We start from the raw sequence: 121896 nt of genomic DNA, 5'->3' as shown, positions 1-121896 counted from the left end.
TGGTCACCCTGCAGGGGATGCAATCAAAGCCCCCAGGGACTCCCCCCAGTCTCCAGGCTGGGAACAGTCTGCCTGGGACATTCTGCCTGACCTGGCTCTGGATTCTCCTAGGGCCTCAGTTCCCCAAATAGAAAACAAAAGAGTGAGACAATGACATTCCCAGTCTTTCACCAATCCTTTGTAGCATGGTTGCTTGGGTGTTCGCTGAGTTTGTTTTTGTAAATTGTGGAATTGGTAACATTTACCTGTCGGGAGGTTTCACAGAAAAATCTGGATTCACAGCAACATTCCTTCTGGGTGACCTCTGGAAGAAGCAGACAGACACTGCCCAGAAGAAGGCCCTAGTCTCTGCCACGCCAAGCCTGACCCAGCCAGCCTCCCTCTCCAGATCCTGGCAAGTGCAAGTTTCCACACCCCTCTGGCTCTGGAGATCGCTGCCCTGCTGTGTCTTCTTGAACTTGGACAGTCACACTGTCCGAATAACCTGTTAGCCCCTGACTCCTTACTCACAGAGTGGGCAGAAATCACTTTCAAGTGCACCGGGTTAGGTCCAAATCTCAGGAGCGAGTTGATTGAACTCCAGGCTCATCTGCAAAATGGGTCTTGTAAGAGACCACGCCCCCCAGGGGGCGGAGCTGTCGACCAAAGCAGCTGGTGAGAAGGTCCAAGCGTGCTGCCTGTCACCGAGCGGGCGGTCTGCCGCCGGAGCGCTCAGTCAAGTCCTAACCCGGGGGAGGAACACAGTAGGACCTAGTCGATGTTTGTGAAAGAAAGAAATTCACGGAGAGGACGAGCCCCGGGGAAAGGACGAAGCCACAGAGAGGCTGCCCGAGGCTCCGCGAGAGGAGCGAGACCTCACCCCCGAGCACGTGGGCTGGTACCGAGCCAGCGTCCGCAGAGCCAGCTTCGCTCGAGGCGGCCTCGCAGACGCCAGGGTCTTCGGACGGTACCTTGGCGCCACCTCCTGGCTGATGCGTGCCTCACAGCCACCACCACCCGCCCCACCGCGCCCCCATCTGCTGCCCGAGACCCACCCTACACCCGAAGGAGTGGGTCCTCTCCACAACTTCAGAACTGGCAGGACTCGTAGGACCCATAGGGAACCAGCCCTTCATCACACGTCTGGGGACAAAAGTCCAAACCAGAGAGTCATTTTCCTCCCCTGACCAAGTTTAGAACCAGAATTTGCTAGAGCTGCCAAGAATAACTTCTTCCCTTCATCAGGGACACCAAGATGCCCACAATTTTACCAACAGGAGATAAGGAATGAATGTAGACAGTTTGTTGGGAAATTAAGCCCAGGAAGCAGTGATGGAGTGGGGAAGGGACACTAGGAAGGGACCAAGGTCGAATACCGGCTGTAGGTGCCTGCAACTCCATCCCTCTAGGGAGCCCAGGAAGCTGTGTAGGACACACCTCAGATTTGTCCCGTCTGCGGGAAGTAATGCTGGGTGTTTACCCTTCACCTCTGAAGCCTGACTGGTTGAGTGTGTACTCCAGGTCATTAACTCTCCAGCTACCACTTGCCTGGACATGTCACCAAGCATGTCTTCAAGACCAGGAGTCCCAGGTGCCTGCAATAGGAACCCAGCCATTTAAACAGCCTTATGAATGTGGAGGGCAATGGCCCTAAAAGTGTGAGACCTGGTCCAACGACAGCAATAACACCTGGGACACTTGTTAGAAATGCAAATTCCTTGTCATGGTCCCTACTGAGTCAGAAGCACTGGAGGTGCCCCAGCATCCGTGGCTTTCTAAGCCTTACAGGTGGTTCTGGTACTTGTCTGAGAACCTCTGGCCTAGGAGAGGCCTTGACAGCTGCAAGTGCCACCACCACTTCCCAGACAAGGAAGCCAGAAAGTGAAGGTGACTCACCCAAGATCACAAGGGAACTCGATGGCAGATACGAGTCTTTTGTCTCTTTTGGCCACACCACCACACAGAAGTGAGACCACTAGCATTTGGGCCGTGGACAGGGGATGAAGATCAGAACTCAAAGTCCCCCTGAGCCCACTCTACCACTGCGCTCTGCTTCCCAAACCGACTCTCCACCTGGTGCCTCCAAATGGTTCTGGAGGCACTTCCAGGAAGACTGCCAAGCCAGGTGCCCCTCTCCTGGCTCCCAGCTGCCATCACAGCCTCCACGGGGACAAGCCCTCTCCATCCCCACCCTCCATCAGGACATGCAAGCCAACAGACATGTGGGAGAAATCCAAAGCCGTTTCTTACTGGGAAAGGACAGGTGCTTGGGTTAACCGTCACCATGAGTCCGGGCTAGGCTCTGCCCAGCCCTCTGCTCTGCACTCCGTTCTTGTCCCCTAGCCGTCCCCCCTCCCCTCTGCTCCCATTCCATCTGCTGCTCCTCCTGGCTAGGCTCCCCCTCAGTTGGCACAGCAGGAAAAGAGAACAGGACGGTTTATTTTTATCCTGAGACACTGCTGAGGAGGAAGGGGCACCATCTGACGGAGAGGCAGCAGCTCGTGTAACAGTGGGGAGGTCAGAAGGTGATGGGAGATCCAGGATCTCCCTGGAGGGAGCTCCAGAGGTAGCTCCAGAGAGAGCAGGCAGATCTGGGAGGAGTCTGGACCAAGGAGGGGGAGCTCTGAGCTCCCTGTGTGTCCACAGGCAAATGACTGCACCTCTCTGGACCTCCATTTCCATCTCTGCCTGCTTCCAAAGGCTTTTTTGTTGTTGTTTTGTTTGTGAGCATGAATCAAATGGGAAGAACATCTTGCAAACTTGATGCCAAATGTAAGCACTCTTGGAACCTACCCTGGAGGGGCAGCAGCCTGGGGACATTCTTACTTATCCTCAGAAAATGCCCTAATTCGGTAAATTAAACAGCTCATGTCACCCAGCATGTCCACCCCCATTTTTCTTTTTACATGTTTGATGATTTTTTTAATTACATAAGCATTATGTGAATTCATTCTCCTTTTGGAAAAAAAAAATGAAGCATTATGGGAAAGCCAAACCTTCCCCACCCCAGACATTACCACTCTATATTTTTTGTACCAGGGATTGAACTCAGGGACACTGGACCACTGAGCCACATCCCCAGTCCTATTTTGTATTTTATTTAGAGACAGGGTCCCACTGAGGTGCTTAGTGCCTCACCATTGCTGAGTCTGGCTTTGCCAGACATCACCACTCTTCCAGTTTAGGTTTTCTGTGTATCCTTTTCCACCTACAGATATAATGCATATTGTATCTATACATTGATTCATAAATATTCTTCTATATGGACATACTGTATATTGTATATATGCACATATATTGCATACATTATTGCATACTCTATGTAGCACATATCATATTGTTTCCAGTATATGCATTTAAAAAGTTTTTATATCTATTGTTCCGCAGCTTGCTTTTGTTTTTTCATTTGGCAATGTTTTTGAGATCCTGTTGTATAAATATATTACCACTTTATTTAGCCAGTCCCCTGCTGATGGACAGTGGAGTGGCCTCCAGTCATTCACAACCACATACAAAAAAGCTGCAATGGACACGCGTGTGTGAGCCTCCTGAGCACGTGGAAGCCACCATGATGCATCTCTGGGTGCCAGACTGCTCGGCTGGGCTGGAAGGCTTGGTGGATATGACTGTCTTCCCCCTACGTCCCCAAGTTTTCCCTCCATCTCTAAAAGCAAAGCAAGTTGGGTGAGTGGATAAGCTCCAGGCGTGTGGTGGGAAGTTCCAGTGTCCAGTGTGCCTGTGTCCAGTGCTAGGGTTCCTCTCGAATGGCAGAAGTGGAGGTGAGGGTGCTGTGCCTGATCGGTGGCCTCCCCTCGCCCTCACTCTGTCACCCCTGCAGCAGCTCCCGGCTCCCGGCCGGGTGCCCTGTGCGTGGCCACGTCCCAAGCAGGCCCAGCCTCACTGCCTCTCCTGCACTGCCACGCGGCTCTCTTTGCCATCCTCCTGGGTGACCGGCTGGCACCCGTGCAAGGTCTCCTGCACTGGAGCAGCAGGGGTGTGGCCAGCAAAATCCTCCACAAAAATCATCTCCACAGGATCTTGCCACTGAGTCTCAGGAGGATGGGGGGCCTGGGAAGCAAGGTGTGAGGTCACCCCCAGCAGCCGGTCCCTGGGAAGCAGATCCCCTCCCCAAGCCCCTTCCCCTTTCCCAGGGGGTCAGTGCTGATTCCTTGGGTGTCTCCTGCCCCCTGCTGGCCACACTGAGAGTACCAAGAAGCTTCCAGAGTGACAGCCAGTGGATTCAAGGAGCTATCCCTCTGGCGCCCACCCGTGGGACCCAGCTCCGAGCCCCCAAGACATGGTTCCCCCGTGGTGAACGCCAGGCAAGCAGTGAAGAACAGTGGTGCCAAGGAAGCTCCAGAGGAGGCCGGCTCTGGAGGTGTCAGCCTGGGACTGGTAAGTGGGCAGAGAAAGCAAAGCTGGGACATGGCAGTGCAGGCGGGGGGGCAGGGGGGGGCGTAGCCAGTTCTGCCACCCCATTGGCTGCAGTGACAGACCCTGAATCCGTTTTCCTGCCCCACGGGCAACAAAATCTTTCTTGCCAAAATTCTGTCCTGGAGGTGACCTACCTTATCCTTCGGCTTCTTGGCCACCTTCCCTAGAGGAGAGAAAGAAGGGATGGGGAGCTGGGGAACCCAGATCATGACCAGGCGGCCAGTGATGCAGTACCTTCTCCTCCCTCCCACCCCCTCCACCCACCTGGGGACTCACTGATATAGACAAACACCAAGAAGATGGCAAACAGGAAGATCCCCATTATGATGGGGATCACCACCAGGGCTCTTATCCGACTCCGGAAACCTGGAGAAATTGAGACTTCAGCGTGCTCCCCACACACAGTTCCTCCCGCCCCCAAGCCCAGGGCTGCCAGCAAACTCAAAACCCTCCACTGCCCGAGATCATCTGCATCAGAGGTTTTCTACATGTGTCCCTTGAGGAAATGTGGCTGCCAGGTGTCTTTAGGGTGACAAGCACAGTTTTTAATGCTTTGCGATATTTGCCAACATTTTGTAATGAGGACATTCCCTGTTAAAAGTCTGGATATCTGATCCCTAACAAATTGGGGAAATGAGGCCCCCACGAGCCAGTGTCCCCACCTGGCAGCCGTCAGCTGGAACTGAAGAGCGGCAGGCTCTCCTGCTTCCTGCCACTCCTACTCCTGAGATCCAGCACCATTCATGTCTGGATTGTTGCTCTTATAGAAAAGGCGAGAAGGGAAGACAAGTATCTCTTGTTCCTCAGTCTATTTTAAGTGGGCAAATGAAAGACCAAGAAGCAGGTGGTCTCTAACGTAGACAAGGGATGAAACACTTCAAACAAAATTCAAAGGTACACCAGAAGACTTAGGGATCAAAATAATTACTGTTTTGATGCCACAATTTGCAAATCTGTGGGTGGACACCAAGAGAGCCAACAATGACCCACCTGTTCTTTTTAAATAAAGTTTTATTGGAATCAGGGCCAAGCTTAGGGTGACATGAGGAAGGCAGGGGCATGCAAATGTTGGATCAGATTCTGTCTTTATTTAAAATTTTGCTATTTCGTTTATCACGATTTTTTGCATTTGTTTTTATTTTTAAAATATTGCATCAAAATGCTTTATCTTGGTTACAGCAGTTTGATGGCACTCTTAAAACACTGTGTCTCAGGGCAAGTGTGCATCACCCCATTCTAGTCCCAGCCCCGCCAAGAGGGAAGTCAGTTTTGAGAAAAAGCAAAGACAGAAGTGTGTTTTCCTACCCCTGACCTTTTCCCCTCACTACCATGGCCGGCCCAGGCCCTGTACTGTCTGAATTGGCGATCTGTGCTATGGGCAGCCTTCTCATTCTAAAATCAAAACTGAGAACAACAGGGAACAGTGTCACCATGTGCTAGTACATGAAGTAAGGGTGGCAAAATAGCATTTATGAAGCACCTCCAAAGTGCAAGAACCCATGCAGGCACTGACACCAAACTACTAAGGGAGGCGTTCTTATCATCCCATTTAACAGATGAAGAAACTGAGGCTCAGGGAGGGGAAGCAACTTGCCCAGGCTCATACAGTAAGGGGCAGAGCTGGGATACCACACCCCCAAACTGCCTCTTCCTCCGGCTTCCTTTTTCCTCCTCTTCCCCTTCCCCTCCCCTCCTCCTCCCCCACCAGGGTCTCTGGGCCTCAGTCTCCCACTTCAGTTCCCTTAGCTGCAGGGCCCATCCTCCAGGACTCACCACAGACAGCGTCGGTCACGTTAGTTCCCGCCTGGAGTTCCACCAGGTCCTTGGTCTCACAGCTGTGCAGACACGTGTGCACACACATATGGGCATGCATAAGCACACACAAAGAGGGAGAGAGAAATAGTGAGTCTCCCCCACCATCAGTCACCAACCCAGAGGAAGGCAGTCGAGGACAGGAAGTTCAGGTCCACCAGCACACGTTCCATGGAACACTCCATCCTGGTTATCATGGGAAGGACACAGACTGTTCCTACGCAACTCACAGGTGCAAAGAAAACACGATGGCACATCTCAGAGGAGTGATAAACAGTGGGGTCAATAGTAAGTGCCAAGCTCTGGGATACAGGCTAAAGTGAAATGGCATCCAGAGGCCGGATCCAGCATGGCTGGAGTAGAGAGAGGCTGTGCTGAGTTTAGGAAGGGTTTCTCAACCTTGGCACCAGTGACCCCCTTTGCTGGATGATTCTGGGTCGGGGGGACGGTCCTGAGCATGGTAAGATGTTTAGCAGCGTCCCTGGGCTCTACCCACTAGGTTCCAGTAGCATCCCTCTCCCCAGTTGTGACAGAAAGGTGTCCAGACATGGTGTCTCCCAGGGAGCAAATCTATCCCTGGTTGAGAAGCTCTGGCTTAAGGGTCTTGCAGAAAGGCTTCCTCGTAGAAGGAAGATCTGAGAGGCCCTGAGGATGTGAAATTAGAGCAGCAGCGCATTCCAGCTAAGCAGGACAGCACTAATGGAGGGAAACCAGGCGGTGGCTTGTAGGATGGTGCCAGGGAACTACGGAAAAACAGATCTAACCAGGCACGAAGGTTCTGACTGATGCAGCTGGGCGTCTCACCAGCATTCACCAGAAAACCCACCTAGTGGGAGAATCGGCCGCCAACCAGCGGGCCCAGAAGAGGAGGAACGGCACAAGAGTGGTCAGCCAGGAGGCACGGCAAGAACCCTGATAGGAGATGAGAGCTGGTCCCGGGTAGTCCCAGGAGGACGGGGGGAGTGGACGAAGGACATCACAGAGGAAAACCCACTGAAGGTAGGCAAGAGAGAGCATCCTAAAAATCAATAAAAGAAGCTGGGCATGGTGGCACACACCTATAATCCCAGCAACTCGGGAGGCTGAGGTAGGAGGATCGCCAGTTCAAAGCCAGCCTCAGCAACTTAGCAAGGCCCTAAGCAACTCAGCAAGACCCTGTTTCTAAATAAAATACAAAATAGGGCTGGGGATGTGGCTCCGTGATCAGGTGGCCCCAAGTTCAATCCCTAGTACCAAATAAATGGGTAAAAGAGAGAGGGGGGCGGGGGTGGATAGAGAACCAGCTGAAGAGGAGACACTAGAGGCAGGGGGACCAGTGAGGCGGTGAAGGTATCACCAGATGACAATGATGAGGCCCCAACTAAGTAACGACTCTAGAGAGAACAAGGAGACCCAGGCAAAATGAAGAGGACCTGGTGACCAAATCTGGAGTTGGAGGTAAGGAGGGAGGCCCGGGGGGCGACTGTCCAGAGCCTTGCGCAGCGTGCCCTCTCTCACAGGGTGAGGGGAGCGGGTGGTGGGTCCACTCTGGAAGCAGAGTTTGAGGTGCTGGTGAGTCACTGCAGAGATGCGAACATCCAGCAGCTGGACAGGATGGTCTGGGACCCAAGAGATGGATCCAAACAGGAGACGTTGCTCGGAGGCCTCGGGAGGGAGATGGGAGTTGGGGCCATGGATACACAGAGACGGCCCAGGGAAGGTGGGCTCAGTGGTCAGAGAGCCCAGAACAGAGCCAAGGAAAGCACCGAAGGAGCAGGAAAATGAGGGGGGCGGACAGAGGCACCGAAGGAGGCATCCCAATTCCCTCAAAGGGAGCTTCGGGAAGATCAGGAGGTCAACAACATCTGTCACGCTCAGAACAGACAAGAAGAACGCTGAAGTACCCACGAGGTCAGCGGCAGTCACTCCACAGCTGTTCCATGACACGTATGGAAGTGGGGAGCAGGGACTGACGGACAGTGGCTGCAGAGATTGAGGCAGGGCCTAGGCGGCCCTTGGGGCTGAGTCCTTATACCTTGTCCAAGGGTGACACTTTTCAAAAGCAGATGACACATTGGAGAAGAAGCCGTCTGGGCAGGGTTCACAGATGGTATCAGAAGTCCCTGTACCTGAGAGCAGGTGGGAGGGGACATTAACCATCACGGTGGACCACTTGTCTGGCTCTCAAGAGAGCCAGTGGACAGAGAGCAGGAAGAGGCCCTGTGGAGAGCTGCCCCCGGCAGCTGCAGCCCGGGACTCCCCTGCCGCCTCCCAGGCACATACCTGGAGGCAGGATGCAGAAGGCCCCGCTTCCTGCTCATTCTAGCAGGAAACCCACCGAGGTCGACGTCTCCCTTCCCTCCACCTCTGGAGCTGTGCCCATTGCCCACCTCCTACAATCTGGCCCCCAGCTCCTCTCTCCTCCCTCCAGAGCTGATGCCCAGACAGACCACTTACCAAGACGCTTGACCCCAAGCCCAGGGCCACATGAGGTGTGTTGGGCACAGCTCTCGCAGGTGCTGCTGGTACAGTGCCGGCCATCCTCGCAGGCGCAGGTGGTGTCTGTCTCTGAGTTGCCCTCCCTCTCGACCCGGAGCCCTAGATCTGAGCACAAAGGGCAGGGAGGATGGAAACCCTGCTGGGCCATGCTGGGGCCCTGTTCCTCAGGCTGCTTGCTATTTCTCTTAGACCCTCTTCCAAGTAGAGAGCCAGCAATCCACTCATTCAACAACCAGTCCAACCCAGACTCCCACCAATTAGAACAGGCCTGGCTACCGAAATCAAAGTGGCTGCATTGTCAGAACATCAACCGGGTTCCCCAGTGTCCCTTCCCCCAAAGCCCACGCACTGGGGTCGCAGTATTTGTGCTCGTGACAGCGTCTGTCTCTGTTCCAGGTGTCAGAGAACTCGCCTTTACTGCAGGGAACGCACTGGGTGGCCGTGAGCGCCGAGCAGTCATTCACCAGCTTCTCTCCTGGAAAACAGCAGGAAATGGGCAGGCCGGGCCCATCAGGTCCTAGGCACAACACGATCAGGTCAGGCTTCCAGGTGGGGGTTCAAAGGTCAAAGTCCCAGACCTGCCATGGTCTGGTGGCGGAGATGGAAGAGACAGGATCCCAGGTTGGAGTAGGGAGAGGTTTACCAGGCAGAGAGGGAACCAGAACATTCTGACAGCAGGACAGAGAAAGGAAATAGGTTGTTTCAGACTCCAGTCTATAATTAATACGTGGAATCTGCATCTGCCAGAAAACCAAGAGGAATCCCACGACGGGACTAGAGGGTTGGCGTCTCACCTGGTCGGCACTTAGTACAGCACTGACTGTTTAGTAGGTACTGGTTTTCTCTGCATTCAGTGGGTGGCTCTGGGTAGACCTAAAACAAAATTATCTTGAAGTTTCTGCTGTCACCTCCTTGGCAGGAAGGTGGGAAGTTGGCCCAGACAGAGGTTAAAACTGATTCGGAAGTCCCAGACAAAATGAAGCCCACATAGTACTAGGTGTGTTCGTCTTCAACTAAAGTGTCAAGTGATTTGATTTTTCAAGTACCCAGAGACTCATTCTGGTATTTTACACAGCAATACACTGGAAACTCAGTATACTCTGAACTGAGCAGATCTGCTTGACTCCTGAGTCTTTCCTCTTCCCAAAGACGCCACAGGTGGAAGGACGCTTCCCCCGGAGTCCTGAGGTTGGCTGGTTTCAGAGGATCCCGGTCCTGGGTGGGCTACAGAGACGCAGCCTCCTCCCATCTTCCCCTCTCCAACCCCAGCAGGCCTCCTCCACAGGTTTGCTCCCCGCACCCCTCCCGCACAAAATGCTCGGATTGCGAAGCTGGAAAGATAGAATCCAATTCTTTCATTTTACAGATCATCAGAGAAGCTGGGTCACTCGGCCAGGGTCCCACCGGGACAGAATCCACAGGTTGCAATACACCTTCTCTCCACTGACTGTTTGACCCGCACCATTTCTACCACGTCCACCCAGGTTCTTCATTGCTTCTCGCTCATTTAAATACATTTCTTTTAAATGCAAACCTCATGTCATCACCGTGAGAGAACCAGTATCACTTCTCATAAATAAAAGGAAACCCTAAAAATAAATTTGACAGAACTAAAACAATGCTATTAAACCCCAGCTGTTTGCTTTGCTAGCTGAAGGCCCTCTACCATAGGAGGACTGCTCTTGATTTTAGTTAAAAAGGAGGATTAGCAAGCCCCTGAGAGGCATTAACTGTACTTTAGCTTCAGAGACTTCCTCCTTGGAAAAAGGAGAAGGATTTTTAAAAGAACTGTAAAGAGTCTATATTTAGCTCTAGATCCATGTGCTTCCTAAAACCATCCCACACTTTGAGAACAACCAGGGAAAAGAGGGTAGGTTTGAGAATCAGACAGCTTTAAGCTCTGGACTTTGTAACACTTACTAGTTATTTTTTTCTCTGGCTTTCAAGATAGGAGTAATGATGTCTGCTGTGCAGGTTGGATTGTGAAGATGAGAAACAACACACTTATACAGCTTTGTATGTAGCCCATTAAATGGCAGTTTTACTCACCATATATAGATGAGTGTCTGCTTGGATGCCCAGCACCCTGGCTAACTGTCTGTCCGGGATCCAGCTAATTAGTAGCTCTCACTCAACCTGGATTGCTGAGAAAACTACTTACCAAAATATGCATCTTATCCCAAATTGGGAAGAAAAGGGAAAAGGCTACCACCCCAACAGCACATCAGAAGCCCCTGCCAGTGAACACGGACCTTCCCACCACACTCCCAGAGCAATGAAGTTCCTTGATGCCATCTTCAATCAAAAATTCATATGCAGGTTCTACTATTCCATACCCGTGAGACTGTTGGCAAGACAATTCCCCTTTCTGAGCCTCAGTCTGCACATTTATATAATGGGGGAGTTGAGAAAAGCCAGATGGAGAATACATGTGGAATGTTTCTCAGAGTTCCATACGCAGGAAGACCTTGATAAACAGACCCTACCTGTCCAGCCCCTACCCGGAGCCCATATGAAGGGTTAGGGGAGTATACTGCTCTTGAGAGGCCCTGACCACCCTGCACTGCTTCCTCCTGCTCTTCCTCCGCCCCTCCCACAAGTCCCTTCCACTCACTCCAATTCCACCCTCCTCCCGTCTCCCTTCTCTCGAAAAGCCTTTGGAGTGAAAATGAAACCTTGGGACCAAAGCAGCTTCCCCCTCACAATGTTTTCCCTTGCTGGTAGATCATTCCTGTCCAGGCCTTATTGCAGAATCTAGAGTCCCTGAAAGTAGGGGGAGGCCAGAGGGGCTGGGATGAGAGGACCAGGGACTCGGGGAATTCCCAGGCTCCAGAATGAGGAACTACAAAAATACATTTAAACCAAAAGTGAATCAAGTGTGAGCTTCTGAAAATCCCGGAGATATGCTTGGTTGGGTCAGAGCTCTTCTGGTGCCTGGAGAATCCCCTGCTGGTCTTCTAACCCTTTCTTGGGTCCCCAGGGGTCCCCTAAGTCACCTCAGATTCAAGAGTTAGAGACATGCATAGCCTTGGGGATTCCTTCTAGGTTGTCTCGACCAGGATAAGGGGGCAGCGTAGAAACACCTTGCCTTCTCACAAAAGCACCACCCCTTGTTTCCACAAGATGCCCTGGAAGAAAGCAGCCCCAGCTGGCAAGGAAATGATAACCACTGGAGGCTGGCCTCTGTCCACAATGGTAAAGGGACCGGAAAACGGCCAGACGCGCCCCTTCCCTTGGCCAGCCCCTTTCCCGCCCTCTGAAACGCCTTCCAGTTCCCGTGGACAGCCTTCGGGGCAAACCAGACCCCAGCCCTTTGATCGGATAAAAGCTGGGGTTCCCTACACCCCAACCCATCCACGCAGAATACACACGTTTGGGCGAGCAGTGCCCTCCCTTCTGTGGCCTACCCCGGACCCCAGGCCTCTAGGTGAAGGGCAGCCCACCTCACTTTCAGCCAGGATCGGGGGTACCTTGCCCAGCTCCCACACACCCTCCTGTGCGCGCTCCCCACCCGCAAATCAGCTTCGAAGGTCTCTTCCCCGAGGTCTGGCTTCTCTCCTCCGCGTTCCGCACTCTAAAATCTGAAACTCTCGTCGGATCGGGGCATAAACTACTCACCGCCGTCAAAATGCAGCTCCAGAGGACGCACTGCAGAGGCAGAAGAACCATGGCGAGGTGAGACCCGGGCGGCGCGGCACCGGTACTCGTGCGCGGCGTCCAGTAACTGCCCAGCCCCAGCCTGGGGCCCCGCCCAGGAAAGGGGCGGGAGTCTTCTAGGACCAATCGTGGCCAGCCGGGGGGCGGGGCGGGGCCCCAGGCTCCTCGCGCTTCAGGATTTCCCCTGGACAATCCCAGGACTCGAATTCCCTGCGGGAGTTTAAGGGCGCTCCTCCGCCCGTGGAGGAGGACCGAGGTCCTCAGGAGAGCCCTTCCTCTCGTCCCCAGGACCCACAAAAGCCACGGAGAGGCGGGCTAGGAGCCAGCAGGTTCCAAGGGGACGGAGAGAGGGGACAGGGATCTCAGTGGGTGCTGGGGTTCGCCACCGAGACCTCCGCGGCTCTCCCCCGCGCTGCCTCCGGGAATCCCGGCAGAACCGAAAGCATCCCCGCCGGGGATAGAGAGACTTGAGGAAGTTCCCCTACCATCGTCACCCAGAAAACGGGAAGGCCACCGCTGGAGTTCGGCGAGCAGTTTCAAGGAAACGGCTTTCCCAATTCAGTTTCGCTCTCTTTCAAAGGAAATTCCCTTGCGTGGGCGCAGCGTCCCAGCCTCCCCTCCCACGCATCCATGCATCCATGCTTCCCCTCCGGATTCTGTTCCACCCCAGCTCCCCCCGCTCCTGGAGACAGGCATTTACGAAGAGTGGACCAGCCTTTCGTGGGACCCCTTGAAAATGTTAGAAGACCTGAGGCTTCCTTTGTGCCTACGTTTCCCGGAGTCCAGTCCCCTCTCCTTCCCCAAGCCGTTCTGGAACCTAACAGGTTAACACTGCCCTGCAGCTTGGATCACGGGGATTCTGGTCCAGGCTGTGTCACTGATGCACTGAGTTCCCTTGGGCCTCGATTTTCTCCCCAGGAAACCTGAGTAGCTTGAACCCGAAATGACACCCTCTAAGCTCTGAAGTTCTGGGCCAGGGAGAAGAGGGAGTCACTAACCCCTTTCTCCTGATCTTTGTTGTAAAGGGCACATTTGCAGCGCTTGTGAATTCTACCTCTGTCATCCATCACCTCTGCTGTTGTTCTAATTCGGAAGCGCATCATCTTTCATCGGGACTGTGCTAACAATCTCACCCATTTGGGGAATATTTGTTGAGCACCTACAACATCCCAGGAGACAATTCCCCCTGCCCCGCCTCCCCGGCCCATGGTAATTCCCTTGGTAAACTCCACATCTGATCTGATGGGGCACATTCCTTATTAGACACCTCTTTGGGTTCCCTGTTCCTTCCAAACTCCTGAAACAAACCCTTCCCTGCTCAGACCCAGCCTCTCCAGCCTTGATCCATTTCTGCTCTGTCCTTCCAGGCCCCCACTGGCTTCAGCCATGTTTCTCCTGCCCCCAATTCTCAAATACACAGTTACTTTTGCTTACTCTTTTCTTCACTCTGTCTTGCTCCTTCCTTCCGTCCCTTCTTTCTGAAACCAATTTAGATGTTGCCTCCTCTTAGGCCTTTCCTAAGTTCCTGAAACGAGGTAGCACTCCGCCCATCCTGCCTGCCTGCTGGGTTCCTGCGCAGTATGAGCATGCCCACTCCTCATCCATCTGCCTGGTCCCAGTTGGTTGTGAACTTCTGGGAGCCGCGGCTGAATCTATCCAGTCCTGGGCACCAAATATGACACTAGTTTGTTGAATGAATGTAAAGAGATGAGTGAGCCGGTTCAGAACTTCTGATCCTGTACAAAAAGGGGCACAATGCTACCAACACACATGTCAAGCTTCAGGGGCCCCCCTGGATAGAAAGGATAAAAAACAGATGCAAAATGACCAGCAACACTAAATCAGGATCCATGGGTCTTCATTAAAGTCACCCAAAAATGCCCAGGATAACAAGAAGATTAAAATATCATTTCCATTTTTGACCCTCTTTGAAAAAAAAAAAAAAAAAAAAGTATTAATTCATTGGGGGGGGGCATTACTATAATAACTTCAGCCATTAATTATTCCTTATTTGCTTGATTCTGAAATTGGGCCCTTCACGAAACTGCCTGGGGAAGCAAGTATACAGAATTAAAACATTAATTATATTATATAAAACATATCATAGCAGCAATTAAAGCAGCTTAAATTAATGTATGAAAGAATAAATAGTAGCCTTCGGGTTGCCCCATGGGGCGCAGACCAGACAAGATAAAGGAAGATATTTCCGTACATGCACATCCCGAGGAGACGTGCTGGCAGAGAGGCCCAGAGAAGGCGGAGAGTGTGCTGGAAGACAGCAAGGAGATGATTTAAGGGAGGTGGCAATAGTCAGCGTCCCATCAAAGAGGGAAATGATGAAGGGTTCATCAAGAGAAGTATGGCAAAGGACATTGGAGAGCAGAGACCCAGGATTTTGGGATCACAGGGAAAATGACCTTTGTATGGGGCACATGGCCAGATGAATGAGTGAGGAACATGTGCAAAGGTCAAGAGTCCTCATGGCTCCCGGAGTCTGGAGACCAGGAAGTCCTACCTAATATGCAAATCCAGTTGTGTTCCTGCTGAGTTTGAAGTAACTTTCTAAGTTCCTAGGATTGCAAGGCCTGGGCTCCCTGGCCTGCGTCCAGCCTTCCGTGTGATGCTCCAGCCTCCCGTGTGATGCTCCAGCCTCACTCCCTAACTACCACACTGTCACTGCTGCCTGGAGAGTCCTTCCACTCTTGTTTCAGAGCTAGGCTCCAGTGCCCCTCCCTTCAGAAGTCCTCCCCAGCAGCCAACCCAGGGTGCACACCCAGCTCCCCGGCTCCCTGGAAACCCTGCGGCTGCTTACCTGAGACTCTAGCTGCTCGACCACACTGTACTTCAATTATTCTGCTTATTTATGGAACCAGTGTATTGAACCGACTCAGCTCCGTGGGGCATAATAACGAAGCTTTTCCCCCTAATCTCTGCCTTCAGCCATGCTGTGTTGAATTTCCCTTTCCCGTCCCTTAATGACATCTTGGGCAGATTGCATTACTTTTGGATCACTTTCTGTTGTTAAACCTCCATCCTTTGAAGCTTTATTCTGAAACTCAATTTAAGTCTCATTTTATCTTTTCTTCTGTGCATCCAAGGGTTGACTTGAGCCAGGACCCTGTCTTTCTAGAAGTAAAATCAGGGGACAGGGGAAGGGCCCATTGCGAGATGTACCCTAGCACCCTCCCCTTGTTGAAATATGGAGGAGGGAGGAGGAAAGGGTAAACACCTATGCCCACGACCAGCCCCTGCAAAAACCTCCTCTGTTGGCCGACACTCATTGTGTAGAGTGACAAGTATCCATTTAGGGTTTCTCACGGGACACAGGAGCAAGTTTCATGGAAATAATTTCAAGTCAGCATATATAGATCTCACAGATTCTTTTTAAAATATCAGTGTGGTATTTCATGGGGTGGCTTGTCACAGCTGATTCTTCTGTCCTGTTGATGTTCACCCTTAGGTGGCATCCAGGATTTCACTGCTGCAAAGCGTGCGGCAACAACATACCCTTGAACACACGTGTGTGGGCACTTGTGCTTCTGTGTCTACGGAACAGAGTTCTAGAAGGAATTTGTGGATTGTGTATATTGTCAATGCTAATGGATATTTAAAAACCTCACATTTGAAGGGACCTCTACTTTGCAGCCATCACTAAATGTTATCATTCATTTTAATATTTGACAATTTGTGAGTGAAAGATAATTCATCATTGCCTTAACTTCCATTTCCCCAGTTATCAGGGAAGTTGAGCATCTCATCAGATGTTTATCAACCATTTGGACCTCCTATTCTATGAACTAATCATATTTATCCCTTCCCCAATTTTCTATTAAATTGTCTTCATTATCAGCTCCGTTTAATCATATATTCATTCAGCTAACATTTACTGAGCACTTACTATGTGTCACATGTTGGGGTTGGAGTATTCAAGTAGAAAATGTCACAGTCCTAATGAAGAGCTCTTTGTATAATATTTATACTAATATTTCCTTCTGTTATCCATGTCGAAAATCAAATGCTTGATTCTTCCTCTGGACTCCCTCCACAGACATACTCTGGCAGACTGTAATCACTTTGGTTTCAGGTTTTATGATATGAAAATACTCAGTACTGGGCACCACTGGCCATTAATTTGTTAAGGCAGGAACTTAGCACGTAGCACACGCCCCTGGGCAGCACCTGTTGGTTCCCCACACTCAGGTCCTGCATGTGCTCAGTTTATTCCCTACTTCAACCACTTGTGACCTTCTGCCCTGGGACCTTTCATGGCTACAAGACTGTGTTTAGCTCTTGATAGAGGCAGGCCAGAAGTTCCAGTGTGAAGGCCCCTGGGAGCAAACTTCTAGCAATAACAGAGGGGCAGATGGATAAGTGCCCCGCTCCCCCACCCCTGTTCTGTGTTCTGCACTGATTCCCCAGACAAGGTGGAGCCCCACCTGCCCGCAGTGTAACCTGCTCACTAGCTACCTTGGAAGAACTTCCTTCCTCCTTCTTTCACTTCCTTCTGCTCTCTTTAGCCCTTCTTGAGGTCAACTCCCAAAATTACTTGCACTCAAGGTCTTGTCTCAGTTTCTGTTTCTGGGAGAATCTAATTAAGACATTTGATTTACAAATAAGGGAGTGACAGCAGGAGACAGTGTAGTTCAGTGGGTAGAGTGTGATCTTTGATGTCGGAGATCTGGGTCCAAAACCTGGTTGTGCAACCAACTGTGTGACCTTGAGTATGTTCTTAACCTCTGACTTCTCCTCTATGAATAGGCATAAGGGCTCACATATGGTAATTAGGATGACTAAATTAATAATTATGTGATTTTCTCATCATTATATCTAGTAAAATTAAACCAATCGTTATTATTAGAAAACCAAGTTCTAGAGAGTACAAACAGCTCACCTGGGTCATATGGGCACCTGGGACTTCTACGTCCCATTTCAGGAGACTACTCCTCTGTCTCCCTATGGCCAGGGATGTTAAGTCATGGGGTTCTCCTTGCCTTGGACTTGGAATATTTGTGGTATATTGTTGGATTGGGATGTTTATCAGTGTTGTCCTGCAGAACTTTCTGTGATGATGGAGATGATGGAAACATTCCATTTTTCCACCATCCAATATGGTAGCCACTGACTACATGTGTCTCATGAACAATTGGAATGTGACCAGTGCAACCAGGAAAGCAGATTCATTATCGTGTTTACTTTTAACAAATGTAAATAGACACATACAGCTAGTGACTACCATGTGAGACAGCTCAAGTCAAGGGATGGAGGTTTGGGCAATGGGGAAGAATCTTAGTTCTTTTCTTTTTCCTATTCTCTCTTGCTTCCTGTCTCCTCTGTCAGCCTGAGCTATTCATCCCCCTCCCGTAGCTCTCTGCCTCTCCCTCCTTTGTATGTGCTGGGTTCCTTGGAAGGAAGCAGCAGGGACTGTGACAGCGTTATATTTTCATACACAGCAAGGTGAAACAAGCTCTTTTGTGATTCCTGAGCTGAAAGACAAGACGAATACCTGCTATAAATACAGCTGAATAAAGATCTTTTTTCCAGATGGCTTCCATTGTTCACTCTTCCCTTATAGTATCACACTGAGATAATTCCCAGCTTCTCAGAGCTTCCATAGTTATAAAACATACCATTACCTCATTTTCATTTCATTAGATTTACAGGTCACAAGACTTCTTTGATCCTTACCAAGTTCATCATTAATGGTTTCAAAATAATGGTTCTTTCTGTTTCAGCATGAGCCCAACACAGAGCTTCCTACTTGTGAATTCTTTTATCTCTGGCTTCCTACTTTTGACTCTCCGTCTAGACGCCGATGGGGGTAGTGGAGCTTTCCAAATGCTGGTGTGTATTTCACATTCACCAGGATGCTCCCCCGCCTCCCCCCCCACCCCCCGCTGTTCTGTAACTCCACTGCAAAAGCACTAAAAGTAGTCATTTCTTTCCAAATCATCTAATCCTGATGGACAGCATGGAAAGTTTTGCCTGAGTCATCTATATGATCAACCTCCAGCTCCCCAGGATACGTTTCCATGGTACTTTTAATTAACTCTGCCAGTAACAGAACACGTGGGCTTTGTAGTCCCCCTGGAGGTGAGTGTGAATCCTATGTCACTTTTAAAAAAGATTTAAAAAATTGATTTTATCTTTTTGAGTCTCAGTTTCCTCATCTGTAAAATGGAAGTAAGAGGTACTTACCTTGCAGAGTCCTGGCAAGGACTCAGAGGACTTACACAGGACTCAGCGGATTTATATGTGGCAGGCCCTCCCTGTTCTAAGTGTTTGCCAAATATGTGATAGAGCACTGTATGTACTTCTTTATTAATGGATATTGAAGTTGGACTCAGTGGGGCACAGGGGCATACACCTGGAATCCCAGAAACTCTGGAGACTGAAGCAGGAGGATAGCAATTCAAGGCCAGGTGGGAGACTGGGGGTGTAGTTCAGTGGTAAAGCACCCCTGGTTCAATCTCCAGTTCCAAAAACAAAACAAAAGAAAAAGTACTTTACCTCACTAGTAAACTGCTCTGTGACCTTGGGTCATTTACCTACTCCTCTGAACCTCAGTTTTCTCATCTGTAAAATGGGGATAATACCTACTTCTTAGGTCATTGGGAGAATTAAATAGAGATATTCAGATATGAACTGTTAGATTTGGATACATCCTCGGGACAGTGCCTGACTCAAAGAAAGTACTCACTGTTTCACATGCTCTCAGGAGAGCTTCTCACCTTAGTCACTACTTTCTTTAGATCAGAATTCTTTAGCATTTTGTGTGTTCTGAACTCCAGTGACTCTCTAGAGAACCTTTTCCTCCTTGAACTCAGAAGCACTCTACCACTAAGTTACATCCCCAGCCCTTTTTATTTTGAGACAGGGTCTCCCTAAGTTGCTGAGGCTGGCCTCAAACTTGTGATCCTCCTGCCTCAGCCTCCCAGATAGCTGGGATTACAAGAATGCAACACTACACTTGGCCTGTCTAGAGATTTCTATGGACACTTATCAGAAAAATATTTGTAATATCATAAAATATGAGTGCCAAAGCAAACCAACTATATTGAAATGCATTCATCGAAATATTAAGAAAAATATGTGCTGTAACACTATATGTGCTTCCTTATTAATAAATTAAATAACAGAATCTAGTGCTAAGTCTAAAATTCCCCTAATGTCAAAGTAATGATGAATGCAAACAGAAACTTGAGATACCTGCAGCAACCGTAATGTGATATGAAACAGAAACATCTGTGATTTCCTTTGGTGGCAATGTAGTGGCCCTGTTAATCTTGTTGTAGTTTATTACCTACATTTATAATAGAAAGAAATGCTTAATCTCAATTAGTCAAAATAAGGACAGGTTTTTAATCCAAGTGCATGGACCCCAGGTTATAGGCTCCTGCTTTATTTTTAGCACCCCTTTATCCTCAGTGGTGTCCAAAGTCACAGATTAGGAGATAATGCAGGGGAAAATGTCTCATATACCATTACATGGCCTCTGATTGGACAAGAGTCCAATTAAAGGGCACAACAGATTGGCAAAATGCTGCTAACCTTATTGAGCACTATGTGGCAGACACTGTTCTTGGTGTTTATCTACCTTAACTCATCAACATTTGGCACAATCCTTTGGGGTAGGTACTATTACTATCCCTATTTTACAAAGGAGGAAAATGAGACACAGAGAGGTTAGGCAACATGCCCAAGGTCACACAGTAAATGGAGCAGGTAACCTGAATCCATAGTCTGTTCTCCTAGCTACCATGCCATACTACCTCACTGCAGGAGGTAAGATCTAAACTAAAATCTTCAGGCTGAGCAGAACTTACAGAGTTGAAAGAAAAGGGAGGATAGAGGAAGGAGAGGTGGGGAAGATGCTGCAAGATATTTCCAGCTGAAGCAGTGAGAGGGATGAAGGCCTTGTGGTGGAGAAAACATGGTGAACGTGGGGTCGAGAGAATCAGTGGGGCTGCAGAGTGGAAACGAGGCCACAGTGAACTCACCTGCAACCCAGCAACGCAGGCTGAGGCAGGAGAATTGCCAGTCTGGGCAACTTAGCGAGACCCTGGCTCAAAATAAAAATAGAAAGGGCTGGGGTGGAGCTCAGGGGTACAGTGTTCCTGGGTTCAGCTGCCAGCACCCCTCTCCCCAACCAAAAAAAAAAAAAAAAAAAAAACAGGGGGGACAGCAGCCTAAAAGAAGCGGGCAGACAGACAGGGAGCAGATCTTGCAGGCCCGTGAAGGCAGCCTTAGCCTTATCTAAGGACAATGGGGAGTGACAAGCAGACTTGTTTTTACAAAATATCACTCTAGCTGTAAAAGAGAGGAAAGAAGAAGTAGAAAGAGGGGGGAGATGACCGTTGCTTGGACTAGGTGGTGAGTTGGGAGGAAAGGACCTGGGCTCTGAATGTGGGGGGAGGGACGAGTCCACTCTGGCAGAAAGTATTTCACGACGAGGCCACAACGACACCACCCACCCAGACGCTCTGCTTAGAGCAGGACTTGGCTGTTCCTCCCATTCAGAGACAGAGGATCATGTTCTCTTCCCTGGACTCTGGCCGAGCTTGCGTGACCCCTAAGGCTATGGCATAAGGCAGTGCAGCTCCTGCTGGTTCTTTCGGCCACTCTCAGAGCCTGAGATCTGCGTAGGCAGCATGATGGCAAGGCCACCACGAAGCCTGAAAGGCCTTTGCAGAAAGGCCACGTGGAGACACGTGCAGAGAGGCGTCTCGCCAGCCTCCTGCTGCTGACTCTGAGTGAGAACTGCCCAGACCAGCCTTCCCAAAACACTCTTTCCCAGCTACTGTATACAAGATGGCAGCTTTCCACCATTAAGTCTTGAATCTGGAGCTCCTGTCCTCCCAATTCAGTCTCCACCGACTTGGCCAGATTTCCAGTTGTAACCTTCTCAGGGAGATTTAACATTCTTAGTTTGCCTTATTTGTGAGGGACCCTGAAAGTTGGTGACGCATGGCAAATGGCTTACGTTATCTCTCCAAATTTAATTACCCAGCCCAGTGGTTTGCAAATCTAGGAGACTTTTTTTTTATTTTTTTATTTTTTTTAATACAGATTCTCAAGTTCTACCCTGGACTCACAGAATCAGAATCTCCTGGAAATGGTGAGCCATTGACTAGCCGACCTGTTTTATTTTCTGTATGATTATTATACTTATATTTTATTTATAAACCCCATGACATAGAGACAACTTAGGAAAAGGATCTTTTGAGAATTTTAAATGAAGGTGAGCACTAATCAGACGGGTTGTGAATACTTATTAAGTATAACACACTTTAAATGTTCTCAGGAATATATTTCACATGGCTTTGGAAACAGAATGACTAAATATGTAACAATAATTGAAACAGTGTGAATTGCCTCAAAAGAGACAGATGTGTTATGGCAACAGTGGGAAGCCCTGAATTTGATCCTCCTATAGAAAATAATGTTATACGACAAAGAAGAGATGTAAAAATGGTTTAGAGTTGAAATCACCTTGGAAGAGAGGGGATCTAATTACATCTACCTGTGACATTACAAGTTAAAATAAATTTAACTATTTAATTATTTCAAGGGAAATAGTAAGTTCTGTTAAAACTAGAAAAGAAAAAAAAATTATTAAGTTTTCTGCAGAGAAGAAAGTAGAAAGTCACGATTGGGTCAGAAGGACTATGTTCCTTCAGTGGGGTGGGGGGCGGGCTTAGGGAATCTGTTTTCTTGCATTTTCTGGCTTCTGGAGGATGCCTGGGTTCCTCAGCTTGTGCCCCGCCCCATCTTAAAAGCTAGTTATGCAGCACCTGGTGCACTCTCCTCCCTTCCTTCCGTCCCTCCCACTCTTCCTTCCTGTACCCTCCCTGCTCTGCTTCCTTATCACCTCCTTCCCTGACTGTCACAAGGACCCTGGTAATCACATTGGGTCCACCTGGAAAATGCAGGGATATCTCCCCATGCCAAGCTCAGCGATCATAATGCAAAGTCCTTGCTACCATGTAAGGTGACGTATTTATAAGTATCAGAGATTAGGACACAGCTACCTTTGGGAGACCATTATTCTGACTACCATAGTTGTACGGAGCTATACTGACACGGGTGGTGGTGATCAAAGGCAGTCTCCAAACCAGGTGACTCTGCCCAAGGGGGCTACCTGATGACCGGAAGGGACACTAGGGTGGCCATTCTGCAATTCTCTGAGCCACCTTTCAATGTGCAGCAGAGCTTGCCAAATGGGAACAGTCCCATTCTGATCCACTTTGTTTACTGATTCTTGCTTCATGGAGTCATTAGCTCTGTTGGGGCTCATCATATCACTGTACCATTACAGAGAGTCCCCTCTACCCCTATGCCAATATCCCAGGGGACAAGGACTAAATGATCAGCTTCCACCTATGACAGTGCAGATTATGAAAACTTAAGGGCCTTTGCTTTCTGGGGCGGGTCTAAATTACAGCCCAAGCAAATTTCCAGAAAGTCACAAACCATGATGTCATGAAATCCACTGAGAGAAGATGAGATCCGTGAGCTGATGAGTCCACATCACAAACCAGGCATGCTTCTAAGCTATTTCCCAAATGAAAAATGCTACATCATGCTGACCTAATAAGGTACGTGCTGTTTTTATCCTCCTCTTTACCTGGGAAGAAAGCGAGGTGCCGGGGGTTAAAGAACAAGCCCAAGTTTGCCCAGTTAGGAAGTGGCGGAGTAGAGGGATAAGCCCAGACACTTCTGATTTCACAGCCTGTGTTCTGATCCACTGAGATTTCATAAATGTAAGGTCTCTTAAAAGACTTGATCCAAGAAATCTGGAAGAATGGAGATCTGTTTGCATGACTTGCGAGGTAAGGCCCCCAGGAAGCACAGGCAGGTGCTGGGGACTGTGCAGCCTGAAAACTTCAGCTGCAGCCCTTCTACCTCCGCTTTCCACGCCTCTCAGAAGCCCTGTTGTCTCCCGCCAAGACCAGCAAGAAAAGATGTGGAATGTCCTGCGAGCCCTTTGAGAACTGGATAGAAGAGATATTAATCCCTTTGCCTAGAAAAATGCATTTATACACAGAATGTGGCAGGGAGGGTCCCAGTCAAAGAAGTTTTTAGAAAAAAAAATACTGGCCAAAAATCAAAAAATCAAAACCACCATGAGATATCATCTCACCTTATGTGACCATCGCAGCCTTGTGCTCAAACATGCTCTTTTAACCATAAGTGATAATGTCTTCTGGAATAAGAAATTTCCTTTAAAGCCAGGGGTACCCAATTGCTGTATATTCATATACGTGTGTGAATATGAATGTGAATATATATTTATATGTGTATATATATATATACAAAATATATAAAACTATATATCTATATCTATCTATCTATATAGATAGATAGATATAAAGCAAATGCTGGCAAGGTAACAAACTCTCATACACTCACCATTGGTCAGAATACAACTTAGTACAACTATTATGGAAAACAGTACAGATGATCCTGAAAAAAATAGAAATAGAACTACCATATGATCCAGAAACTCTGCTATTGGTTATAGATCTAAGGGAACTGAAACCAAAGATCCACCTGACATGAACCAGGTAGTTTCCATTGTGGAAGATTTTTATTTTATTCACTGGTCAAATTTTGGGGCCCACAAGTGAAGGGTTAGAGGCTGCACACCAATTGGGTACCCCCTGGCTTTAAAGGAAATTTCTTATTCCAGAAGACATTATCACTTATGGTTAAAAGAGCATGTTTGAGCACAAGGATGCAAAGATTTCATTCTGAATATTCACAAGCTCTCTGTAGGACCAGGAGCAAGTTAATTAATTGACCTCTGTTGCCACATCTGTAAAATGGGTATGTAGAGCCTATATGATAGGGTTGTTTTGTCATGAGGATTAAATGAGATTTGTAAAGGATTCAACACATGGAAAGCACACAATAGATCTTACCTATTATGTAGAGCAAACAACTAAATGGTGGAACACCAAGGTCTGAGCACTTTCTTATGTAAGACTCTCTCCTTATACAATTAACCTGATCATCTATCACCAAAAAACCATCATACATTATGTTATTATAGTTTGTTTATCACTTGTATTCCCTAATAGGTTGTGAGCTCCCCAGGGATAAGAATCTCATCCATCTTATTCTCCATTATCCACAAAACCAAGCACCTTGTAAACACTCCGCCAATGCTTGCTAAATTATCAGTGAGTACATCCTTTGGCTTAAGTCCACACCCAACACAAGTGCAGGATTTAAAAAGTGCCATATACCCCCAAACCCACAACATGTTCCCTTTAATTACCTTAATAGTCTAATTAGCATGATTCTTTTTAAATTCTCTTATTTTAGGACCTACATTCGAAAGAATAAGTATGAACATTTGGAGGGTATCTATTATTTGACATACTTTGTGTCTTTATCCCTAAAGTCACAGAAAAAGGGGAATTCTCATACACTGTTGGTGGGGATACAACTTAGCACAACTATTATGGGAAACAGTGTCGAAATTCCTTTAAAAAGCTAATAGAAATACCATATAATCCAGCAATCCCATTACTGGGTATTTATCTTATAAAGTAGGAATTTAATCATTACTTTGCCTGTGGGTAAACTGAGGTTCCAGTTACACCCTCTGAGAATCCCTATTTCTTTCCATCACAGCACATACCTCAGTTTGCTATTACACACTCGTGGTTTTTGTTTTTTTCCTAAATCCTATGTTTCCACTGACTGTATACTCTACAAGAGCAGAGATGGGTCTGCATTTGCTTAGGACAGAGCCTAGCAAGTAGGTGTACACATTCAGTGAGTGGGTGGAGGAGTGAACCTACTAGCAGGTGTCAAAGAAACTGGGCCACCATTCTTACTTAGCAGGAACCATTATTCACAAAGAGAAAGACTAGGCCCCCTGGGGGTCTGGGGAGTTCCCTGACTAATAAAAGAGCTTACCCGATTCGTATAACATGACTGTGATTAATAGAGTATGTTTATAATTGTGTGAGCAAATTCCATTCCCCGTGACAAATATACTCTATAGATTAAATGAAAAAAAAAAAAAATGCAACATTTCCCATGCTTCACGGTCAACGGTTACATTCTGGGAAATTTGTTTTTGACACTGAATGAATATTCCAGGAAGAAATAAGTAACTCAAGAAGAACCTGTGAGTATATCTCCAGAAGCCTTTTGCCTCCTGTCAGTGAAACTAATAGGGCACGCAACCTATTTAAATGTAAATTTAAATAAAACATTTTCTCCGCCTCTCTGCTCTCTTTGTTCCCTGCCATCCCGAGGGTGCAGGAGCAAATATACTGCTCTCCAACCCACAAATATACTATTCGGCAACACGCGTCTACAGGTACTGGGGGGTTCGTTTTTAGCTTTACGGAAGACTAAACCAAAGTATTTGGGGATTTAAATGTTCTTTTTCCAGAGTAAAGAAGGAGACGGAAAAAAAAGGCTTGACTGAAGTCCTTTGAGGTGTGAGCAGGCCTGGGGCCTGGGACGCCGTTGCTAAGCAACCTCTCACATCCTCAACCGCCGCCCCAGAGCCACTTCCCCGCCCCCGTTGTCAAGGAGATCGACGCTCCAACTCAGCCCTGCCGTAAACCTTCGCGCTCTTGCGACATCGCCGCACCCGCCGCTGCGTGCGCGCCCTCTGCCCCCATCTCCACTCTCCGCCCCGGCCGCCATTGCCTCGTGCCCGCGCCGGTCGGTTGGTGGCGCCTTTGTCCTACGGCGGGCAGGTGGGCTGAGGCGGAGGGGGCAGCGGCGGGCCTGAGGCGAAGGAGCGGTCGGGAGCCCGCCGCGCTGGTAGCGGTGAGTGCCGGGAAGCGGTGGCCATCCGCCCAGGCGTAGGGCTGAGGGACAGGCGGTTGAAGGGAGGCTGAGGCGGGAGGGCCCGTTCGACGCGCGGCCGCGGCCTCTTCTCTCCGGGAGCGCGCGGCGCTGCGCATGCCCGGTGTGGGGCGCGGCCGCCTCCGGCTCCCGTCAGGCCCAGGCCAGGCGGGTGGGCCAGCGGGCCGGCGGGCTGGCGGTGGGCTGTGGTCGGCGGCGCGGCGCCGCAGCCGCCTGTCTGTCGCGGACCGTCGCTTAGCCCCGGCTTCTCTCGGGGTGGGGCCGCCTGCCCCGCGCCCCCTTGTCGAATCGGCGAAGGCGCGCGCTCGCCTGCGGGCCCTCGGCGGTCGGCGGCGCAGTCGGGCTTCGAACCGGGCCGAGGCGGCGCGGCCCGGCGGGCGTTCTCCCGGGCGTGCGGCGCTCGCGGCGTTCGGAGCGCTGTCCCGCGTCGCCGCTGCCTGGCGGCCCTGGCCGCGTCCTCCAGGCGTCTCCCTGTCGTGCGACACCCCGCCCCTTTTGTAGCCCTGGACCCCGGGCCCAGAGACCCGGAGAAGAGCGACGCGCCAGCTGGCTTTGCAGGGTCCCGACGCGGGGCCCTCCCGCGCCCCCGGCGGCAGGGGCCCCTGGTCGGTCGGAGTCCCCGCTGGAGTCCCGGCCCTGCTCCTCTGTGTCCGTGTGTGCTATCTGTACCGTGTACCGAATGTTAATTTTTTTCCTTTAAACTGACTCCCCCCCCCCTTTTAAATATATTTTGTTTAAGGCGGAAGTTCCAATCACAAACCGTATAATGGAAAGCCAGTTATTTTTCTAATGCTCATAAAAAATAAATACCTATCTATTAAAATAAACAGTGCGTCCTTGTTCCTCCGAAGTTATTCTGCGTTCCACGCTTTGGGAAACGCTGCCCCCGGAGTTCGGGGTGCATTGTCGTCCTTCTGGCTTTCATTCTGTGCACATGGCAGATCCCGTGAAGTGCCCTGGGGTCCTGGCGGGTGATAATATAAGCTTTCTCGTGGTGAACTGTCCTCCGTTCTTACAAGCCTTAGTCCCAGGGAACGGCAAGAACGGTCTGCTCGAATGCATTCGCTGTGCCTCCTGAGTTTCCTGATAGCATTGTGATGTGGTAGTCACCTGACAATTCATAAAAAGATGTTTCTGCAAACGCTGATGGAGCTTTCTTGGGTTTTGACAACTCTGGAATGTTTTCTATATGAGTCAGAGGGTGAAAACTAACTTTGTGTCAACTTTCTGGAACCAGTAAAATGCAGGCTTTGCACTGTGGAGATTAGAGATCAGTTGGCTATTTGTTAACCTCAGTTTCTTCATTCAGGTTTTTTTTTGTTTCGCGTTTTTCTTCTTCTTTTTTTTTTCCTTAACCTTTAGTTCATCAGTCACCTTTCAGATATTTCTTGAATCCTCTAATACATTCTCTTAACCTAAAACAAACACTGATTTTTTTTTTTTTCCCCCTCCTGGTAAAATGTGCTAGAGGAACCATATTGGAAGACCCAGTGGAAGGAATTTTTCAAGTTACAGACTGCTCAGTGTTGCATGCCTATGAACAACACGTGTTTAAAGGAGACATTGACAGATTAACTTAAATAAGCTAATAGTCTATTCCTAAGCTCTGTGTTTGTGAGAGCACATTTACTTAATTCATTGAAAGGAAACAGAAAAGTCAGCTCTGGCCATTCAAGTTCCCCCCATCCCGAGGCTGTTTTTTTGTTTGTTTTAATCCATATTCTTTAGGGATTACCTTGGTATGATCACAATTATAGAGCTGATTTAGGGGCTAATCATCTTCAAACTTCTAGGCAGCAGTCCTGTGTAGAAAAGGAAGGAGATTTTGATATTTCTTAGGAGTCAGTTTCAGAACTTCAGCAAATAGAACCTCTTCTGTGGGTACTCAGAAGCTAAAAATAAACATCTTTTGGAAAGGTTTTAGAAGTCTCATGAGAAAAGGTTTGATGGTTTGAAACTTCATTTTAAATAACCATTGCAAGCATTCCATGTCTGTGGCCTGCAGATGGCAGTGCCTTTGTAACCTTGTTACTACTATGAGAATTATTGGAATTTAGTTATGCTTTTAAGAATAGAAAAACTTATAAAAGGAAAAAGAAGAATGGAAAGCCTATGGAGGAAATATATTTAACTTTTTATTCCTTTCAGTTTACATTGTTCTCTTGTTTTTTACTCCCCATCTGAAGCATATAACCTCTTCCTAAACTCACTGCTACTAGTAATGATAACATAACTAGCAGTGCATATGGCTAGTGCCAATTCATTTGCCCCGGCCAATCATTTTGTGAGATAGGTAGACTGGTATTATTATTATGGGGTTTTTTTTTTTTTTCTTTTCATGTAAAGAAGGAACAGCTTAAACAGATTATTTACCAAAGATCATATATTTAGTGGAACACATTCAAGATATTGGTGTAATGGCTCATTCCTGTAATCCCAAATACTTGGGAGGCTGAAGCAGAAGGATCACAAGTTTGAGACCAACCTCATAACTTAGCAAGACCTCAAGAGATAAAAGAGATATCTCAAGAGATAAAAGGGACTGGGGGTGTAACTCAGTGATAAAGCACCCCAGGTTCAATCCCCCATACAAAAACAGACAGACAGACAACGCTAACGTTGGAGATAAAAGATTTCCTAGTCAGGCAAAATTGGGAAATGTTAAAGTATTCCAGAACTTCTCAGAGCCTTTTGTATGCTAAATATGTGCCATGTAGATTTCCAAAAGAGTATGATTGTATTATGCCTTTCTCTTGCAATCCTCCCACGAACATCTTGAGATAATAGTGTTCCCCCAGACTGACTAAACTGTACTGTTTCCTCTTTGTACCTTGTATTCTATTAATGATTGCCATGTGTCTTCAAGATAAATACTTTGCAAGTTCAGTGTCAACTTTTTCTTTCTTCTTTGCCAAAGGGCTTGTCCGGTGAACATAATACACATTTGTTTAGACTGTTCTGCTTAAGCAGAGTTAAACTGTCAAGGAGTTAAAAGGGCAACACCCAGCAGAAAATTACCATCTATGTTACTCTCATTAATGAAAGGATCAGGGTCAGGCTACTGTCTGAAGCAGTAACACATTAAGGAAATATGGAGTATACTGACAACTAAATATATAATATCAGCATGCCTGCTGTGTTTTAAATGGTAGTTTTATTACCACCAGATCTGAATATTTATAGGGATAGGATGGTCATTCTTTGTTCTGTCACTAAAATTTAAGAGCTAATATAGGTCAACTGGACCAATTACTTTAATATTGAGAAAATAACTTCCCTCATAAGAATCAGAACTTTTCCAGACCATAGGACTGAACTCATTTCCCCTTATTTCATGTTCAGAGCACTATTGACTTATATGAAAAGACCAGGAGTCTGCAGGCGAGAATCAGTGCAGCTTAAGTTGCAAGGTCTTACATCTTTAGCTTTAGAGTGTGGTTTGGCTGTACAGTGATTAAATTACTGAAGATTAGGCTGATCCTGCCATTAGTGGATGAAATAGTGAGAATTTTGAATTATAAGTAATTTGACTTTGAGTACACTTCGGTATGTAATTGGATAAGATCATAATAACCTGTTTTCAGGTGGTATGTTTATTTTTAATCTTCCAAAGTTATTTTTTATATCCAAAAGGAAAAACTAGAAAAACAGGAATTTAATAAAATTTTTAAACTTAGAACTATTGGAACTATAAATGTAAGCTTTGGGAAACTTACTTTAAGACAACGTTTATCAAAATCTGATCCCTGGGCTGGGGATGTACTGTGATAGAGCTTTTGCTCAGCATGCATGAGGTCCTGGGTTCAGTTCCCAGCACTCAAAAAAAAAAAAAAAAACCTGATCCCAAAAAACTGCCTGAGAGTCACCAGAATAACTTGTTGAAAATAAATTCTTGGATGCAGTTCCCTGTCCCCAACTCCTAACTGACTGAAGGTAGGGCCCCCGGAATTCACCTTTCAAAAGGCACTTTGGAGGAGGATTTATGTATCTTGCAGCTGGAGAATCCCTGATACAGTACATTTTAAAAAACAAGTTTTCACTGGAAAAAGGAGGTTGAAACAGATTCTAGGACTAGGCTAGTCATATCCCAGATTACTTATTGGCATTGACAACTCTGGTTCATAGTTAGGCTTGCTTTAAGCAAAAACTTGACCACAAAAATGTTTTTGACTTCATAGTTTGAACTAGATCACTTCCTAGCCTTTTGGATAAGATCAAGTGCATAATTTGAATTAGAAATAATAGAATATTTAAAATATTTGTGAAGCTTTAAATGTTTTAATTCCTTCCCTTCATAGTATTAGAATGCTTTCACCTTTTTCAGAACAAAGAAGGTGTATCTACCAAGAGGTATGCTTATTAACTTTAAATTTTTTCCACTTTATTTTTAGTGATGCTTGGGGTTTGTTTGTTTGTTTGGTATTTTTAATGGTGCACATGTGAAATTATATGTGTGACCTTTTTTCTCTTTTTGCCAAGAGTTGCATATTGGTATGAAAACAGAATGCCTCAAAGAAGAATCAAAACTAGCCTCCAGAAGGAAAACCATACTGACAACTCTGGTTTGAAGAATTTAGAGAACTTTAGTTGGCAGTTTGCCCTTCATTAACCAAAGAAGTGAATAAAAAGTGATCAAAAAGTGACAGTCTCAGTAGTTAATATATTTCCTGCCTTTTATAACTAGGTAATTGGAAGAAGAAAAACTTAACTGTTTAGTATACTTTATAAATGATCAGATGAAATTAAAAGTGGTGGATTACACACTCCTCCTGTGGAAGGGGCCAGTAAACTTATAATTGCATATTATTAACTTCAGCACTCTGGAAACCCAGGTTGATGATTCAGTTTCCTCTGGTGGTAGCATTGTGATTGTACTTTTTATACCATTTTCATGGATTATATTTTTACAGATTTTAGCCATTGTCATGACATTTTCTTTGTAACACATTATGTTTATGGGTTATTTCGCCTTGAATACAGGCTTAAGGATATTTCCAAATGGAGGGTCTAAGTATATGTTATGCTGTTAAAGCTAAAGGAATAAATCGATTGGCATAGTAGTCTCCAGACAGCTACCAAGAATCACCTGAGAAATTTGTTAAAATACAGATTCCTAGGCTCAATATTCAGATTCTGTGGTTTGAGACAGGGCCTGATTTTTACTTCTCTCTCCAGGTGGTGCTGATATATCTTTATTAAAGTGATATATGGAAAAAATAATTATATATAAAAGGAGAAATGGAAAGTTGTTCAGTGGACATAGAGTTTCAGTTTTATAAGATGAAAAATTTGTGTCACTTTTCTGGCACCGTAATGTAAATATACTTGACATATTGAATGTCCACTTAAAAATAGTTAAGATATAGCTCAGTGGTGAAGTGCTGCCTAGTATGTGGTCCTGAGCTCATACCAAAAAAAGATAAAATTTTTGTGGTTTTTACTACAATCTTTTTTAAAAAAAGAAAAAGATGTTGAGAAAGTGAAGGAGAATGGTTTGTTGTCGGTTCCTTAGCAGTGAATTGAATTGACTGGTGAATATTAATGACTGACTCCTGACCATAATCCATTTTATACCTTTATTGAAGGGAATCATGTCTTTCAAATTTTCCTCCCACCTGTTCTTTTAAACACCAAACCAACGTTCTTTAATGAACTTTAGTATAATGGGCAAAACTTTGAACATCTTAGGTTTAAATACCCCCACCCCCCGTGCGCGCCTTGTAGGCTGATATGTGTACAGTAAAGCTTCATTAATTTGACTTCACTGAGACTTATTTATGGTAGTTAAGTTCATAGCTTCCTAACAGGTCTTCTTACCACGAATTTCTTCCTTTTCCATAGCAAAGTGCTTTATATAAAGTCTAGACTACTCTAACTCTAGCTTCCTTTGTCATTCTTTTTCTTCTATTCCCACATTCCCCAAACTGAATGCATTATAGTTTTTAACTTATATGTTCCTCATACCATTTCTTTACCTTTGCATGTTCTGAAATGAATAAACTGTTCATCCCTTACGTCTCAGTTTAAATGTTTTCTTTTAGGTCTTCACTGCCTCCTCCATCACCCTATACACACTCACATTCATATTCATTTGTGTGTGTGCATGTGCGTGCGCGCACCTGCGCCTCTCTCTCTCTCTGCCCCAGTATCATTTTTGCCCTGCACCTAGTTCTTCTAATCTCTGTAATAGTCATGATTTATAATTTATCTGTACACATGTGCCCCTCCCCTTTATTAAACAGTGGGCTCTTTTAGCATCTCAAGCCTCATCATTTCTACTCATCTAAGGCCTAGTTACAGGTGTGACACATAGTAGGCATTTGGCAATAGGTAAAACAGTGAAGCATTTAGTGTACTAATTATAAGCTATCCTTTTTAACAGCTTAGTTTATTAGGAACACTAAGTTCTCTACTTGTACAATTTAGTTGAAATTTTGCCAGTTTTTAATTAAACCCACACTAAAATTTTTGTAATTCAGAATTTTTTACTGGTGTATATTAGCTTAACCTTTGTGAATCCAAATTAGTGAGTTTTTCTTGTATTCGATTTTCTTCTTGAATCAAAATAGTCAACACAGGCAGAATATCTGTTTTATCAAGAAGGACATGAAGATTCAGAGAAATCAAGCATCTTGATTAAATTCTCCAGAGTAGGGCTGCAGCTCAGATATGCTGATCCCTAGCAAAGTGTTCTTTCCAAAGAAAAAGAAAGGATATTATGTTTGGTCAAATAAGCCAGACACACTGGACATGATAGTGTGCACTCTAATCCCAGCTACCCAGGAGGCTGAGGCAGGATCAAAAGTTCAAGGCCAGCTCTTGGCGAGAACCTGTCTCAAGAAGGGTGGATGGATGGATGGATGGATAGATAGATGATAGAAAGAGAGAGAGAACTGGGCATGATGGCACCAGCCTCAGTAACTTAGTAAGAACCTGTCTCAAAATAAAAAGTTTTATAAAGGACTGGGAATGGTGCTCAGTGGTTAAGTGCCCCTGAGTTCAATCCCTAATACTAGAATTAAATAAGGACTGGAAGGGGTAAGAGTATAGCTCAGTGATAGGTGCTTCCTAGTACATACAAGATCCTGGAGTTAAATCCCCCAGTATGAAAAAAAAAGACTGTTAGCGATGTAATTCAGTGGTAGAGGACCCCTGGGTTCTATCCCCAGTTATAGGGGTTGGGGGAGCCAGGCACAGAAAGACAAAAACTGCATTTCCTCACTTATATACAAAATCTAAAGCAAACTCGCAAGCAGAGAATAGAACAGAGGTTACCACAGAGTGGGATTGGGGCAATAATGGTCAGTGGGTAGAAGGTTGCAGTTAGGAAGAATAAATGATAAAAATTTATCATTGATAAATAATAATCATTTATCAATGATAATCATTGATAAATGATTGATGATAATGTGATTCAGTTATTCCACACTATACATATATGCACACATATAACGTGTGTATACAAACATGTCATAACATCACTATGTATCCTATAATTATATATGATGATAATTTATCAAAAAAAAAAAGAAATAAAAAATTGAACTCAAAAAAGAAGAGCTAGGGGTGTATCTCAATGGTAGAGTGCCCTAGCATGTAGGAGGCCCTGGGTTCAATCCCCAGCACCGCAAAAAAAAAAGTAAAAGTAATAGTAAAAAGGGCAGTAAATTAATGTTGATAAAGAATTTTTGTCCGAAGAGTTGAAGTACAGAGAATGTCAGTAGCATAAACCAAAAACATTGGAGTGGTGATTGAATATGTAGTCCCTACCCTATTGAGTATCTATGAGGCATTTAAACATTGGCAAGCATAGACTGGGCCTTTTCCAGGTTCCACCAGCATTTGATCAAGGAGTCCTAGCAAGAGCGTTGCAAATGGAAACCACATCTTTTTACTCCCTGTTGGAAGCAGTGTACGTAATGTTTAATCACTTTGTGTGAGAGGGACCTGGGTATGAATCCCACCTTTGTCTCTTGATAATAGTGGCCTTAGATGAGTCACCTACTTTACCTAATCCTCAGATTTCCTCATTTGCAAAAAAGAAATCATGATAGTACTAAACTCCTAGAGTTAGAATAGGTTTAAATGAAATAAATGTTCTTAGTACGGGCCCAGAAATGGAGCAAACATTTTGTAAATACATTTTCATTTCTTCATCCCTATTCTCAGGAATATTATGCTAATACAGTTGAAGATATAAGAATTATTTTAACTGAGAATGAAAATCAAATATGAGGTGAGCTAACTTAAAGGATTGCTCAGCTTAGAAACTGAGCAAGCATAGCTGACTTTTGCATTTAACTCATTACAGTATTCCTGATGTCACAAGATATCATCAAAGTAATCTTCATGAATTGAGAGGTCCTCCCATTTCTCCTCCTCATTTAGGGAATTTATTAAGTGATATTTGTTGTCTTTGTCAGTATGTTTTCCAAATGGCATTACCTTTATCTTCATATAATTCCAATTTAGTCATTTCTGTTAGTTGGTTTTCATTCAGCCTTTTGGAGAGTTTTATTTCATTTGTAGGTAGTTACTGAAGTTGTATAGGCTTCTGGATTATTTCAACAGTCCATAGAGGTACTGCCACTAAGCGTTGTTATTCATATTGCTCTGATTTCTTGTCCTGGTTGTTTTCTATTACTATAGCTGGTGAAGTATAAATTCTGGTTTTAAGATTAAAAGAGTTGTTTTATGATGGTACAATTAAAAATTAGGTAGAACAAAACAGTTCTTGGTACTGTGAATGAAACTTGCATTTCTTTTTATTTTTAACATTATTCAAGGACCATTTTTGTGAACCTGTCTGGCATACAAAAATAAAATTGTACATTAGATATTATATCTTTCTTTAAGAACTCTTCACCCATTCTTTCGTGGTTTAATAACAGCTCTGCCACTTCCTATATAACAACGTTTTCTAGATTGTTTTCCCAGTTTTTTCTTTTATATAAATCTCTTGAGTTGGTGCTGTTTTTCTTGACTTAAAAATCTTTAACTGAAAAGTGCTTTAAACTTGAGAAGGTTTCAGAAGACCACTTGGAAATTATAGCTATTCAGGCCAAGGTTAAGCATCTCATAGTGATTATGATGATTTTGAATATCAGTCATGTTGCTAATATAATTATTAAAATTGTAGAAGTACTTCCCAAGATAGAGTGGAGAAAATACTGAGAGACCAACTGTGCCTTAGAGGCAATTGGCCAAGATATGGTCTAGCAGAAAGGATGAGAAACACCATCTCCCCTCTTCTATACAAAGGAGGCATTCCACCTCTTTTTAGAAAGACTGCTAAGTTGCTTGTTGACTAACTTCTTCCCAATCATAGTTCCCCATCTAATATCTAGAAAGATCTCCAAATTGACTACCCTTTTCCCTTCTTTACATTAACATCACTCCTATTTCCTGCTGTCAATTATATAGTGCTCTAAGAATTTAATAATCTGATAAATGAATACAAATGTCCCTTTACCAGTCACAGTACTTGCAAAGAAAAATTTGTTTAAATGAACGTCGAGGTGTAACTTATAGGAGCCCAGAAGTTTTATAAAAGTTCTATGTTCACATCTATTAGGATTTTTCTATATGAGGGTTGGTGGTTATGTTTCATAAATGTCACTGAATACCTCCCAGCCCTACTCTAATCTGGGCAATCCTCTTTGATAGAGATGAGACTTAACAAAATTTTCTGGGTCTTCGGCTAGGGATTGCACCTCAGTGGTAGAGCACTACCTAACATGCACAACACCCTGGGTTCAATCCCTGTTATCACAAAATTATTAATTCCACTTCTCATTTTTTCCATATCTCAGCCAAGATGGAAGTTTAAGGAGTTCTTAAGTAAAGGTAAATAGATTAACTTGACTTACCACACTAAAAGTGTGTTAGCCTCTAAAAATAAAGAAAATGTTCTGAAAGTCTTTTTTTGTAGATGAAACAAACCACATCATCCAAATATACTTGCTTTGGACTACTCAATGAAAATGGATAGTAGGAGGCAAATTACAATCCAAAAATGATTTAAGATATAATCTTGAATATTCTTTCAATAATCTTTCAACTAACTGCAAAAAAAAAAAAAAAAAATTTTTTTTTTTTTTTTTTTAATTGCTGGGCACAGTAGTGCACACGTGTAATCCCAGCAACTTGAGAGGCTGAAGCAGAAGGATTACAAGTTTGAAGCCAACCTGGACATCTTAGTGAGACCCTATCTCAAAAATAAAAAGGGTTACTGTAGTAGAGTGGCCCTGGATTCCATCCCTAGCACTGCAAAACAACAAAAAACATGTATATATAGTGTGTATGTGTGTGTGTTGACATAAAACTAAAATGTTTATCTCCTTCATTCTATCTGGAACCAGTTTTGCCTCAAATAACTTGATCACTTTGGTCTCCTTGGTCCCGTATGTAGGCACTCACAGAACTGGATACAGTATAATACCCCTTTTCATATGTAGAGGACAAATTATAGCATTAATATAAATTTACCAATTAAAGCAAACCATATCTTCTGTACTCTTACCTAAATACTTATCAGCTCTAGTCAATGTGTAGTTGAACTTGTGTTCACAAGACCATTTAATAGTATATGGAATCCTGCTGAAGATTTGACTTACTTAAAAGAAATCTTTATACACACACACACACTGTATTCCAGTGATACTTTGAAAACTACTTAAATAATCAGACACTTTACATTTCTTACTGAATCATAGCTGTCCTATATTAGAAAGTGATATAAAGTAAATGAGCAGCCTAGGTCAGTAAGCCCTTCCAAACCTGAACTGATATTCTTCACAGTTACATAATAAGGGATTAGATATTCCCTGTAAGGCCTGTCATTATATAATACGCAATTCAGACGTTTGGGAACTTTAAGGGTTGAAAACTATTAGCCAGAGTGCTGGTACACACCTGTAATCCCAGCTGCTCAGGAGGCTGTGCCAGGAGGAATTCAAGCACAAGACCCTTGGGCAACTTAGTAGGACCCTGTCTCAAAATTAAATAAAAAGAGATGGGGATGTAGCTCGGTGATAGAGCACTTAGCATATGGAAGGCCCTGCATTAGTCCCCAGTAGTGCTCCCCGGAAAAAACGTTGTAAGTATCAAAGCCATGGTCAGAAATTACTAAGTTTTATATAGGAATTAAAAAAAGAAGAATAATTACATCCTTTGCTTACTTGAAAAGATAAGAAGCAGCTTAGGTGAACTATACTTCTCTATTTAGACAAGTGTTCTTCAGTTTTGTCAAAGTATCCCTCTCCTAGGTATCATAGAGATTTCCAATTTAAAGTGGAATTGAGGATCATTCTCACTTGAACAGGAATTCAGAAACCAGCAATGTAGCAGGATAAAGTCTATTATAACAGATCCCTAAGTTTGTTATTGCTGTAGTCTCACATGATAGGAAACTGCTGCTAGATTTTTAAAATACATAATTACTATTTTAAAGCACTCTAATTATGTGAGTGCTTAATACCATTTGAGTCATTAGATATGCTATTAATTGCTTAATGTGGAGCAAGAGGAACAAAACTACACTGCAGCAAGAAGCAGTTTATTTTTCTATTCATCTGAAGTACAAAATTTTTATTTATGTATAAGTCATATAAAAATTGTCAGGTGTTATTTTTGGGTATAGATTGGCATATTCTCTAGAACATCTCATCAGTTCTTAAAGCATGATGTTTTTATTATTAACTTCGTTTTTGTAAAGCGGATATGCTTTGTTTTTGGTAAAGCAGGCTTTTACTGAAAAAATTGGTTATAAGGTTCCCTTATCTAGTTGTGTATGCTGGCCTTCTCTTAATTAAAACTTCTATGAGGAGTCTTTTATTACCTAACTGTACTTTACCGAATGCCAATTCTTATTTGTTTACCAAGAAAAAAAAATTTTTTTTTCCTATTCTACACCTTATTCCAGAAGATTCTATGTGATGGAATGCAACACAAGGCACACTAAAAGGAGACCCTGCTTCGTGAAATATTGAAAGTCTTAAGACAACAGTTTCTACCGATTACTTCTTTGTAACATAAAACAAAGTTTTTTGCCTTTACTCCTTTTTGGTTTTGTTTTTTTCCAAACTCCTTTTCTCCACTTTCTTCCCTACAGAGAAATCTTAAATCTGATTCCCCAGTAGTTTAGAAAACAACCTTTTCCTTCCCTTGAAGGGGGGAATGATAGGTTTAGGGCTTAGCAGGGTGTTGTAGCAATCAGTTTTATACAAATTATGTGTTCGATAGAAAACTGAGGGACATTCTTTACCAAGCTATGACAATGTACTGCCTTAACTTAATAATAAAAATTGCCCAAGTGACACTGTCTCTCTGCCGAATGCATTTTCTCATACCATCTGGTTGTCATTGTAGTTTTTTGTTATTGCTTTCATTTAAAATGTGCTGATGATCTTGTTTTTATTCCGTAGCATTGAACAGATGGGTTGATTATTCTTTTCAGATATTAATAAGGCAGCGGAAAGAAGAAATATGAATACGGCTCCATCAAGACCCAGCCCCACACGAAGGTAAAGTACCCTGAAGCAGTGAGTTACCTTGGGAGAGTTGGGCTCTGGGGAGTTAAGCCCAACTTCATACATCAAGGGTCTTTTCCTCCCCCCAACAAATCAGAAACGCTCAAGCAAACAATAAGAACATGAACCTTGTGTGAAGGGCCTTGCTGCTTTTTTTAAACAATACATCAGGAGATGCAGAGGAAGCTTTGTGTTTTCGGTGGCAAACCCAGCAAGTTCACCTTGCAACATGAGTTGCAGGCAATTGGAAGAGGATAAACCTCTGTCTTTCCCCAGCACATGTGGCATTGGGAGCCTCCAGAGCAGAAGGAGTGCCCCAGGGTCGTTGGTGTGTGCCTGCTGCAATGCAGCAGGCAGCAGAGATTCGACTCTTCATTCCAAATGGCTGCTGATCCAGATGTTAACCCAGGTTTACGGGAAGAGCTGCTTGAGAGATTGCTGCTATGCCTGTGCTGCAGATCCCCTGTTTGCTCGCATGCTTGGGTTACCTGTTTGAGGGGAAATAAAAAGGGCAAAACACTTCACTCTCAAAAGTCTCCCTTTTTCTTAGCTTTCCTGGAAATAGAAGACATTTTCCCAATGTATTCTTTCCAGTACATACAAAAGAAATAGTCCTGATGTATTCCCTCAAGATGAGAATTAAATTGGTCCCTTTTCAGTGAAAAGCTTTTAAAATGTTACCATTTACACCAGAGATGAGCATATTACATTCAAGCTTTCTGGTTCCATAACAACACACAAGTGGATGCAGTGTGTGCAGTTTTGTGTGGAATGCAGACAGACATAATGTATTTCATGTCTGTGTCTCTTCAAGGCTCAAGTGGATACTCATTATGGATTTGCCTTTGCCCTTAGGTAATGCCAATTTTCCACAGAAACTACATAACTAAACTACATACCATAGTAAACCTACGTTTCCTACAGTGAACTGAACACTGCTGAATACAGTGACTTATAGTCTATACTGGTAGTTCCATGAGACCCAGCAATATATCCAACTAACTGAGTTCTCAAACATAATGTAACTGCCCTGCTTTGAGGCAAAAACACCTATCCATTTTATTATAAGAAAGAATAGCTGCTATATGTTTCATGTACATTCTCCTACTTGAATGTGAAGGGAGGGTGTTTTCTAGTTACCAGGAATAGGTTATATGTGTCTACTCCGTGGAGTTCAAGCAGACCCCTGGGGCAGGGTAGTGCTGCTGATTTTGGTTGGATTCTTTGTCCATTTTGCCTGGGCAGAGAAGTTGAATCCAACACAACAGTTACACCACAACTACCATGCAGATGCCCTGACCATCCATTGATTTCACTGTAGAGGTTTGCATATATATTGGCGTTCTGTCTGTCCTCTCAAACACCAGAAAGAATGCCTGCAGCTTGCAGGTAGATATCATGTTGGTTGCTTTGTGAGTATGTGAGTAGCCTGAAGAACATAAATCCGTAGAACTTCAGTGGTTCCATATGATATCTGCTTCCATTAGGCTGTATCTAACTATGCTGCAGATATTGGGCAGTCCCATCTGTATCATTTTCCACATTGCCCCAATAACATGGAATAGGGGTGGCTACGTGTTTGCATTAATGATCAGAAATATGGGGCTCCCGTTGGAAACTAGTTGCCACATGGCTTAAAAAGAAACATGATGTGTATGTCTAATTTCCAAAGAGCTCTGATATGTATGTTTCTCAACTAAGTGGCTTATCAGAAGGAGTAGGAATTTGTAACTATAAAGTAAAATCGTCCCTGTTTCCTCATGATGCTTGTGATCTCTGGGTAATGGTATCTGTATTTTTAAAGGTTAAAGAAAAGAAAAGAAAGCACACACACACACACATACACACACCCTGCAGAGTAGAGATGAGTACTTGTTTCTTATATGCATTGAAAAAGTATTTTATATCATCCTTACAATACTTAACCAAATGCTTTTAACATTTTCAGTTTAATGTAGATAAGATACTCAACACACATTTCAGTGTTGGGGAAATCACCAACTCCCCTGGTTGGAATCCAGCATAGCCATTGCTGGTTTAATTTCATCCCAACCTAAAATGCAACTCCATAATTTATCTCTAAGGGAAGAAATAATGTTATGCTTCTTTTCTTTTTTAGTAATAGTCCCTCCACAAACATATAAATAACATTGGGGAGGGCCTTTTAAAATGAGCTCCTAGCCAGGTGCAGTGGCACACATCTTAATCCCAGAGACTCAGATTGAGGCAGGAGGATCACAAGGGCAAAGCAAACCTCAGCAACTTAACAAGGCCCTAAGCAACTTGGCAAGACCCTGTCTCAAAATAAAAAAATAGAAAGGGTTGGGAATGTGACTCTGGTTACGCTTAAGCCCATGGATTCATCCCTGTACCAAAATTTTAAAAATAAATGAAATAAGAATCTTACCAAATATATAAATATAAAAGTCACCTGTGTATATGCCTCTTAAAAATATTACATTGCTCAGAAATAATTCTAGAATGAAGTTCTGTGGGTGTGGATAGGGGAATGACTTCCTGCTTTACTTAATAGGACAGATAGCTAGGCTAATTCAAATTCAATTAACAGTCAGTTTTCCCCTTGGTGATAGGTTCCTCAGCATGTTATTTAACATGATGAAGTTCCATACAGTCATGCTTACTTGCTTCAGAGAAGAAGAATGACCACTTTTAGTAAAATTTGTTCTGAGCAAAGAGCCCTAGATTTTTTATTAAAAAAAAAAAAAAAGACAAGTTGAACATCATATTCAAAATAAAGAACCAACATTTTGACCATTGCCCTGATCACGCCTTCTCTCTTAACCAGTAGAGCAGAAGTAAAATGTAAAAAATAGGCTAGATGGGTAAGTGATCAACCTGGAAGGGGCTGATGGTTTCTCTGAGAGTGAATACTGCATCTCTCTCTATTTGGGTACATGCTTCCAGTCAAAGCCTTAAGGTAATCCCAAATGTGCCAGTATACTGACAACAACCAAACTGCGTTTGACAGCTCTATGTGCCTCCAACCATAGTGAACACATTGTTCACAGGAAAGGGGGGAAACTATGACCACCATCTATGACAAAGCCTTTAATGTCTTCAGCGTTGTCTGCTTTTAGTATGATTGCTTTTTTTAAAGCATGCTGGCAAGACCTTTGTAACACCTTGTTTTGCTGGACTTTAACCTTGAGTGTCAAAACACCTAGGTATCTTTGGGAGTTTTCACAGGATTATCACCTCTTCAAATGTCTCTGTAAAACAGTTCTGCTGGCTTTGCTCTGTGATTCAGTATCGTACCTCCCTAATGACTCCAGCTGTCAGTGTATAATTCTGACAGTATTGACCCAGCCAAGCACAGAACTCTGCATGAAGGATCCATACTCCAGATCACATTTCAGCCTGAACTCTTGTCATTTAATCCCTGGGCCACTTCACTGGACTCCTTGAGTTCATTGCAGGTACCTTACAAGTTGTCTGGCATTGATACTGGGCATTAATCCTTCAAAGACTGGATCGTGATTCTGGTTTTGCCTTAGTTCTTTTCAGGAATCATCCCCAGTATAACACCTTGGCAAACCAAGCCTTAGAGTATCCCCCTATGCAGTTGTGGCTTCCAAGTGTTAGAAGTTAAGACTATCTGGCATTTTCTAAACCTTAAATTAGTCTACACCAAAAGCTCTGCAGAGGATTTCCCCCATATATATGTGAATGATATTATTAAGCCTGGTACCTCTTTGGTGAAGAGACGGGGGGTTGGCTCATCAGACATAACCTGGCTATGGGTAGATTTCCTATGTAACCTGAGATGCTTTTAACTTATTTACAGGGGTCTTAATTCCTTTGGTAAGTGCTTGCTCCTTGGGTATGAGACAGATGTAGCTCTAGGTGGGCCTCACAAAGATTCCAGGCTATGATTACTTCAATGCTAACACTTGAAGAACACGAGTCATCAATTCTCAGCAAGTGCCACCTCTACCAAGAGAAAATGTGACCTGTGCTTGAGAAAATCATCAGCATGTTTACTAGGGAGACACATGAACACTTAAAAATTTGGATCTGCAAAGTGTGACTCTCATTGCACTCCATATCCTACCTGCATCTAATGGCAAAACTCTGCACAAGTCTTTTCTATTTCTAACAGCATGGAGCCATCATGATGAGAGATCAACATCACATAGCAACAATACATTAAAAAATATTTGCAGACAGTATCTATGACAGTTTCAAAGAACCGATGAAGGATTTTTGTCAGGGTCAAAGGCTGGCCCTTCCAAAGAAAATGCCAGTGAACAGAAAGGAAGAAAGGAGATGCCAACCTCTACCAAAAAAAAGAAAGTAAAAGACCGGCCTTTCTTTCCAACCTGTACAGCCAAGACCACAGAGCACCAAGCTGGATCTAAAGTTTCGGTCTCTTGCTGAAGAAGAGAAGCTCAAGGTTCATCGCAGTCTTTCACGATGATCCTCCTCTTGTCAGTTCATGCTGTATAGGCTCTTGGATGCCTTAGTGCTCTGCAAGCTCCTTTAGTCCCCAGCAAATGAAGCTCTCCTACCAGAAGCAACGCCTGCCATCTGAATCATGGTTTTCCCCTTCACCCATCCCATGTTTCCCAGTGATATGGCTATTTCTCTCTTGAGACAAAGAGTATTTGCCTCCGCCCCCCCCCCCCCAACCCCTGCTGTTTAGATAGAACAGCAGAAATTTAGTTGTTTGTCACCTTTAGTTTGTGGACTCTGGTGCTGAAATTTACTACTGTTCAATTTCTTTTTAGCCACTAGTGACATGTATCTAAGGGTGTGCTGCTTTGGTTTCCCTTAGTAAAATGCCTCTGGTGCCATGCAGTGATATCGTGAACCTTATTTTGCTCCAGGAACCTCTCTGTAACCTTATCATCAGAGGTCAGGCTTCTCATGCAGAAGGCTCTGTGTTCTCTGCACTCTGAATCCTGCACCGTACCATCCTTTTGTGAGCCTTGTTCTTGTTTTGAGAAAGATGGCAGGGCCAGCAACAGGAGCCCTTTTGTTCTAATGAGTTGTTTATTTGGATCCTAAAGTGACCCTGAAGGGTTTTTTGTTTTGTTTTTGTTTCCAGAAGAACAACAGTCTGCCATAGTGTTCATCTTCTGGATACAGGGAAAAAGCTCCACCTTTTCATTTCAGAGAATTATCTTCTCTGTCCCTACTTCCACTACTCCCTTACCCTTAGTTCTTTTCCACCTTGTGAATATCACCTCTCCTACATTTTTCTACAGCAGGCAGTTGAGAGGGAATTAGCAGTTTTGTTGCATAAGTACTTTAGATTCTTTGAGAGAAGGAGAGGGACCTGTCTCAAACTGGAAGCATGGACCCAGATTTTACAAAAACAGGGTTATAGTCAAACTGCAAGGATGGGTTCTGACAGGTAAGTAAGGTTTTTCAGTTGATTCAAAAGAACAAAAACCATGGGGTTGGAGATGTAGCTCAGTGGTAGAGTGCTTGCCTAGTATATGTGAAACCCTAGGTTCCATTCCCAGCATCTCAAAGAAAGAAAATCAAATACAGCATTTACTATCCTAAGTCTATGAATAACATGCTGTGACATGGTGTTCTTATCTGCATCCCCACCTCCATTTCCACCAGCTAAAGGCACTGCATGGTCTGTGGTCTGTCAGGTTCATGATAGTTCAGTCCTGGTTGCCAAGAATACTTGAAATCTGATTCCACCCTAGTGACTACTTATAACTGTTCCCTAAGGCAGGTTTATCCGCCGATCATTAATGATACAAAAATACTTCGCAGTTGTCGCTTCCTGTTGGATCTTGAATGTTGGTCCACATTGTATACTATAATAGGTGTTATACATGTAAGGAGGATTATGTGACATAATAGGGGAAATTGAAAATTTTGGTTAGTCTACTTCTTTCTGATAAAAACTAATGTTTAGCTATCCTCATTTAAATCCCCTAGTGCTACCATATGGTTGCTTCCACAAATCACAAGTAGAGTGAACCTTAAGATATATGACAAAACTGCATGCCTGTAGTCCCAGCTACTTGGGGCTGAGACAGGAAGATCACTTGAGTCCAGGAGTTCAACATCCTGAGCAACATAATAAGACTCTCATCTCAGAAAGAAAAACACACGTTTCTTTTTTTCTTTTTGAGATAAAAACTTCTCTTAGAAGCAAAATGGGCATTTATATTGTTTGTGCTGTGTCCATCAGGATGAAGCAAAATTGAGGTTTTCTATGAAGCTAATTGCATTACGATTAATGCCTCGTGTAATCATGGTAAACGATAGAAGGTAAGATACGGTGCCTACTTTTGAGAGGCTTATAGCTCAGTAGAATAATTCAAATCATTAAACATTTACTGAACTCCATGCTGTATTCTAGGGATACAAAGCCTTCATGAGAGCTTACTGTGTGGTAGAGAAGCTATGTGGACAAGCAATGTACTGTTAGGTGATTTTAATGCTTTGTCAATATTGTAGGATACTCACACAAACTAAATGGCTACAGTGCCACTATGCCATCTTATGGGACCACCATTGTATACATAGTCCATCACTGACTGAAGTGTTATCTGGTGCATGACTGTAATTACAGAACAGATTGTTAAGTTCAGCAATAGAAGCATGTACTGGAGGAAAATTCAGCATATTTAAAGAGTATCTGTTGTGTGCCAGACATTGTTCTACATAAAGGAGGATCAAACTGACAGCCCTTGTCCTTGTGGAGCTTGCAATCTAGTAGGTCAAAGAGACATTAAACACATAAATGTATAATGTCAATTTGTGATAAATTAATAAAAAAGTGCTTCGGGGACTGCAGATGTAGCTCACTGGCAGGATGCCTGCTTAGCATGTGGGTGGCCCTAGGTTCAATCCTCAGCACCACAAAAATAAACACCAAAGTGCTTGAAAATTTCAGGGTACAGGTAAACTTTTTTAAACTAATAAAACCAGGTAGAAGGGATATTTCTATGCCAAGACCTAAAAAACAGGCCTGGGTTCATTCCTGTTGTTCAGGTAATGGAATCAGGAAAGATCTGGGCTAATTGTAGATAGAAGTTTAATATGGCAAGTAAGTGGTGCACTAGGGAGAGACTGTGACAGGATTGGAATAGATTGGAGCCAAGATTGTGTAGGACCTTTCTAGCCTTGGTAGGGATTGTGGGTTGAATTCTGAATAAATGTGAGAAATCAGTGAAGGTTTTTTCAATAATCACTCTAGAGTGATCTTTCTGGAGAAAGATCAGAAAAAAGGCAAGACTTAGCAAGGCTCTAAGCAACTTAGTAAGACACTCAAAAAAAAAAGTCCTGGGATGGGGAGACATTACTGGGGATTTAGCTCAGTTGGTAGAGCGCTTGCCTAGCATGCACAAGGCCCTGGGTTCAACCCCCAGCACCATCCAAAAAAAAAACTCTGGGGATGTAGCTCAGTGGTAAAGCACCCCTGGATTCAATCCCCAGAATAAACAACAAAGAAAAAAAGGAAAGCGCAGAAATGGAAAGACTCCTTTCAAATGTTCTTACTGTGGGTTTGGGGATGAAACGATTATGGGTTGACTTTCAGTAGTACTAGTGGAGTGGTAGTAGTGGACAGGACTGATGCCAACCTCAAACATGAACAGAATTTGGAAATGTGGATGAAAGAGTGGATGCAGTTTTAGGCAAAGAACAACGTCTATTTTCCTGGCTTGAGCAATTAAGTAGTTTGGTGTGCCATTTACTGAAATGGGAATTCCCTGAAGGAATAACCTGGGTTGGTTTTTTTTTTTTTTTTTTTTTTTTTTTTTGGTGGTGGAAGGATCAGAATTCAGGGCCAGTTTCACGAAGGAGGTAATCTTTAAAGTGGGTCTAATATAAGACATTGTTAAAAGTAAATCTATTACAGATCAAGATGAGTAACGGAGCTATAAAGAGCTCTGAGAGTTGAGGAATAGAGCTCAGCAGTTAATAGGAAGGTTTCTTGGAAGACATGGGATGTGAATTTACCTGTGAGGATTGGATGGTACTTGGATTAGTCTAGGAGAAAAATTGCAAGAAGAGAAACCATATGAACAAAAAGCAAGATAGGCATGTTATAGGAATTCAGTCATAAGAACAATTTAAGTAGAACAAAGAAGATTGAACCAGGAAACAAAAAGGAGGTAATAGGGACCAGATTTATTTATTTATTTGAGATGGGGGTTCCCAGGGGCATGAAAATTATGCTGAGATTATAAAGGGTGAATATTGGCATTTTCGGATGGTTAGGATGTTGGTTATGCGTCAAATGAATTAAAATAGAGAAGATTGGTCTTTGTTTCACTTTTGTTTTTTGGAAATTCCTAATAGTGCCAGCATAGAAGTAAGGGCTTTGGTTGGATTTACAAATCTAGAGGGAAGGAAAGAAAAAGTGAACAGGACTTGGATGATTTAATGGGACTAGGGGTGGGGAGAAACAAAGTTGACTTTGTAACTGAGTAGTTGATTTTTGGCCAAAGTGAAAAAAGTTGGGAATGGGACTAATTGAAATAGAAAACTAGATTTTAAATATGATAGGGACGGGTAATGGAGTAAAGTGTTTCATGAAGAACATTAAGTCAGAGCAAGCCAAGTGTACTTGTGATTTCAAACACTGTTTAAAAGCAAAACCTTGGGCAAAGAAAAATTGGATTCCGTATAAACCCTTAGATCAAGAAAGACCACTATTCCATAGCTCTGTAAGACAGGGAAACTAATTGTTCTTGACTCTTTACTTTGTATCATATTGTGCTTGCTCTTCTTTCCCTCAATTTGATTATCCTGCTATATATTTTAAGTGAGGTTTTCTGTACTTTAACAACTTCTTTTTTCGCTTTGTATGAGATTGTGCCATTTGCTTTCTTTATCGTCATCAGTGTTGGCCCTTACTGTGTCCCTTCTGCTTTTTTCCCCTCTTGCAAAGAAATCCAATGGGAGAAAATCGATTTTAAAAACCTGTTGAAATTGAGATAACAGTTTGGCATGTGCAAGGAATACCAAATTACTCCCTAAAGCGTGGTTAACACTGTTACCCCAGTTAAAACTTTTGGCTTTTGATCATACATTCTTCCTTTGATGTCATAATCTTTTGAGATTCTTCTAAACTAGTTGCTGACCAGATGGATGAATGTCGTTTTAGTCATGTTCTGTGTGTCATTGTGTTTTAGGAAAAAACTTTAGAGGGTGGGGGCTTCCTCCTATAAAGAGCTGAAGGGTTGGCTACCTGCAGTTTCTTTGTCTTAGCATCTTCTTACTACCTCCTACAGGGATCCGTACGGCTTTGGAGATAGTCGAGACACAAGACGAGATCGATCTCCAATCCGAGGAAGTCCAAGGAGAGAACCCAGGGATGGCAGAAATGGCCGGGATGCCCGTGATAGCAGAGACATTCGAGACCCCCGCGACTTGCGGGACCACAGAGACAGCAGAGACATTCGGGATCACAGAGACAGCAGAAGTATGCGCGATGCTCGGGACATGAGGGATCTTAGAGACTTTCGTGACCTAAGAGATTCTAGGGATTTTCGAGATCACCGGGACCCCATGTATGACAGATACAGAGACATGAGAGACTCCCGAGAGCCTATGTACAGGTACTTACATAGCCGTCATGCTTCCTTGTTTGTTAACAGCCTTTGTGTGTTTTGCTGAATTAAGTTAAAGCTTTGAGAGAGCAGTGACTTTATCAGCCTTGCAATTTCTGTGTCTATCAAATAATAGACATGGGGGTGCTCAATAAATTTTGCTAAATGTGTGAACAATTAATTAGTTATGCTTAGTGAATGAATCTGGATCTTTGTCTTGTAAAAGACAATAAATATGTGAAATATATGTATAATAGCCAATAAATATATGAAAAGATGCTCCATATCGTTAGTCCTCAGAGGAATGCAAATAAAAACCACAGTGAGATACCATTTTATATCTATGTGAATGGTTACAATATATTTTTTTTACTACAGAAAATAGTATCTGCAAGGTATGGAGAAATTGGAACCTTCTTACATTGCTGGTAGACATGTAAAGGGTATATGGCCCCTGTGGGAAAAAGTTTGGTAGTTCCTAAAAAAAGTTAAATATAAAATTCTCATGTGATCCATTAGTTCCATTCCTGATTACATACCCAAAAGAATTGAAAAGAGAGGCTCAATTATATATATATGAATGTGCATAGCAGCACTATTTATACAAGATAAGAACTAGAATCAATCCAAATGTCTGTCAAGAGATGATGTTTTTTTAAAATGTTATATATACATACAATGGAATATTATCTGGCCATAAAAACTCAAGAAGTTCTTGTTTTTGTTTTGTTTTGTTTTGTTTTGTTTTGTTTTGTTTTGTTTTGTTTTGTTTTGTTTTGCGGTGCAGGGGATTGAACCCAGGGCCTTGTGCTTGTGAGTCAGGCATTCTATACTGAACTATATTCCCAGCCCAAGAAGTTCTGATAGATGTTAAAACATGGATGACCCTTGAAAACATGCTAAGTGAAACAAGCCACACACACACACACACAAAGCCCAGTTATTGTATGCTTCTACCTGTATGAATTATCTGGAATAGGCAAATTCATAGAAGACAGAAAATAGAGATTACCAGGGGCTAGGGAGAGGAAGGAATAGGGAGTTACTGCTTCACAATTAGAATTTCTGTTTGAGGTGATGAAAGTTTTGGACATAGAGAATGGTGACAGTTGTACAACACTGTATTTCCACTGGATTTTACACTTAGAAATGGTTAAAATGGCAAATTATTATTATATATTTACTGCAACTTCTACATAGCATAGAGAAGACAGGTGGAGGCATTAAAATCATTCCTAAAAATTAATATCAGTAATTATCACTGGGTCTTTTGCATTTACTGTATACCAAGGACTATACAAACTACTTTCTGTAGATCATCTCTGTTCATCCCTCAGTCCTTTTATGAGACAGGTTAACTTAATTACAGCCACAGAGATGATAAGCATTTAGTTCCAGATACAAAGCTTTTTGTCTGAATCCAAAGTCCTGTGTCTTACTTAGAGGGACCTGGGTCTTGAAAATTTTTCTAAACCTGATTTTTGCAGGATAGGACAGAGTTTTAACTTGGTGAAAACTTCCCTAACTTTTCAGGAGAGAAGGCTCTTATGATCGATACCTGCGGATGGATGACTATTGCAGGAGAAAGGATGATTCTTACTTTGACCGTTACAGAGACAGCTTTGATGGACGAGGCCCTCCTGGCCCAGAAAGTCAGTCTCGTGCAAAAGGTAAAGTAGCAGAAACAGTCCATTCCTATTACCATCATAAAACACTACCAAAGAAAGGTGATACTAATAACCAATACCCCAGCTGAAAAGGGGCCAGGCAGTTCATAAAAAGAAATATAAATAGCTTGTTAATGTTTAGAGAACATTGAGCTTGAAAATAATTTCAAGTTCAAATTAACACCATCGTCTTGTTTAGTCATCCATCAAGAAATACGAAATTCCAGAAATGAGAAATGAACAAAAGATTGGAGCTGAAGACATTAAATGCTTGCTTTTTCGCTCATTGACTAGAAAACTATGACTGTCTGCAATATCTATACAACATGAGATTTTGTTTTGTTTCTTTATCATCTTTACCTGATCACATCTCTCTTTTAGGTAAAGACAAACTCCGTTTTTAAATTTATTTTTAGAAAAAGCATAAAGGGTTTATTTAGTGAAAATAAATATGCCCCAGGGAAATGTGCAGTGAGCTGTCTCAAGAGAGAAAGTGGATTTTTCTCAATACATTTAAAGTTTTTTAAATGAGCTAGGCACAGTGGCATATGCCTGTAATCCCAGAGACCCAGGAGGCTGAGGCAGGAGGATCACAAGTTCAAGGCCAATCTCAGCAATTTAGAGAGACCTTTAACAACTTAGCAAGACCCTGTCTCAAAATAAATAATACAAAAACTGGGGCTCAGCGGTAAAGTGCACCTGGGTTCAATCCCCACTACCAAAAAAAGTTTGTGCCTTTTAATCAGTTTCATTTTCATGAACTTAATAGTAAAAAAAAAATAACATTATTATAAAAATTATTATTTTTAAGAAGTAGATATAAGAATTACTTTGGAGAGTCCTCTGGCTTTTTTTTAATAGTTCTTATTTCAGATTTCTCTTGATGGTATTTTGCAGAGCGTTTGAAACGTGAGGAACGGCGTAGAGAAGAACTTTATCGTCAATATTTTGAGGAAATCCAGAGACGCTTTGATGCTGAGAGACCTGTGGATTGTTCTGTGATTGTGGTCAACAAGCAGACTAAGTAAGACCCCTTGGATATCTCTCTCTATAAGGAGATGAGTCAGAAGAGAAATTCAGGTTCCTGCTTAGCTGCTCTACCCCACTGAACTTGGGCTGTGTATTCTGGATTAGCTGGAGTTCTTTGAGTTGTAGGTGACAGAAACCCTAATTCAATCTGCCTTAAATCCAAAAGGGAAATTTTTAGTTTGCTAACTGGAAGTTCAGTCATGGCCACATTCGTGGTCAGACTGTATGATCAAGACTTGGTCTCTGTGTTGGTGTCTCAGCACAGCTTCCCTTGGTGGTCTTATTCTCATGCAGGTTTTCTATGAGACAAAGTAGAATAGCTAGATATGTGAGCTTATTAACAAACCCTTTGAAAGAGAGCTTCTCTTTTCTGATGCTTCCACCGGAAGTCCTGAATTGTTCTCATTAGATTGGCCTGGCTCACTTTTCCTATCCCTGATCTTGTCACTTGCCAGGGGTGTTAGAATGCCATATGTCTTGTGCCCATCCCTAAAGCTAGAGGTGGAATTAGTCCTGTGGACCCATGTGAACTGAGAGTGGGAGACGGAGTAGATGTTAATCAAACAAAGTAATAGATCCCCATTCATGGGACAGTCCCAAACCCCTAATACTTTGGGAAGTATGGCTCTGTTTTCCAGCCAAAAACTATGCCTGCTTTGTGAAGGGCCCTGGCCTTGCAGAACTGTTAGATGACCATGTTAGCCATGCCAGAGTTGATAGCACAATTCTATTTCACCTCTGTTTACATTCTCACCTGGGAAGAGGCAGAGCAGAGAAACAGAAAGGGAGATAGCAGCTGCAGTCTTGACAGTAGCTGTGTTCCCTTTCCCCAGTTGGTTAGTAAATAACATCATGTATTTTCTAGTAGTTTGGGGTTAAAGAGCTAATTTCAAGTCAGTGACTAGGGAAATAGGTGTTGAGACACCACGCAGCAGGCAGAGTTCACAGACTCTGGGTAACTTGTTGAGAGATAGATGCTGCTTTAACTATAGCTTTTTCTGGATACATGATAATAACAGCTATCATTTTCTGACCACCTACTTTGTACTACCCCATGCTAGGTGCTTTATGTAAATTATTTTTAATCTTCACAGTAATCATATTATTGGCTATATAGTTGTATTCATTCAGCAAGTGTAGATACTAGATTCAAGGACTATATGATAGCAACAGTAAGCAGACACACAAAGCCCCTTTCACTTGTTGATCTCACAGCCTATTTGGAAAATGAAAAAAAATAATATGTGGTAATGAGTCCTATGAGAAAAGTAGAGAATATCAGAGATCTAATTTAAATTAGAAGGAAAGTCAAGGAAATGACAATAGAGCTGAGCCATATTATTCCTATTTTATTGGTTAAATAAAACCAGGTTGGTAAGAGGTAATTGGATTTATTTAAATGGTTACAACTTTGCAAACAAATGTTGGGGCTGAGATTCAAACATGTCTTTCTAGCATCAAAGCTCATGTTTTTCCCACTGTTATGCAGACTTCCCAAAGGCAGATAAGTGCTACAAATCTTAGGCAGCAGGACGATGTTAAGGAAGGACCACTGGACTAGAGAATCAACAAGAGTATATCAAATAATAGACTACTGTCAACTTCCTGTGTGAAGTTGACCATTAGGTGTATGCAGTAAATATGCTGACAAATGTTTAATCAGCTCTGAGGTAAGGGTTTGTAGCATTCACTAGATCACAGCCATCCTGGAAAAGCCAGTGGAAGGAAGGCGGTCTAGATCCTTGGAATCTCAGGAGGGCACTAGGGAGCTAGAATTTGAATTCTCTACAGGCACATGTGCAGCTGACTGAGGTACAACAGTGTGCAGATTGAGAGTTGGTCAAGAAGCACTGATCTGGATCCTCTTTATTCTTGCAGAGATTATGCTGAATCTGTGGGGCGGAAGGTGAGAGACCTCGGCATGGTTGTAGACTTGATCTTCCTCAACACAGAGGTGTCGCTATCTCAAGCCTTGGAGGATGTTAGCAGGGGAGGGTCTCCTTTTGCTATTGTTATCACTCAGCAACACCAGATTCACCGTTCCTGTACAGTTAACATCATGTTTGGAACTCCACAAGGTACAGAACCAAGAAGGCCAGAATCTCAGGGGGCCATTGCTGGTGCTTTAACTCTTCTATGCCTTACTTCTACGAAATAGGTTTTGGGCAAATGACTCATATATCTGCTCAAATACAGTAGGGCCCTTCCCCAAGTTTAATGCACTGGAGGAGACTTACATAGTCATTTATTAGTCTGATTTTTTTTCTCAGCAATATAGTTCTGGGTCTACTGTCTACTTAGCCATTAGGTGTATGCAGTAAATATGCTGACAAGTGTTTAATCAGCTCTGAGGTAAGAGTTTGTAGCCTTCACTGATCTCTATGGTGTAAATACTCCCATTGTGTCCCATATCAAGTCATGAAGGTGAAGAACTGAAGGGAGAGTTGGAAAGAAATACATCCATTGAGCTCTTGCCAGTGAGATCTGACTTCAGCATACCTCTGGTGCACACTGCACTGAATGCAATAAAATCCTTGCTTTTTAACTCTCTAACGGGGAACAGAGAATATCATAGACAGAATCCTGTTAATGTGCTGGAGAAATGAGCAGACGGATTGTGAGAATGGGGAGGAGGTTCTGATCCCCTAGATGTCCTTCAAGTCCTTCTCCAAAGTAGCTTTTAGTATTTTGAGGCCCAAGTGTTGAGACTTAGCCAGCTGATGTCCTACTCAAGGCTCTTATAGCCTGGACTCTCCTTTCCCACCACACCCAGGATCTCTGTCAGCCAGACTAGTTATGCTCATAGCCTCAGAATACGTAGGGGTCTCTAGTGAGTCACTTGTCTCCCAGGAAGTCTTCAAGATGTGTGAGGACATTTATACAAAGTTCTGAGAAGGCTTCCCTCCATCCTGCAAAACTGTTGCCCACTGGTAGGAGGGATTATTTGGGGTCACAATTTGATCTTAATCCATGACTTTTGAACTACAAATTACAAAACAGTAGGCCAGCTCTGTCCTCAGGAGCACAGTGGAGAGCCAGGCTTTACAGAGGGCTTTTGGCCTCCTGCTGCTGGTCTAGAGGCTGCCGGCCTGCCTCCTGTGGTTATTCCCCACGTGACCTGTTTGAATCTGTGGGAGGCTGTCATGTTTCTTTGGGTTTTACTACAAGTCTGTGATCTAGGAATTTCCCCCAAAGAAAGAGCTCTATACAAAGGTGTGTATTTCCCACCAAAGATATCCATTTACCTTCATCTCCCTCCCCTCCCCTGCCCACCCCACCTCCCTCCCAGCCTCAAGGCTTTTTGTCATCGAAATGATTTTCTTGCTAGTTTGAGGCTGAGAAAGGCTTGGTAGAGTACAGCAGGTGGGCACTCGGCTCTGTCATGGGAGAAAATAACTCATGTCGTTCCCTCCTACAGAGCATCGCAACATGCCCCAGGCAGATGCCATGGTACTGGTGGCCAGAAATTATGAGCGCTACAAGAATGAGTGCCGGGAGAAGGAACGTGAGGAGATTGCCAGACAGGCAGCCAAGATGGCTGATGAAGCCATCCTTCAGGAAAGAGAGCGAGGAGGCCCTGAGGAGGGAGTACGTGGGGGGCACCCTCCAGCCATCCAGAGCCTCATCAACTTGCTGGCAGACAATAGGTACCTCACTGCCGAAGAAACTGACAAGATCATCAACTACCTACGAGAGCGGAAGGAGCGGCTTATGAGGAGCAGCACCGACTCTCTGCCTGGTGAGCTACGTGGCAGGGCCGAGGTGAAGTTCTGACTCTGCATTTCTCTAATCCCCAGGCTCTGTTGGGAGGGTGTCAGGCCCAGGGCTCCTTAGGGTGGGTAAGGGAGATGAACCCATCCCTTGGGTTCTCCCATGGGCTACCCATGCTAATCTGATTAATGATAACTTGATTTGAGTACTGAATTCTGATCCCTAATCTATAATTACTGTAGTAGAGTAGTATTGCTGCTCCCTGGTAACCAAAATGGATGCTACTCTTTTTTTTTAATTTTTCCAGTTTTCTTTGGGAACTAGGCTGTTGTCTGTAAACAGCACATATATACCATGAAGTGGCCCCTTTGGGAAATTGATGTCATTGTCTGTGTACTGTGTGATTCATGTGACTCAGTGATTGTTTTTCTTCCCTTGGCTGCTAGGCCTCCTGCCCTTGGGGGGTACTTTCAACCAGATGCCTCCCTCTTCTGTTTTCCAGGCCCGATTTCCCGCCAACCACTCGGGCCGACCTCGGGTGCCTCGCTGAAAACACAGCCAAGCTCCCAACCGCTCCAGAGCGGCCAAGTGCTCCCCTCTGCTACACCCACTCCAGCTGCACCCCCCACCTCCCAGCAAGAGCTTCAGGCCAAAATCCTCAGCCTCTTCAATAGTGGCACGGTTGCGGCCAATAGCAGCTCTGCAACCCCCTCAGTTGCTGCCGGAAGCACCCAGAACCAGAATTTTTCCACAGCAGCGAACAACCAGCCTCAGCAAAGATCACAGGCCTCTGGCAATCAGCCTCCAAACATTTTGGGACAGGCAGGATCTGCTCGGAACATGGGTCCCAGGCCTGGGGCCCCTTCCCAAGGGCTCTTTGGCCAGCCTTCCAGTCGCCTGGCACCTGCTAGCAACATGGCTAGCCAGAGGCCCGTGTCCTCCACAGGTATCAACTTTGACAATCCAAGTGTACAGAAGGCTCTGGACACACTGATCCAGAGTGGCCCTGCTCTCTCTCACCTGGTTAACCAAACCACAGCACAGGTGGGGCGGCCCCAGGGCCCCATGGGATCTTACCAGAGGCATTACTGAGGCTTAATTGTTCAGCCATCCCTAGTCCCCTCATCCCCTGGCCTCCTTCCACTTCATTCTAAATAGAGTTGTTTGGAAGATGTTGTTTGCGGCTCCAGGTCTACACCGAATGTCATATAAGTTTCTACCACCTGCTCTCTCTTCTGCCCAAGGCTGTGTTGCTTACTCCTTACAGAATCAGAGTTTATACTGCATTGGGGGTGTATCTTTTTTGTTTTTTTGGTTTTTTTTGGTAGAAAATAAATATCTCTGGGGTCACTTAGGCAGTACAGGTGTCTGGGCTGTTTATATTTGATGGGGTTTCCCTGGTTCCTCTGTCTGCTGGATTTTTAGGGGAAAGGAAGAAGCCACGCCCGAGCTGGCATCTGTCATGACAATAGCCACCACCTTTGCTTATTTTGAACCTGCCAAGTCTTTTCCACCTTGCATATGTTGGCCAGAGCTGGAGCTCCTACCAGTGTTGACAGAGAAGCAGCCTGGACTTGGCAGGCACAGTGTTGTCACCATGCCCCATCCCATGTGTATGGGGTCCTGCTCAAGGCTCGGATCAGCACCCAGGATTGGTGAAGAATGGCCGTGACAGCCACAAAAGGAGGATCTCCTGCCTGCAGCAGGGTGATAACGAACTGGGGGTTTGGGGGGATATTTGTTTCCTTTTTTATTTTCATTTTGTTGAGGGTCCCCAGTGGAGGACTGAACAGCTCCAGTCACCAGCAGTTTGACACTAACTGTGAATCTGGGCCCCACCACTCTTCCCCGGAACATCTCTGTCAGCACCTCCCTCTCCAGCGGCACTTCATGGAGTTGGATTTGAGAAGGCAGCTCTAGACTCTGGCAGTGGACTCCCATCTTTTCAGTGATTTGTTTTGAGCCTTTGGCTCAAAAACCCAGGCTTTTGTTTCCATCTGGACTCTTGTTCTGTTATCTGAGCAGCAGGAGGTAGGGACCATTTTGATGTCATGCTTTTGGTAGCTGGACATGTTCTCAATGCAGACAGTGTTCATAACTTTTGAGCCAGAGTGAGATTGTTGGAGGGCTTCTGGCTGCTGCTCTGAATGGAGCCAAAAGAAACCACCCTCTCCCTAGGGACTGTGCTCATTAGAGCCCAGTGGGTCAAGTCTCAAGGGGCCCCTGGCAGGGCTGAGGGCAGAGACTTCAGCCGAGTCCCTGCCAGTGGCTGAGCAAACAACAGTTTCAAAACTCAAAGGTCCCCAAATGACAGCATTTTATGTTCTGACATGTTTGTGTTATATAGTGGTTTTTTTGTTTGTTTTTTTTTTTTTTTTTTTTTTTTTTCTCTTTGGAACTCTTGTGTTGTTAATAAAATGAAATGATTACTTTTTAATTAAAGTGAAAAAGTCAAAACTGTGTTCATCTTTCTTGGGTGTGAATGACTATCTGCAGCACCTCTTTGCAGGGCACTTTTTGGCAGGGTTAGGTGAGGGCTGCTTCCTTGAGGACTCCGGTCTGCCATTGCTTGTCCGCACTTTAGGGTCAGGCCTCAAAACCTCTTCACCCAGCCTGAGCCTTTGTGTGCAGCTCACCATAGTGAGAAGCTTTCATAATGGTTCAGGGCAGAAGCCCACTGCCTAATTAAGCTGTTCAACATCCTGCTCCTGGCAGGTATGCAGGGTCAAACAGGTGTGTCCTCTTGTTCTAGGAAAGGGACGTGGTTGTGAGGGGGTTTTCTCTGGCAGATAGGGAGGGGGACATTTCTGTTTTGATTTCATCTCAATTGGTACTTTGTCCTCATTATTGTGCAGATAGTTGGTAAAATCCATAGTCAGGACCTGAAAGCTTTGGAGAGCTTTTAATAAGCGGAGTGAGTGACAAGAAGCCTCCAATGGGTTAGGAACCAACATTCATTCCATCAGTGCTTTTTGCCTCCCCTAGAGGGCTTGCCACCTCCTAGGAGAGCAGATGCCTCCCAGGTTGCAGTGCTTGCCGGGACAGGGCCCCAGTGCTGTCTGCACACAAATTGGACAACCAGACCTAGGGCATCTGCTCGTCTCTTCTGTCAGCAGAGTTTAGTGTTTCTGACAGTCTGGGTTCTTCCTGGAGGGGCCCCCTGGATTTCCAAACAGCACACCTCAGGCTGTGAAGGGTATAATAAAATTATTTTTATTGCATTTTGTGCAGACGGGAGTCTAAAAAATTAATACAGTAAAAGCCTTAAAGCATTAAATGGGAGCATTCAACAATAAAGGAAAGAACGAAGTCCCTCCTTTTCATATTGGCACAAAGAACACAAGATCAATACTGAGGCAGGATGCGGAATACTGAAACACACTGAAAATTAAAGGCAGGCCTAATAATAATAGTAATAATAGTAATAAATACTCTGGATTTGGTTTGCAACCTCTCTATTTACAAGGTTTTCAACTTCATTGCATTGCCCTGCACATAGACCGTCTAAAACAAAAGCAACACTAGTTAATCACTACAAGGCTATTGAAATATTGCACTCAGAATAAAAGTCACTTGAATGAACATGAAACATCTAACTACAGTGATTATAAAGATAATTTGATGAATGACGTGATAACATTCATAACAAATATTGCACATGTAGCACAGAAAACTTGGGTTTTTGTTGTGGGATGTTTGTTTCATCAACGGAAACTTTGCTCTTGCCAACCAGACGGTCTGGGCCCAGATAGTGCAACTTTGGTTCCCTAATTGGTGTTGACAACCACCACTGCCCAGCCCCACCACTTTAACCTAGAATGCTCAGGTCCCCAGAAAGCAGGACCCATGGTTCTCAAAGGGAGGTCTTTAGAAAGATACAGGGGGCTGGTGTCTAAACACTTCTGACTAGTACCTGGAAGAATCTATCCAGGACCCGATTAAATCTAACTGGCAGACCTCCAGACCTATCCCCAACCACACCTGACCCTAACCAGATGGCACCAGCTGCAGCTCTCTGCCTTGGGCTCAAAGGAAAGGAGGTGGTGAGGTCAGTGGCCCCAGCTCTGGGAGATGGCAGAACGTCTAACTAGGTGCGCAGTTCAGGGCCCTGGGGCTGGAGATGCTGTACCAGTCCCAGAGGGCGCTGGAACGAGCATGCAGTGCCTGTATCCCTCAGTGTCCTGGGGGAAGGGAACTGGTCAAACGCCTTCTCTAGGGGCAGAGTGCCCCTCTGACAGACAGGGCTCATAGGGAGAAGCGCCAAGGACGAATGGGAGGAAGCCGAAGGGCCTTGGGTCCTAGTGAGAGGATAGGCGCTAAGAACAAAGCCCAAGTGACTCCAGCCCTCCCCCAGGGCCGGATGCCTGGGAGATGCAGCTAGAGGCCGCTGCTAGGCAGGAAGGCCTGGCCCCAGAACACGGAGTAGGCAGGGTGATACCCAAGACTGGAGCTGTGGATTGGGACAGGGGAGGGAACATCAGGGGCGGTGCTGGGGCCGCCCAGTGGGTCTGACCCCTAAACCAGAATTGCCCCCTCCTCCCTCAACTGACCCAGGGAGGAAACTGGGGAGGGTGCGCCCTCCAGCTCCACGATTTCAGTCTTTGGCGAGGAGCCATGGGATGGGGGAGCAGGCGACAAGCCAACTGAGGAGAGACGCCTGTTCCCCAGCGAAGGCACCGGGGCGGGGCTTCCTCGGTGGGGCGCGGGCCGCTCTTGGTTTCTCCCTCTTGAGGAGCGCCCCTCCCCTATCCTGGCCCCAACTTGCATAAGAGCCGAAGAGAAGAGGTTGCGCACGCGCCTCTGCAGCCACAGTGGAAGCTCACATCCCGCTGGGAGGCGAATCCAGGGGAAGCTGGACACGTCTCACTTGTCTCCGAAAAGAACTGGAGGGAAGGGAAGGAAGCCAAGGGCACGCGGAAAGGACGAGCAGGCGAGAGCGGACGGGGCGAGGGTGTCGAGGGACCAGGACCACGACCCCCGCCTGGGCCTAAAGCACTTTTGCTCTCAAACTCTCGGACGTCAAGGAAAACTCAGCTTCCCGAGGCCTCCGCCTCCCCTGGGCGCCCCCAGCGGGAGAGCTGGACCGTGGCGAGAAGTCCGTTGCGCTTCTAGTTACATAAATATGGGGACTTTAAAAATACACGCGATGTCTCCTGTACACTATGTATAGGCTCGGCCGGCCCGCGCCCCGCGGCTCGGCGGAGACGTGGAGCGCCGCCTTCCCAGCCCGCGCGCCCGGGGCCGCTGGGAGCGAGCAGCAGCGCGGAGGAGCGCAGCGCGAGGACGCGGCGGGCGCGGGAAGGGGACGGGGCGCGTGGACTGCCTGCGGGTCCTCAAGGCCCCAGTTCCTCTCCTTTCCGCACCTGCTCCCGAGCCTTATTGCAGCGTCTCCTCCGGCGGGGCGAGACCGGGCTTAGAAAACGGGCAGCGCAGCCGGGCCGACGGACCCGCAGGCCGACCGGGCGCTCGGGGCTGTATTTCCGCACTCCGGGCGCCCTTTCCGAGTCAGCCCCAACGGGCGTGGCCTCCGGGCTTCAGGCAGCGGGGAAAGGGGCCAGGGCACGGGCACAGGGTCTGTATGTAAACGGTGACAGCGGCGGGGGGCGCGGCGAGGGCTCCGGGGCCGCGGGCCGGGCGCGCTGGGGCCCGGGTGGAAGGTCCTGGCCCTCAGGAGTAGATGGTGATGACCTCGCGGCCGCCGCCGCGGACCAGCATCACCCGATCCAGGTGCTCTGTGAGGACCTCGAGGAACTCCATGTCTGCGCGCCGGTCAAGGAGAAAGGCTCGCCCCTTTTCTCCCTACGGAACGGGGTCTCCAGGGCACTCGCGCGCCTGCGTCCCTGTCCGAGGTGCTGTCCTGAAGCACGACCGGCTCAGACCTTTCATCCCACGACTAGGACCAGATTCCCTGAGCACACCTCCCCGCCCAAGCCCCATATTCTTAAATCCAGGATACAGTTTTCATCACCATTGCGGTTTCGGGGAGGTCCAGGCATGTTGAGTAAAACGAGCTTGGCGTCCCGGGATTTCTTCACGATGACCTCGTTCAGCCGCACAGCCGTGTGCATGCGCCGCACGTTGGATTGGTTCCTGCGGGAGCAAGGAGAGGGGGACGCATGAGCTGGGGAAGGAAGAGTTGGATTCAGTTGCCCTCCCAGCCAGAACTGGGCTGGTGGGGGCTGGGTTCTTGCAAGCCCGTGACCACCAACCCCAGACCTCTCCAAGCTGAGCTATTAAGAGACTCCAGAGGTCAGGAGCACCCCTGGGGGCTCGTGAGAGAACGAGGAGAGTAGAGACCCTAGCCAACCTGGGAGATAGAATGAAAAAATGCTGAAGCACTTACAAGTTCTCCCACTCCCTTGAGGAAACACAGAAGCAAAGAGAAAGAAAAAGAGGTGTCAGAAAAAGAAAAGGCTGGGTCATGAGCCACGGTCATCTACCCTGAACCGACACTGGTCCCACCCGTCGGCCCCCACATCCTTTGCCTTTCTACTTCTTGAACCTGGAAGTTCTGACACTTAGAATTCAGGCCAAACCCTGCAAGTTCTCAGATGGGGAAAACGAGACCTCCTTCCAGACCTTCGGACTCGCAGACCAGGACCCCTTCTGCTTATTTTTTCTGCCATGGTGAGCAGGACCCTTTAAGCTCACCCCACCCCAAGCCCATAGCCCCCAGGCCCATACGGCTTCATGCTGAAGAAGTCCTTGATGCCCTCCGAGGAGACAGGACTGGGGCCCTTATTCTTCTCTGCCACGGACTTGTCCTTGGTCCAGGTGAGATGCACCTTCTCAGGATCTGTCTCGCCCTCGCCCTCAGGCTCCTCCCCTGGGGATGGCGAGCTGCTGGGGCAGCTGGGAGCACTCTGATCATGGATCAGCTGCACCTGAGGATGAATGAAGCGGAGAAGGTGACCCCTTTGGCAGCCAAGGGTCCCGCTCCGCCAGTTGGGGCCAGGCCACTGCAGCTGCCCACCTCCTCCTCTGGCCTCTCCTCGCTGTCACCAGCCGTCTCTTCTGGGACATTGAGGCGGAGCCGAGTGTTGGCTGGATTCTTTCTCCGGATGGAGCCTCGAGACTCATCTGTGATACTCTGAATCTAAGGAGTGACACAAGTTGGCACCTGCTCTGCTGGGAGTCACCACTCGTGCCTGCCGAGAGCTGCCTCCAGAGCCCGCGTTCAGCCAGGAGCCAGCGCAGGACTTCACGCCCCAAGAGCAGCTGCACCGCTGACCGTGCCACTCCTCTCCGGAGCCCCGGCCCTCTCCATCCCACAGCCAAAGGGCTAACCCTGCCCTAGCGAGGTTCCAGCGGAGCACGGTGGCCCACCTCCTGGCTGGCACGAGCACATGCCGTTTTTACTATCACCTGGGGTAACCCCCCAACTTTGGAGATCCCGCCTTCTCAGATAAAGGGGCACCCATTACTCATCCCTCTGAGGCTCCATTGCCCACATTCTTTCTGGGGGAGGGGGCACTGGGGGTTGAGCCCAGGGGCTCTTTACCCCTGAGCCACATCCCCAGCTCCTTCTGCTGTTTATTTGAGACAGGGTCTCACCGAGTGGCTTAGAGCCTTGCTAAGTTGTGGAGAATGGCCCTGAACTTGCAGTCCTCCTGCCTCGGCCTCCCAAGTTGCTGGAACCACAGTCATGTGCCCCCGTGCCTGGCCTTCAGCCCCATTCTGAGAAACGTATTAACCACACCTGGGAGACTCATAACCCAGGTTCGGTCCCCCTCACCTGTACAATCTGCCACCCAGAGCAACCTAGCACCCACCTCCAGGAGTTTTGCCCCCAGTCCTGGGGTGCCATCACTCATTTCCCTAAGGACTGCCTGGGTGGGTCTTTCCCCCATAGCCCCAGGACCAACGGTCCACGCCTGAGAGGTCTCACATCCACACTCCATGGGGACCCATTGCTATGTTTATAAACATCTGTCATCCACTTTCTGAGAGTGTTACATGAACCCTTGGCATGTCTCCCACACTGGCAGCCCACACCCCCAAGGATTCATCATCCATACACGTTTAGCATCCATTACTGTCCCTTGGGCCCCAAAGTCACATAGAGAGGACAATCCACTCCACATGCCAAGGTCCCTCTGCCCTGTGACTGGGGGACCTCCCAGTGCCAGGAGGTGGGGTTGAGGGAGTAAGGTGACGGCAGCCATGCTGAGGGTCAGGGGCACCCAGCCTGGGCCACCCTGTGCCTCGACAGACCCAGAGCTGGCAGCAGCTGGAGGCTGAGCCCGCCAGGGTGACCTCACCTCCCGCTCGCGCTCATTCTTGGTCAAATGCATCTGCTTGAGGATCTGCGAGCGCTGCTCCATGACCAGTGTCTTCTCGTAGGTGTAGGCCGAGATGTCGCTCTCGTGCTGTGGGCAGGCGGGGTGGGGTGAGAGGAGCGGGAGGAAAGTGTGAGCCCCAGGTCAGCTGCAAGGCCCAGGGCAGGGAGGTGGCCCCTTCCTCCGGCCGGCCAGGGCTTCCCTGCCCACGCCCTGGCTTCACTACTGGTGGTGGAAGGCAAGGTTGGAGCGGAGAGGGCAGCAACCTAGGACAGGAGGCAGCTCAGGACCAGGCGGGGAAGACGAGCGAACGAATGAGTTGATCAATGAGTCGCCTGGTGAATGAAGAAGACGTGACAGAAAGAACGAAGGGCCGCACGCAGGAATGAGAGGGGCAGGAGTGAGTAGATGGGTCCATCAGTGGATATGAGGGTAAATCAGGGAACACAAAGAGGGAGCGGACAGAGGAACAAGGGGCTGGACAGTGTGACCATGAGGAACACACGCTCTCAAGCCAGCCTGCCTGGGTTTGAATCCTGGCTCTGCCACTTACTGTGTGTTGTGGGACAAATTACTTAACCTTTCTGTGCCTCGATGCTCTAATCTGTAAAAAGGAAATTCTGATAATTAAATCTATCTCATTGGTTGCTGGGAGAATTAATATATATGAAATGCGTAGAACGACGTCTGGCGCGTAGCCCGAGCTTTATGAGACAAGCCGGTTCTAAAAGGAGCGAGGGATGGGTGGATGGACGGAGGGGTGGACACGAGGGCACATGTGTGAGAGGCTGAGACGCGGATGGGGGCGGAGCCAGCACCCTCTGCTGTGGGTACTGGGGCTGTCCCAGGTGGCGCTGGGGCCAAGAGGAAAGAGGCCCAGGCACTGCCGAACTTGCAGGAGCCCCGGGGACTCACCATCTCCACCACCTCCACCTCGGCGGTGATCCGTAGGTGGTACAGAAATGTGGTCAGGTCCTTCTTCATCTGGATGCTGTTGTCGTCCATCTGGGCCACAGTGAAGATGCGCATCTTGCACTTCCGCCAGACCTGCAGCGGACGGGTACCCAGAAAGGTCCAGCCGGGACGTGACGAGAAGACCCCGGTCCCTCGACCTTCCCTCCCACCCCTCACACACTCGCGGCCCGAAATCCTCGCCCTCCGGGGCCGATCCCGACGGGTACTCCTGCGTAGGCCTGAGGTCCCCGCGAAAACGTCACTCGCTGTCCTTTACAGCATGCGCTCTAAAGGAGATGCCACCCGTTCCTCACCTCCCAGTCTGAAGCAGGGATCAGAGCCCTTTCCCGGGAGTTTCCAGGGGAGGCCCGATGTGGAGGCCCGACGTGGAGGCCCGGCGGCTCGCACGCGCACCACACTCACCTCGTGGAGGCCCGGCGGCGCGCACGCGCACACACTCACCTTGTGGTGGCGCAGCAGGAAGGGCAGCAGCATGAGCATGCCGCCGTCGTGCACGATCCACCACACGTCTATGCTGCCCTCGGAAAAGCGCTCGGGGTTCCCAGGAAACATGGACACGTTCTTGGTGACCAGCAGGGCCAGATGGCCAGCTGTGGTTTCCCGGACCAGTTCTGGAGGAGCCCAAGGAAAGAACCAGACAGGGAAAGGGTGACTCTTGTCCCCAGCCCGGCAGCAGCTAGAGGCCTCCTGGCACCCAGACTCTTCTCTTTCCCATTCCACCTGGCCTTGGTCTTGGACTGAGCCGTCAGAAAGCCAGCATCTACCTGGTCTTGGTCGCATAGCCTTTGAATCTGAGAAAGTCCCTCAACCTCTCTGGACCTCCGCTGTCCCACCTGTCAGATCACAGTGACCACCACCTACCCTTTCTGATTCTTAAGAACACACCATGCTTGGCCTCACTGGATATCAAAGGAGACAGAGCCGCTTTCAGTGAAGAGTGCAGCCTCTGGGGTTGTTCAAACTTAGCTTCTCAGCTGCGTGACCTGGGGCAAATTCCTTAATCTCTCTGTGCCTCAGTCTCACACCAATAGAGATGAAAATGCCTAGTCCTCAAAGGACCCTTATGAGATTGGAGAAAGCCACTTGTCTGGCAGCAAAATGCATGCTAGAATGTTAGTTATTGTATTGCTATTTCCAGCTGTCACCAAGGATTCTAATGCTCAGAGAGGGTGAGTCATTTAGGCACTATCACACAGCCAGGAAGGACCACAGTTGAGATGTGGAGGACTCAGTCACTGTGACTTCAAGGCTGTAGCTCTTCCCCTGCTCTGCCCTCTTTCTCTCAGGGTCTGGAAGTCAGCAGGAGCCAGGGTGGTCTCATTCACATCCGAGTCCCTAGCACCTAGCAGTGGCTGGCACATGCCAGCCTTGGCCACGTCAGCTGCATATGCCAAGTGACGCTTGTTGTGCTGGGTCTGGGAAACTCCTCAGGCCCAAGAAAGCAGAACCCACCACCTGGCCCCGGCCCGGGCCTCCGCAGTGTTACCGATGAAGTTCCTCCATGTCTGATGATCTTCCTTCTGCCGCCAGTTGCGGGGCCAGCCGACCAGCACGGTGTTGTGCTGCAGACCCCCGAGGCCCCCGGACTGGATCAGGTGGGACACGCCGTCCCGCAGGTTGGAGGAGATCACGACCTGGCAGAAGCCTTTCACCTTCTCTGCCTCCATCAGGCGTCGGATGGACTGGGGGTGGGGAAGGACCAGCCTCAGGCCTTCCTGGCCCTGGGCGAGGCCCCTGCAGCCTCCCTGCCTCTGTCCCTCCCCCCATCCATCCCCATCTTCCTGAAGCTCAGCTCCGAGCATGTCGGGCTTTGGCACAGAATCATGCCTCACTGCCATCACCCGTGACCCCATCCCTGCAGATCCTCCATGTGCCCCACCCTTCCCACCACCCTTCTTGGCTCACAGTCCCCTGCCCACACCATCCCAGCACATCCCCTGCCCCTGCCCTACTCAGATGTCACTTTCTTCAGATAGACCCTCCACCCAGGCTGAAATCAGACTGCTCCGCATGGCCAGATGGTTTGTTTTAAGAATTTGGGGTGGGGAGGGTATTGGGGATTGAAGAAAGGGGCACATTACCACTGAGCCGCATCCCCAGCCCTTTTTATTCTGTATTTCGAGACAGTCTCACTATGTTGCTTAGGGCCTCACTAAGTTGCTGAGGCTGGCCTCAAACTTGCAATCCTCCTGCCTCAGCCTCCTGAGTTGCTGGAATTATAGGCATGAGCCACTGCGCCCAGCCTGGCAACAGTAGCAGAAGGATAAGCATTTTAAATGCACATTTAACCTGCATTATAAGCGGAAAGTTCTTATTATTCCCATTTTATCAATGAGGAAATCGAGGCTTGAAGAAACAAAGACTTGCTTAAGGACACAGCTAATGTTAACCTGGGACTGAAGACAGGGAAGTCACTCTAGACCCCACTCTCTCGACTGCTGTCCTGAGGTCCTGCAGAGGGAGGTTAATTTCCATCCCTGCCACTCCCCACTGTGACCCTGGGGAAGTCACCTAGCCTCTACTCTTCTCTGTCAAATGGAGGTCATGACAGCCACCTCACCTGTAGCAGGGAGCATTTCAAGACGGGAAGCATGAGGTGCTCAGTGCCCTGCCTGGTGACCCCGGCCCTGCCTCCCTCCACGGTCCTTTGCCCTGACAGTCCTCATCGACCGCCGATGGTTCCGAGGGCTGCTGTGGACATCCCTTCTCCCGCCAGCCTTGGCCTCCCGGAGGGCTGGCACATGCTCTTAGGCACCTCACCGGCCCGAGCCTAGCCGGGTGCCGGGCACACGGCACATCCGCAGCCGCCACATGTTGGACTGCACTGGCCAGCGAAGCCTCCAGCTCTGGGCCCTGACAGATCGGTGTGAACGGCTCAGCGAGGCAGAAACAGCAACTGTCACAAGCCATTAGGGGCGCCCCTCCCCGCCTGCCCTCCCTGCAGCCCTCTTCCTGCCTCCACTCCCGCCGGGGCCTTGAGGGGAGAGAGGCCCCATCACCGGTGGAAGCCAGTCTCCGGGTTCGCACTGCCCACTGGCTCCACACAGCTCTTCCTGCACACACGGTGGCCCTAGCCTGCCCGGATGCCGCTCGGAGGACGCGAAACGTGGACAGGGATGAGCACGTGACAAGGAGCCACAGACCCCTTCGGGTCCTAACTGGGCTTTGTGACTTTCACCAAGCTGCTGTCCCTCTCTGGGCCTCAGTTTCTTCCTGGGCCAGATGTGGGTACTCACCACGCCAACTTCATGCAGGGTGGGGGTGGAAAGGGTCCACGGATGTGAAAACAATTTGAAATATTTGTACTTTGGCAGAAAAAGTCTGAGGTAGGAGTCGAGCAGTCCTAATGTGAATCTCTGTTTTCTGTCCTTAGATAACACCTGACTGCTCTGTGCCTCAGTTTCCTTATCTACAATATGGGCCCTTCGGGTACAGTGGGCTTTGGTTTGGTGGGTTGAATTCCAAGGAGCTCGCTACCTGGGCCCTCGGCCTCCTCTTCTAAGGAAGAAGGCGGGAAGCCTGAGGCCGACCTGGTCCCCAAGGTCTAAGGGCGGAAGGCAGAGGGGCGGAGCCTGTCTTCCGGAGTGTGCCCGCCAGCGCCACCCCACCAGCGCCCTGCTCACCTCCTCTGCCCGCTGGGCCTGGGGATGGTTGTCCAGGAAAGTGCCCTCGAGGACTGAGCCAACAATAGTCAGGCCCTTCCCCGCCTTAAGCTGGGAGGTCAGCGAGAGCAGCTGCGGGTGCACCACGTTCTGGTCCTGGTCCACGCGCACCAGCACCAGCAGCTGGGGCCTGAAGAGGGTGCGGGGTCACGTGACCCGTGTCCCTCCCGGCCAGCCGCCCGCCACACACCCATCGCAGTTCCCTTGCCCATTGTCCTCGGTAGCCCACCCCCTGTGCCCCACCACCCCGTCTGTCTGGACACTGAACCATCCATTTCTCCAGCCATCTCCCCAGTGTCCACCCGCCGGCCCCCACCGCCCATCTGTCCATTCACCTCGCTCATCTCTACCCGCTCAACCACCCACTCACCTACCTTATCCTCAGTCATCCGTGCACCCAGGTTAATTCACCTGTGCGTTCTTCACCCCACACCCACCCACCCCCGGCCATTCACACACCCCCCTCCGGTGCTCGCACGCACACGCATCCCGCCTCCGTGCGCCTGTCCACTCCGTTCCTCCCAGGCACCCAGTCCTCCGTCCCCTGAACAGCACCTTCCGAGACCTACTCTGAACTAGACCCTGTGCTGATCGTTGCGAATTCAGACAAACAGCGTGAAGCCCTGGTGTCCGGAAGTCCCAGCTTATTCAGCGTGGGCAAGGACGAGCAATAATGTCCTGGGCACAGTTAGAGTTCTTGCCTTACTCTTGGCAAAGTGGGACCTAGGGAGGTGAACGAGGGGCCCGGCCTGCAGAGCAGCCAGGTAGAAGGCACCTGGGCTGAGAGGTGTGCAGGGAAGGTTCTGGCTGCAGTTTTGCCTTCTGTGACCCTGAGGCCCTCACTGGCCCTTGACCTCCGTGCAGAATTGTGAGCTTGCTACCTCCCAGAGACTGGGAGGGCCCCTGCCAGGTGTCTTGTGTTCACAGATTTTGGAACAATCTGCTGAATACGTGGTCAGGAGGCCGGCAAGGTGGGTGGCATTTGGAGAGCAAACGGAAGTGATCGGGCAAGGCCACTCTGCAGCAGAACCAGTGCGCGGATGAGTCTGGCCCCGGCTCCCATCCTGCCCCCGGCCCCAGCGCCTCACCAGGCGCCCTCCTCACTTGCCTCCAGTTCTTGGTGTGCGGGGGCCCTTCCTCCAGGCGCAGGAGGGCATAGCGCGCGGCGCTGAGAGACAGGCCTCGGATGCCGTCGCCCCACTCCTTCTCCGCCCTGGGGGCCGGGAGAGGATCTCGTGAGGCCAGAGATCCCGGGAGTGGCAGCGAAAACCGTCCACACAGAACTGGCCGCCCCAGGGCTTGGGCATCCCTCTGTCCTCTCTCAGGCTCAGAAAGGGCAGCAAGTCCCTCCAGCCGGCGGCCTCCATCCCCCTCCCCCCACTTCTCAAAGCCCCGGGCCCATCTCCCATCTCCCAGGCCCACTCGGCTTACCTGCGCCCTCCGCTCATCGTCCAGTCACCCTCCCCCCTGCCCCTCGGCCCTCCCAGCCCCCACTCACCCGCGGTACTCGATGTACTTGTAGATGAGCCCGGCAATGAGCATGGCCACCAGCGCATAATACCAGGAGCAGATGAACATGAGGGCCAGGCAGAGGCTCATGCCCAGGAAGGAGAGGGTCCTGGACAGTGGAGAGAGAGCAGGCGTGGGCAGTAAGAGGCCAGTGGACCTGGGTGACTTCGGCCAGTTCTAGAGCTCACACGGGTGGCACCATGAGCTCCTGGGGATGTGGGGCCTTCTGGATGGACAAGCAGCCACAGACAGGGCCCCACTCCCGAGTCACCAGGCCGTGCCTGTGTGCCTCCGCCCGACCAGACAGCCCCAGCTAAACGGTTGAGACAAGTCTCTGAAGAGGCCACCAGCAAAGTGGGAACGTGGGGAGGGGGGTTGGCAAGTCCCAGGATGCTACTGTCCTGGGTGGCCTTGTGCGGAACTCAGTTTCCTCTTTCTAGAATGAACAGGGTCATTCCTGCAGTCCTACTGTGGGCATGAAAAGCCATAAAGTGAAAGAACAGCGGCCTCCTTGGACTGAGGACCCTCCCTGTCCTGGGCAGAATGCTCACCAGAACCCCAGGAGAGGGCACAGGTGGCAAGCCCCTCTCGCAGCAGAGACAGAGGGGCAGAGCAGCTGCACGGTCAGCACGAGATCTCACAGCTGGGAGGGACAGTCACATTTTGGATTTGCATCAGCTGCTCTAACCTCTGTGCTATACCACAAGGCGCTGAACATTCCGGACAGGGAGGATAGCGCTGAGCTGCTCCCAATTGCGTTTTACTATTATCATTGGTTACAAGGAGACCCTCTCTGGGATCTTTCTCACGCTACTTGGGCTACTTGGAGAATATGGGATGTCCTATTCAGGTTTGGGGTCCTGAGACCTGAAGGAGCTGGTCCAGGGGAGAGGAGGTCGTGTGGAGGTAAGAAGTGGTTGAGGGGGGTGGCCTGGGGGGAAAGGGCACCCACCAGTGGTAATATCGAAAGCGTGGCCTCCAGTTGGGTGTCCTCAGCAGCGTCTGTACCGCACAGGCCAGGTTCACAAACATGTAGCACATCAGGAAGAACCTAGAGCACAGAAAGCCTCCAGGAGCGACCGATGCAAAAGGGGAGCAGAAACAAACATGGAGACATGGGGAAGAATGGGAGGAGGGGCATGTGATCGGAATGGGTTCCAAGAAGGCCCGAGGCCAAATCCCCACCTAACACACTGAGGTGTCCATAAAACAAAGGACAGGCTTCTAAGACCACAGGAAAGTTCCTGGGGTAGTTAAAGTGCTCAGGTGCCTTGCCATGGGTCACGACTGGAGGATCCAGGTAGAGGGACACAGGGAGCAGGGGAGGCCCGAGCCAGGCACGCACATGGACAGGATGGGGGCCACCTCGTCCAGGGAGGCAATGAGGATGCCGATCTCGCAGATGCAGGCAGTCAGCAGCAGTGCCCACGTCGGCTCTCCATTGGCCTTGCCATGGCCAAAGACCTGGGGACAGAGTGGCCATCATGGGGGACTGAGACCACACAGTCTTCTTGTCTCTCCCTCAGTCTTAGAAAAGAGTGGACTGGAGGCCATGGGGAGAGGAGGCTGCATTCCCACCCTCTAGGACACCCCGGGAATGGCCAGGTCTTGCCCACTTGACATTGGCACCCCGGTGCAATGAAGCTCCAATGACCCCTGATGTGAAAGGAAGCCGGTGGGCAGATGGGAGAGGGGCTACCAGGAGGCCGGCAAGGAGGCCGGCAAGTGACCAGGACTCATGCTCCATACAGTTTTTTTTAAGCACCATGGAAAGTCGCCTTTTCTTGCCATTTGACTGCTTCTCTGAGTCCCCAACCAACAAATGGGCCCAGGGAGAGCCATTTATTTTTCCCCTAAGAGCAGAGAATTCCCCCCAAGATGGCACTGACCAAAATCCAAATCTCAAATAAGGCCACCCCTTCCTCTTAGTGCAGTGCCAGGCAGAAGGGCCCAGGAGCAATTCTAGGCTGCCGGTGGCCCTGGAGGCCAAGTGGTCTCTTCCACAGCCACCAGGCAGGGGCCTGGCCAGCTGGCCTACTGGGCAGGGCTGCTCTCCTGCCCACACTGACCTGCAGGAAGGGCACTATGCCATCCCGAGAGATGGCCTGTAACAGACGTGGGGCCCCTGTGAGGCTCTGAAGCCCAGCCCCACAGGTAGAGAAGAAGGAGCCGATGACAATGACCCAGGGAGATGGCCAGGCCAGTGTGCCCACCACCAGGTTTCCATTCACAGCTTCACCAAACCTGGAAAAAAAGCAGTAAGGGAACAGAAGATGCTGAGTGAGCAATGCCACCTGGATTTCCAGGGTGCAGTCTCCCCACACCAGCTGCAGGGCTGACCAAAGCCTGAGGCTCTGCAGGGTCAGAGGAAAGGCAAGGCCTAAATATCCTGGGCACTTCCTGTCTGTGTGTAACCTTCACAGATCATGTAACCTCTCCAAGCCTCAGTTTCCTCAACTGTAAAATGGGTATAATTACGAACCTATTTCATAAAATGAATGAGAGAATTAAAGAAGACACAATAAAATGCTCACAGTGCTCACGATGGTGCCCAGAACCTGGCCCTAAGGTGATTCCAGCAAATGGCCCGTTGTGAGTACTATGTCATCCTGAGAAAATCTCTTAGCTTGTTAGGATCTCAGGGCCTCCGTGTGAAAAATGGGGTTCTGGCTGCATCATGTGGTGATGGCATAAGAATTAAAGACAAATATCTTCTTTAAATAGGAGACGCGAGCTGGGTGTGGTGGTGGGCACCTACAGTCCCAGTTACCCTGGAGGTGGAGGCACGAGTGTCACTGGAGCCCAGGAATTCAAGACCAGTCTGGGCAAGACAGCGAGACCCCAACTCACAAAAGGGGGGACACTGTTGAAGGACTCCAAGACTCTGATGAAGTGCTGCAGAGGGTGATCTGCTGGGACTCTTGCCATCTTGTGGGAGGTCTATGATTAAATGAGCTAGGAGACCAAAGTGACCTGGAACTAATTGGTGTAAAATGTGCAAAATGTCCATTTGGCCGGGTCGCTCCTCCATGTAACATTTTTCAAGGTTTCCTCCATTTTTAAAAACATAAAGAAAGCTTCAATTTCCTAGAATGAATGTCAAGCCTCGATCCTAGCTCCAGCCTCAGTCTCCAGCTCAGGGGGCCCCACCAAATCACCTTCCAGAGGCCAGGTGCCAGTGGAAAGGGACTCTATGATAGGACCTTGTCCCCGCTGCTCCTAGTGCACACACACCCTTAGGAACTGCTCCAGGGGCTTCGAACTACCCACAGCCACACAGGTCAGACACGCAAGTCACTTCTCCCCTCCACCCTTGTTCATGCTGTCCCCATTGCCTGGAATGCCCCTCCCCCACCTAGCCACCTAATTCATCTCTACTCAACATTGGAAGTGGGAAGGATGAGCGAGATGCACCCACCCTCTGTATCCATGGGGGATTGGTTCCAGGACTCCCCAAGGACACCACAGTCTGAGAGACTTGAGTCTCTCAGATAAAGCAACACAGTATTTGCACATTCTCCCATCTATTTTAAATCATCTCTAGATTACTTCTAAGACCTAATGCAACGAAGTCCTGTGTAAGTAGTTGTTCTGCTTGTTGCGTAGGGAATGGCAGGGGAGAAGGCCCCCCATGTGCGGCACAGATGTAATATTTTTCCAAATCTTTCTGATCTGTGGTTGCTGGAGGGTGCATAATACATTCCCAGCCCAGCGCTCGGAGGACTGGAGGCAGCCCCCGGCACAGTCCCACAGCGCCTGTGCTCTCCTTCACGGCCGTCCTACCGCTCTGCACTTGAAGTCTGCTTGCGAGTAGGGCTAGCACCCCAAAAAGCTCCCCTGAGACAAAACTGTGTGCTATTTATCTTTGCTCCCCCAAGAACCTGGACAGTGACCGACACACAGACATCCAAATATTAGATGAATTACTGAGTTAATAGATTTAAAAAAAAAAAAAAAGGAAACTATCATTATCCTAAGGGAAATGAGATATGATTCAAGCTTCTGAACTGGAATGACAGGAAAAAGACAAAATATAATACGGTCAGTGTGCAAGCAACCCAGCGACCCCCTCACAGGGGCCCCACACCCCTGAGAGGTGTGCTTTCCAGAACTCAGCCTCCTAGGCCCAGCCCTCCCCCAAAAGAGGTTTGACCCCAGCTCTCTCACTTACTTGTCCCGCAGGACGACTCCCTCGATGCAGGCCCCAAACAGGACAACAGAGCTGATGTCTGCAGCAGAGGATGAAGGAGAATCCCCCATGCAGAGGTCACCCCACGCCCCTCCCGAACCAGCCAGGAAAGGTGGCAACCTCAGCTGCCCTCCTTCCAGCCCTACCCTCCCAGGGTGACCCCAGTCCGGCAATGCAGGATACAGACAGCAGAGGTAGTGGCAATGGCCAGGATGGTCCCCGTGGGGATGGACTTCTGGGCATCCCGCAGGTCCCCAGAGCGGTTAGAGCCAGCCATGATTCCTGCAAATAGAAGAATAGCTCAGACAAGTGCCAGGGACACAGGAGACCAGACTGCCCAAGAAGCAAGGACAGAACGTGTGGTTGGGAACCTGGAACCTGGTCCCACAAACTGACTTGTGTGGGATCCTGGCCATGTTCTGGCCTTAATCGCCTCATTGTCCACTGAGGACTGAATTGGTGGCTCTCCTTACGTGATGGAGTTATCAGACTAAGAATTCTGATAACCCCATCGCTGACTCTCTCCTACCCATCCAGTCCCAGGCTGAATGCACCCGCTCCGAGCTCCCTTTCACCTGTGACTGAGGGGAAGTAGATGCCAACCAGCAGGGTGAAGTAGGAGGTCATATCACTGAAGACATAGGGGTGGTCCATGTCGATTGGAGTGCCATCTGCCAGGCCCACTGAGGGCATGCCACGCCTCTCCACGATCACCCCCTTGGTGAGGTAGGAGCTCCACAGGTTCTCTGTGGGCAGACAGGCTGCTCAGACGAGTCCAAGAGTCAGGGGACCAGATTTCTGGGGCCAGGAGGTGGGATGGGCCAGAAGTAATGATCAAGACCAACCACCTCTCTCTCCCTGGCTTGGCTACATTTTATTCCCAGCAACATGTCCTAACTTCCTGCTTCATGCTAGACCATGGATTTCACAGGCGAATCAAACCCAGTCCCTGCCCTCGAACCATCCAGTCTAGTGGGGTAGACACATAAAGACCTGACTCAGACTGACTCCATGGGTCCCAACTGATCTCATCCCTGCCCCCAACCTTGCCTGCATCTCTTATCTCAGCAGTGAGACCACCATCAATGCAGACGCCTTGGCCTTGCCTTCAACTCCTCTCACTCCCCCTCCCCACTTCAAAATCTCGCCAGCATCAGCCCATTGCCCTCCTTAACATCCTCACATGCCCTTCTCCTCATTCCAGGTTCGTCTGCCCTGACACGAGTGACTGGAGGGCTATCCACAGCACAGTAGGACGTCAGCAGCACCCGAGTCTCTACCCACTAACTCCCAATGGCACCTCTCCAGTTGTGACAACCAAAAACATCTCCAGGTATGACCAAATACCTGTTGGGTGGCAAAACACCCTGGTGAAGACCCTTTCCTATTTCTGCTGTTATTCCTCTAGCGCTCTGGTTCAGAAAACTGTCATCTCTCTGGGGGGCTCGAAGTATTGCCTCCCCCTGGCCCCGAGTGCCTTCAGAATAGAACCTAAACCCTCCAGTGTTGCTTCCAAGGCCTACCACAATCTGGCTCATGCCAGCCTCTCCAGCATCATTGCTTGCCCTCTTTCCTTTGCACTTCATGCCCCAGTCATACCAAATTACTCGTGGTTGGGAGGACACAACATGCTCTTCTGTGTCCGCAAGCGTTAAGCAAGCTGTTCTTTGCTTTGTAATTCCCTTATTCCCCTGGTATAACTAGCAAGTCTCTCATTTGTCCTTCAAAAATTGTCCTAAGGTGAGTATAAGAATCCACATCTCATCACCTGATACACGGGAATCCTCCCTCCCCTGAGAATTCTCCATTCACTGAACACACATCTATGTGGATGGTAATTTATTTGCTAATATGTCTACCCCTGTCACTAACTCCTTGGGGCCAAGGACTGTGACTTTGTTATTTTGTGTTACTAAGATTTAGCACAGTGTTAGGCGCTTAGTAGGTATTTAGTGAACATCTGTTAAAGTGGTGACTTTCTTTCCTACTAGTGGTGAGATAGTTTGCTCCATTTCACCTCCACCCCTCCATGAGGTTAGGACAGAACAGGGCCCAGAGTAGGTGCTCAATTAAAGCTGATTGAATTTAACTGAAACCCAAAAAGGGCCCCTTTATCCTGACCACTTAACCACAGTCCCTGCAGCGCTCCCTGGACACAGCCCTCTACCCTCCCCCAGACCTTTGATGAGGCCACTGGCAGCACCAGGGATGCCCTGGATCTCCGTGACATTGTTTCGGGTGAAGTACTCATCACAGGTAGCATTGAGAAAACGCGAAGAGCAGAAAAGGCCCCAGAGCCGCGTGGTCACTGTCTCATTTCCTTCCCAAGCCAGCTTGGCACAGACATCAAAGCCATGGCGAGACAGTGTGCGGTTCCCCAGGAGGCAGATCCTAGGGAGAGAAACAAGCTAGGAAGATGGCAGGGACACAGTCTCGCCCTGGCCTCACGAGGGAACCACAGGGGGTGCTTTTTAAAACACTGATGCCGGGGTCCTGTGTCCAGAGAATCTGATCTCATCTACATGGAGCCTGTGCACTAGCACTTGTTTGTTTGTTTTCAAAGCTCCCCAAGCAATTCTAAAACGCTGCCAAGGTGGAGAACACCATATCAGTGTCGTGCTGTTTCAGCACCGTGGACAGCAGCCTCCAGGCCCAGAGGGCGCTGTTACAGAGCTGGCGGCAGAACCAACGGGGACCTGAGCCCGGGCCCCTCTGCTCTGCGTCCTTTCCCATCCTGGAGAAGTCGTCCAACACCAAGGCTGCCCCATTCTTGGAGGCTGTCCTCTCCAGGGAAGTTTCCCCTACCGCAGTGTTAATTCTCTCAGAAGTCATTCCCATTTAGTTCTTCCTAAGACCACCCCACCAGCAAGCAGTTGGTCCTCACAAGGGAAGTTGTTGCCCTTCCCTTATAAGTTACCCTACCCCAAAGAAAACACCCAGACAAGGAGAGACCTCCCTCCAGAGAGAGGTTGCTCCCACCCCACACCATCCATTGGAGAGGCGGGGCGAGGGGGCTTGGCAGAGACTGTGCGCAGACTCTAGAACAGGGCCAGGGAGAGCTGGTGGCGGCGCCGTGGGCAGCACTCACGGAAAGTTGGGTGGGTCGAAGGCAGACTTGATGACTCCGGCATAGATGGCCAGGATGGAGAGGATGACACAACCCAGGAAGACCAAGGCGAACTTGTTCACATACTTGACACCCACAAATACCACGGTAGCCATGCAGGTAAGCACGCAGGTGCCATAGACACGCATGTTGTTCAACATGGCTGCTGCCTCTCCACTCGCATCTTCTGCTTTGAAGATAGCCATAGCTGGGAAGAGATAAGCCTGCAGGAAGCGGGCAGGGTGGTCAGGTGAGGGGCCCAGCGAGAACCAGCTGAGACTCCCCCGGAGAAATCATCTGAAGTGTGGGCATGGCGGTGGGGCCAATGGATGACGCCCGTCACAGCCCAGTGACAGTGGTGCACAGACTCCGGTACTGGGGGCATGCCTGTCCTGCAGGGGCCAGGATGCAGCCATTCAAAATGGCACTGCAAAGACATCAGGAGCAATTATTTGTTTCTATTATTTTTATCATTAATTACAATTATTAGTGGTTTACTGTTTTACTACTTCTAGTAGGAAGGTGGAAAGAAGTTAGATGTTCATTACTAGAGGCTGGATAAATGAATCATAGTCCTACATAAACTATGGAGCTGTTAAAAAAGATGACATAGGGTTAGAGACATGGCTCAGCATTCAGGCATGCATACAAGGCCTTGGGTTCAGTCCCGAGTGCATGCGCGCGCGCACACACACACATACATACACACACACAAATCATGGATTTGTATAGGCTGACTAAAAAAAGTTATACATGTTATATTAGCAAACTTACTTGGGTTTAAAATAAGAATGTTGTATGATCTCATTTTTGTAAATCTGTGAAGAGACATATATGTCTGTAGTGTGTTTGCAATACGTAAAAATGTTAACTGTAGTTTTCCCTGAGTCACTAAAATGTGGATATTTATTTCTTGCACATCTGCACTTTCTAAAATTTCTATGCTAAACACTAGTATGTTTATATACTTACAAAAGTTATCTTTACATTTATAGAAGAGTTTTCAGTTTTTCAGGGAGTTGCTTATAGTGTGAAGGTACATTTACAAAGATTGAATACAAGATCCCATACCAAAGCAAAAACTGGAAGAAAGTCAACCAAAAAACATTTTCTTTGGGTGACTGTTTTTCATTTTCTTTCTTTCTTTCTTTCTTTTTTTTTTTACATTTTTTCTTTAATATTTTTCCAGTTTTGGTGGATCATGTGTTTGTGTGTGTGTGTGTGTGTGTGTGTGTGTGTGTGTGTGTGTGTGTGGTGTGTTTTGCTGGGGACCAAACCCAACGCCTCATACATGCTGGGCAAGCACTCTACCACTGGGAGCTGGGAGCTATACCCCAGCCCAGAATTTATTTTAAAACACATTTTTAAATGTTTAATTTTGTTAAAGGCACAAAGGTCTGTTATTCTTCTCTCACCATTTGTCTCCTCGGGTCTTCTAGTCCCCCTTCATCCTCTCCATCCCTGATTTCTTCTCTCCTGCCCCTGAACTAGAGCTGTGCACCTTGAGTAATAGTTCTCCAAGGCAACGTGGTGTGTACAGTGGACAAATACAAACTTTGGGTGTCCAAAAGACACAGGTTCACATCCCTCCACATGTCCCTTAAACTCTCTGAGGCTTGTATTCCTCATTGTCAAGTGGTCATCTTCGATCTCATGAAAAAGTCACAAGGATAAAATTGAATGATACCCAGCAAGTCCTGGGGCCTGTGTAGGCAGGGGCTTAGGAAGTGTCAGCTCTACTTCCTATAAACCAGGCGTCCGCCTGTACTAGAGGGGTCTAGTGTCCTGTCCTTCAGACACAGCCCAGGAACCTGGTTCCTTCCCATCTGCTACTGCTCCTAGCAGATCTTTTTCCAAGGGTCCCTCATGTATGTGGCTCTTCTCTCTTGATATCCAGCAGTCATCAGCCCTTTACAATGATCATTCCTAGAGTCATTGACACAGTCCCTGGCATGTTGGAGGAAATCACAAAGTGGTAGCTATTGTGTGGCTTTACTATTATTGATTCCACTAAGATTTAACTCTTATCAACCCATCTCTGCCACCTTCCTGATAACTGAGTGACCTTGGGCAAGTTATCTTACCTCTCTGAACTTCTCATTTGTGAAAGGGGCATCATAACACTTAAACCTCGTGAGGATTCAAGATAATGGCTGTAAAGCACTTGGAACTGCGCAGAGAGCTCGGTGGGTGCCTGATGAACGACAGCTGTTTGTGTTACATAATTATTGTATCTTGTCTCCCCAACTAGACTGGGGACTCTGTCAAGACAGAAGAACACCTGATTCCTCTTGGGCCTTGCTGAGTGACCTGGCCTATGGGAGGTTTCGGGGAGTGCAGGTTACCTGGCTGCCAGCCTGGGCCCCACACCTCCTCCTCAGCCCCGCTCACCAGCAGGATTTCGATGGTGCCCAGGATGTACATGGCCCCAGCAAAGGTAGTGCCGAGGTAGAAGCAGAGGCCCACGGCGCCCCCAAACTCTGGGCCCAGAGACCTGGAAATCATGTAGTAGGAGCCACCAGCTGCAGAGAAAGCCTAGTATCAAAAGAGGGCACAGGGCACTGGGCCGCCCTAAGCGATGACGGGGCTCAGCGACAGAGGGCAGAAGAGGCTGCTCTGGGCCTCAGGCTGCAGCCCCAGAAAGGGGACCGGTGGGAAACCCAGCCAACCATTCTGTGCGGATTTCGCAGCACTAATTACCATGTTGCTAACTACCCCTCTAAGGAGGTCATGGCTCGGAAACTCGGATGGTGAAGAGAGGGTGTCAGGTCAAGGGGGTACGGCTGCCACTGCCCTTTCCAACCCCAGCAGTGGCCTCCCTCTCCCTTTGCCGATGGGGCTGCTCCTGCCTCGCCCATAAGTAGTCGGAGCCCAGGCCCCTGGTCTGCAACATTGCCTCCCTTAGGTCCTGATGGTCCCCAAAGCCCAGGGCACCGTCCCTCCTTCTGACCACCAGGACCCCCCTCCCTGGAAGCCCCCAGCACATACCAGGCACAACACCGTTAGTTGCAATTGCACTCATGGAAATGGCCGTGAGCATCGTCTGTGAGGAAAGAGATAATCAGCGTGGTGGCTGCAGGGGCCGCAGTGGCCTGGGTGGAGGCCAAGCGTATACCCCATAAACACCAGCCAAACCCACAGGTTCTCTTCTGCCGAGCTTCTCCCTGGGCCCGTTCCAGCTGCTCTGTGTGCCAAGTCCTTCTTCTCAAGAAAAACTCTTATTCACCGTGCGAGTGGACGGAGCAGGAGCTGCGGCACCAGAGAGCTCTGGAAACCCCAGTGTGGCCCCTAAGCAGCCACATGACCTGAGCCAGTTCAGTTTGCTTCTCTGGCCTCAGTTTCTTCATCTACAAAATAGGTGCAATAACTTCTGCCCTGGGTACATTGCCTGCAAAGCTGTCTCAAAGTTCTATTCGAGGACATGGAAGCATGTCAAGAATTTGGTGATCAGTGAATATTTGACTTTTGAGAGAGAATGGGAAGAATTCAGTTGCAGTGTTATTTGTGATATATAATTTCATTTTTGTGTGTTGAAATCTACCAAAATGTTAACTTTTATGGGATTATAGGTGAACTCTATTTTCTTTACTATACTTATTTTATCAATGAATCTGCATTTAATTACTTGTGTAATTAAACACATTCACAGATCCACATGAAGCCTGGTCAACAGCCATCAGGGACGAGCCCATGAGATGTGGAAGGGCCAGTCAGACCTAATCTACTCTCGGAGATCACAAGCAGAGGTTCCTATAAAAAGCTCAGGTCCCACACTCCCACCCTCCCACCTCCCACCCCGGGCCTCGGCCACGCCCCACCGTCAGAGGTGGGTAGTTTTACTCACACAGGAGCAGCAGATAAAGACCATGCAGAAGGACTCCATGATGCCCGCTATGCCCACCACCCAGGTGAGCCGCAGGAAGAGGATGACCCCAAAGATGTTCTGCAGGCACGGGAGGTACACGCCCATGAAGGTGCCCATGCGCGGGGCCTGCCAGGGAAGCCAGCGTCAGTATCCAGAGCCCCCACTCATCACCAGCACCTGCCCACTCCTCCTCTATGTGCCCACTCTCCTTTCCTTACCTTTCTCATCTCTTCATCCTTCTGCTCTGATTGTGTGTGTGTGTGTGTGTGTGTGTGTGTGTGTGTGTGTGTGTGTGTTGCGGGGACCAAACCCACAGCCTCATGCCTGCTAGGCAAGCGCTTTTCTACTCTGAACTACATCCCCAGCCCTTTTTATTTTTTTCCCTTGAGACAGGACCTCGCTAAGTTGCTGAGGCTGCCTCAGCCTTGCCATCCTCCTGCCTCAGCCTCCCACGTTGCTGGGATTACAGGTGTGCACCACACTGCCGGACTTCCTTCAGATCGTACGCTCTTTCCTTCCTCTCCTCCATCTCCCAACTCCCCTTCCATCTCCGTCCTTCCTCTCCCATGCTGTCCCCTTCCCCTTCCTGACTCCCAGATCCCGGCCTCTGTCATCATCCCTCCATCCACGCCCGTTCCTCCCCAGGCCCCACCTGCACTGGCTTCTTTTTCCCGCCCTCGTTGTTTTCTGCCTCTTCATGCTCCCTACTTCCCTGGGGCAGGTTGGTGTAGTTGGCCAGGCCACTGAGCAGGGAGGACACCATAGGGCTGGTGTCCATCTCCTCCTGCAGAGGAAGGGTGTCAGGGTTAGGAGCCTGGGGGCCAGGGGAGGGGTGGGATGAGCTGGACGGTAGGGAGCAGAGCGAGAGGTGGCGCAGGAAGGGGACCCATGAGGAGGCGGCCAGGGCACGGGGGGAGGAAGGTGGCATGGGAGGGAGGCAGAGAGTGGGGGGGTGAGCCAGCGAGGGAGAAGGAGAGTGGGGGGCCCAAAGCAGAAGGCGGCCCGAGGGCGGGGTGGAGAGGGTGACCAGCTTCCTGAGGGAGGGCGGCGGCAGCCATGAAGGAGGAAGGCTGATGCTGGGTGGGAGTGAACAGCCCGAGCGGCCCACCTCGAACAGGGCCATGTTCTTGCCGTCATACTCCTTCCCCCTCTCCGCGTCAGTGCTGTTGATGAAGGGGCTGCTTTCCTTGGGGTTGCCATCACCTGAGGAGGCAGAGAGTCAGGGTCTGCCACCAACTGTTTGTCCTCCATCCATCTGGGCATACAGTTGTGTGGCCACTTTAACTCTCTGCACGTTGGTCTGCACGTTAGAAAAATGGAGCTCATACTGTCTCCTTTGCAGGACAGAATCATAAAGAGCCCAACACGCTGCCTGGCAGAGTGAACATGTGAGTGCTTCCTTGCTCGTGGGAGGTCCTACCTCATTCAGCGTACCCCAAGACTCTCCAGAGTTCCCATTTTTTTTTGAGGTGCTAGGGATCAAACCCAGGGCCTCACACATGCTAGGTAAGCACTCTGCTGCTGAGCCACTTCGTCAGCCCTTTTTTTTTTCATTTTGAGACAGGGTCTCACTCAGTTGCCCAGGCTGGCCTCAAACTTGCAATCCTCCTGCCTCAGCCTCCCAACTAGCTAGGATCACAGGAGCATACGACCATTCCACTGAGAGTTCCCTTCTTGAACATAACCAGGGCCGTCCTGGTGTTTCAGAGTGGATACGTGTTCTTCCTGGGGAGAAAGGCCAACCATGCTCTCCGAAGCCCCAAGGACGCTCCATGTCTTGGAGAAGTAGACCCCTCCCCCGACCTTCATTCACCGTCAGTCACCTGGATGTCTACCGTGTACCAACGTGGGGGAGTAAAACATACAGAATAAGATACTGTCCTTGTCCTTCAGGAATCAACCCAAGGCCAGGGGAGAAGAGCAGTAATCAGGAATTCCCAATCTCGAGTGAGAAAGTCTATGAAAGAGGAACGAGGCACCGTGAGAACCCAGGAGGTTACTCGGCCCAGCCTGGGAGGTTACGGAAGCCTTCCCAGAGGAAGTGACGTGTCTGCTGAGAACTGAAGGATGAGTAAGAGCTGGACTGGGAGGCAAGCAGGGAGGGTGCTCCAGGCCGAGAGGACAGAGAACAGTATGTCCGATGGCCCAGAGGTGAGCGAGAACAGGTGGGTTAGAGAAGCAGAACCAAGTGTGACCTGCTGGATTCGAGGAAGGGGCCTGTGGGAGGGCTGCAGAATAAGAAGGCGAGGATGGGCCGAGGGAGGTAAGCGCACAGTGAGCCCGCAGACAACTAGAGGTGATCTTAAAGAATCTGGGGGACAGTGGGCAATCATGAAGAGGTTAACACAAAGAAACGTCACGAACAGACGTGTGTGTTTTAAAGCAATCACTCTGGCCTTTAGGCGAGGAATACAGGAACTAGAAATTTGGTAATTCAGGCAAGGGCTGATAATGACCCAGACCAGAGCAACGTGGTGCAACGAGCAGACTCAAGGGTTACTGGCACGTTTCTATGTCAGATGATTGGGAAAGGGGAGAAGAGAAGAATCTAAGATCATGCCTGTTTCCACCATGGGTGAATGGGTGGTGGAAGTGCCACCTTAATAAGCTGAGAGACAACAAAAGGAGCAGCTGGGGGTGGGGCACCTGCTAAACTGAGTTGTCGGTGAAGCACTATTGGGAGCTCAGGTGGATGTATCCAGAAGCCACCTGGATCTAAGGATCAGATATACCAAGGACAGAAGCAGGGCGGAGACAGGAGATCAGGGCAGCCTGTGTAAACGTGTGTAGGACGTGTGTTGAGCCACATGCCTGGCTCATGCCTTTTTCAAGGAGAAAGTCCCTTGGCGTGAGAAGGGGGGCCTCTCGGAAAGACAAGAGACCTCCGTAGACAAATTCCATCTTGTTACTACCCGTCCCCAGTTCCAGGGCTGAATCCCAGCAGCAGCATCTCTCTGGACCTTAGAGAGACTCCCCAAATCCCAAGTGAAGTTGAGGCCCTGTGTACCCTGGAATCTCCAGTCCTCTCCTCTCTTGGAATCCCTCTCTTCCCATCCCCATCTGTTCAAATGCTCTGCATCCTTTTCCTTACCTCCTGGAAGCCTTCCTCAATTGCCATCCAGGGCCCATTTCCAGAGCACAACCTGGCCCTCCTTTAAACACACTTCTATCCTAACTAAAAATTGGGCCACAGGAAAGAAGTAATACCCACCTATTCCGGGAAACCCACCACCATCAATCTCCTGCCTCCACCTCCACCTCGCCCATCAAGGTGAGGTTGCTTAATAAAGAACCAGCACCAGCTCTTTCTTCTCAATATGAATTCCTGGGGAAAACACACCCATTCCCTCCTGCTTGGGAGCCCAGAACATAATAGATGCTCAGGAAATAGTCTTTGGAGGTAAATTCTCCAGGTCTCCCTTTATGACCCCGGGGCCTCAACAGAGCTGTCCGCAGCCACAGAACAGAAAAAATAAGTCAGGTGGATTCCCCCCTATTTAAAATGCTGTTAAAGTGTCTTCTGCTCCCCCCACAACATGGTGAGCACTAGAGAGGCTGAGGGGCATGGAATGAGAGGACATTTCCTAATGGTTAAGGGAAAGGGCTGGCGTCGGGAAATCTAGGTTCCAGCCCCAGTTTCAGGGGCTCTGTCTTCACCTCTGGCAAGTCACTCTCCAAGATTGCCTTCTCTTTGCAAAGGGATAACTAACAGTGTTTCATTCATAGGGTGGTTGTGGGATTAACTGAAATAATGCATGTTGGGTGTGCCTGGCACCGAAGTGTAACTATTAGTGCTACCATCGCAGTTACAATTATTAGCACCCCTGGTGCCTACCAGTTGGGGCTTCCCATCCCTTAGCCGTCCCTCAGCCTCAAGATTTTGGGGTTGTTCTGTCTTCTGTCTGGGTCCCTCTCCCAGAAGTGTCCCCTCTTAGGACCAGGACCAGACATGACAGATCCTCCAAACTGCCTTTTACGCCCCCTTTCTAGTCCCTCTTCCTTAACTGGAGGTAGGAGTGGGCGGGGACCCCATAAAAGACAGGAAGGGGGCATGCAGGCCAGAGACCCCGTAACTTGTCGGCCCTGCGCCGGTCTCCATGGTGACCGCGCGGGCCAAGAGCGCCGCGCCGAGCCGAGCAGGCCACGCGCCCGCAGCCGCTTATGTAACGCGGCGCGCAGCGCAGAGCCAGACTCCAGGCCGGATCCGGCCAGGAGAAGAGGGCAGGGGAGGGGGCGGCTCGGTAGGCTAGTCCTGAGTCCCGCCTTTCCACCCGCTGCCTGGGCGGGACGCCAGGCTCCTGGCCTTGTCAGCCAAGGGCTGAATTTGTCCCCTCCCTGGAACGCCCAGCGCACTAGTTGAGGGGATGGGGAATGAGCTCCTGAGTTCTCAAAGGAACAGGACAGCTAAGGGGAAACTCGTCCTGATTCCCCAGAGCCAAGAGTCGGGGTGCTGGGGGAGCGCCGAGCGGCGCGCGCGAGAGAGGCAGGGCCAGACCGAGGCTGAGCCCTCCCCGCCCCCGCCCCCGCCCCCTGGGAGCTCTCAGCCCGAATCGGCTTTCAATTAAGCTGCGGCGGCCAGAGCTCCCGGGGAGGAAACAGGCGAGCGGCGGGGCTGACGGAGCCTCCGGGGGCCTGGGGCCGGGCCTGGGGGAATCCCCGAGCCCGCTTGAGGAGGGAGAGGGGGCGTAGACCCCAAGAGGAAAGGAGATCTGGACGCTAGGAACAAGACCCTTGCATTTTTCTTTAGCCCAGAGGAGCCCTCTTATCCGGGCCATTCTCACCTCCCCGAGGTCAGCATCCAGCTCTTTCCATACAGCCCCAGAATTCAGAATCAGAGATGCCAAGGGTTCTTGGTCCCTCTTTCCTCAATTCCAGGAAGTCCTTAGCTCCTCCTACCACCTTTCCAGGCTCCCCTGGGATACCTTCTCTTTGGGACCCAGAATGCCTGACACAGGTTCTGGCCACTCTAGTTCGGGGTCCTGGACCCTATACATATAGGGGAAAGGTCTCCAGATGGACCGGTTACAAAACATATAGAAACTAATGGGGAGAAGCGAGAACTATAAAGAGTTCTTAGTTGGACTCCAGCTTCAAACACAAAGATGCCTCTTTACCAGGCCTCCAAGACCCCATGAAAACCCCAAGGCCCAACAAAACCTTGGTAAAGAAAGTGGGTGCTGAGGGATTGGGCCATATCCCATGTCTAGGGAAGAAAAGAGATTACTTTGCAAGCTGAGCCCCTGTCACAGAGTGGAGGCATGTGAAGGGGATCCCGGATGGAAATAAACTACCCCCCCCCACTTTGCTTCCTGAGCACCGTGTCTGCATGCCAGGCGCTGCCGCAGACTCGACTTTGCCAAACCCCCTCCCCCTGCAGCCAAAGCCCGCGGGGGGAGAGGGCGGTTGCCCAATGAGGTGACCCCAGGGTCACTGGAGAGATGGATGAGTTGGTCAGCTGGTAGTTCTGGCTTCTGTATACCACTCAGTCCCCAGAAAAGAATGGGGAAGGGGGTGCCTCAGACAAAGGATCAGGGACCCCGGTGTCCCCAGCCTTCCTTGAGGCCACTTGGCCCTGACTGGGATCCAGGTTTGAGAAGCTGCTGGAGTCTGGAGGACCCCAGTCTTTCAGCTCTTGGGGCCTTCGGTCACCCCCGGGAGAGGTCCACGGGTGTCTCAGCCCTGAGGGTCAAGAAATTGCCGGGGCGGGGGGGAGCGTTCGAAGGCGCTGAGCGCAGACAGCAGGCGCGGGAGGCGCGCTAGTGCGCAGGGGACGCAGCGCCGCTGGAGGGTGGGGGGTGGGGGCGGCTGACAGCCGTGATGGATGGCTGAGACCGCTGGGGGGCGGCGGGGGGCCTGCGAGCCCGAGGGGGTGGCTGGCCCCAAGACCTCAGAGAAGGAAAACCGCGGAGGAGGGCGGGGGAGAGCGGGAGCAGCAAAAGGACTTGGTCTGAGCCCCTCTGCTCCCGGCGAGTCTCCGCACCCACCGCAGCGCGTCCGCAGTGTCCGCGCCGCGGCGCCTGGGATTCAGCTGCTGGGACCCCATTTCTGAGGCCTCACTAAGAAAGCTAGCAGAGCTAACTAGAAAGACTACCCCCTGCCCCGCCCTGGAAACCACACTGTCGCCCCAGGTTACCAAGGGGAGGGGGGAAGGGAAGAAAGGAGGGTGATCTTGCTTCCCGTCCTGAACAGGAACCCACGGGGAAGCGAGAGGAAGAGGGAGATTCCGCAAAGTAAAACTGAAAAATCTACGGAAGAGATAGCTTCAGGCTGAGGTCGGACCTCGGGAAGCCTTGGGGGAGGGGGCCCGGATTGCACCAAGTGTCCCCTTAAGGGGATACCGCAGCCCAGACGGGGTCTGTCATATGCCCCCAAATCCCCATAGCTATCCACCCCCCCACACACCTTCCAGCCAGAAGTCTCAGAGCAAGAGACTGCAGCAGACTGCGCCCCCCGACACCGCCGGTCCCTGCTCTGCGCCAGGACGCCAGGGTCCCCTCTCCGGGAAAGGAGCCCTCCCGCCCGTCGAGCTGCATGTCAGCCCATTCTGGCCCTTCCATCCCCTTCCCACCTCTTTCTCGGCTTAGCTAACCTAAGTCTGTCCCCAGGCCACGGGTAACGACAACCCCTCGGCCCCAGCTCTGCCCCCGGGCGCGGCGCATTCCAGCACCTCGGACAGCGCGTAGCGCATTCCAATGGAGCTAAGCTCCAGTCCGCTGCCGGCGTCCACCACCCGATCAGTCCTAAGATCTTCCCTAAAGGAAGCCGCCCCCGCTCCGCCTCTCAGCCGGGTACTGACTCCTTTCCTCGCCGCCCCCTCCCCCGCCGCCCCCGGACCACTGCTTACCCGGGTTGGCTCCCCCATCGCCGTCCTCGCAGTCCGTCAGGTTGTTTAGCATGGTGGCGGCGCGGCGCCGGGCCGGGGATGGCTGCGCCGCTTCGCTCGCGCCCCTCTGCCCGCCTTCGCCGCTCTCTGGCTCGCTCTAGCTCTCTCGCTCGCTCTCTCGCTCGCTCTCCGCTCCACAGAGGAAGAAGCTGCAGTGCCCGCCCGCCCGGCGCACACACACTCGCACACGGACACACGCTCACACCCGCGCGCGCCCCCTCTCAGCAGCGGCGCTGCTCACCTCATCCCGTATGCAGGAGGCGTGAGCCACTGGCGGGGTTTTTTGGGGGGGAAGCTGTAGGGAGGGAGAAGAAGGGACGGGGGGCGGGCAGAGCGCGCCTGTTGGCCCCCCTGCAGGAAAACGGGGGCCCTGAGCGGGTGGGATAAAGGGGTTGCGGCGGGGGGCGGGCCCTCTCCTCCCTTGAGCAGACGCAGCTCCCCCCACTCTCCAGCGCAGGCGGGGCCCGGCACGTGGGCAGGTGCCATCCCGCGCCCTAAAAATAACGGCAGGGAACTAGGTCGCGGCCGCCGGGAGGCGGCCCCGCAGCGGCTGCCTGACTGGGGGTCTGAGATGACCCCCAGAGGGAAGATGAGGTGGCGAGGGGGGGGCGCCATGGAATATGGGGCCCTAGGGAGCCTGTCTGCAAAGCTGGAGAGGCCAGCCCTGAAGGGAGGAGGAGACTCAGACTCTTTCCGACTGGAGACATCTAGAACCCAGGGCCCCAAAGTGAAGCGCTGTGCTACCCCGCGCCTGGAGGGGTTTGGGTCACTGGGCTGACTGGCCCACCCTGTCTTAAAATGGGTGGGGTGGAGCCCAACTAGTTACAATGCACTCTCATTATGCTTAGACTGACAGGAGTCTCAGCACCCCCACCCACTGGCCCACCCAGGACAAGTCCCTGGAGTCTGCAGACTGGGACGCTCTGATGTTAGAATGATCCCAGGATGAGAAGTGGTCAGGAGGACAGCAGACAGCAATGATGTTCCAGGGAGCACTGACTTTCCACCAGGGATGGTGCAGCCTCCAGGGAGGGCACTCTGGCCTAAGGTTGGCCAGAGACAGAGTGGGGGAGGGGGGATGAGGCTGCCAGTTGGTTGGGGACCAGATTTTCTCCTGGGGCAGGAGTGTCTAATCCCCTAATCCAGGATTGCTTTCTGAGGCTCCCACAGCTAACATGCTCTCTGTGTTTCTCCTCCCTCTCCTGAGATCAGATCCCAGAAGCTTGATCATCCCAACACCCCTAGAATACAGGTTTGAGTCAGTAGTGGAGAAGTCTCAGAGAGTGGCCCTAGAACGTTAAGACCTCTGAGTCTCTGGAAGATCTAAACATGCGAGGGAATGAACAAATGAAGGGAAAATATTTTCAAACTCACCCTAACTCCCAACACTAGTCCTCTAAATTCCAGGAGAGTTACAGGACCAGAGAAGGATCATTTATCTTATCTGATGCACAGCTTTCATTTTACAGATGAAAACACTAAGGATCAAAGAGGGAAATGACTGCCTATTGCATAATTGCCAGTGAATGGCAGAATTCAGTCTAGAATCCAGTTCCCTTTACTCCAATTTAGGGCTCTTATCCTTGAAAGAACCTCACTTTAATCTGGTCTTGCCTTCAATAGAAGAGACAAGGATACAGTCATATCTAAGCTGCTCAGTGGCCTCTGGCTGTTGGTTCCTAAAAAAAGGAACAGATATTGGGTCTGATACGAGCCTTTTCCTTTTTATGCTCAGGCTCCAGAGATACAGAGCTGGAATGCAATGCACTCTTGATTTTCAATGGAAAGGAGGCCCAGAAGACCTTCAAGGGTCCTAAAGAGCTTTCCATATCCATGGAGGCCCTGTTATAAGACAGGACCATTCAGAACCATGGACAGGGTTCACTGCGCCCATTCCGATACAAATTTGTCCACGACTTCAGATTGGGTCAACCATGGAGTGTTCAATTACCGACTCAAAGATGCTTCTGAGGGACCCACCAACAACTGATCACTGCCACTTGGTTTTGTAAACACCCAACTAACTAACCCTTTAGGGTGGAGAGTGAGCTATTTAGTCAAGGTGTGCACATTGGCATTCTTGGTTCTGGGGTCGGGGACACAAAAAAGTGACATGATTTTGGACTGGTGACAGGGATTAAGAGGGTAGTAGGTGGGGAAGGCCAGTGTTCAAGGAATTCCAGTGCTACACACACAGACCACTCGCAGCAGTAGCACCATGGTATTCTATTACTCTGTGGAGATGTGTAACATACTAAAAGCATGTCAAGGATGTTTGTCATACTTGACAAAAAGTGCAGTGGAGTAAAGCCTATGCTGAAGTTTTCAGCACCCCAGGTCTGGGATGTTCCCTGGGGTTATTTCCCTTAATTTGTGGCCCAGAGCTAATGTAGCTCTGACCACTTGGAGCCAAACCATGGGGAAAACCAGATCCCTAGGGAGCACAGGTGAAGGCAGAAGTGATTCTTCCTCCCTAGACACCCCATCTGTCTGCCCTCACCAGAGTTCTGACTTCAAGAGCCATATGGAATTCAGGAGCTAGTGGTTCTCTCCTGATTTCTTCCCCAGAATTCTGTGTATTTCTGGGTAAAACCAAGTTCATCTCTCTGAGCCTCACTATCTCATTTGAAAAACGAAAGGGCTAGGCTCCATAATCCTATTTCCTCCTGCTCCATATTGGCCTCAGACTAAAGCCACAGAGCCCAAACCAAAATGGGATATCCCAAGGAAAGACATCGATCCTTCAATTTATACCCCTTACCTCCCAGAGAGACTGGACCCTAATCTAGCCTCATGCCAACCCTCTGTGGTGAGGGTTTGAGAAAACACTTTCGGCACCTCCTACACTGCCAGCCTGGTACTGGCCAGTAAGAGTTGGCCCTCATCTCTGAACCCCAGGGACCCAGCTGTCTGCTCAGCAACTCTGCCTCACCCAGAGGAAGATCTGAGGCTGAGGAACCCTCTCATTAAAGCAACACAAGATGCAGAGCTGGGCAGGGTCCTATTTTTGAACTCTGAATCAAAAACTCATACCCCCTCCCACCTTATGTTTCTCAGAGAGGGAAAAAAAAGCTCAGAGAAGCTGCCTCCTGGGTATCAAGATTTGGGAACTGGAAGAGACTTTTAAAATTATTTTTCCACTCACCACTTATAATGAAATTGGAGACTGGAAATGGAAATGGAATGGAAAGAATTTTCTTTATGGGGTGAACTGGGGACTAGAATCCAGTCCCTGACCTCTATCCCAGGGCTCTGTCCATTGAACCAGGGTAGGGAACCATCTGGAGGAATCTGGAACAACCTGACTGGGTCCTTTTCCCACAGAAGGCAGACAGTGTTCCCCCACATGGCTCAATTCCTATCCTTCCTTGTCTTCATGACATCACCCCCTTGACCTACCCACCTTCCCTTAGTCACGGCCTCATGGAGCCAAAGCCCTGAGCCCTTTCCTTCACCTTCTTCTCTCCCACCTGCATAACCCATCTTCCAGACCCCAAACCCTAGCAGTGACTTGGTGAGTCCAGCACTCAGCAAACCCCACACACAGGGCTCGCCGCAGAGCACGTCAACCACCACAGTCTCCGTGGCAACCGGGGGCTTAATTAACAGGCTGCAGCCCCGTTGCCATAGAAACAGCACCCCCAACAACCCCCCACGACCCTGCAGATTCAGCCCTTCTTCCCTCTTTCCCAATCTGAACCCCTTCTCACTGCTTCCACCCCCCACTCCCACCCCACCTGGAAAGCTAAGGCCTGCAGATCTCTCTGGTTCATTGAGAAGAGAGGAGGGGGATGAGAGAGGAGAGAGAGAGAGAGAAAGAGAGAGAGAGAGAGAGAGAGAGAGAGAGAGAGAGAGAGCTGTCACCATGGCAACTGCAGCCCGTTCATAACCAGTTTGTTGCCATGGAGATTCCTAGGGCTCACCTTGGGCTGAGGTACTGGGCAATGAGGTTCTGAGTCCTGGCTTGGGGATGGAACGACTAGAGAACTCCTTGGACAGAGGATCTCTCTTTCTCTCTCTCTCTCTCTCTCTCTCTCTCTCTCTCTCTCTCTCTCTCTCTCTCTCTCTCACACACACACACACACACACACCAGTAATAGTAACAGCATCATTCTTCACAATTTACAGTTGAAGAGACTGAAACATGAGGTTTGGGTCTGGGGGGAGGCAGATAACTCTGCACTTCTAGATCTTTAAAATCACTTAGCACCTCTATGGCTAGAAGGGTGTTCAGAAAGCTCGTCAATGCTTTACACTACAGGTATGTGAACTGAGGCCCGGAGAGGGAAAACAGTGTTACCAAGGCCACAGAGTCTGAGCTGGAGTGTGGCTGGGTTATCTTGTAACCTTGCCCCCTTCCCCTAGCATCAGAAGCTGGTTCTGTCTCCATCTGTGGGCACACAGCCCAACTTCTGTTAGTCTCACCAGGTCCGGAGTTCTTCCCAGGGTCCTGCCTCCTCCCTGAGAACCTGAGGCACAGGGGGAGGTATAAAAGGATGGGGGAATAGCTTGGTGTTGTAACACTTCGTCCCAAGTCCAATTCTATCCAACCAGGTCACCACCAATCTTCCATGGTGGGCCACAGTTTCTGGCTTGCTTCTTTCACCATCTGTAGGTCAAATTGTTGATAACTGATCCTCTGGAAGCAGGAAGCACCCCAAAGGGAAACTCTCACTCCTTTGAACCAGAGTAACAGACAGCATTCCCACACATGTACTCTGCGAGATTCTCCCCAAAACCTTCCCAATTCTGCATGTGCTGCCACCTCTCCCTCTGTGTCCAGGGACAAGAGATAGGGAGAGCATCTCTCTGGAACTGACTCAAGAACAACTGTGGAAAAGATACCACCAGATGCTCAGTTCCCCTGAGGAGCCTCATCTAGTTCCCATGGAGTGACCTTCAAGCAGGAGCTGTGCGAGGCTGCACAGAGCTTAAGAGGTTTAAAGTCACCCACTCTCAAGATGGAACTTTGAATACATTCAGGTGCCCACCCCACAGAAAGACACATAAATATACACACCAACATGCCAATCAACCTACTGGCAATACAGTAACACATCAGCTCTGACTCACCGAGCACCACAGGGAGGCTCCCTTTTCAAGACTCTAACCCTCTACCACAAGCCCACAGCATCCCAGACTCACATCCACTTTGAGTGCACATCGGCACACCCAAAACCTGGGGGCTATGTCTTACTTCAATGGTGTAGAAGCTTGGGAGTGTGAATGGGAAGACTAAGCTGCCATCTTGGGACACAAGAGAGGGCCATCTTATTCCCAGACCAAGGATAGAGAAGGAAGGAATAAGGTCACACTCTCACCCCGTGGGCATCAAACACCTACTAAATGCCAAGCCCTGGGCCTGGAACTCAGAACACAAAGATAAAAGGCTATGGACCCTCTCCTTGAGATGCTCCAGTGGAGGAGACACACAAGTAAATAATGCCATCCACCGGGATTTGTGCTCCAATGTGTGGGTCAAAGAGAAATGAGTACCTCTGCCTGGGAGCAAGGGAAAGCGGAAAGGATTTTCAGAAGATGTGAAATGAGCTTAGCTTACAGAATGAGGAGGAAAGTTGTCCTGGCTTATGAAGTGGGGAATGAGCACTGACAGATATCCCAGGAAAGGATGAGGAAAGAGTTTGAATGACAGACTAGAAGATTTGGCCTTTATCCTACACCTTATGTGGGGGATGGTTGGAGCAAGACTGGAGGCAGAAAGACCACCTGAGAAACATTGGAGGTTTGGGCCAGAGTGATGCTTACAGACAGGGAGAGATGTAATCCAATTCAGGATCCGTTTTGGAGGTCAGTGGCCAATGCACGAGGACAGATTGGATTTGGTGGGAAGAGAAAAGGAGGCATTAAGGACTAGCTATAGGTTTCTGGATCTGGGAGACTGGTAAAAGGGGCAAACATTAGGGGAAATGTGTCAAGTGGAAGAATCTCGAGAAATTCGAGTGGTCACGTTCAGAGGGGGTTGGTCACGGGACCAGAATTCTGAGGAAGTCCAGGGCTCCACATATTACTCTATATAGTGAGGAGTTATGCTAAAAAAAAAAAAAATCTGCCGACCACTCTAGGGTTCTGGGCGACAGGGCAAGTTCACCTGCGGCTCAGCAGCGACCCCTGGTGGTCCGGGGAAGTTCTTTCTCCTCCCCTCACTGGGGTCACTCCAAGAGGATTCTTGTCGTTCCTTCCAGACCTGAGGGGCGCAGAGCTAGGGAAAGGATGCCGGATAAATGGCCCCTGCAGAGAGATTCTGTATGCGACCAGGATGCTGCTGAAGTGTATGTGGGGTGGGGGAGCCTCGTGCATGTAGGCAAGTGCTCTATCTCTTAGCCACACCCCCAGCCTAGCAGGATGCTATTTCTTTATGGAAGACCAGAAAGATCCTTCCCCTCCTGTCTCCTCTATACCTTGACCAAGACCATCGCATTGGGCCCGTGAAAAAGATGCCCCCAACCCGGCATGGGCTGGTTCCTCCCAATCCTGCCTAAGCTGGAACCGAGAAGGAACAGAGACCCCCGAGGATCCGGACTGAAGTTCCTTTGGGATCCTCCCCGGATCTAGCTGGCCAGGATTCAAACCAACTTCCCTGTCTCCCGTCTCCTTCTAGGGAGCCCCAGGGTCCGGCGATGCCTCCAGGGAAGGAGACGATTGGAGGATCCGCCAGCCATCAATGGCCCTCTGACCTGGCACCTGTCTCAGCGACCCTGGCACACTTTCCCTCCCGCCCTCAACCCCACCCCACTCCGGCCTTCTCCCCTATTCCTGGTCCAACCCCTTGCCACTGGTCCCTCCCTTTCCTGCCCCCAAATGGACCTCGTCCCGCCTCCTGTCCTTGGCGCTGGGCCTTGATCATACAGCAGTCCCCCTTCCCTCGCTCCTCTCTTCCCGCACGACCCGAGATCTGCCGCCCGCTGCGGGGCTCTGGGCCACCCCCGGGCGTAGCGCGCCCCCAGCACAGGAGCGCCCCGCTTCGCCTGCGCCCCCTCCCGGCGCCCGGGCGGCCCGCCTGCCCCGCCCCTCGCGGGCCCCGCCGGCCTCCGACTCCCACTCCCCCGGCTCGCGGCCTCCCGGGGGCCCCGCGCCCCGCCCGGGCCCCGCCCCTTCCAGCAGAAGGCCCGCCCACGGCCCCGCCCACGGCCCCGCCCCCTGCGGCCTCTACCTTTGACGTCTTCCCCGGGGAGGTGGCGGGGGTCGGCGACCGAGTGCCGGCGGGACTCCGCGTCCGCGGCTCCGGCGGTCGCCGCGGGGGGCAGCGAGGTGACAGTGAACCTGCGGCTCATGGCGCGGAAGGGGCCAGGCGGCGCGGAGCGGCCCGGATCGCACAAGTGGCCGCGCCGGCCTCCAGGACCGAGCCGAGCCGCTTCCCCGCGCCCGCCGCCCCCCGCCCCCCGCCCGCCGCGCGCCACTCAGGGTCCTAGTGCCCGCTGCGCCGGGTCCCTGAATCTGGCCACTGGGCTCTCAATCCACCTGACGTTCCTGAAGAGCCCACCCAGCTGAGAGTCCTCCCTCATGGACCACCCCGGTGTGTGACTCTTGGAGCCCGGGCCTACCTCTGCTGGGGTCTCCTAAGCAACCGGGGTACACTCATGCATTGAGCACAGTTAATAGCGCGCCTGTGTTTCAGACAGTGGTGCGCGGCGAGGCCACTGGGGATAGGTACATCACTGATGGAACCGACTGGCTTCTTGCCCTCTCGGGGCTTATGTTCCAGTGAGAAGACGGGAGAAAGAGTATAAGTAAACAGACATACATAAGATTATTTGAGGCTGTGGTATATGTTAAGGAAAAAACAGGGCCATAGGAAGAGGCCAGAACGACTTTAAGGAGTGGCCTGAGAAGGCTTCCCAGAAGATTGATATTTGAGTTGGGTCCTCACTGATGAGAAGAGCCACCTATGCAAAGATTTGGGGGAAGAATTCTCTGGCAGAAGAAATAGCAAGTGCAAAGGCCCTGGGGTTAGAAGAAACCTGGTCTGTTCAAGAAGCAGCCATTGTGTCTAGAACAGAGTGAATGGAGAAGAGAGGGATAACAGATGAAGAAGGGAGAAAAGCAGATCAAATGGTCTTTTGAAGTCTCAGGGAAGGAGTCTAGATTCTTTTCTAATCCACAAAGGAATCCATTAAAAGGTTTTGGGGGTGCTGGGGATATAGCTTATTTGGCGGAGTGCTTGCCTAGCATGCACAAGGCCCTGGGTTCAATCCCTAGCACCACTGGGGGGGGGGGGTGTTGAACAGAAGAATGCTGTGATATCATTTATATTTTAACAAGATCACTCTAGCTGCCGGATGAACACTGCTAAAGAAAGGAAAGGTGTGAAGGCTGGGATCTAATTAGGAGTCTCCTGCAGACCCCAGGTGGGAAGTGATGGTGGCCAGGCTCGAGTAGTGGCCGTCAGCTGTTTTCAGGTAAGTTATGGAAGCAGGACCAGCAGGATCCGCTGGTGGGTGGGACTTGGCAGATGATGGTAGCAGTGGAGTCCAAGAGGAATCCTGTCTCACTCCTGCTGAGGCTGAACATGCACATATCGTAGGTATACACTCAAAACAAATGGCTGCCATGTGTACCAAACGGCTTTTCCAAGAATCTTCACAGTGACATTGCTCAGTATAGCCCCACACTGGAACCTACCCACGTGTCTGTCAATAATAAAATACATAAATAGCAGATTCACACAACGGAACACTATACAATACTAAAGAATAAACAAGGTACAATTTACAGAATAAATATGGATGAATCTCACAAATAGAACATTGAGCAAAAGAATCCAGACACAAAGAAGTACATACCTTATAACACTTAAAGCTTAAGAAATGATCAAAATCTATCTGAGCGTTAGAAGCAATCATAGTGGTAGCTTTTAGAAGAAGTGATTGCAAAGGAGGCCGAGGGTCTTCTGGGGTGATGACAAGTGTTTTGCTTCTGGACCTAGTTGCTGGTTGCATTCAGTTTGTGAAGATGTATTGAAACGTATGCTTGTATTAGGTGTACCTATCTGTATGTTTATTATATTAAAGCAAGGTCCTCACCTGGGGGCCCTGTTGACCATCAGGGGATATTTGACAATGCTTGGAAAGATTTTCAGTTGTCATAGCTGGAGGAGGGTTGATACTGGTACCTTGGCTTTGCACCAAGACTGCTGGGTGATGAATCACAGGCCCACTATCACTTCACTGTACCTTGCCCCTACATTGGGGCCTGTCATAGGGAAAGGGCTGACCCTGAGTGGGCCTAGCATCTGACCATGGATTGGACTACTTCCCAGAGGAAGATACCAAAGCTCCTATCATGTATGGAACTGTCCCCACAGCAGTTATACAGCCTCAAAAGTCCGTCATGCTGAGTGAGAAACCCTATACTAGAATCAGAAGTTTAAATAATTTGTTCCTAGATTTTAGGATGATCAGGTTCTAGGCTTGATTGAGGGGGATTGAGATTGTCCTTGATTCATGTGGTCATGACTGGAGGAGGAGGAGTTTTGGAAGATGGCGCCCAAGAGTTGGTTTGGACTGGATCGGTTGAAATGCCTCGTAAGCAAATGTGGAGTAGGGAGCTGAGCATATGCGTCTGGAGCTCAGGGGAAAGGTTAAGGCCAGGGATATACATTTTGGAGTCCTTAGCAGAGAGATGCTATTTGAAGCTGTGACTAGATCCCAGGGAATAAGTGTACGTAGAGGAGAGAACCCCAAGGATTGAACACAAGGGTGCCATCACTCAAAGGTTGCCAAAGGAAGATCCAACCAGTGAGTGAGAGGAGAACCAGGTGTCAGGGGTGTCCCCAAGACCAAGCAAAATAAGAATTTTAGGAGGAAGGGCAGATCAAGCCCATCACATGTGTGATGCACTGGCAGCTGGAGCCAGATGTGGCTCAGAGAGGGAAAGCGGTATGGTTTAGTGGGACAGGACCAGGCAGGATCACTGGGGAGAGCCTGGGAATTGAGAAGGGGAGTCGGTGAGTAGAGACCACATAGGGGGAGCTTTTCCTGGGGAGAGGATGGAAGTAGAGAAACAGAAGAGTGTCTGGAGGGAGACAGGACTTAGGAGGGATTTTAAACAGGCTGTGTTAAGGAGCGTTTTTATGCCAATGGAGTGTGTCATTCCTGGGCAAGAAGCAGACGACTTAGGAGAGTGGGGGTCCCCCAGAGGAAGCCAGGGGGCAGTTCTCTAAATTCCCACTTTGGCTCCAGGTCCAGGAGATGATCCGATCTGATGAAGCCCATCACCTCCATTCGCCCACCCCAACTCTTCAGTCGAGCGCCCCGCCCTCCTGTGAGGTCAAATCCACTCCTTAGCCTGGCATTCAGGTCTTCTCTCAGCTGGCCCTACCCCAACTCCTGTCCCAACCATTCCAGAATCCTCTTTGTTCCCTTCTATCCACCTGCTACCATATTGTAGCGTTTCGGGCCTCCTGCAGTTCCCCCAAGCCGCCCTGCTTTTCCTCGTCCCCCAATGCTTGCATCAAGAGCACCCATTCTAATGCCACCGTCCGCTCCCTCGCTGTGGCCTTGGGTGAATTGGGCCATTTGACCTTAGCTTCTCATCGGTAAAACAGGGGGCTGGTGAGGACCCTAATAGTACCTAGAAGGCAAGAGGATTGTTTTAACTCAAACGAAGCTCACGGCACAGGGCCTGACACGTAATTATGTACAAGAGGTAGCTACCGTCATGTTCATGTGCATATTTTACTTACCCACTGCCTCCCTCCGGGGCTTCTAGGCTGTTGCCATATGGAAATGCTGCCAGCAATACCCGTGTATCTGTTGTTTCATGCATATGTGTGAGGGTTACAGAATGGTTCACAGCTCATGGCAGATTCTCTCTATGAAGACAGGCCCATTGGCACAGGAAGGTGCCTTGCTCATCCTCCCCGTGACTGGTGACTGACTTCCAAGTGAGAAGGCACCTGGCTGGAAATGTTCTCCTACTTCAACCTCGATGCACAGAATCAATCTCTCTCTCTCTCTCTCTCTCTCTCACACACACACACACACACACACAATCAAGGATGATGCGCTCTACACCCTTCAAGCATAATCCCACCCCACCAACTACAGAATCTCCTGTAGCTCAGTCAGACCTTCTGGGGACAGAGCTTGGGTCTGTGCTCTAAGCAAGCTCTGAGGAGTGAGGGCCACTCTGAGGTCTGGGGACCACTGGGAGGTCCTTGAGGGAAGGACCAGTCCAACTTATTCCTCAGTCTCCAGTGCCCAGCACAGAGCCTCACTCCATGAAGGGGCTCCATAAATATTTGATGGATGAGTAAATAGCTTGGTCATTTCCTCAGCTATGAAATGGAAGTGATCACATACCTTTCTAACAGGAAGGACTGAATATACTAATATTTATGGGGATCCCAGGACACTGCCTGGCACCTAGAAAGCACTCTGTCATTTAAATATACACATCCATCCATATAAATATGCAGACATACATAAATGAAAGCTGCTCCTAAGGTTAGAGAATCCAAGTTTATTAGAAACATTCTGACCAAAAAAGCTGTGAAGACAGGACCCAGCCCACCTTCACTCCTCTCCATGTTCTAGAAGAAAACACCAGTTTGTATCCTGCAAACTGGCTTCTTCCCGGCAGGGATGGTCCCGTGGGGACCCACACTGCACTGCTGAAGACAGATGGGAGCCCTAGTCCTAAGGGCACTTCAGGATGTCCACGGTCACAGAGCCCACTTTGTCCACGTGGTTCCCCAACTGGGAATTCACACGCCAGAAAAAGCGATCCTGGCAGAAGTAGGCACTCTCTGCAGGGGACAGGAAGGCATGAGAGGAGTGATTCCTACCCCACCTCCACATCCAACTACAGAGACAGGAGCAAGATCTTTACAATCATTCCCTCCTGGATTTCTAGATTTTTCCAAGGTTTTTACATGACACTTCCACCACCACCTGCCTGTGAGATGCTGGAAGTTACAGACCTCGATGCCCAAAGCACTGGCACAGAACCTGGCACTCAGTAGGTGCTCCCTACACATTTTGTGAATGAACTAGCAAATAAATGAATGGATGCCCTGTCTTAATACTCAGAGAAATCCATTCATTATTATTCATTGAGAAAATCCATGTATTCATTCAAAAATTATTTCCTGGAGCTGGGGGTGTGTCTCGGAGGTAGAGCACTTGACTAGCATGAGACCCCAGCACTGCAAAAAAAAAAAAAAAAAAAAAAAAAAAATTACTAGCTCTAATTTTTTAAAAAGATAAATATGATAAAAAGTTACTGAATACCTACTATGTGCCAAGCACTGTTGAAGGTCTTAGAGATACAGAAAAAAATATATATATACATATGTATATACAGGCATGATCTCAATTCCTTTGGTGCTAATACTGTAGTGGGGCGAAAGAGAGGACTAACAAGCAAATGTGAACACAAGTGAAATTGATTCTGGCAATGTGGAAAGCTGTGAAGGAAATACAAACTCATAGTGAATAGGTAGAGTTCTCTGAGGTGGCCAACACTGAGAGCTGAAGGATGAGAGAGAGGCAGCCCGGTGACAATGTAGGGAAAGAGACTTCCAGACAGAGGGAACAGAAGGCACAAAGCCCTAAGACAGGAATGACCTTGATCTGTTGAAAGAGCAGCCAGTGTAGGTGGAGTACAGAGAATGAGAGGAGTAGCAGAGAAGCTGAGAACACAGAGGCATAGAGGGCAGGGGATCAAATCACCCTGGAATGGTTTGGTGTCATGCCCAGGACCATTTCCCTCCCTACTCTCAGGGAATACACCAAAGGTTATTAGAAATGAATATGACTTGGACTAAAGTGTTTGCAAAGGAGAGAGTTTTTTTTTTTTTTTTTAATGCTAGATTCAAAAACTATTTTGTCTGTAGAGTCAACAGACCTTGTCAACTGATGGCCTATGAGCAGTAAAAAAGAAAAGTATGACTCTAGCTATCATCCCATTTTACAGATGGGAAAATGAGGCTCCAACAGTAGCAGTGACTTGCCCAAAGATGCACAGCTACAAGTTGTCTTTTCTCTCACTGTATTCCCAGTGGCGGCACAGTGCTTGCCACGTTGAAGGCACCTGACAACTACTGTCTAACAGGAACAAGCCCCCTTGCAAAGCATACATCCTGTGCTAAAGGGGAAACAGCTTCCAGCTGGAAATGCGGTCATTCTGGGTCCTGGTCCCTGCCTATGCTGCCGACTCCCTGTATGATCTGAGGGAGTCTCTGCCTCTACCGAGCGTCAGTTAATTAGCGCTGGGCCATTCCCTCACGCTCCGAGGACCCTTTTCCGTCTTGTTGAGAATTTATCCAATCGCTAAGGCAGTGGAGCGAGTGTGGGCGTGTCTCATAAGGGGACCCTCTGTGGCTCGCACCACAGCCTCACCTCGGTATTGGAAGATGTTGTGCGAGTTCGTGGGCACTCCGGAGAACATCTGATCCACCCAAGTGGGCATCTGGGAGTCCACTGTCTCCGACTTCACGTCGAACCTGCAGGAAGGAGGCGAAGGGACAGGTGCTGAGCCAGCGGGCGGGCGACGGCGCCCGGGCTCCCCCTGCCGGCAGCCGCGGTAGCTCTCACCTCCAGAAGAGATGCTTGCTGAACAGCAGCGCCTTCCCCCAGTTAAGCCAGAGGACCCCGGTGATTTGGGTCACGTCCCGGGTCAGACCCAGTTTTTCCAGAGGCTGCGGGCCCAGCACCGCCGTGCCTGCGTACACCCACACTTGGCGCCCTGCAGGGGAGAAGGGTCACGTCGGTCTGGGGGTGCGGGGCAGGGACAGACATTCTCCTGGAATGTCAGAAGGGAAAAGTCGGCGAGGCCTTTCCTAGCCTGGCATGCCCGCAGTCTCTGCATCCAAGAGGCAGAGAGATACTAGGTACGATTGTGCAAGGGATGGCGAGTGGCCAGACCAAAATTCAACCCCCTAAAAGATTAGTTAAGTTGCATATGCCAGGAAGGGGCGCCCTTTTCGGATCGTGTATTTTTATTTTTTATTTTATTTATTTAGCCACTGGAAATTAAACCCAGAGACACTTTAATACTGAGCTACATCTCCAGAGCAGCATTATTATCATCATTATTATTATTATTATTATTATTATTATTATTATTATTATTTACTTTGAGACAGGGTCTCAATAAGTTGCTTAGGGCCTCGATATATGCTGAGACTGGCCTCAAACTTGCCACCCTCCTGCCTCAACCTCCCGAGTTGCTGGAACCACAGGCGTGAGCCATCCACCGCATCTGGTACTAATCATGTATATTTCACCAGTAACAGTGGGTCTCTATCTTCCCTGCCGGGTGAGGGTTGAGAAGCTGCGGAGTGAGAGAGCAGAAAACTAACCCGAGAAGAAGAAAATCTTATTGGAGATTGGCTCCTTAAAGGCAGAATCCAGTCGAGCAGGCAGTGCGGGCCACGTGTCGGTGATAAGGAAGGGGCCCTGGCGCCCTCTGTCCTCAGAGAATTGCCAATACCGTCTGAGAACGTGAGAAAGGGCAGGACAGGGCACTGAGCACTGAACCTAGGGCCAGTGGGCGAAGAGGGTGGTTCCTCCTCCAAGTCCCGCCCTCATCCACACATCGCTGCCCACTCACCCATCCTTGAATAAGTGCAGACAGTTCCCGATCTCCACAATGGCGTCGAAAATGTTGAGATTGCAGGCATTCTCCACTTGAACCGAAGACACGCTAGAGACCTGAGAAGAACTAGCTGTGGGGAGACATGTAGGGCCAGCTGAAGGGGGACCTATGGGACCGGTTGTGGGGAGCACCATGGTGAATGGGGTGGGCAGGCCATCAGGGGAACGGTGGGCTGCAGTGCAGGTGTGATGATGGGTGGGTCACATTCAGGTGGAGGACCTGAAGAGACACTGGCTGAGACTCCTCTTCCACTCCCCAAGCCCAGCTGAGCCCCACGCAGGCGCAGCTCTGCTCCCTACGTTGAAGCCTGCCTCCCCCAACCACCGACATGCTTCCCATACACTCAGCTTTCATTCAAGTCGTATTTTTCCTGGGCTGAGCCCTAGGGAGAGAAGGCAGAGGGTTCCCCATTCCAAACAGTGCTGAGAGCTTTAAAAACTCACAGATTTGCTCCTTTGATCCTAAAAAACAAAACAATGATTTAGATTGTTTGATAACCCCCAATTGGTTTGGATGTTGGTTTTTTTGTTTTTTGTTTTTTGGTTTTTTTTTTTTTTTTTTTTTTTTTGGTGTTTTTGGTGGTGCTGGGACCTGCACATACTAGTCTATCACTGAGCTATACCCCAACCCTCAATATCCCCAATTTTTTAAAATGAGGAACTAATACTAGATCATGACTAGTGATCATAGCAATGAAAATTTCAAACACATGGTGCTTACTATATGCCACATAGCGTTCTGACCCAATAAACTTCATCATAGCCTTTGAGGCAAGTACTGAAAGTAACCACTTTACAGATGAGGAAACAGGGTGAACTGACCTACCCAAGGTCACCTGGCTATGAAGTAGCTTGCCTGGGTTTTGAACCATATCTACCTCTCCCTAGAGTTTGAGTTCTTCAGCACCTTCTCCAAGCATTGACCAGACAGTGACTGATCCCAGACCCTACCGCAGATGGCTGTTGAGACCCCGACTCCTCCCCACTCCTGCATTCCCTGGTCCTGTGACTGAGTTACACCCTTCCCTCTGTGGCTTCCATTCCTGTCCCACAGTCTCACCATAGAGATGCTGGATCGATGTCACGTCCTCCTCATGCAGCAAGGTGCCCTCCATGAAGTTATACATGGGGTACATGAGTGACTTTGGCACCGAAGAGTGGCCTAGGCCCAGCGCATGACCGAACTGGTGTGCTGCCACAAGGAATAGGCTGACTCCTGGAGGGAAGGAACCTGAGATGTAAGTGCCTTGCAGAGATTCTAGCACTGGCCACCCCACCACCACTACTGCCCCAGCCCCCAACAGGGAAGCCTCTCAACCACCCAGTTCACCTTCATTTGGGCAGAAGCCCCACTTTTTGTCAATGTCGAAGTTTGAGGTGGTGGCACACCAGAGGCGATTATCAGTTCGGCCCTGGACGGTACAGGCCGAGTACTCCTGGCCCAGGAAGATAAAGGGGAAGATGCACATTTCCCCAGCGGAGTTGCCTCCAATCACAGCTGCATCAGCTGGAGAGACCGAGAGCCTTGGGTGAGCCAGGGGAGTGGCTCCAATAAGGGGGAGCCAAGCAAGGAGCTAGCGAATCTTGGTGATCTATTTGTAAAGCCTAGGGGGCGCTATGGAGCAGAGCACAGCAGAGACCTAGTGGTCAGAGCCTAGGTCACCAAACCAAGGAAGAGGCCTCAGGCTGAGCAAAGAAGACCCAAGCCGTGGTGTTTTGGCTGGGCAACTGGAAGTTAGGGCGAGGGATGTGGTAATGGTGTGCCAGAGGAAGGAATACAGAGACAAAATAACGGGTGGAAGAGCCTCATTTCAGGAACCAATGCAGAACGGCAGAGGAAAGCTGAATCAGGTAGGCAGGCCAGGTACCTCGGTTTGGGCAGAAGCCATACAGTTTGTCCACATCGTAGTTGGGGGTGGTGGCACACCAGTGGCGGCCATCAGAGCGACCTTGGGTGGTGCAGGCAGAGTAGGAATTGCCCTCGAAGACGAATGGAAACACGCAGGGTTTTCGGTCTGCATTGCCTTCGTAGGTGTAGAGTTCTGGGGAGGCGCAAACCATTCACCTTCAGGTGCAGCGCAGCCGTAGCTTGACCCATCCACCACGAGTGATCCAACCCTCCTCCCTTCAGCCCACTGATGAGGAAATTGGGCCCAGGAAGCAGGAGAGTGACTTGCAGGCCACACAGCACTGGTGGCAAAGATGGGATTAGAACCCAAGATTCTGAACCTACAGGGTAGTGATGCCCGCAGCCCTCACCATGACCCCACACTCACTCTCGCTGGGGCATAAGCCATACTGGCGGTCGGTGTCGTAGTTGGCGGTGGTGCCGCACCAAGGAGTGCCATCGGAGATGCCGGCTGTGATGCAAGTGGAGTAGGAGCGGCCCTCGAAGGTGAAGGGGAAGTGACAGGGGGCTCCATTTGCGTTTCCACGGTAGGTAGAAATCACTGTGGGAAGAAGGGGACTAGTGTAGGATCACTGCATATGGATGTAGAAGAAAGGAATGCGGGTAGGGAGTGTAGAGGCGCCGGGGCGGCTCAAGATCTCACCGGCGCCCTTGCCCAGAGACCACAACACGTCGTCGTCGAAGTGGGCGTCTCCCTGAATGCCGGGGCCAGGAGCAAAGGCGTGTGCCAGAACCCCGTTATTCCCGTCTAAGGGGTAAGGGTCTCCATGCTCTAAAGAAGCAGAAGGAAGGGAGTCAGAAGGAAGGGAGCGTCGCCGGGTAGGTTGTGCGCTGTGCAAGGGCGCCGACCAAACGCCGCCTGCAAACCCCCCTGCGCACCGCTTTCCCAGCCGTGAGCCCGCACCCTGCCCTCCCGCAGGAGTGGGCGCCTGCGGGCAAGCGGCGCGCAAGGCCGCCAGGGCAGGCAGAAGAAAGCGGGTCCACCACCCCTCCTCACTCTCCTTGGTCCTCCTCCCGTGCCTGTTCCGGAGTCCTGGCTTGCCCCTTCTCGAGTTCTCACCCGCGAAAGTAAACATGATGGTGATGTCCGCCTCCTCGTTATAGACGCGCGTGAAGGTGAGCGACGTCACTGCGCTCCACACGGCGAAGGCACGGGTAAAGGCATCATCGACGACGTGGGGCGGCAAGTCTTGGGTGTAGTTTTGGATCCTGTAGGGGAAAGCAGGAGGAAAGAGGTCAAAAGTGAGAGACTGGAGCAGGACAGCAGTGACGCCCCCCGTCTCAGAGTCTTCAACATATGCTATGCTCCCTGCGGTCCATACTTTCATCCATAAAGTGCCTTCGGAGACATCTCCCCCAACCGTTTGGGACCCCACGATGTCCCTGACAGAAGTCCCCACTCAGAAGGGGACACTGAGTCTCAGAAGTGAAGCCTTTTGCCCCAGGTCCTACAAGTAATGAATCCAGGACCTGAGACAGGATATGTTCACCTCGCCACAGTCTCAGATCGGCCTCCCAGCCCCACCCTGGTCACCCACTCTGACCCCAACTGCTCACCAATATGTGATGTTGTTGTGCTCCCACTTGGGTTGACCTGGAAAAGCTTGAAATCTGCCCATATCTGGGACACCACAGCGTGGGGTTCGTATGGCCTGCAGGGTGGTGCTGTCCAGCTGACCAGTCTCGGGCAGGGACAGCTGCTTCTGCAGATGCAGCAGACGTGATTGCAGGGACACCTCAGTGCTCACATACATGTGCATCTCAGTCTTCTGCACCTCAGTCTTCTGCATCTCAGTCTTCTGCGTCTCATGCTCAACGGTGTAACCATAGTGTAACAGGTATTCCTGTGGATGGAGAGCGGAGATAGCCCAGAGCCCCGAACCCATTTCTCTGCCCGTCTGGCCAGGAATTCCTTGAGGTGCTCAGGGACCATCAGTAAGGCATTAAAATCAGGACACTAGTGCTTCCTACCCATTCAAGAATACACCCCCTGCAGATGCCCTCAGCTCCTTCCCAGCCCTAGGCCCCCATTCCCCCAGAGGCCCCTGAGGTATATCTTTGTCCACCCCAGAATCCTCCAGTGTCCCATACCCCACACCACTTTCCATTGCCCACCTAGCAACCCCCATTTCCTGTTCCTGGTCATCACTGCTCTGAACATCTGCAGACCCCAGGGCCTTACCCTGGACACCTCTGTTCTGATCACCCTCACCACATCCCCAAACCATTGCTGCCTCCTTTGGTTCACTGCATCTCTTCCTGGTCAGTCCTCCTCAACTCTCCACTGGGATGTTTGCCTACCTGTGCCAGCTGCGTTTCAGTGAGGGTCATGCTTTTCAGGTCTCCGGGGAAGGTCATGGTATTGGCCTGGCGGTAGGCAGGGGCAGCAGAGCAGCATCCCAGCACCAGAATCGCCAGGACCAGGGGCTGCCAGGGACTCATGGTGAGAGTAGTAGTGTCTGACTGTAGCAGGGTCCTAGCAGGGCTTTAAAGAGTCTCCACTAACTGAATCGGTGACCCCGCCCCGCCCCTCCAGGAGAGTGCTGACTCGGTGTGTGTGTGTGTGTGTGTGTGTGTGTGTGTGTGTGTGCACGCGCACGCGTGCCCGCATGCCCACTGAGCAGCCCCAGCACTAGAAGGCAAAGAAAGGACTTAAATCACCTCCTCCTGTCCCCGCTGCCCGCAGTCTCCACTGCAGAGTTAGGCAGGACCCCAGGCCCACAGGAAACCGCAGGCACTCTGGGGAAGGGTTGGTTTCCCAAGCTGCAGTCTGTGGGAAAGGGAGGGAGGGAGATGGGCTGCAGGACTCCCCCAGTCCTCAGGCGGAAGGCCTCAAGTGGTCAGCTTTCCCAGACTCCTTGACCGGACTCCTTGAGATTCCCCAGCCCACCTCTGACCATCTGCTACATCCCCTCTTGGATTTCAGTCCTGGATCTCAGCCTCTGCCATTTTCCAGCTATGGGGCCTTGGCCAGAGCCCCAGCTCGGGCCCCTCCCCACACTCCAGGCTCTGACATACATGCTCACATACATGTGCATCTCCTCCCTGAACACCTGTCTTGACTCAGCTCCTCTCCCTGCTCCAACTGGGGACCGAAGGTCTGTCTTACGGGGGTTCGCCTGGGGAACCCCCTGTCTTCAGGATAGCAAAGGTAGAGTTAATACATCTGCAAACCTGTAGAGTCGGCTTTCCTCTTTTCTTTCAAGCCCTCGGGCAAATGTCCTCACCACGCTAAATTTGTTTCCTCAGTGGTAAAAAAATGGACCTTTGGTCCCTAAATTGATGTGCGGATAAGATAAGATCAAATACATAAAGTGCTTAGTACAGAATGTGTTGTAAGTCCCCAGTAGATGGTGGTGATTTTTAATGACGAAGGTCAAGACCAGAATTATGACCTGGAATGAGGAGACTCCAGTCTTGGGTTCTTTCTAAGGCCCCCTGGTGACCTGTTAAGTGTCATCCCACTTCCTGCTTTGGATACCTGACCGCCCTTTCCCTTCTGCAGCCCTGCTCCATCCAGGGAGAGCTTCAGCTCCAGTTCTCCCATAACCAGAAGCCTCCCCTCTCCTTCCACCCAGCCAGCCGGTGTGGAGCAGGGGCCATGTTTTTTGCCTTCTCCAAGGCCATATTTAGGAAGAACAACAATAACAATTCAAAAGGGCTTACCAGTTGGGCATGAGTGGTTTAATACCAATGACTTGGGGAGCTGAGGCAGAAAGATGGCAAGTTCAAGGCCAGCCTGGGCAATTTAGCAAGACCCTGTCTCAAAATAAAAAATAAAAAGGGCTGGGGAGGGGCTGGGATTGTAGCTCAGTGGTCAAGCGCTTGCCTAGCACATGTGAGGCCCTGGGCTCGATCCTCAGAACCACATAAAAAATAATAATAATAAAAATACAAAAGTAGTGTATCCATATACAACAATTTAAAAAAAAAAAAGGCTGGGGTGTAGCTCAGTGGTAGAGTACCCATAAGTCCAAACTTCAGTTCCAATTAATTAATTAACTAATTAATAAAAGGGTCTCATAGCCAGGCATGGTGGAGTACACCTGTAATCTTAGCCACTCAGGAGGCTAAGGCAAGAGGATTGCAAATTCAAGGCCAGCCTTGGCAACCTATTGAGACCCTGTCTCCAAATACAAAATTTAGAAATAGGAATGTAGCTCAGTGGCAGAGGCCCTCTGGGTTCAGTACTACAAATACATACACACATCCATAGCCTACTAGGTGCCAGGCATCTTACATACGCCTAATAAATGAGTTTGTGAGACAGAAACAATTACTTCCCTTATGGGAAAACAGAAGCTCTGAAGCTTCCTATTTAATGAGCATTTGCTTTGGAGTCCTGCCGTCCTGGGTTTCAGTCCAAGCTCTGCCATTTTTTAGCTATGTGATCTTGGGCAAGTCTTCACTTCCAAGTCATAATAATGGATTTGTGTGTGTGTGTGTGTGTGTGTGGTACTGGGGATCGAACTCAGGGCCTTGTGCTTGCGAGGCAAGCACTCTACCAGCTGAGCTATCTCCCCAGCCCAATAATGGATTTTTTGAGATTGACTGTTCTGAGCACTGTGACTAGCTCTCTATCTATGAGGTATGTTTAATGGGTAACCCTCTCATATTCAGAGAAGGAAACTGAGGCTCAGACAGTTAAAGAACTTGCCTGTGGTCATACAGCAAATTAACACATAGAGAGAGTGTTCAAGCCCTGGGCTGCCTAGTTCTGAGGCTTTCCATCTTTAGTACTAGTAGTAATAGTAGGGATTGAACCCCTAGAGGCACTTTACCACTGAACCCGGTTCCCAGCCTCTTTTTAAACTTTTCTTATTTTTATTTTGAGACAGGTTTCGCTAAGTTGCTTAGGGCTTCACTAAATTGCTCAGGCTAGTCTTGAACTTGCAACCCTCCTGCCTCAGCCTCAGTCACTGGGATCACAGGCACGCACCACCACACTTGGCTCATGTTTATTATCATTTACAGGGAACTGAGATGACCAGGGTGCAGAGAGGGGCAAAGGGTGGGCTTGTGGGGCGCTTACAGCTTGGACCCTTCTCTGATTGTCTGCCACCCAGTGAAGATAACGGAGGAGGCTCGGGCATTTGAGAGATCAGATGGGAAGATGGGGACCCAGAGGAACTATGTTCCTGACTTGGGGGTATGAAGTCAAAGACCAGTATGATTTTAGAGATGAAAGAGAAGTAAAAGATCCTCCAATGCAAAGGATCTTCCCCTGGGTAGCAGGCACAGACTTTAGACAAAGCCATGAACTACTGCCAACTTGCCCTCAACTGTACAGAATATATCGCATCAATACGTGCATGTCATATTCCTTAAACTTGGCCTTCTCGGTATTTGGGGCTGGATCATTCTTTGTTTTGAGGGGTTTCTCTGTGTTTTGTAGGACGTGGAACAGCATCCTTGATCATTCTTCCCACTAGATGCCAGTAGCACCTCCCCCTGCCAGTTGTGACAACCAGAAATGTTGCCAAACATTGCCAAATGTCCCCTGGGTGAGCGGGAAGGGCAGAACCACTGGTATAAGTTGATTTTTAAAACAAAGAAACCAAGATTTTCATTAGATACTCAAACAATTGGTGATGAGCCTCAAACCCTTAAACACTATTCACACAACAAGTACTTGTTGAATTTTATGGGCCAGGCATTGCACTAAGAATTGGGACTACAGTCCCCTTACTCATGGAGCTGAGAATCCAGTGGAGGAGAATTTGAATGAGTGATTATCAGAGAGACAAGCATCCTAAAAGGGTGGTGTCTTTATCTACTCCAAGCACCTCTATTGTACAGATGAGAAAACTGAGGGCCAGAGTGTTTTCAGAGCAAGCAGGGGACAGTATGTAGGACAACAAGGAGCAGACGGTGAGAGCCCGCACTGTGGAGCTGGGTTGCCCAACTTCAAACCTCAGCTCTGCCACTGACAGGATGCATGACCTGTGCAACTGGCAGAACTTATCAGTGCCTCAGTTTCCCTATCTGTAAAATGGGAGTAATAGTACTGCTTTCATGGGCTGTTGTAAAGATCAAGGGTGAACAGACACAAAGTGCCTGACACATGGTATGAAGTGCTTGCTGTCACTCTGATTGTGATTGCCTTCAAGACAACTGACTGTTCTCACCAACTGGGGAACAGGGACAGAGTCCAGCCAAGGCCCCAGAGCTGGACTCCTGGAGTCCATCCAAGCAAGAACCCTCATCTCCTCACACCTCAACTTCCTCCTTTACCCCTGGCTCCCCAGGCCCCATCAAGGGGAACTTGGGGGAAGCTTGGTTTTCAGCACAGCAATGGCAGGAAGTAGTTCTGTTTACCACATCCCCTTCCCCGCCTCCCCAGCCCCTCCTTCCAGTACCACAACAGAGTTCGGCCATGGCCCCAAGAGAGGAGGCCAAGAGCAGGATGCACCCCTGGGTGGCCCCCAACAGTCCTGACCCCCTGACCGGACTCATAACTTGCCCTTTAAACCTGCCTCTCAGGCGGAAGCCCATCAGGATGGGGAGGGGACCCTGGATCCCCGAGTCACAGTCCAGCAGTCTGCTGTTAATAACTCGAGGCCCCCAGTCCAGGCCCAGCCTCATGGTATGAGGCATCTCTCCCTCTGTCTGGGATGGCGAACTCCAAGCCGGTTTCTCCTCAACCTGACAGAGAAGCGGGGGCTATGCTCAACAGGCCTCGGCAGGATGTGGGGGAGCCACTCCCCACCTGTCTGGGATGGACCGTAAAGGTGTGTATACGCCAGGTTCTGCCCCAGGGGAAAGCGTCGCCCACGGCCGGCCTTCCCATAGCCACATCACGCCAACCATTTCTAGTCCCGGGTGAGTGGTGGCAATCCCACGCTGACTCCTAGAGTACCCATTGATCATAAGTCACGCCTCCCACTTACCTGTGAGCACCTTCAGTAAAGAATTCAGAGCATACACTTAAAAATCAGACCCCCTGAGTTCAAATTCCAGCTCCTGCCATTGACTTGCTGTATGACCTTGGGCAAGTCACCTTGCCTCACTGTGCCCCCATTTCCTCGTCTGTACAGTGGGGAAAAGGCTTGTGGGGTAAATAGTTCAGTAAACGGTTCAGTAGTGAAGCATGTGCTTAGTATGTGCACACACATGGCCCTGGGTTCATTCCCCAGCACCAAAAATAAAATAAATTAAATTAGAGAAACAGTCTTCACTTGAAAGGGTTGGAATGGGGATTAAATGAGATTATGCATTGCAAGTTTTTAGCACAGTCCCGGCACATAAATAGGTATAAAAGAAAAAAGCAAGCTAGCTAGCTATCTCTGGTGATTCCATGACTCCAAGGCGCTCACTGCAACTTTACACATTAGCATTCATGCTCGTCACCTTACTGGCGAGGAGACCAAAGCTCAGGGATTTGCCCAAGTGCAGACACCTAGCAAGGGAGGAACTTGGGACTCAACCCAGATCTGACAATAGCCCCTGGATCTTTCCGCCACAGATTCGGCACGTGTCCTCAGCTCCCTCAGTCTGCAATAATTCTAAATCAATGGATGTAGGGGATACGGGACAATTTTTCCAGAGCTGTTATGTACCCCATAACCTCTGATTTGCCCATATGGTAGATCCTCTCAAGGTTCTATTTGAATCTGAGCTTTTAGAGCCCTTGGAATTCATGGAAGAGTGTGATTGTGAACCATTTTCAAGGTGACAGAGACTCAGAGAAGTGCTATAATTTGCTCATTGTCACACAGTTGAGTGACAGAGCTCTGCCTAGGCCTTCTGACTCCAAATCTCATGCTAAGGTCAGGTCAATGGCTCTGGCAAGAAGGAATTCAGTGGGGTAAGCCATGTGGGGGCCAGGAGGGTGCTGCTCAGAAGCCAGGCTGAAGGGGATCTGGCCTAGGAACCAACAGAGGGAACCCAGTATTCGGCTGGGCTCAGAAGAAAATCAAGGGTTGGTGATAAAAAAGGAACTAGAAGAGCCAGGTAGCTGGAAGGAGCAGTGAACAGCCAAGTGCAGCGGAGTTCCCTTAAGGCCAGAGGGTCTTGTCTCCAGGCAGGGTGTGCTGGTGAAGCCAAAACTGGGGACAGACAGTGTAGAAATACAAACTCAGGGTCAAATCCAGGAAATGGAAGCCATGAAAGCCACCTGTCTCTGGAAGTTGGAGACTGCCCTGGGAGAATGGAATGTCAAGGATCTCCGGAGCCCATTGAGTATGCCCTGTCAAGGACTACAGGCAGGGAGCTGCTGATTAATGCCCCCTGGGACCTTACCTGCCTGAATCGCTTTGGCCCTCCCCCTGCCATCTGCTGCTCACCTTTTTTGCTATGTCACCAGCAACTCCTGGGCCTAGTCATATAGGCAGGGAGGAGAGAACAGAACAAAGGAAACACTAATCTAGAAGAGATGCAGGGCACGCTCACTTCTCTGGGACTCTAGAACATCAGCCGTGGTCCCCTTCTCCCTCCCAGGAGAAGTCTGTGTTATTACCTTTAAATAAAACCTGCATGATATGCTTGCCTTGGCATGCTTCTCTAATGTTCAAACTTCAACATTTGAGGAAGCAGAACTCGTCACCAGTAAATGGTGGTATCAGATTTGGAGATTCCCACCGAGACCTACACCAAGGAAAGCTTCTCTCCACGCACCCCACATCTGTTTGAGGTGCATCTTTCTGTCTCTTTATTTCTGGAGGGCAAAATGGGCACCCACAGGCTACTTAAATGCAGCTAGTGCAGCCACCATCCTCCAAGCCTCGGGTGAGAGGTTTCCCAGCCTAGGCAGTTCCCAATCACCTGCTCTGTGCAGACCAGGCATGTTGGACTCTGCCAAAGCTGTTCCCTATTTTTCTGTTCAGGCCTGGAGTGCAATTAGTTCTGATCTACCTCAGATGCGTGGAGGCAGATGAAGAGTTGGAACAACTTTGGGATTCTCTGGCCCAGGCTACTCTCCGGCAGATCCCAAAGGTTCCTTCTCCTGACTCCCTCTCCCAACCACCCTAAGGGGTATCTAGGGTGACCGGTTGATGAATAGCACTGAGGGAAAATGCCAATTACCTTTGCCTCCATATGGGCCATAACACACCCCCACTTCCATTCCCTCCTGGATGCTCTCCTTCCCTCACTGATTAGACAGTAGGAATTCAGATTGTAAGATTAAGAGAAAGACCTAGGATGATTAGTAAAAAAATAAAAAATATCTCCAGGTTCCCTTTGTTCGCATAGTTAGCCTTCACTAGTCTATCTAGAATCTCCCCATTACTATTCCTGCACTTAAATGTGCTCACTGTGTTCTCTTTAAGCTGCAAGAAGGAGGCATTTAAAATCAACCCCTTCCGTCTTTTCCAAGAAAACGGTGTTATACACCAACAACCAATAGGTGTTCCCTCACCCTCCAGAGATTCCTTTAAGTTTACAGGGCAAAAAATAGGCAAAAAATGCACAATTTTACTTTTGTCATTTTTTTTCATAATTAGGAGTTTTAGTGACAGGGAGGAAAGGAGTAATGCCCTTAAGTCTGAATCCTCCAAGGGTCTCTAGCACAGGGCAAACTGGGACCCTAGCACTTTGCCAAAGAAGGACAGAAATAACTTGGGCAAAGACAGGTAATGAGAGATAGGTTTTTCTGGACCCTAAGGAAGTTCAAACTTAGGGAGATGTCCCTAATACTACTTCTAACTCAGATGGGAGCTTCTCTCTCAACAGTACTGCCAAGTTCACCACTAGCATGCATACTGCAAAATTACAAATGATCAAGAAAAGTGCCTTTCGAATGTTACCAGGTTGGCCTCAACAATCTCTACAATGAGAGGAGAAAACCTTGAGGAATCACCTACTAAGGGAGAAAAATCAATGGGGGCCTCCCCCAACTTAAGACAGATAAAAATAAACTGAGGGAGGTTTTTGGAGGATCCAAATAAATATATTGATATTTCAAAACTTATGCCAGGTATTTGACTTCACCTGGAAAAATTATGCTACCACTTAGCCATCTAGAGCACAGGCAGTTCCCAGAAATCATCCTCACTGGGATTCAAATAATGAATAGGATGCCTGGAAAACTATTATATGAGGCCTTCAGGAAAGTCCTGCTATCTTCATGGAGAGACTCAGGAAGGCAAGAAAACACGCCACCCTGAATCCTGAATCCATAGAGGACCACCTACTTTTAAAAAAATAAATTTATCTTTCAGTCAGCCCCAAACATTTAGAGAAATTGCAGAAATTGGCACATGGCCCTGATCAATTCTTAGTTGGTCTTTTCCAGCTTGCATCTTCTATTTTTTACAACAGAGATCAAACTGAAAAGAAAGGGAGCATAAGGACAAGAAAAAGGGCTATTAAAGATCATTCAAAACCTCAGACGACAGAAACTTTTAATGCCTTGCAACACCTCATGCAATATATCCATTTTAGGAATTAAAGAACAACCTGCCTAGTCCAAAACCTTAGAATAATTTAATGAAGCAATAATTTCCCCCCAGCCTGTAGTTCTTACTCTGTTATCTGAAATTCCAGCTGCTGCTTGGTTTACTACATTAGATTTAAAAGATGCCTTTTTCTGTATACCCTGGACTCTCAATCGCAATATCCGTTTGCCTTTGAGGAACTAGATAGTGATCTCAACTAACCTGGAGAGTATTGCCTCAAGGATTTGAAGATAGCCATCACCCATCTGGACAAGCCCTAGCTAAGGGCTTAGCAAAATTCAGAGAGAAAACATCTGTTAATTGTTCTCCAATATGTACATGACATACTTTATGTGCCTCCACCCAGGAGGAATGTCAAAAGGCCATTACAGAGCTCCTAAACTTCTTAGCTGACAGGGATTATAAGATCTCAAGAATAAAGCTTAATTATGCCATCAACAGGTTCAATACTTAGGATTGCAACTGTCTGAAGGAACCCACAATTTAGGAGAGGAAAAAAACACCATAGGACAATATCCTCTGCCCAGGAATATAAAAAAAAGGGGACTTACTTCAAGCCCCTGTCTTCAACTTACCTATGGAGCAAGATTTAACCTATTTGTCACTGAGAGAAAATAATCCTAAAAATATTCACCAAAAAATTCTGAAGAGACAGTCTTGGACAAACTAGCTCAATAGCCAATGACATATCTCAGTAAGGAGCTTAGCATATTTGCTTCATTCTCAAAAGTAATGGAAAATAAGGTCTCATAATTTTCTTTGACATCCAAACCTGTCCTGATAAAAATGGTTAAAATACCCTAGGCATCAAATTTCTGCTGGAACTAGATCTCAAGTCAAGGCTTACATTAAAATGTAAATGGAGAAGCCTGCAGGCCCAGTAGGACACCAGTCTCAAACCCAAGAAAAAAGGGGAAAAGGAGTCTTTTACCTGAACTCCAGCAAAAGTAAATTGTATGGTGCGTTACTAAAATAATCAACGGCAGTGTCATTTTTCCAGGACTTTTGTTTTTTAACTTAAATTCTTTTTTCAAGCTCATGACATTAACAATTTTTGATCAATCCTATTTTTATTCAACTAGAGTTTCTGAACATCCGTTAACATCGTAATGGAAATTCACCTATAAAAAGCTACAAGGACTTTGCTTTTGTGTTATGTGTATATTGTATTATCTGATATTGTGTTGTCTGTCTATGCATGTGCGTCTAAACATCATGTACATGATATCAAAATTGAGGAATGAGCACTCATAAAATTAAAATTTAAAAAATGGATCCAGATACCTTTAATTCAAGTGATTTTTAAAAGGTTCAATTTAAATTGGTTAAACAAAAAAAGGTAAAATGTCTTTAAAATTACTTAACATACAAATCTCTCTGAGTAAACTAATAAAATGTTGATATTTATAAAATGTCTAATATCAATTGTTTCTAGGACTTTTTCTTTTGTTTTCTTTTCTTTCAGTGCTGGGGATTGAACCCAGGGCCTTGTGCTTGCAAGGCAAGCGCACTCTACCAACTGAGCTATATCCCCAGCCCTCTAGGACTTTTTCAACAGAAAAGAGACAACAAATACTGTTCAATACACTTGTCTGATATCTTGGTTTTTACAGAAAAAATAAGTGAATTAGATCTGACATATAGGATTACTCAAATGTGTTTGTTAGAAACATCTGATTAATTTACAAAGTTAAAATACTAACTGTTAAATAACATCAAGTACCCTTAACACCTTAAATTCCGTGGGGAATGATACTTAAACATTATTGGTGTTTTCGTAGATTGGTAAATAAAAAGGGTTTCAAATTGCTTTGTGTCATCATTAAAAACAAGGTTACTAAGAGTTAGGTCCTGACAGGTACAATTCTATACACAAAGGGATCCAAAAGTTTCAACTGTGTTTCAATTAGAGTACTATAAATAACATAAAATATTTCATCTTATTAAAGTGGGGTAATTTATCTAAATTCAAAAATTTCATAAGAGTTGTTTCAAATGTGAACAAAAAGGGGTCAACAGATAGGAAAGAGAAAATAAAAGGATGTAGGTATGGAAATATATTTAGTAGAAGGGAAAAGGAAATGTTTCCAGGTAGGGAAGTCTCTGTGTGATGAAATACATGAGGGTCTAAGTAACTGCTAAGAAAGTCTGTGTGTAAGTAAAGGGCAAATTTCAACAAGTTTGTATGTAACTAAGTTGGTTATACGTATGTGAGATAATCAGTTAGAGCTATTTAAGTTTTTTTCTAAGGTTAAATACTACTATACTGATATAAACCAAGGTTTAATCTATATGTTAAAATGACAAGGATGTCTTAAAAACACTAATTTACTCTTAACATTGTGTCTGTTAAGTATTATTCTTTAAAACAATTGGCCTTAAAGAAATTGGTGTTTATACAATCATGGTTAAACAATGTTAGAGTATTGTACTATGTTACAGAGTCTAAATTTTTCTTTAAAAACTAAACTTGGTTAATATAAAAGTATCAAGGTAATTGTCAAATGGGTCACTCTTCTTGTATATTAAATGTGTTCATATTTTCCAGGCATACAAGTCTTTAAAGCAGAAAATTTATCAAGTTGCTTTTCTCTAAACTAACCTTGTCTGTAACAGTAATTTTAAACTTATAAGAACAGTAAATTTTATTGGGGACTTATTTATATCATTGAATATTCTATAACAGTACCTGTTATCAACAGGGTATATGTAAAATTTGTTACTTTTTACACTGAGATAATAAACTTAATTGTAAATGTTATTCTAAAAGTTAGTGAGAACATGATTTATTTAAAGGTTAATATCATGAAACATGAAAACATAAAAGCATTTTACCACACAAAAGGAAAGTTAAAAGCTCTCTCAGCCTCTCCTTGATTCATGTTTTAGATGTAATGTCATATTTTGTTGACTAACATGCATATAGACTCAGGAAACAATATATGTAAACTTTGTAAAATGACATTTAGAGAGAAGGCAAAGATCAGCTTCAGAACTAGAACACTTTACCTAAGATTTGTAAAAAAAACCCCACCTCACTCAAGATAAGGATCTGCCTCCCACCTTACTACATGTCAGAATGGCTCCAAAATAAGCCAGATTCCAGCTTATTTAGAGTTATATTCAAAAGATTGGTTTTTTGTTGTAAAATTACTGTGATCTCAGAGGATATAATGTATAGCTCAGCCAAAGTTCAGGATAGCTATCATGCAAGCTAAATATATTTCTACTCTCGCTAATTTCATTTTGCAAAACTGTTACCTGTTAATGCTTTGCAGAAGTACTGCTTCAAGAACACCTAACCAAGGTTAACTTGTGATAATAAGCCAGCACCTACAGAACAGATAGTATATAATGGTAACTTCCAGTACTAATACAGAGTCCAGTTAAATAAAAGGGTAAATGACTGTAAAGCTATAGACATTGAAGTTAAATCCCAGTACTCTTAACTTTTATGACTGGCGAGAGTGGCTTGCTGGATGTTTAAGATCAAACTTAGAGATCGAGATTAAAATAAAGGGGCCAAGAAAACCAATACTTGACTCTTGCTCTCAGAGTCAGCCTGAACCCAGTTAATAAAAGAACTTCTCTAAGGAGCTTTGCAATTCTGGGTCACAGAGTTGCATTTCCTCCTGATCAGGGAAATTGATGAAACTACTAGAGGATGGAAAGCCAATCAGTGCACTTGCTGCAGAGGAGGGTCATTGAAAAAGGGAGACATCCCTGATGCTTCCAAGGAAAGCCACTTCATCAAGGAGACCCTACCTAGCAAATGGCACTAAAGGAGCTAAGAAGCTGCTCTCAAGTTCCCCATGAGTGACCCCTGTGGGAACTCAACTGAGTCTTTAACAAACAGGAACAGAACAATTTGACCAGCTTGATCTTAAATACCTAGCAAAACAGTTAAAACCAAAATATAGCCATTCTTGGGCATTTAAAAGAAACAATAGCTAAAAGTAACTTAAGATGAACACTTGTGTTAGCCCCCTAGAATAAGTAAGGACTGGAAGTTACAAAAGAGATTCTTAGGCAAGAGTGTCTGATAACTATCAAGAGAAACTGCCAGAGTCAGAAACTTTTATTCAGTTTAAGGCCTACAGATATTCCTAACATACACAGGCAGGCTTAATCTATGTTTGCTAGTATGACTATCTAGCCCTAAGTAACAGAAATATAGAGATCTCTACTAAACACAGGATATACCAATAAAAGGATATTTTACAAAAATCAGATGACATTAAGTAGCTTAACTATTTTCTGGGGACATCAATGACATTAAGAATTAAATGTTGTGCTTAGATTCCTGATAACTCTGACAATGTTAAAGTTCCCAAACAAAGGACTTGTCCTCTCCAGCCTTTGTTTTGGGAACAACTTCTCAGTTCTTCCACCTCCTGGTGAGAGATTATTGACTTCTGTCATCTTCATGATATTCATTGACATGTTCCAGATGCTGCAACATTTATTTTGTATTAATCTCATATCAGCACTCACATCCTTCTGTTTCTCTCTCATAGAAGCACCACCCCCAGATGACTTTACAACCTGTTCTTCCCAAACCAGATTTCTACTGTGGACCCCTCGATCAACCTGATTTCTAAAAGGGAACTCCAAACTGCTCAAAGCAGCCAGAGTGGCAGTCGCCCCTTTTCCTTACGCCAGTAAGGAATTCCTAAAGCTAGAGAGGGAAATGAAGCCAGAATTGGGGACAGGCAATTAGGATAGAAATAGGGCATAGGGTCAAATCCAGGAAATGGAAGCCATGAAAGCCACCTGTCTCTGGAAGTTGGAGATTGCCCTGGGAGAATGGAATGTCAAGGATCTCCGGAGCCCATTGAGTATGCCCTGTCAAGGACTACAGGCAGGGAGCTGCTGATTAATGCCCCCTGGGACCTTACCTGCCTGAATCGCCTTGGCCCTCCCCCTGCCATCTGCTGCTCACCTTTTTTGCTATGTCACCAGCAACTCCTGGGCCTAGTCATATAGGCAGGGAGGAGAGAACAGAACAAAGGAGACACTAATCTAGAAGAGATGCAGGGCATGCTCACTTCTCTGGGACTCTAGAACATCAGCCATGGCCCCCTTCTCCCTCCCAGGAGAAGTCTGTGTTGTTACCTTTAAATAAAACCTGCATGATATGCTTGCCATGGCGTGCTTCTCTAGTATTCAAACTTCAACATTTGAGGAAGCAGAACTCATCATTGGTAAATGGCAATATCACTGGGAGAGAGCTGAAGGGCATGAAGAGAGCCGGAGGTTGGCACCGACCAGTTCTTGGGGCATTGGATTGCCCACCAGCAGGTAGGAATATGTTTGGAGTCCCAGCCAAGCAGGTGGTGTCCCAAAATACACATTTAGAAAGTTGATTTTGAAGTTTGGGGGAAGAAAATCTTTGACCTTAGCCCAAAAATCAACCCCCCAGTTGGATTTCCTTGTCTGGTCATCTCAGGAGTCAGGGTCGTTGTTTTACTCTGGATGACACAGGGGGAAGGACACCATATTGCCAGTAATCACAGATCCTAAAGGCCTAAACCTAGTCCTTTAGATTTAGAGGAGGAGGTGGGGACGGTCTTTATCATCCCTAAAACCAAGGTCAAACATTCAGAGTGGCTCAGTCCTCGCTGGCAGAGTGTATGGGGAGGGGCCTGGCAGAAGGCCCAGGAGGGTGGGTGCACCCGGGCAACTGGGAAGAGCTGGCCCCTTTGACAAGCCCGAGTTGAGTGCCTACTCTTGGCTATGCTCCTTCCAGTTCAGTATTCTCATGGTGTGGTCTCTGGACCCCAGTAGCAGCAGTACTTGGGAACTTGTTGAAATGCAGATCTTGCTGGTGCCGTGGTACGGGCTTGTAAGTTCACCGAGGCTAGAGGATCACTAGTTCAAGGCCAGCCTCAGCAACTTAGTGAGACCCTGTCTCAAAATTAAAAATAAAAAGTGCTGGGGGTGTGGCTCAGTGGTAAAGTACCTCTGGGTTCAATCCCTAGTATGAAAGAAAGAAGAAAAGAAATGCAAATCTTCTCCAGCTCCCACCGCGGAATGATTGCCTCAGAAGCTCTGGGGTGGTGACCAGCGATCTTAATAAACCTGTCAAGTGATTCTGATGTGGGCTCACGCTTGAGACCTCTGCTTTAGAGCACCTTCATCCCTACACTGAGAGAGAGGGTTTCTTATCCAATTTGTTACTTAATTTCCAAATGAGGAAACTGAGGCTCAGAGAGACAAAGTCACACAAGAGTAACAAAATCAGGTGGCAAAATAGGTCTCTCTGACTATAAAGCAGAGACTCCTCACTGCACTATTAGAACTGGGAGTGACATTTGACTTTAATACCCAGGACCCCAGGAGTCCTGGCCACTCAGAACTGACTCAGTCCAGGAGTCCAGGGTAGGGCACGGGACTAGAACACTGGGCACTTTGAAAGTTCAAAGCAGCGCCTATTACAGACAAGTAGGGCAATGGTACCCTATTTCTAGAATGGCTGCTGCTATACTCATTATAATATAAAGCTGCAATCATCTACTGCTCCCCCGCCTTTCGGTGTAGCTATCCCTCCCATCTTACAACCCAGATTGTCAGTCTGCAAACACCCTAGTCAGCCATTGGTCTGCTCATCAGCCTGCGAACATTCTTGGCAGCCACTGGTCTGATCGTTAACCTGCGAACTTCCTCGTTGGCCATTGGCCTGATCCCTAAACCTCGAACTTTCTCATCAGTAATTGACCCGATTGTCGTTAGCCCACGAAATTCCACTGCTTAGGAGCAGCTCCCCCACCATTTTCTCTCTCTCTCCCAGCCCTGAGAGCGAACACTCTGGTCATCCGCCTAATAAAATCTCTTATGTGAGTTCTCGTGTCCAGAGTGGTTTTCTGGGTGCATTCATTGGGGCCGAGACTCAGACCAGGCACCCCAGAGTGCTTGCTCCCCTGAATTCAAGGGTCTGAGCTGCCTTGGGACCCAAACTGAGCCGTGTTTTTCTTACGCTCTTGTTTCCAGATATACACCAGAACTGACTAGAGGAAACTCCGGAAGTCTACACTGGCTAGTGGTCCTGGAGCTCAATATAACCCCAAAGAGAAGACAGGTACAGCAGGTGTCTTATGTTCAGCAAGCCTTCTCAGATTTGGCTGTACATTGGAATCACCTGGGATTTTCTTTTACTTTCTTTTGTGCAGTGCTAGGGCCCAAACCCAGGACCACGCATGTGGATGTGCTAGGCAAGCATTCAGTTACTGAGCTGCATGCCCAGCACCCAACCTGAGATTTTCCTTTGACTGACTGTTCTTGGATCCCCCACCTCACCCCCAACCTTTAGATTCTGACTACAGTGGTCTGGGGTGCAGCCTGAGCCTTGGGATTTTCTCAAGAAGCTTCACGGATTCTAATGAGAAGCCAAGGTTGTGAACACAGCTACGCAGGGAGCCCTGGAACTTGTAAGAGACTCCACATTAGGAGCCTCTGGGGACTGCAGTAATAGCCCAGTGGCAGAGCGCTTGCCTCACGTGTGTAAGGCACTGGGTTCGATCCTCAGCACCACGTAAAGATAAATAAATAAAATAAAGGTATCATGCCCATCTACAACTAACAAGAGAAAGAGAGAGAGAGAGAAAACTTCTGGTTTGTTTGCCAAGGCTAGGGACTGGGGGTGGGGGTGGCAAATAGAGATTCTCAAAAAATTCTGATTCAGTAATAAGCAAGGTCCAGAAGTGGCCGTTAGGAAGATCTCCTGGTTTAGAAATCGCAACAGGGACAGCTCCCAGAGAGGTCCAGAGACTCTATGCCCTCTCTCCCACCCCCACCCCCCAACATAGCTGAAGCAGTTGAGAACA

The 121896-nt window shown here is 48.4% G+C and overlaps 4 protein-coding genes across 9 annotated transcripts; 1 reads left to right on the top strand and 3 right to left on the bottom strand.

The window, feature by feature from the left end:
- Positions 1 to 3403: 3403 nt before the first annotated feature.
- CD40 (CD40 molecule) lies at positions 3404 to 12882 on the bottom strand. Of its 3 annotated transcripts, none has more exons than XM_079129643.1 (9): positions 12322 to 12882; positions 9498 to 9576; positions 9053 to 9178; positions 8662 to 8808; positions 8240 to 8333; positions 6187 to 6248; positions 4678 to 4779; positions 4548 to 4576; positions 3404 to 4047 (listed from the first exon to the last, which is right to left on the bottom strand). In XM_079129643.1, exons 1-9 carry the CDS (start codon positions 12370 to 12372, stop codon positions 3877 to 3879), a joined length of 861 nt encoding a protein of 286 aa, XP_078985769.1. In that variant the 5' UTR covers positions 12373 to 12882; the 3' UTR covers positions 3404 to 3876. The 3 variants fall into 3 exon arrangements, with proteins under 3 accessions (XP_078985769.1, XP_078985770.1, XP_078985771.1); XM_079129644.1 differs by having other exon boundaries at positions 4690 to 4779; positions 12322 to 12879; XM_079129645.1 differs by lacking the exon at positions 4678 to 4779 and having other exon boundaries at positions 12322 to 12879.
- An 11490-nt stretch (positions 12883 to 24372) lies between these two features.
- Positions 24373 to 59547, top strand: NCOA5 (nuclear receptor coactivator 5). Of its 2 annotated transcripts, none has more exons than XM_079127561.1 (8): positions 24373 to 26157; positions 38654 to 38720; positions 47957 to 48283; positions 49808 to 49944; positions 50839 to 50965; positions 52849 to 53048; positions 54389 to 54709; positions 55184 to 59547. In XM_079127561.1, exons 2-8 carry the CDS (start codon positions 38683 to 38685, stop codon positions 55771 to 55773), a joined length of 1740 nt encoding a protein of 579 aa, XP_078983687.1. In that variant the 5' UTR covers positions 24373 to 26157; positions 38654 to 38682; the 3' UTR covers positions 55774 to 59547. The 2 variants fall into 2 exon arrangements, with proteins under 2 accessions (XP_078983687.1, XP_078983688.1); XM_079127562.1 differs by having other exon boundaries at positions 24667 to 26157; positions 54389 to 54732; positions 55184 to 55364.
- On the bottom strand, positions 57874 to 94516 carry SLC12A5 (solute carrier family 12 member 5). Of its 3 annotated transcripts, none has more exons than XM_079127558.1 (26): positions 94321 to 94515; positions 81375 to 81469; positions 80919 to 81050; positions 80246 to 80392; positions 79390 to 79444; positions 78793 to 78923; positions 76384 to 76625; positions 75475 to 75686; positions 73871 to 74041; positions 73479 to 73577; positions 73278 to 73335; positions 71176 to 71350; positions 70452 to 70570; positions 70059 to 70157; positions 69096 to 69215; positions 68706 to 68810; positions 67559 to 67727; positions 65422 to 65617; positions 64377 to 64546; positions 63876 to 64007; positions 62943 to 63050; positions 61655 to 61777; positions 61366 to 61565; positions 61025 to 61039; positions 60638 to 60771; positions 57874 to 60440 (listed from the first exon to the last, which is right to left on the bottom strand). In XM_079127558.1, the coding sequence occupies exons 1-26, from the start codon at positions 94439 to 94441 to the stop codon at positions 60349 to 60351; spliced, it is 3420 nt and encodes a 1139-aa protein (XP_078983684.1). In that variant the 5' UTR covers positions 94442 to 94515; the 3' UTR covers positions 57874 to 60348. The 3 variants fall into 3 exon arrangements, with proteins under 3 accessions (XP_078983684.1, XP_078983686.1, XP_078983685.1); XM_079127560.1 differs by lacking the exon at positions 94321 to 94515 and adding an exon at positions 87111 to 87516; XM_079127559.1 differs by lacking the exon at positions 61025 to 61039 and having other exon boundaries at positions 94321 to 94516.
- A 4103-nt stretch (positions 94517 to 98619) lies between these two features.
- Positions 98620 to 106270, bottom strand: MMP9 (matrix metallopeptidase 9). Its single transcript, XM_079125775.1, has 14 exons — positions 105978 to 106270; positions 105234 to 105520; positions 104737 to 104885; positions 104320 to 104448; positions 104044 to 104217; positions 103636 to 103809; positions 103098 to 103274; positions 102828 to 102983; positions 102212 to 102229; positions 101724 to 101838; positions 101473 to 101606; positions 100706 to 100856; positions 100511 to 100614; positions 98620 to 98916 (listed from the first exon to the last, which is right to left on the bottom strand). The coding sequence occupies exons 1-14, from the start codon at positions 106116 to 106118 to the stop codon at positions 98807 to 98809; spliced, it is 2019 nt and encodes a 672-aa protein (XP_078981901.1). The 5' UTR covers positions 106119 to 106270; the 3' UTR covers positions 98620 to 98806.
- Between the last annotated feature and the right edge of the window lie 15626 nt (positions 106271 to 121896).

The sequence above is a fragment of the Sciurus vulgaris genome (genome assembly GCF_902686455.1).
Source record: "Sciurus vulgaris genome assembly, chromosome: 2".
Lineage (NCBI taxonomy): Eukaryota > Metazoa > Chordata > Mammalia > Rodentia > Sciuridae > Sciurus > Sciurus vulgaris.
Note: the sequence above shows the minus strand (reverse complement) of the source record. Positions and strands in the feature narration are given on the sequence as shown.

Coding starts and splice junctions, on each gene's coding strand:
- CD40 (XM_079129643.1), bottom strand. CDS start 12,372: ATGGTTCTTCTGCCTCTGCAGTGCGTCCTCTGGAGCTGCATTTTGACG. Junction 9,577..12,321: donor GGAGCTGCATTTTGACGGCG/GTGAGTAGTTTA, acceptor ATTTTGTTTTAG/GTCTACCCAGAGCCACCCAC. Junction 4,780..6,186: donor CGTGACCGACGCTGTCTGTG/GTGAGTCCTGGA, acceptor CAATTTCTCCAG/GTTTCCGGAGTCGGATAAGA.
- NCOA5 (XM_079127561.1), top strand. CDS start 38,683: ATGAATACGGCTCCATCAAGACCCAGCCCCACACGAAG. Junction 49,945..50,838: donor AAGTCAGTCTCGTGCAAAAG/GTAAAGTAGCAG, acceptor GGTATTTTGCAG/AGCGTTTGAAACGTGAGGAA. Junction 50,966..52,848: donor GTGGTCAACAAGCAGACTAA/GTAAGACCCCTT, acceptor TTATTCTTGCAG/AGATTATGCTGAATCTGTGG.
- SLC12A5 (XM_079127558.1), bottom strand. CDS start 94,441: ATGAGCCGCAGGTTCACTGTCACCTCGCTGCCCCCCGCGGCGACCGCC. Junction 70,158..70,451: donor GTGGCCCCCATCCTGTCCAT/GTGCGTGCCTGG, acceptor TCTGTGCTCTAG/GTTCTTCCTGATGTGCTACA. Junction 67,728..68,705: donor CCGCACACCAAGAACTGGAG/GCAAGTGAGGAG, acceptor CACCCTCTTCAG/GCCCCAGCTGCTGGTGCTGG.
- MMP9 (XM_079125775.1), bottom strand. CDS start 106,118: ATGAGTCCCTGGCAGCCCCTGGTCCTGGCGATTCTGGTGCTGGGATGC. Junction 103,275..103,635: donor TGGCTTCTGCCCAAACCGAG/GTACCTGGCCTG, acceptor CGGTCTCTCCAG/CTGATGCAGCTGTGATTGGA. Junction 98,917..100,510: donor CAACATCTTCCAATACCGAG/GTGAGGCTGTGG, acceptor TGTCCCCTGCAG/AGAGTGCCTACTTCTGCCAG.